The sequence below is a fragment of the Myodes glareolus genome, chromosome 19, assembly GCF_982192425.1.
Source record: "Myodes glareolus chromosome 19, mMyoGla1.1, whole genome shotgun sequence".
NCBI classification, from domain to species: Eukaryota; Metazoa; Chordata; class Mammalia; order Rodentia; family Cricetidae; genus Myodes; species Myodes glareolus.
Window position 1 is genome coordinate 51,038,979 of NC_142044.1, and position 126,125 is coordinate 51,165,103.

General features: G+C 44.3%; 2 protein-coding genes and 1 non-coding gene across 8 annotated transcripts; 2 read left to right on the top strand and 1 right to left on the bottom strand.

The window, feature by feature from the left end:
- Positions 1 to 6,444: 6,444 nt before the first annotated feature.
- On the bottom strand, positions 6,445 to 54,915 carry Brd1 (bromodomain containing 1). 5 transcript variants are annotated; one of them, XM_085678863.2, is made up of 13 exons: positions 54,781 to 54,915; positions 49,947 to 51,327; positions 37,477 to 37,633; positions 32,495 to 32,626; positions 31,949 to 32,077; positions 31,150 to 31,462; positions 28,000 to 28,260; positions 21,348 to 21,845; positions 11,615 to 11,750; positions 11,069 to 11,196; positions 9,229 to 9,338; positions 8,869 to 9,023; positions 6,445 to 7,889 (listed from the first exon to the last, which is right to left on the bottom strand). In XM_085678863.2, exons 2-13 carry the CDS (start codon positions 51,311 to 51,313, stop codon positions 7,706 to 7,708), a joined length of 3,570 nt encoding a protein of 1,189 aa, XP_085534989.2. In that variant the 5' UTR covers positions 51,314 to 51,327; positions 54,781 to 54,915; the 3' UTR covers positions 6,445 to 7,705. The 5 variants fall into 5 exon arrangements, 4 of the variants coding, with proteins under 4 accessions (XP_085534989.2, XP_085534990.2, XP_085534991.2 ...); XM_085678864.2 differs by having other exon boundaries at positions 21,348 to 21,452; positions 54,781 to 54,913; XM_085678865.2 differs by lacking the exon at positions 21,348 to 21,845.
- A 19,737-nt stretch (positions 54,916 to 74,652) lies between these two features.
- Positions 74,653 to 74,755, top strand: LOC146891044 (U6 spliceosomal RNA). Its single transcript, XR_014998203.2, has one exon. It is a non-coding gene; the product is annotated as a U6 spliceosomal RNA (small nuclear RNA).
- Positions 74,756 to 79,836: 5,081 nt separating this feature from the next.
- Zbed4 (zinc finger BED-type containing 4) lies at positions 79,837 to 111,578 on the top strand. Of its 2 annotated transcripts, XM_085678861.2 has the most exons (3): positions 79,887 to 79,943; positions 82,462 to 82,643; positions 106,424 to 111,578. In XM_085678861.2, exon 3 carries the CDS (start codon positions 106,765 to 106,767, stop codon positions 110,272 to 110,274), a length of 3,510 nt encoding a protein of 1,169 aa, XP_085534987.2. In that variant the 5' UTR covers positions 79,887 to 79,943; positions 82,462 to 82,643; positions 106,424 to 106,764; the 3' UTR covers positions 110,275 to 111,578. The 2 variants fall into 2 exon arrangements, with proteins under 2 accessions (XP_085534988.2, XP_085534987.2); XM_085678862.2 differs by lacking the exon at positions 82,462 to 82,643 and having other exon boundaries at positions 79,837 to 79,943.
- Positions 111,579 to 126,125: the final 14,547 nt, after the last annotated feature.

Consider the following 126,125-nt stretch of genomic DNA (forward strand, 5'->3'; position numbering starts at 1 on the left):
ACCTTTAATCCCAGCACACAGGAGGCACAGAGGCAGGCGGATCTCTGTGAGTTCGAGGGCAGGCTGGTCAACAGAGCCAGTTCCAGGCACACTGTTCTTTCAGGGGACCTGGTCACAGCTGTCCTGCTATCCTCACATCACCAGGTTTCCTGGGGAGCTATTTGGAGAGTCCCTGAATGCTCAGGCAAGGTCCATTCACCAAGGGCCTTCCACACTGACACAGGTAGATACTGTCATCCACCTGGGCTTGGGAGGGACTGTGTCTACCTAAGGACTCTCACCTATGGCCTCTGGGATGGCTCTCTAAGGGTTATGAAGCTAGCCCCCAACACAAAGGAAGATGGGCACACTGGCATTGAGAAGGGATATAAGATAACCACTAGCCAGGACTAGCAGAGCAGGTCAGACAGGACAAAATGAGGCCAGGAGCCAGGTCCAGCAAGCCTCCATAGAAGACCATAGTGGAGCCATAGAAGGCCTTGGAGAGCACAGCTAAGTGACCGGCACACCTAGGGTAGGGTAAGTGCTAGTCCCACACTGAGAGAAGCCCAACCCCATCTCCCGGCTGGCACAGGAACCAAAACAGTTGCACCCAGAAAGATTGAGAAGGCCCTGGCCAGGGGCAAAAGCAAGAGATGCATCAAGATGAGAGGCTCAGAAACAAGGGTTCCCTTAGAGAGGGGCCAAGTGTAGGAAGGGACCACATGGCCAACCCTGATTGCTGCACCCAAGCACAGAGAGGGAGCTGCAAGACTGAGTTCCCAAAATTTTCTGGCCTACGCATGCCCCTAGAGAACCTGAAGCTGTAGATACGGTAGGCCCTCCCAGGAGGATAACAAGAGGGTCCTAGCTCTTGCTGCCCAAGCCCCAGGTGTCGCCCAGGGCAGGACTTATCAGAAGGACGTTCATTAATCCTGTCCTCCCCCAGCATGATCAAGGGCTCTCCCTTCCTGGCCAGTTCCCAGATCCCTGTGGCCCCGGTTTTCTAACCTACCCACACTGCCATCTTCTTGAAGCTCGGGAGAACCCCAACACAGAGGAATGATCAGGCCGGCTACAGAGTCAGTCAGGGACAGGGACACCGGGGGTTTACATAAAGCACCCAGAGACCATGTGGCAAGGGAACAAGGATCCCTGGACCTCCCCTGGACCTCTACAGCAACATTCCAAGCGAAGGCCCTAGCATCGCCATCCAGCCGTGGCAGCAAGCCCAGCCACGAAGCGAGAGAGTTCAGAAATGGGAAGCGAGCCAGTCCCCCACTGTCTCACCTGAAACCGGGCAGGAAGCACTGATTTCTAGCCCTTTAAGAACGACTAAATAAAGAAATCCACTGCAGCTCCAAAGGCGGCTAGCTGGTGCCTCTGACGAGGGAGGGGTCTGGCAGGCTCAGCGCTCACCCGGGCACCTGCCTGCACCTGAGCCCTCTATCTCCAGACTTCACCCTGTTTTCTCATTAAGCTTTGACCTGGGGGATATCCCCACAGCAACACCAGAGCTTCACTTGGCACCACTGGGGAATCAGTATTTGAGTCTCCTGGGTACATGGGCAGAGTCGGAGATGAGGCTGTGGCACCCTGAGCCCAAGTTCTACTTAAATGACAAGTTTTTAACACAAGCCACTGGGCTACACCATAGCTCTCGTGCAGGTCAAGTTTGGGTGGTGCACAGGGCACAGCCAGTCAGCCACAAAGGGGGCTTGGCACTGCCTCAAGGCCTGGCTTCATCTCACTGCCAGTACTCTTGCTTCCCCACCAGCTCTGTTGGAGAGGCTTCAGCTGGGGCACTCAGCAGGGGACGTAGTCGGGCAAGCCTTCCCCAGGACTCAGCCACACTAGCACAGAACCCAGGTACCCCTGGAGCAAGGTCTATGGCATATGGCTGTTACAACGCTGCAGAGTGTTTTCCTGGTAGTCCCAACTGGCGAGAAGAGGCTCTGGGCCTAAGGGCTAGTGTAGTGATATTTTGTTTGTAATCTAACAAATGAAGGTTGCCTGAAGATCAGAGTGTAGAGCTAAGCCACCAGAGGCCAGGGAGTGGTGGCACACACCTTTAATGCCAGCACTCAGCAAACAGAGGCAGAGGGATCTCTGTGAGTTCAAGGCCACCCTGAGCTACACAAGAAACAGAGAAACAAAGCTCACACAAAGGTGATCCCATTGGGATCCCATGCCTTTAACTCCAGCATTGGGGAGGTAGAGACAGGAGTGATAAAGCTGGGCAGAGAAAAATACAAGGTGGGAGAAGATAGGAGCGAAAGGTAATCAGGAGTTGTAGAGACGAATGCAGTCTCAGGTTTCGTAGAGAAAGCATTCAGTCTGCGGATTCATGGAGTTAGGATCATCTCTGCAGTCTGAGCATTGGTAGAGGTAAGAACTCTCTAGTGGTTGGCTATTCTGCTTCTCTGATCTTCAGCATTAGCTCTTATATTTATTTGACTCTGGGTTTTTATTATTAAAACCAATTAAAACTTGTGCCACAGGCTGGCATTCCACTGTAATCATAGAGGTATATAAAATGACATGGCAGAAGGTGTCTGTCCTTTTGTTCCTGAGATACCACAGACCAAGAGTCCAGTTGCCAACACATTCCTGACTACCAGACATATCCGACCCGTGGTGATATGTGATCGCCTTAGGGTCAGCTCTCCGGACACCATGAGGCAATCTCACCTTTTCTGTGGTAGGACTCTTTGGATGCCTCTTAATCCGAACAAATTAAACGGCATCTTCTCCACAGGCTTCACTCCTCTCTATTGCGGTGGCTGAAGCAGAACATTTCCTGTTTGAAGTTATTAATGATCGCTTCTGCAATGATGATGCCGACATTCACAAGTGTAAGGTGGCGAAGCCCCAAGTTCAGGGCCCAGCTGGGCTTCATCTGTGGCAGCCTTCAGTTCTCTGTTCTGGGGTTCCTCACTCTTAGGCCCAGAACCCTAAACTGAGTGTCTACCACCTCATACTCCCAAATGTCCGCATGATCATTTAGGAACCCCTGGCCAGCAGTCTGCAGGGAGGAGAGTAGCTGGGGTGACCGAGTCATAAACTGTTAATCTAGAGTTTCAAAAAATGGCAGAATCTGAGAACTTCTAAGAAGCCTTGGTGGGTCCCTTGTCAGCTTTCTGGAAGCCCACTGACCAGCATGGAGGAAGGAAAGTTCCCAGAGCCACAATAAGAGCCAAGGCTCTGCTTCACCATGAACTTTATCTATGCTGCACCAACTAAGAACAAGTTAAATATACTGAACAGGGTCATAGGTGACTGGCCTCAAAGCATTTGACCCTGCCCTGGGTCCACTGTCAGTTGTCCTTCCTGCTGTAAGATAGCCACAAAGTCATTGGCTTTTTGTTCTCATTGTTTTTTTTTTTTTTTGGCTTATCAAGTGCTGGGGCTAAAGGCAGAGGGACCACCACTGCCCTGCTTTGTTTTCCTTGCTTTTGAACCATTTGAAATTTACCAGCTGTAAAGAAAAACGACTGTGGGTTTAAGGTGTACGTGTTTCTATCACAAACGTTCAGGCCCAAGGGAGGACAACTGCAGCCACAGGGCCTCACTGTCTTGTGGCTGTCATGCTCAGTGTGGTGGAAAATGGCTGCTCCAGCTCATTCATCACAGTGTCCCAGTCTCTATAAAGGAGGGGCAAGACCAACACAGCTCAACATTTCCTGAAGTCACACCTCCAAACCGTCCACTGGCTTCATCTTGACTTCCTGCCTATCAGGTGGGACTTTGCAACAAGGGTATGCTATTGAGGTGAGGCCACAACCGATTTTGTTTGTAGTCACTTTTGACAAAAAAAAAAAAAAGGCTGTTTTTCCACATTTTTACCACAATTTTTCAAAAGTTATTTTTACTACTTTATGAGTGTTTTGCCTTTATGGATGGATGAGTACCATATGGATGCCTGATACCTGTAGAGGTCAGAGGGTGGCATTGGATGCCAACTTTGAGTTGCCATGTGGTAGCTGGGAATCAAACCCAGGTCCTCTGCAAGCACAATTGCTCTTAACCACTGAGCCACCTCTCCAGACCCTTTTTAACTATAATTTTTAAAACTAAGTAGAAATCTAAGCTTTTTATTGTTGCTTTCCATGCATGTGGCCTGAGCTGTGTGGGCTTCATAGCTCAAGTACGGTCAGTTTTGCATCTCTCAAAGAAAACTTGTCTTTCAAGTTAGGACACATAATCTGAGTTTCACTCTGAAATTTTTATATAAACAGCATCTTAGTTTGATGTCTTGGGTCTGCAATTTTGCTAATTCAGGAGGCAGCTACGTGCTAAGTGTCATGATCCCATTTCCACAGAATCAAGTGCATAAAGGAGAAAGAGAAAGACGATGTGGCCCAAGCCAGCTCCTCTTCTCTACATGGCATAAGCTAAGAGAGGCTGTGGTAGTTTTGAAAGAAAATGCGGCCCCCACCCCTGCCGGCCGAGAGTGGCACTAATAGGAGCGGTGGCCTTGTTGGAGAAAGTGTCACTGTGGGGGCGGGTTTCAAAGTTTCCTATGCTCAAGATACTGTACAGTGTGTCAGTCAGCTTCCATTGCCTGAGTTAGGATGAAGGACTCTCAGATCCAGCTCATCTGGGTACTACACTCTGCCATGCTCCCCATCCTAATGATCATGGACTGAACCTCTGAAACTGGGGGAGCCACCTCAATTAAATGTTATTTATAATCTATAAGAGTTGCTGTGGCCAGCAGTGGTAGCACACACCTTTAATCCCAGCATTCGGGAGGCAAAAGCAAGCGGATCTCTGTGAGCTCGAGGACAGCCTGGTTTACAGAGTGAATTCTAGGACAGCCAAGGATACAGAGAAACCTTGTCTCAGAGAGAGACAGAGACAGAGACAGAGAGGCCATGGTCATGGTGTCTCTTCACAGCAATAAAAACCCCAAGACAGAAGCACAATGGATCTGACCCAGGACCTGGGCGGCTCCCAGTCTTAGGCAGAGCCACGTCTCTTTGCAGTGGGCAGTCGTCCATGGAGAAACACACTAACCAGCTGGTTACCTAGATGAGACTGAGTGCTCAGCCCAAAATAGGATCACACACTCTACACCACAAAGCTCAGGGAACATCCTGGAGGAGATAAGGAAAAGAACAGAAGGAACTGTAAGAGGTGCACAATGAAGCTGAGTGTTGCGAGATGGTGTCTTCTGGACATGCTGAATCACACTCATGGACCCACGGCTGCCAGCTGTAGCTGCCTGACAAAACCAGCACTGAGACTCAACCAGCAAAAGCCCGCAGAGGTGAGGTCAATGATCTACAGGCCCCACTCCTTACTGATGAGCTGCTGGCAGTTAATGGCTGTTGAAGGACGAAGACTTTTTGGTAAGGTTTCCAAGCTCCGCAGATGGCCCCAGACCCATGCACATATGGACAGCATTGATTGAAATTAGTGTGCTTACAATAACAATGATATGAAGTTGGGGAGAGGGCATGGGCCTGTCCGGGCCCATATGGTAATATGGTAAGAGTGACAGGAGGGGAATGCAGGTGGTATAACCACAGTTCACTGTACACACACATGGAATTCAAGATTTCTTTAAAAATCAGAATTCAAATCGGGCGGTGGTGATGCATGCCTTTTTAATCCTAGCACTAGGGAGGCAGAGGCAAGCGGATTTCTGATTTGAGGTCAGCCTGGTTGGTCTACAGAGCAAGTTCCAGGACAGGCTCCAAACCTACACAGCAAAACTCAAAAAACTAAAAGAAAAAAAAAAACTCAATTAAAAAACGTTTCTTAAAAAAGCAGTTTAAGCCCCAGTCCCACGACCGAGGCTGTGAGTGTGGCAGGACAGCGGGGCCTCCTAAGACACAAAACATACTTCCCAGCACTACACAGTCAGGGCCATGATGGCCAACTCAAAATACACCCAAGAGGGTGCTCCCAGTCCTGCCTCAAGGGCTAACGACACCTGGTGGGCTTCAGCGTGGCCAGTCAGCTAGTCTAGCGATACCTACTAAAGTATTGACACTGGGCAAGTTCTGAACAGACTGGAATCAGTGGTTAGACACCACAGTAAGTACAGGATGAGATCTGGAAAAGGGGGTTGGAGAGACAGGAAATAAGAGCTGGAAAATGCCAGGCTAGCTCTGGAAGATTTCAGACAATCACCCAGGTGGGGACATCTGGCCCTGGCTCCCCGGAACCAGGGATGATGAATGACATCAGGCTTCCAACCCAGGATAGCTACTGTACCCTTCTAGGTCTCAGGACACCCCAAGCCATACTCCTGCAGCAGCTCCACCCCACAGATTGTCCCAGAGCAAAGGTCAACCACAGCTCAAACCAGACTCAACAGCAAGAGGTCAGGTAGAGAACCAACAGTGTCTGCCCACCATGAACATGCCAGCCTCAAGGCCTTGGTCCACCCCAGTCTTCCTCAGAGGTAGAAAGGAATGCTGGGCATATGAGCATCTGCCAAACACGGGACAAAACTACCAAAGGAAGACTTTTTATTTTCAAGTTTCTATGGAGATATTACAAACATGTAGACTTAAAAGAACATTTGAAATTTTTAGTAACTATTTAGCTTTAAAATAAAAATATGATTAGGCAAAATAATAAATAATGCCATCCCAGGTGAACTGTTAAGTCAAGTGTGTCATCTACCTGGTCACACCACCCTCTCAAGGCCCCAGTGCCCTTATGTGCCTCGGGCTACAGCTCACCCAGCCTCCTAGTGATGCAGGAATGAGAGGGCCACACTGTCCAAATCTTCACTTTATTTTTAATATAAAAATGCAAATTTGGAAACCCACCCTGCCTTTCCCCCCCTAACATAATGCTTTACCTCTTAAAAATAAAAATAAAGTACTAATTCTATATACATCACATGTACCATACAAAAATGTATCCAAAGATCTATTGCTACCAAAGTGTTCTAAATTAAAACAAGTTACAGAAAGCCCCTCATTGTAAACAAAAGATTACAAGTTACAAAATCAAAGTACACACAGGCCAGTCATGTATATAACCACGCAACACATTCTGCTCCCACACCAAAGTTGAATTTTATGTGCCTGTATAAAAATGCATATCAATATACCTTTGCAAATTTATTTTTCATTATAAAGCAAATGAGTACACTTTCTACAATAAATAACCCGCTGGGAGGCACGCCTGCAGGAGTCAGGGCGGAGCAGGAGACTCACGGCAGACAGGACGATGAGAACAGGCCCTGCCCGGCAGCAGCTGGCGGGACATTTTTGGTGATTTGCAAGTGATGCACACAGCATAAATTTATTCCCTCTTTGCACAAAGTACCATTCAAAATAATGTCATTTTCTTTCTTAAAATACACATTTGTCATTGTAAATTTACATCCCGTCTTATTAAATAAGCGGTACTCTGTGTAAAGAGCATGATCTACAAAATTATTAAACATTCAAAAGTCTTTTAAAAAAAAAAAACTACAGATTAAAGTAAGTGAGGCCGCGGCACCACCAGTGGGAGACCCACACCGCACTGCTCGGAACACGCCTGCCCCACTTGCAAAGCGCCAAGACAAGATGGTTTCATAGAAAACTTGAAAGTGAAACCTCCCCCTCCCTGGGGAAAAAGAATTAAAGAACTACGCCTAGAAAATCAGAATAAGTTAAGTTCTGAACAATATACAAACATGTACAGCTTATCAACACTATAGACAAGGCTCCCGGCTGACTGTGGCTTTGGTCACTGCCTTTTGCTGGAAGCTACCTCAGTCAATGTCACTGAGGTCACTGGCTGGCTCTCCATGGACCCGGCTCAGATGATTCATGGCTCGATCAAATGCAATCCGCACGGCCTTCCGAATGCTAGAGTTCCTCCCTTCCATCATTTTCAGCTTGTCGATAGTCTCATCAACACCCAGAGGAACCATCTTGGACTTGGGAAGCCACTGCCTTTTAAAGAGAAGACAGAACATAAGAACCACCAACCCATTCTCACTAAGGGCGACCAACCACCAGGCCCTGTGTATAAAAAGGAACGTGGCAGTACACAACCCAATCTCCCTACATTCTGGGCCTCAGGCAGGATGGCTTGGGTGCAGTGTATCCACCAGTCCTGGACTCAGGACACCACCCTCTTTCCCAAACACATCCAAGTGGCTATGGAGAGAAGTCGGAAACATACAGCTGTGTACACAGGACAAGCCCAAGAATACATATATGTGATACACAAGGTGAGCCTAGGCACACACACATATGCACACAAGGGTTAAAGCAGAACAGATATGTGCACATAACATAGGTGAGCGAACCCTGGAACCAAGTAAGGAGGCATTCTAGGATGGAGGAACAGACTCCAGAAACAGGACCAGCAAGTATAAGCCTCACTGATGAACACTAGCTGCCAGTCAGGGCAGAGAGGAAAGGGGGAACTTGCTCAGTTTCCACAGGGAGCTATGAAGAACCTCCTAGTCCTAAGCACTCCCAGTCATTAAGGCCACATAAAAATCTGGACTCAACTAAATAAGGTCAAGATGTCAGCAGGTAACACCTGTCTTAGGATCTGAACCATAGCAAAACAGGGGTCCCTCAGTAGCTGAGTGAAGGCAGGATAGGGGAGATGGACAGGGAACTCCAGGAAGGGGGTGACCCTTGTGTCCCAGCAGAACAGTAGGGTCAGAAGTCCATGCAAGGGAACCTGGAGCAAGATATGAAGACATCCTGAGCCATTCTGGGATGTAGTGAGTGATAGGAGCTGTGAGGTAGAAAGTAAGCAGCACTCCTCAATCCCCATGGTGTCAATGAACAGTGCCCTTCTTAGACAAGGACCAGGACACAGACTACTTGGAGACAACCTGACTCAGCCTGGGTCAAGCCAAGCCCTGGGGCTAAAAGATCCCAGCTCTGCCTGAGCCACAGACACAACACTCACCAGCTTCTCTTATTGTCGAAAAATAAAACAAGGAACAGCTTCTCCTCAGACTTGGTCTGCATGTGCTCACCGATCTTCAGCACATCCAGGGGTGGGGCGGGGATGGTGACACCATTGTGGTGGCCAGGCACTCGTGGCATCTTGGGGTCAATGATCTGCCAAGGACAAGTTCCAATCACTCAGAGCATTCTCAAACTCAGGGCCACATGCCTTACAAGCTCACAGCCACTCCCACACCTGCCTCCAAAGCCACGACAACCACACATCCCTGGTAGCACAGGAACTGCAAGGTGCAGAGCATGCACTGGGGCCCCACCCCAGGGCCCAACAAAACGCCCTACTCACAGCCTCCAGACTCACCAGTGCTGGATAGGAGGGATAGCCGCTGCACTTGGCCCATACCACTTTCAGGGGCTCCAGGACAGAGGCAGCAGCATCAGTAGAAATCCACATGCTGTTCTGTCCCACCTCTAGAAAAAGGGGAACCCCAGAATCAGGACCAGCCGGAGAACCCCCAACACACCCAGCATAGCCACAAAGCCTGAGGGCTGACAAAAGTCCCACTCAGATCCCAGCTTCCCTAGCTGCTGGAGCAGGACAGTCCTATGGCACCACCTCGATCTAGGAGAAGCAAATTACCTCACTTCCTCCTGTGAAGAACAGGCCTAGAAGTCTATCAAAGGCCTCCCTGCCTCCCACCTTCCCCAGCTCTAAGACCTATGACTCTAGGTTCCCATTACCTCACCACACTTGAACTCTAGGGATGGGGTCCTTGGCATGTGCCAGATGCCTATTACACAACCAAACACCCAAATCCAAGTCCTGGCTTGCTCTACCACCACCCTGCTCTTCCAAGCCTCACTGAGTCCACCCGGCAGCCCCAGACACATCCCAGGAGTCCACCGTGTGCAACCCTCACTGAAAACTGCTGGTAACAGGTGTCCAGCCAGTCCCTGGTTCCGCTTCACAGCAGCAAAACAGCACATTAGCCTCTCCATGCTCAGAACCTCCAGCGCGTCCACCACACTCACTGCAGCCCGGATGGCCACACTAGCTTCCTTGTAATCTCTGACACACACAGAGCACAGCTGCCTTCACAGAGAGTTGGCCCCCACCCAAGCCCCATGCCTCAGGCAATACCAGGTGCTTTTATCCCTGGAGTTGGCTTGGCCCACTCTGACAGGAAAGGTATACACGGCATCAGCCCAGCAGGCTCCTCTCTACAGTGGTATTTTATTTATATTTTAATAAATAAAGCTTGCATGAAGACCAGAAGGTAAAACTAAGCCACTAGAAGCCAGGCAGTGGTGGCACACAACTTTAATCCCAGGATTGAGAGACAGAGGCAGATGGATCTCTCTGAGTTCAAGGCTACCCTGGGCCACTAAGATCAATGCAGAAACAGATCCAGGTGGTGATGGCTCACACCTTTAAGCCCAGCACTAGGGAGGAATACAGGCCGGGATGAGAGAGGAACTTGCTCTCTTTCAGTCTGAGGATTTCTTAGAGGTAAGAGCTCTCTAGTGGTTGGCTGCTTTTGCTTTTTTTTTTTTTTTTTTTTTTGGATCTTCTGGTTGAACCCACTATCTGTCTCTGGGTTTTTATTATTTGTGCTACACCCCTCCCTTACACTGTGGCCTGAAACTAGGAATCCTGCTGTGGCATTCAGTTGTCAAAGCAGATATATCCTGGACAGATCCTAACCTGGGCAAACCCCAAGATCAGGAATTACTCAGAACCAAGTATATCCTAGCATGACAAAGTCATTCCTCCCCACAGACTGTCTATACAATGTAGCCCACGGTATGCCTGAAGCCCTGTACAGCAAATCTCTGGTAAATAAGTTTAAGTTCACATTTAACCTTCTCAAATGTGGGGGCTTGACTCAGTTCCAAGCCACCAAGACCAGACTCTGGGAGACCTTGCCTCCCCAGCCATTGTATTCCAAAATGCCCACAAAAAAACTAGGGTACTGGGCTGGAGAGATGGCTCAGAGGTTAAGAGCAATGACTGCTCTTCCAGAGGTCCTGAGTTCAACTCCCAGCAACCACATGGTAGCTCACAATCATCTATAATGAGATCTGGTGCCCTCTTCTGGCATGCAAGCATACATGGAAGGAATGCTGTATACATAATAAATAAATAAATCTTTTAAAAAAATATATTTAAAACATAAAAAAACTAGGGTACCCCAACTTACCAGCTGCAATCCTGGCAGCCTTAGCATAGTTCCCGTTTTCAATACAAGATATCAGCTCACTGCGGTCTTCTAGTGTGTGCCTTCGCACAAGGGCAGGCTTCCCTCGCCCACACTTCGGTGTACTAAAACTTCGGGAGAAGAAGCAGAGATGAGTCAAACTGAGACTACAGTCAAGAGCCCCATGCCTGTGGCTTCATCCTACATCAGGTGCTGAGTTGTCAAGGGTATGGAGACCCAAGAAAAGTGAGCCTGTTCCAATGAGGGTGCTTGGACCACCTAACCTAGCTGACAGTTAAGGACACTTAATAGACAGGCAGGGCTATGCAGACCACAATCTCAGTAAGAGAAAGATTTGGGGAGTGGAAAATACAAACTGCAAGTTAATTATACACTAACTTAGATTAACCTTTTATATAGATTTACTTCTGACTCAGAAGGAACTTTCCCGGAATAGCGGGCACACACATCAACTAGATACTAGAACAGCCTTTCTTTCTCAAGGTTTTCAGATGGAAGCCACGCACCCTGCTTGAGGACAGGACCTACCTTGAGTCACAGAGCGGGCTGTTGCTGGAACAAATACTGGATTCAGATGCACAGCGCCGTCGGGGCGCAGCTTTTCTCCCCAAGACACTGCCCGGCTCCTGCTCGCATCTAGTACCCCCAAAGCCATTGGTGAGACCTGGAACACAAGAAGCAGACAGAGGCATGGTCACCTACCCCAAAGCAGTAGCTCTATCCCAATTTATTCCTGCACTTCCGCCTTCTTTAAAATTAGAACCTATTTTCCAAATAACTTTGCTTCTGTAAAACAGGGTTTCAAAGAGCTCAGGTTGCTCTGGCTTCCTGATCCTCCCGCCTCCGACCTCCTATCACACCTGGTTCATGTGGTGCTAGAGATCAAAACATGCCAGCTAAGCGCTCCACCACCTGAGTTACATCTCCAGCCCCACAAAGAACACTTTGTTCAGAAAAAACAGTATCTTTATTCTCATTCCGGTGACCTTAATGGACACAGACACACTGCTGAATGAAATAAGCACAACAAATCATAGTGAAAACAGTCAAGGACGTTCTACACACTCCACAAGTGATTCCAACAACTTCCATGAATGCAAAATAAAAAGAATTTGTTACCACTCCCCAAATTAACATATCACATGTACTTCTGTGAGCTTCCAACAAAGTCGGACTGTCCACTCTACAAGGAATGAGTGGTGTCTAGACAAGGACCCTCCAGTACCCTAGAGAGGTGGAACACTACAATACTCCACAAATACACATTGATACCTGTGGAACTTTAGGGAATAGTAAATAGAAAATTAAGTTTTAAAAGCAAAATAACAACAAAAACACCACCAAAAAAAAAAAAAAAAAAAAAAGCACTTGCCTTAGCATGCACGTTGGCCCTGCAACACCAGGAAGAACATTCCCACCTCCCCATAGGAAGCTGAACGTGTAGTGGCCAGATAAATGAATGTCTGGACAAACACAACCACATCATCTTGATATTTGAAAAGTACTTTAATACAGACAAATCTGAGTCAACGCAACTACCATATTCCTCCCACAGAAATCTAACTTCCATTTCAGTCAGTAGAAAAAGGCACAACCTTGGCCCCTGCACAGAGTTCCCTGAATCAGGAGGTTCATGCCCCCAGGCTATCTGCTTGTCTGGCTCTTTCTGGCTGCACCAGCTTGAAACAGGGAAGGGGACAGAAATGGGGGACTGGAAACACCTTTTCTTCATACATGCCCATCTTCCCACATCCTTAAAAGTGTAAAAAACTATTTCCAAAATAAAACATAAACTTACATTTTCTTAGAAATCTTTGAAGTGACTGTCTAGATTACAAGGTTTTCACTGCATTCTCCCACAAAACTCTGTGTAAAGGATCGGTTTATGCCGACAAGGCCTCTGAGAAGCTTCTTGTTTATTGGACAAGCAGGTCCCCATCACTGGCAAAGCAGAAGGCACATGACAGGGAAGAAGTCATACCCTACTCTTAAAGGGCCTTAAGGCCCTAGAGTTCTTATTCTTAGGAGACAGTGGAATATGCTGCTGCCTGGAGTGAGGGTGGGGGGACACCCAGACTTGGGTGAGCAGATTCAACACAGAGGCAGCCCTCCCAACCTGGATGGATTGACAGGGGGGCAGAGTCCTTGCTCCAGGACCTATAATTATAGAGAAGACTGCAAGGCCAGAATATTTGCCATTGCTAGGTTGAGCGGGTAGCAGCAGGCAAGTCGGAGGATCTGAAGGTCTTAGACAAGCAGATGCCCATCACTGTCATCTGTCCTAGGAAGAAGGCCCAGGATAGGCCCCAGAAGCAAAGCCCACGTACATTTGGTTTTGCCAGCAAGGATGGTCACAGCAAAGTACCTTGTCAGGGCCTAAACAGTCCTAGAAGAGGAAAAACTAAGGTTTATAATTCTAAGAAGGAAAAATATGATTGAATGTCTCTTTAGTTTTCCCAAGTGTTTAATTACCAAGGCATACTGCATCTGGGCCCCTAAGTTTACAGAAAGTTTTTCACACATTACATAAAAACATACAACACTTTGAAAAGAAGCTGGCACAACCACTGTGAAACTTGAGAAGCTTGCAAGAAAGACCCCTGAGGCCTACTGAGCAAAGCAGTTCTCCAGGCCTGTTTTCTAGAGGCTGCAGCCCAAACAAGGATGTTTTCATGGTCCACATTCTTGAGGGCTTCAAGGCCCTGGACATGTCCTGAGAGGCAATGTGAGTCAGAGACCAAAGCTTCAACAGCTCTTACAGTTACTGCCTAAAGAAGACATGGCTTTGACACAAAGTCAGGCATAATCCTCTCTGCCTCTCTCATCAGCTGTAGAATGGGGAACAAAGTGCCTGCCTAGCACTAAGGCTTACTGTCTAACATCACACACACCCGCCACCACCCTTGACAACCAAAACAAAAAAAATGAGATGGCTCCTGGACAGAGTCAATGACCCCCAAGCACATGTTGCAGAGGGTTCTGTTGTCTACAAACACCAAGGCTGTGCCCAAACACCTTGCTCAGGCCCAGGGGATACCACAAATGTGCTGCTGTAATTAAGTCCCAAGGTAGGTCCAGACCAAGACTTAACTACCACCATTTCTCTAAAACCTCCCCTTTGACAACTGGGGTACATAGAGTGGCGAGTAAAGGACCCCCACTCTGAAAAAAGTTCACACCCACAGCCCAGGGAAGAGTTCCAGGTGGTCTACTTGCAAAGCTGAGGCAGGCAGGTAGCAGAGTAAGGGCACGATCCTTTCTATCCTGGACTCCCAACCTGCATGATGCCAAGAACCCACAAGGCTGAAGCCAAGTGAGAATATCAGGTCTGGTAGGAAGGACTGACTAGCCTCTCCGCCCTCTACAGACCCCTCATGGCCTAGATGTGCCTCAGAGTGTGGCCACTGTGTGCATCCCTGCTTCTGCTCCCACCATTGACTCATCTGAAACATGACAGCACAGGACCGTGCTGCTCAAAGCTCCAACTTGTTCCCACCTATTGCACATCAACAAGCTTATGTCCCATCTGGTGGTAGCAGAAGTATCTATTATCCCTGATGACACTTTACTTTGTTGCCTCCCAAAGAATCACACAATAGGTGCATCTGTCAACCTTTCAATAAAAGCACAGCAAACACCCACCCACCACCTGCATTTCCTGAGTATGATCTATGAAGACACTGCTGCACATGGCCAAGACAGGCCAGAGACCAGGCCAAAACATCCAGCAGGACTTCTCAGTTGGCTCAGCAGGCATTTGCACAGCTACCAACAAGGCTAACAATGCTTAATAATCCAAGAGAAACTGAAAAAGAAAGAAGGGAAATCAGGTAGAGAACAAAGAAATAAAAGATGCTAACAACCAAGTAAGGAGCTCTATTTAGGCCCCATTTTAGCCACTGCTGCATATACAGTCCCTTCAGACACCTAGCCCAGGCTGCCCTAACCATAGCCCCCAGTCATCATAGGCCAGTTTTGGATGTGCTCAGGACGTGGCTCAACTGCTGGATTATGTTGTCCAAGCTACGGCAGGTTGTGCCAGATTAGGCATTCCTTGCTTCCTTCACATCTATCCACCAGGAAGAACTGAGGCGCCGAAATGTCTGCTCAGGCACCAGAGCTCCTCTCATTGCTGGGCTGACTTAGAGGGGTGGGCTGGCCAGGGATAGAGTTCCTCCAAGGGTAGGTGTCTGAGTGTCTGTTTAAAAGATGGCTCAACAGATGGTTCCAATGTGATCCTCAAAAACTAGGAGCAAGGCAGCGAAGGCTTTGTATTCCAAGAGGCCATTAGCAGAACTCCAGTCCAAGTCGAGGTTAAGAGAAAAGGATTAGGATCCAAAGAGTGAGCTACCCAAGCACATTAGTGTTTAACTGAGAACCTGGAAAACAGTGAGAACCATTTAGTCTGACTGTAAGGGCAGGAAACATCTCCTGCCTCAACAGTCTATGGCCATGGAAGACATTTAGCATGCTTACCACCACCACCCATTTCATTGAGAATTTTCACATCATGAGTATCAAAGTAAGATGTGACACAGGTCCTGGCCTGATGGTCCATTGATGGGAATAAACAAGCAGTCAGAGTAGAGAACATACGACACAGAGCCAGCTCCAAAAAATGTGATACCCATAAAATGAGTCACACCATGCTCTGCACTGCCCACATTCTGCCCGTCCCGCAGGCATAAGCAGTGAGCCCTTGAGTGGGCAGTTTTAAAATAAATGAGTCCATACTTAATCTAACTTGGAATCTTGCAGTGCACTGATGAGCACCAGAGAATTCCCTAAAAGTTCACAGTGCCAGATGAACCTGGAAAAGATCAGAAGGTTCTGAATACTCCAAGTCCTCAAACAGCGAAGAACTGCAACTTGGAACAAGAAATCCAGGTGCGCAGAAAGCACCAGAAGGTTCAGGAGGAGGCGCAGCCAGCACCGATGGTAGGATGGGCCCATTCAGCCCGTGCCTGGCCCACCATGGGCCAGGCAGATGTAGCAGTGGACGCCTCCTGCTCCTGAGGGTCAGATCTTAGTGCTAATAAGGCTCCCGGCTGCTCAGGAGTGCGCTTAGGAATTCACCATGCATCCACTGAAATCTACTGCCATTCTGGAATAAGAAAGCAGAAATCTCCATTTCAGTCAGGATCAAAGGCACTGGGGTCACATGTACTAAAGGTCTATAGTTAAGACTGTTTGGGACTCACCGTTATCACTGAGAACCCCAAAAGAACTTCACTCAGATGTGCAAATAAGTAACATCTCATGAACTCCATGGTTAACAGCCCACAGGTGACAAATGGTCTAGCAGAGCCCATATGGCCAACTGGGCAGCCTGGCAGAAGATGCCAAGTACACAGCAAGGGCTCTGTACAGCAGCTACGTGGCGAGAGCTAGTGTCCTGCAGGGTCAACAGACTCTGCTGCTGATAGATGTGAGCCTTGAGGAGGTAGAAAGCTATTTCCACTCCATCCTGTGCACACATGTCACCTGGTACTGAGACACTCACTGAGCAATCTCCTAGCACCAGAGGACACCATACCATGACTAGCAATACAGGACTTCCAGTGAGCTCAAACAGGCACCAGAGTCTTTCACTAAACATGGCTAGAAAAAACTAAATCTATAGTTATACAAACTCCCAAGAAGTGAAACAACTTTAGCATCAATCTTTACTTCCAGTGGCACATTAAAATGACTTCATAGAAACTGGGTTTTATCAGGAGCTCAAGCGATGGCTCTGCGATTAAGAGCACAGCACTGCCTACTCTTCCAGAGGACCCGGGTTCAATTCCTAGCACCCACATGGCAGCTCACAACTGTCTGTAACTCCAGTTCCAGGGCATCTGACAGCCTCACACTATCATACATGCAGGAAAACACCAATGCACATAAAATAAAAAGTAATAATAGTAATTATTATTACTTTTAAAAAGAAAGAAATTGGTCTTTATTAAATTTTAAAATGTTATCAACTCATCAAAATAAGAGAGCATTGAAAAAGAAGTTTCTATAAAATTACTGAGTACATGAGCTGGAGAGATGGCTCAGCAGTTAAAAGCTGCTCCTCCAGAGGTCCTGAGTTAAATTCCCAGCAACCAGATGATGGCTCACAACCATCTATAGTGGGATCTGAGGCCCTCTTCTGGCATAAAGGAGTACAAGCAGATAGAGGACTCATACATATTAAATAAATAAATAAGTGCTTAAAAAACTGCTGAGTACAAAGTAAAACTTAAATTAGCTGGGCCTATTAGTACAGGCCTGTAATCACAGCTGAGGTAGGATGCTAAAGAGTTTGGGCCTGGTTAAGTTCTGGAAAGGTTCAAGGCCAGTCTGCTCAAAATGTTTAAAAAAAGCATCAGCAGGGTGAGTCAGTGAAAAGATGCTTGCTACACACATCTGATGCTTCTTTGGGACTCACTTGGCTGAGAATTTTCTGACCTACACACACACACACTGGCATGTATGCAAACATAAATAAATGTAAAAAAAATAAAATAAAAAGGGCTCCATGCTAAACAACTTGCCACAAGGATTCTGGCAGTACCTGTGCCAGATCAATCTGCAGTACCTGTGCATGGAGGGAGGGGAGAATCCTCAGCCTCACACACACAAAAGAAATAAAATTTGTGGCTAGGTGGTGGTGGCGGCACACATCTTTAATGACAGCACTTGGGAGGCAGAGGTGGATCTCAGTGAGTTCAAGGGCAGCCTGGTCTACTAAGGAGTTCCAGGCCAGTCAGGCTAGGCCAGGTCAGCCAGAACTTACACAGACAAATCCTATACCCCAAAAAAAAAAAAAAAAAGGAAAGTAACAAAGAAAGAAAATTGTAAGAAGTTATTTTGCAACAAAAATCACCATTTGTTGCCTTTAGCAAGAAATTCTCTTCTGGGTGTGGTGCTTCAGGTCCTTCAGGGACCCAACATATAGACAGGAAGAATGAAGCGGTGTCAATAGCCCACTGACAATACCAGGCCAGCCTGTTCTACTAAACTCTCTGACCTGACCACCTGGCAAGGTTCCAGAAAACAGAATTCACTCATCAGCAAGACCGATGTGTTGTTCCCTGCTGACATGCAATTTCCTTAGTCGTGGTTTGAATGAGACTAGACCCCAAATAGAGCCTATATTTGAATACTTGGTCCCAAGTTGGTGGAACTGTTCAGGAAGAATTAGAGGTAGGAGGCCTTGTAGGAGATGTCACTGGGATAGGTTTTCAGGCTCAAAAGCCCAAGTCATCCCCAGTTAGCTCTCCCTTCCTCTATCTCATGCTTGCAGATCAGGTATTAGCTCTCAGCTAATTCTCCAGCACCGTGATGGTGATGGACTCTAACCCTCTGGAACCATGAACAGTAAATTAAAGTTATTCTTTATAGCAATAGGAAAGTAACTGAGAGAGCCGGGACCAGGACTGGAGTATTCCTGTGACAGGCCTGACCATGCTGCTTGGTGAAATAATTCAGAAAACTTCAGGACTTTGGACAAGAAAAGGGGTTGAACATTGTAAGTAGGGCTTAATGGGTACCCTAATTGAAGCTTGGAAGACAGTAGTACTGAGACCAATGTAGACTACGGAGGCCCAGTTCAAGATGTTTCAGAAGGAAATAACATTAGCAACTGGGTGAACGATCATTCTTAAGATATTTTGGCAAAGAACATAGCTGCTTTTGTCCTTGTACTAAGAATCAGCCTGAGACTAAATTAAAATGTGGAACTAAGTTTTGGGGCAGAAATTTCACCTAACCATGCCACTGTTAACTAGTTTTTAGTAATCACTCTTATGTATGTCTACAACAAAAAAGAACAAGTGGGATAAAAAGAAAATACAGTTTGAAGAGAACAAGGACACCACAAAAATCTAATGTTGGAGCCAAGGCTTATGTAGAAAGATAAGAAGAAATGGAATAAAGTGAGTGGTAGCCTTAGGATGAGATTCTACTCAGCTAATCTGCAACTTGTGGGGGTAAGGAGGGAAAAAGGCCTAAGGAATTATCTGTTCCTAAAGAGCAACAACAAAACAAAGCTTATGCCAATGTAATTCAAGCAGGGAGAGGTTTCATCCCAAGCTGGTGGCCTAATTTAGTTCTTCAGTTTGGTGGTTGACTTTAGTCTTGGAGGATACAAGAGTAAAGGAACCACTAAGGAAAGCCACTGAGTTCAGGAATGTGGTACAGAGGAATTCTTGCACGGGGAGGTCCAGAAAGGATATTGTGCAAAGCTCTGAAAGAGAAGCCCGGATTGTGCTGGAGCTCAAGATACTGAAGTTGCTCAAGTCATGGGATGTCCACCAAGGAGAGCTGCATACACAGAATGGAACCAGTCCATGAGAGAGATGCGTTTTGCAGTCAGTAAAGCTAGAAGGCAAGCTAGAACCCCTTTGACACAGCACATAGAACTATATGATTTGGTGTTTGCCCTGGTGGGTTTAAGGCTTGCTTTGGCCCAGTATTTCTTCACTATACTCCCTTTCCCCTCTTTTAGGAGGTAATGTTAATGTGTGTTCTGTACCATTATATGTTGAAAGCATGTGAAATGTTTATTTTGATTTTATAAGGGGTTAAAATTAAGAGATTGCCAAGAGTCTCAGAAGAAACTCTGGACTTCTAAACTGTTGAGACTGTGAGACTATGGGGATTTCTTCAGAAAGACTAAAGGCATTTTGCATTGTGCTATGGCCACAAGCCTACAGAGACCCAGGGAGTAGAATGTAGTAATTCCAATGAGAATGCCCCTCATAAGATCATATATTTGAATGTATAGTCCCCAGTTGGTGTAATTGTTTGGGAAGGATTAGGAGGTGTGACCTTGTTGGAGGTGTGTCTCTGGGAGTGGATTTTAAGATTTCAAAAGCCCAGGCCATTTCCCAGTTAGAGTTCGCTCTCCTGTTTCCTGGCTGTCTCTCCTCTCTCCACCACTCTCAAGCTTACAAATCAAATGTAGGCTCTCAGCTAATTCTCTAGCATCATGCCTGCCTGCTGTCATACTTCCTGGAATGATGGTGATGATGGTGATGGACCCTAACCCTCTAAAACCATGAGCCGCAATTCAATGCTTTCTTTTATAAATTGCCTTCACTATGGTGTCTCTTCACAGCAATAGAAAAGTAACTTAAACACTTATCTAGGTATGACAAGATGACAGAGAATAATAACCAAGCTTTAATTCAGGACCAAAACCAAAAGTTTCTAACAGAAAGGAAATGCTGAAAATCTGATGCTGGTACCAAAAGGTGTAATGACAGTCACTATTCAAGAACTGTAACACCGCCCTTTCACACTACTTTATCTGAGGGTCAGATAGAAGGCTGTGAGAAAACCAAGTCAGCATTATTCAGGCACAGCACAAGGAATTTTCATGGAGATGCTATTGGTATAGGCACACATGGCAACATCTTGGGAAGTGAAACACCTCAGTTTAGTAGTGGGGCCTAGGTGATGGCTTAGCAGGTGAATTCTCTTGTTAACCCTGATGACCTGAGTTGAATCCCACATAGTGAAAGGAGATAACAAACCCCCCTCCTCATTTTCTCTAGATTTATTCCACCACCACTCCCATGTGTGTGCACACTACAGCATGCCCCAACCCAACCAAATACAGAAATAAACTAATTCAGCATTTTTAAAGATCTGTCTCCATTAGAAGGAAATAATCTCAGCAGTAAATGAGATGTGTTTTTGAGTGTGATTACATCAGGCTTGAGTAGTACAATGCGTATGTACTAACAAGATTAAAAAAAAAACTGGAGAAACATTAAAATATTTCTTAAGCCAATGTTGCAAAGTAATGAAACGACAGATTATTTTCAGAGTACCCAGGGGACAAAGCAGTCTTCAGGAAAGAATGGTTCAGGTTCAAATCTAGGGTCCTGGGTTAGTGAGAACTGACCTCAGAAGACACACACACACACACACACACACACACACACACACTGGGGTTACTAAGTGTCAGGTGTGACCATTGGCAGGTTACAGTCTACACACATACATGTACACAATATTAAAGGTACTCAATCAAACCACATTCAAAGTTGCACTTGATGTGTGAAAAAATACAGGAAAGGAGAAAGGGGACAAAGGAGGGGCAGAGCTGCTGTGCTGCCAAGAGGCTGAATGGCCACTGCCTGAAAACAGCTCACAGCTTTTGAAAGAGAATCCATGTTGTCTATCTTCATCTCTAGAAATGAGAATGCTTCAAAACCAAAAGCTCAGTACCATGGCTACATATGCACAGATCCCTGGAGAGGCAGCAGCCCCTGACATTTACCTGTATCCAGGCGCTTTCCCGGGGACTCCTCCTCCACTTCGGAGTCTCCACATGTGCTCCTCGACCTTTTCCTTGGCTGCAGTAGAGTCTCCAACCTCGGAAGGACTACAGACAAAAAGGTTTTGGTCCCTAGCTGAGGAGAAGTTGGCTGGGTTTCAGTGTTCTTGGCAGACTTTGGGGGGCTTACACTTTTCGATTTGCAGAAGAGAACAGAAGTGCGTCTGTTTACATCGCTTGATGGCTCCGCCACTGCGGAGGCCGCCGCCGCCGGCACATCGCCACTACTGGCGAGGGTGGGCTCTGGAGGGTGTCCGCTTACCAGTGCGCTCTGAGTGCAAGTGCTATGTGATTCATTATCAAATGTGACTCTTTTGAATAGTTTACTCTGCTCGGGGTTGAGTTCTACTGGTTTGAGGGTTGGTGGTTCTGAATTAGTCTCCGAGTTTGAAGGAAGAGGTAATGCATCTGATGGTTCAAGTTTAGGGGGAGATTTATCTCCTGAAAAAATTATAAATAAAGTGATTTTGAAAACTGAAGATTATAAAATCTATTATAAAACTTATATAAATGTGAAGTCCACCAAAACACTAATTCAATTAAGGAAACAGCATCGCACACAATGGTCTGCTGAGCAGTGAGCAGCCTGGGGCCGTCAGGTAACACTGTGTGTGTTTCCCTAACCAAAGACTGTGGGCCTGTTGTTCTAAGCCCAGGTGCACAAGTTACTTTCTGAAAAAAACTGTGAGAGAGTATTTCTCACACAGCAATATTAAAACTCTCATCTGAGTTCAGGACAATTTCTGCATTAACATTCACTTACCTTGAGGAAAATTAAACAGTCACAGAACTAAGGGAGCCTTGAAAGCTTCCCATAGCACTATATTCTGTACCACAAGGTGGCAAAGACATAGAACCCAAATATTAAATTGTCTGACCAGGGCTAAGTCAAAGCCCAAAGCGGAGAGTGACTGGGGAGGACTCTTGTGGAGCCAGGAGCATCTCCCACTCCCTGAGAGTACACAGTCTACCAGTGAGTCCCATTCTCATAGCTTTAAAATTATTTCAACCTCTTTAGAAAGGAGTTCACAAATTATCAACATGGGAGTGAAGAGCTGGCTCAGTGGTTAAGAGCGCTTGTTGCTCCTACAAGAGACCCAAGTTCAGTTCCCAGCATCCACATGGCAGCCAACAGCTATCTGTAACTCCAAGTATAAGGAATCCAGCGCCCTCTTCTGGCCTCTGTAGCACCAGACATGAATTTGGTGCCCTTCCATGCAGGTAAAGCACTTATACAGATAAAATAAAACTTAAGAAAAATTTACCAGCATGAACCAATATGGACCTGACATCTTAATCTTAAATTCAAACTCCAGAGAGAAGTGTCTCCCTGTCTTCACACACACAAAAGCTCAAGGAACAGAATGGCAGTGAAGCCCATGGTATAAGGTTAGGCCCTGCTGGGCTAACTGATAAGGGTTCTTTCTGGACAGATTGATTCTGAGAGTCTCCCTACAAACAACCAAGAGCATCGATTTAAACAATCCAAAGTAGCATACATTAATTAGTAGGTGTGGTCTTTATCTTATTCAAACTACAAACTTCCCACAAAACATTTGCACTATGTCACAATACTTTAAATTAAAAAGTCCCTTTGAAAATGAAAAGCTACATAATTTACAAGTTCCACTTATGTCTCAGGGTCACTTGATGAACTCAGAACAAATGTTCTAAGCCAAAGAAGTTCTTCTAAGGACCTCCAATCAGGAGCACAAAGCTGAGAGTGACACCAGACAGAAAACAGCCACTCTTGCAAGTGAGGTGGCTTTGGGCTAAACGTGTGCACGTGGAGCCTGTTAAAGGCGACTGGTGGAAGCACAACCTCAACAAAACGCCTGCTATTTACGAGGTCTTTTGTTGAAAAGCTTTATCCAGGAGATAAGAGTGCATAAAACTCATGCCACAGGAGCCAAGAAATCTGTACTCGGAGATTAAAATTCCGATGAAATGGAAATGCTGAATCTTGAATCACTGGCATGTTGGATGATGACAAAATTCTTCCTGCCCACTTTGGTTAGGTTCATGAACCACTTTAAAAGCACAGAATTTGCACAGCACACAGGAACACTGAGAAGATGGGATCAGAAACAGTGCAGAGTCATGCATGGCACTCTTGGTACACATCAACGTGAAAACAGAAATCACTGACACTGGTGGTATACAGGCTGGCATAGGAGCATATGGCTAGGGCAGGTGACCACTTACTTTCAGTGCATAATTTGCCTCCTGCCTCCTCTTCCTCCTACCTGAGTCATCTTACACAGACTGAGATTTCCAATGTCCAATCCAGTCCTATGGCCTCTTCAGGGCCAAGACTAATGGGCAGCCTCAATAAGTACTAGAAAAGCAGAAATCGGCCCACACACCAGAGGGCCTCCTTGCCCAGGACTTCAGGCACTGAAGATCTGCCATCCATTTTCTCCACAGCTAAGAGGTAACAAAGACCCATTTTCTGCCCCCGGCTTAACTTTCAAAGTCACTACTGCCAAGACAACAGGTGAACATGCCGGCCCTTGAGCACAAGGCCTCCACCACATTCCATGATTCCCAACCAATGTCTAAATCAAAAGTTGCCTGCCTGCAAGAACTGCATGATTTGTGGTCCCCTCCACACTCAAGCTGTTCTCCCTGCTCTGTGGCAGGCAGGCCGTGAGTAGCTGTCCAGGTTCCCAACCACTGCTACATAGTTGACTGACACACACTAGATACAGGAGGCTACACAGAGACCTAAGTGAAACATGATTTCCAGTAGCCATGGGGTCACGTGGACCACTAAAACTCTGTGATCCTCAGTCCCCTCACCACGCTGAGAACTAACAACACCTGAGACTGATAGGTTCCTTGATAAGTGAACCTTCACAGCAGCACACCGGGCAGGGCCAGCACCACAGCCAGCACTGCCATCGGGTGCCTCAGGCAGAAATCTCAATGGCAGTCAATATACAAATGCAAAACATTTTCATTTTCAAAACCTCACCGTCTGCTAACAAATGGATGTTGCTTAACTACATGTTCCATTAACTTTCAGAATCAACACCTCACAACTCAAACATGAGTATGAATGTCAGTACTCAAAAAATCCCCAGCCAGAACTAACAGCAGACAGCAGCAAGGCAAAAGCTGCTCACCTTTCTCACATGCTGATCACAGATATCTACTCAGGACCAGCTAGCAAGTCCCTGTGGGACCATGATTCTCTACATACAAGGCCACCAAGCCCACTGACTGCTTCCACCAAAGACACAGACAACTCCGAATACCACAGCAGAGTATATGGAGACATTCCAACAAATGGCTGGAAACTGCACTATCCCCACCAGCAATCTACCTCCTGCTCCCTTCCTCTGCCAGCCCTGAAGGAGCAGAGTTTACACTGAGTTCAATGCTGAATGTACATGAGGTATACACAGCAGGAACAGCACATAACTAGCTGTAAGCAGTGATGCCCTATTTAGGGTACTGATCTGGACCAGAGTCTTCAACAAAAAACACACCCCACACCTTAGCCATAGGCAAGGTGTAAGCCCCATTCACCAGCACATAGACTTTGGTCTCCCCAACGCTCCTAGTGAGCCCACTAAATTCCAATAAATATAAAGGTCTATGAGCTCAAGCTTGTCCCACGGGCTTATCATGACCCCATGTGCCCCTCAGCATTCAACTGGCTGGAACTCTTCAACCTCAAGGTCAGGATGGAAGGTCTTCTAACAAACAGCCTGCCCCTTGTACTAGCAAGCAGAGCACATCAACTGCCCAAGCCAACCAGGACCTATTTCCTTCCTCAGATGTTGGCTTTTTGGGCTTGGCTCCCAACAGCTATACTGCTAATGTTTCCTTTAATGTAAACAACCTAAATGTCACAAAACACAAAAGTGTTGTTTAATTACAATTTAAGCGCGAGACTGTTTATTTTACATTAAGGAATGCCTTCCTAAGTGTGAAAAAATCTACGGTCATTCTCTAAAAATAACAGATTTTTCTCTTTCTAATTGGTCACAAGGTTTCAGGGCCCTATGTGGTCTGGAACATGTTATGTAGACCACGTTGACCTCTAAATTATTTATAGAGTTCTACCTGCCTCTGCCTCTTGAGGCCTGAAAATAAAGGCATTTATGACTGTGCCCAACCATAACACTCCCTTTGAGAAGAATGCGCTGAACTATATAGTATTTTGACTTTGGGGTTCTATCCCAAGGCACATGGGACAATTTCATATTTCTGCTTCTGTTGTCCACAGCAATATTTATTCTCCCTGTTGTCTATCTGAAACTCAGTCTCTTTCAGGGGACCACCTTCACAGCTCTGCCTCATAAAGGACTGTCAGGCTGCTTCCTTCTCCATTCATCTTTCCTCTCGGCTAAAAGAAAAATGCTCTTTCTTTGAGTTTTAAACACAGGCCAAAGCAATTCTAGGCATTTGCTTCAGCAATCACTAATATGCCTCCTCTAGAGGCCCCCAATAGTACAAAGCACCAGATCTGGTCTTCAATGGCACTGCTGGCTCTTCCTCTGAGTTGAGAAACTTGAAGTAAAAATAAGACCCTTAGTCCTGTAAAACCAGCACCAATGAGGGAACTTTTGAGGGAGAAAAATGAAATCCTGCACACAGCTGTAAGGAGAGGTCAGGTTTCTCTTTCAAAAGCAAGCCACTGTATTATCAGTGAGCTGTCTTGCCAACAATCTTTCTCCCTAGATGACTATTCAGAACAAATAATGTACAGATCACTGAATGGCTGGACCACTGGGTCTTCCTCAGCCAGTTCTAGCAGTGGGAAGTGGAGCCTGCAAAGGGCTACCAAGGGAACCAGGCAATGGCACTATCTGTGACTCGCCCAGAGTGCGAAGAACAGCGTTATCTCATACGCACCTGTCTGTCAAAGGTCCCATGAACAAATGGTACCTTTAAAAAAGCATAGATCCTCCAACAGAGGCAGAGGATTGGCATGTGCTGGTGATAAACCTTTCAGAAAATATGAGGAAAATGTGTCACACACTGAAGACTAAAACCTTTACTGTGTGGACCCAGCAAACCTGTTACCTAATGGTAAGGCAAAGGTTATATGTGAAATTTACAATTGGACACACTGAAAGTAAATTCTACGGCCAGGAAAACTCAGGGACATTAGCCAGCATTCGGTTGGCTGCCAAACACAACCATATAAAAGAAGCAACCAGAGAAAGGGTGAGTACACTACAAGATTGTCAAGACAAAATGAAACTTGGTACAAACATACTGAAACTATGTCATTACAAGGAGCAGGTCAGAGCCACATCTACTGATGCAGACAGTAATACAGATCAAAATGCAAACTACAATTGCATCTGTCTTGGTTTCTGTTGGGCTTTTTGTTAGTTTTGTTAAAGATATATTTATTTATTATTATGTATTCAGTGTTATGCCCACATGTACACCTGCAGGTCAGAAGAGGGCATCAGATCTCATCACAGATGGTTGTGAGCCATCATGTGGCTGCTGGGAAGTGAACTCAGGACCTCTGGAAGAGCAACCAAGTAAGGTGCTCTTAATAGCTGAGCCATCTCTCCATCTGTCTTGTTTAATGTTTTTCTATTCCTATTTAGATGAGGCAGGAAAAATACACAGGGAGATCAGAAGCCAAACTGCTAACAACAGAGGCACAGGGAAGGTCTTATTCTTCTTCCCATTTCATGGAACTAAGATGTGGTGGCTGTGAGGCAGGTGAATTAAAAGGGTGTTAGGATTCTCTAAACTCTCCCCAACTAGATGTGCACACACGTACACGCACACACATTCCCCCCCACACACACACACACACAAAGGCCCACACACAATGGCCTTCTTAGCAAGCAGGTACCCCATTGGGCAGATGAATCTCTCCTGTATCTCCTTCCACCTCATCCTAACATCCCACCTGCCTGGTTCTTTCCCCAGATGTCACTCAATGCTGCTGGGACAAGATGGTGTCCACTGAAGGTAACTTAAAGGAAGGTCTCAGGCTGCTGAGGATGAGTCTGGGAGTAGGCCTGTGCCAAGAAGTACCTCAGTCTCCTTCCCACCCCTAACAGCCCAAAGCCCAAGGATCAAATGTATTCTGGAAACACTATTTTCTAAACGACTTCAGCAAGACAGCTTAGGAGTATAGGTGTTCACAAGGCCTGATACCTGAGTTCTATCCCCTGATCCTGTTAGCTGCCAGGAGAGAACCTGCTCACACTAGTGTCCTCTGACCTACACACACAAAGTAAAAACAAAGTTAGGCTGTCTAATTATCCAATACTCTGCCTCCATTTACAAACCACAACAAAGACATTTCTTATTCCTACCATCTTCAACACAGTATCAGATCTAAACTATCCTTTTAAAAGTCTTTCAGGCTCAAGTTGAGGAAAATCTCATTCCATGCCTTAAGCTTTATAAACTAAGTGCTAAAATACAGCACAGACAGCACCTACCAGAACATCCTTTCAGAGAGCAACAAAAACCTGGAAGGAATAGCCAGTGATCAGAGTTCTGTGACCTTCAAAACTTACAAAGTCATGGTTACTACAGAGCATCCCTCAGCCTGACAAGAGGCACCTTGTCCACAGGTGTAGCCCTCCCACCCCATCATGCTTACCTTCCTCCCCTGTGTCTGGCCCCAGTGGAGCAGCATCATCTTCAAAGCCTCCTGTACCTGCCCCTATGGATGGGGACTGGCTGTGCTGCTGGCTCAGCTTGTTTCGGAGAAGAGCAATCTCTTTTTTGAGCAGCTTTGCCCGTTTACTCCGTGAGCCGCTGGACTTCATGGAGCAGGTGAGGTCCAACTTGTCCAGTAGCTCTCTCAGCTGCTCCTCCAAGCCCATGTGAGCCCTGTTGGCTGGGTCCAGCAACCTGTCCACTGAACCAAAGAACAGACATCATCAGTCACCTGATCCTTGGGTACCTCTAAGAATAACACATTGTTCTCAACTATCCTTAGTCTGCCCATAGCCAAAGCTCCAGCTTCACATTTGATGTCACACACAGACTCTGAACCCTCATTCTGAACCCGTAAGGAGGCTGTTGCCACAAGGAGAAAAAAAAAAAGACTCCTAAAAGAGAATTTCTCCTCCAGTCAGCTAGGACACAAAGAAATAGTGTAACCACAGCAGAGGATATACAGGTAACTTATGTGGCCTCTCCTGCAACAGGACTCAACTCAGTTCTGCTGTGTAGACAACCCATTCCAAGTAAGGAGTACAAAGACCACCAGAAATGCACGAGACCCCCCCCCCCAGCACAGAAAGATGGACTGCCAACAGAAGAGACAGTGTGCAAACATGCTGATGTAAACTGTTTCAATTATCACCAAGGTCATCCTAGCTGGAGTACTTGCATATGAGTTACTGTCCATGGACACTAGGCTGCAAAGTCCACAGGTCTTCCCAAATTCTACCAACACTGACTACAGAAGTCCTCAAAACTTAAACCAGTAAAATGGCCAAAGAAATTCTTTAAACTTTGTGAAGATAAAACCAAAAGCAGCACAGGAGATCTGCCCAGACCGGGTAGCTGGTCCAGGAACCAAGTCCAGCTCAAGTGCCCTGTCTACAAGAACACTAATTAGCATGGGAACATGAACAAATCCTCCAATGCACTGACTCAAGACTTATAGTTACACTATTTCTAGCAAAATCTCAAAGTTAATGCCTCAAATACATTCAAGTAAACAATTTTTTTTAATCTGAAACACCAAAAATAAATTTAAAAAAAAAATAACAAGGTAATGTCCTAGCTTTTCAAGGTTCATTTCTTTCTGTTCTTTGGTTGTTGAGACAAGGTCTCACTATGTAGCCCAGGCTGTTCAAACTTACAATCCTCCTTCCTCAACTTCCTGAGTACTACAATTTCGGTCATGAACTACCATAACCAGTTTGTCTACTTCTTTTTCAATAGGACCAGTATCTTCATTATAGTAGGGCTCAGGATAGTGGCAAAGGTACCCAGAGCTGGCCTTACCATGGATCACCCTTTCTTTCTACTCCAATCACTGAGGAAGAAAGAGATTTGTACTTTCCATTACTTTCCTCTTTGACAACAAGCCTGACATAGAAATTTATTAAGCAATGACAGAGTCAGTTTCCTGAAAGTGCCAACTTTGAGGTCTCCAAACACTGTCCATCTAGAGAACATGGAAATTAGAAGCTGTGGGGTCAAAGACTCCCACATGTCACAGGCTCCTCTGTTTCTAAGGACAGCCAACACCACCCAGAGCTCAATCACATTCCCAGAATCCACAAAAGACAGAAGAGGCTAGAGCACCAGCCTTGCCTCCCACACAGCCTGGAGAACAGAACACGGATGTATGTAAAGGAGTGAGGGTCACTCTATAATCCTGGGGGCTATCAGATCTAGCATACTGGACCTAGCTAGGCTGCAGAGATCTGTTACCTCTGTATGTGTGTGTGTATGTCTATTTTTCCAAGACAAAGCCTCATGTAACCCAGGCTAGCCTTAATTCACTACGTAGATAAGATGATCTTGAAATTCTAATCCTTGTACCACCATGCCCAGTTTTGTGCATGCTAGAAATGCAAAATCACAGATTCCAGTCTGCATGTAATCATTTTCTAATTATACTTTTTGGACCAGTTTTGTTTTTTAGACAGGGTTTTAGGAGGCAACTCATGCTAGCCTGGAAATCACCACAGTCCAGACTGGCCTTGAGCTTGTGGCAAACCTACTCTAGCTTCCTGAGTGCTGTGACTACAGATGTGTACCACTACATACTATCTGGAATTCTATCTATCCTGTATGTCCCATGGGGGCCTAAGTACTGCCAAACAGTCTCTCCAGGCCAGACACATAGGAGGCCAGAAGTCAGGGGACCTTTGAAGGCCCAGTGGAAAAGCAAAAGCAGAATCAGAATCAGGACACAGTAACCAGCTGGACATAAAGAAGGAAAAGTACAGGGAAAACAGTCAGTAAAATCCCATCATCTTCCTGGACAGGGAATAAAAGAAGAAAAAGGAGGTCAAAATAGGAACACAGGACTTCAGGCTTTGGTTAACAATTTTAAATACAGGAAAAATTCATGCTCCAGGGTGGACCACCAATCCATATGGACATTTACCTACTGAATAAACAATTAAAGGGCAAAAAGTTTACAAGAACTGATTGAAGGCCAGATGTGGTAGTATATATTTTTAACCCCAAAGTCAGTCTGATACACATATTGAGTTCCTAGCCAGCTAAAGCTACCCAGTAAGACCTTGTCTCAAAAACAAAAACGCCCACCCTGCTTGATGAGCAACACAACAGCATGTGCCTAGTGGAGCCCAAAGTACAAGCTGGAGTCCTGGAGGGTTAGGTCAAGCACTGAAGACAGGCCAAGGCTGGGCTCTCTATGAACACCAGCAAGCATCCAAGAAAAAGGGTCGGAGGCAAAGCCAATGTTAGCTCCTGCTTTTATTCCTCTCAGCTGAAACACAACTACCAATAGCGCCTTCTCACTGTGAGACCTCCTCAGAAGCAAGGTCAGGCCTTCGGGTATGAATCCTCAACTATCTTGTCTTCATAGATCGCATCATCTACATCTGGACTCAACTAGACATCTGTTTCTTTGCAGTGGGTATGTGAAATGTGGCAAGGCCCAAGAGAGATGTGCTGTGTATATAACACACATGGAGACAGGAAACAAAAGAGCACCCTCAGTAGCATTTATGCTGGCCGTATAGTGGAATCTTAACTCTATAGTCTGAGGGGAAATGCACCCGCCATCTTCCTGGATGCAGTGCTGGATTCTTACCTTCTTCCCAAGAGAAAGGCCGCCGAGGGGCTGCAACAGGTCGCTCAGGCAGATGCATTCCCGAGGCCTCTTCCAGGCCAATGCTGTCCACCTCACGCCGGGCCTGCCTCAAAACAACACCTCCCTGATCTCGCAGCCTCACTGCAGCTCTATAAAACACGGTGTCCTTGGCATTGTACTTCATGCAGTTATCTACAATGAGATTAAAATCCTCCTCAAACGCATGGAGGTTTTTATACCCTTGAGCTTCTAGCCTTTTCCTCATTGTGGCAAAGTCCATGGGGTGTTTAATGTGATCCAAATAATCTGGTACCTAATTTTAGAGAGAAAAATAAACACAAACCAAAGGAAAATCAAAACACAGTGCATGCCATCTATACCAATCATACCTTATACACACAGCCGCCCCCCACCCCAGACTAATTTCACATAGCAACACTATGCCAATCCAAACCTAGCCCAATTTTTGCAGGAACCTTCCCAATCCAGTTCTTTGAACTCCAAGTACATCAAGTGGAGTACCAGCAGAACTAACATCACCATAGCTAAGTTCTGAGTAAGTTTTCACCTAAGTTTTCACCTTAAGTTTTCACCTAAGCACTTTCAATGCTTTACAATGAAACATGATCTTTTACAATTAAAATATTATCCATTAAATATTAAACAATGCATTCATTAAATAATAATGCAAGTTAAGAATTCAAGCAACCTCTTTCCCAGTTACATGCTTACTAATTAAACAGCAGTATAGATCTTGAATCACACATGAGACAGAACAGTGAGCCACAGCAATACGTACCTCCTTTAGACTCACGGGCTGGGCAAAGATTTTTGCAGGATCCTTCTCCTGAAGCTGTTCCAGGACTGAACGTAGCAGCACAGTCAGTGGTGTCAATCGGAGCTCCATAGCCATCTGCTCCACCTTCACCTGGCAACAAGAGCACACACTGTCTCAAAATGATTGTGGATACACCTCTCTTGGAGACCATGGCACCTCACATATTGCACAGCCACAGAAGCAACACCCCAACCATCAGCACAGAGCAGCCTACATGCAGGCCACCACCCTACCCCAAAGCGACTGTCTCTGTGCAAGGACATGTGCTTCTTCCAAGGCAGAGGTTTCCTTTAAAGCCCTTGCAGATTTAGGGGTAGCCACCCAAAAATGGTACCACAAAGATACCATAGGACCATCTTAGGATAGGGATGTGCTGTGGGGCAGGGACAGCAGTACAGAGTTAGCAGGTACACAGGGTCACTCTAGAGCATCTCCAGGAACATTCCACGTCAGCAAGAGGTTCATCCAGAGCCAGCCCCGGAGGCTGGCAGAACCCAAAGGCCTTACCTGCTCACGTTTGAGTTTCTCCCGCTTGCGCAGCAGCTCAATTAGCAGGCGTGCACGTTCTAGATCATGTCGCAGCCGCTGCCAGTACTTTAGCTTCTCTTTGGCAGCTTTCATCTCTTCGTCATTTTCTCTCTAAGAAGATTAAATAAAACTTCCCATCAGTCAAACCTAGATATTCTTCCCACCAGGGGTCTAAAAAGTTCACACAGGTTAAGACTAAAATGGTTACTTGAGGCCTATTCTCTTTCAAGAGTCCCTGTGAATGTGCTGTAACTAAGGTACAAAAGGGTCCAATATGGTCCATGGCACCAGGGATTCTTGGCTTGATCTCCAGGGAAAGGGGGTGTTGGAGGGAGCACAAGAAAGGAGATATACAACACAAGGCTGAACTATCCTGACTAGCAATGGAATATTACACAGGCTCAGTTCTGGGCTCAGCAGGTAAGGTGTAGGGATCACTTCTAACCCCTTAGAGACAAGGATGGGCACTGCAGTCACCAATCACACCTGTCTTCTCAGGTGACAGAGCAGAATACCAGACAGAACATGTCCTGACCTTGTCCTAACTTAGTTAGCAACCAGCACAGCCCCTCTACCCAAGTCATCAAAACCCAAATGCAGCACTGAAAAGACAGGAGACACAGTAGTAGGAAAGCAGTCTGATACACAGAAGTCAATGCTGGAGCTGCTCAGACTTCTAAGTAGGGTAAGAAGCCAAAACAGCCCACAATAGTCCAGGGACCTAGTAGAGCCCTCAAGGCCAGAGTGTCCAAAAGGTACCCTTACAGAAACAAGAGCCACTGCCACAGAGAAAGCACACATCCCTTAATAGCAATCAAGGAACCCCAAGCAAGATCAGAGCCCTATTTATAAAGGTTTTCCAGCCACTTTCCAGGAAAGTCAACATGCCACATATTCTCAGTATCCCAAGCTTCTTGTTCAACCAAGATCCCCAGAGCTCTGCTCCCCAATCCAGATCTCATTTTCAGGCTACCCATACTCCCCTTTCTGCCACCCCAGAGTGAGCCTGTCCAAGACCCCTGATCCTCATGCACTAGGTCATTATCCAAAACTAATACTCTACTCTCTGCTCTATGAATATGAGACTACCTCCTGTCTGACCCCAGGATAAAAGGTGGAGAATGGCCTACTCCAGAAGTCTGTCCTTCTGCACTGCTGCTGGACAGCAACCCAGAAGTATTCACATCTGCCAGCCAGAAACAAAGTGATTCCACACAGCTGCAAGGTACAGGCCACAGACATGAGAGAGACCCTTCTCTCTCTAGATGGCTTTGCTTTTTATGGCCCATCCTCTGAGGGCACCACAGCAGACTCTGTAACCCAGGCTACCAGCACACTGGTCAAGGACGTAGGGTATCTGGACAGTGTTAACACCCAAACTGTATGGAGAGCCACCCGTCATGGTATGAAAGCAACGGCACAGGATGGTTGGAGTATGATCTGTCTCCACCCACATACTTAAGAGCCCACAGCAGTGAAGAACTGCAGGGTATACCTGGTATTACTGAAATTTTTTAAGCATTTAGCTGGGGTTGACGACAATATCATCCATGTATACACAAAGTCGGTAAATACATGGAAAGGTGAATCAAAAACCAAATGCCACCAGGTGTGACAGTGCATACCCTTAATTTCAACTCTCAGAAGACAGAAGCAGGCACAAGCAGAGTGCTGTGAGTTCAAGGCCAGCCTATTCGACACAACAAGTTCCTAGTCAACCCTGCCCCAAAACAAACAAAAAAAGAAAGCAAATAGCCTAACAACATCCACGCAACTTCTTGACTACTAGTTGGAAACAGACTTTAAGTAACCAAAAGGACATTTGGCCTGGCCACCCTGTGAAGCAAAGGAAATCTCCAGATTATGGATAGACCTATGCTTGTATATTTAAGGACAAGCAAAATGCAGTGGGTTTTTTTTTTCATGGATTGGTTTTAATCTTACAAGGTACCTGTACTCCAGCATACTACAGGGTCATGAAAAATTGATCCTGTATACATATCACTCATCTAAAAAAACCCAGCTTGCTTGACGCTGCTCTGCGGAAGTCTATTTTTCTATAGAGAAGTCAATGACAGGAGGTTAGAAGTAGAGTAGTTTCTGAAAAGGGGAAGTTCAGAAGTGGTCACCCATTGCCAAGAAGAAACATGTGCACTCCAGTGTGTCCATTCCCAACTCACACCAAGATCCAGGTACCAAGATGAGGGAAGATGACCAGTCCCAACCCTATAACAAGGACCAGTTCAGCAGTCAGGCCAACACCCACCATACTGGGGGGACAAGTCAGCTCATCTGTGAAGCACGGGGCAGCTAGGTTTAGCCAAGTCAGACTTGTCAGAGTCCCAGACCTACAGGATGTTATGAGCAGGATGGTGGAAGTAGAGGCCCCAAGGAGTTAATGGGGCAGGAAAAGAGGAAACAAAACATAACAAAACAAAAAACCCAGAAACTGTTTGAGCACCCTCAAGAGCCATCCTAAACTACCTCCTACCATAGCACCGCTTCAGCAGATGGCACAAGATCAGAGCTTGTCTTTTCTACCAGACCAGTGTGTCTTTTCTGCACACATCTAGGGAAGCCTCTCTAATAGCAACACTGGTAGTCTCAGGTAGAGCACCACGAACTCAGTGATATCGTCTCTCAGAGTGGCTCATCCTGTTCTACTGTCCCTCAATCCCATCGTCCAAAATGTCAGCCATGGTGGAGAAGAGGTCTGTCTAACAGTCTTCTCCCAAAGTCTGACTGAGCACAGACAACCAAAACCAAAAGGAAATCAAATTCCAACATCACATATTTCTAGTTAAAAATTTACCAAGGGCTAAGATGGAGCCTGTGCTTTGCTCCAATGGCAAGGTTCAGGCCATTTAAAAAAAAAAAAAGACACATCAAGCCTTCATCACTAGGACAATGTGGGTACAGTTTACAGCCTTCGGCATCATGTCCTACCTGATCCAACACTGCACAGCAGGCCCTTCTGCCATGGGTAATGCCTTCTACTTCCCTTTTTGGTGATTCTAGAATGCCCTAGCCCAGGAACACCACGTGACTTGTATTAACAAATTGTCTGCTTCCCGTCTCTGATGGCCTCAATCTCCTCTGCACAAAGGGAAAGCTGGCAGCAAATACTCTTCTTCACAGACCTGCCTCTAAAAAGAGGAGTCTAATGAGTCCAGCACTGGACAGCTTTTCTGGAGTACATGGTATGACCCTCTGGAGGGCTGTCTTTCTTATCACACTCCTTCTCTTTCTTCCTATAACCCTTTCTTCCTCCATCTCTCTATACAAGTCATCCACAGGCCTTCTGGCAACCCATGTTTTTTGTTATAAGCTCCCATGTATACAACAAAGAAGAACCCAACAGTTGTATGTCCCACTACTGTATTGATGGCATTTCATTCTTATTAACAATCTATCAAAAAAAAAAAACACTCCTCTTCTGTGGTTCATGGTTAGCTTATTTAGAGAGTATCCTCTAGCTCAAGACAAGACATGATGTCTGGATCTCCACGTCTCTCCACATCTTATTTCCAACACTGTTACCATCACATAAGCAAAGATCAAAAGCAGTGCCCAGTTTTGATAAACACTCCCCCACTTCATGACTAATATCCCTAAGACCTTTTTCCCCTCTGGTACCCAGGACAAGTAGACATGCTGGGAACCGCCAATGGAGCTGTGCTCTGAGAGAACAGCAGCATCTCAACAAGTGAGGTAAAGAACATGGTTGATTCACTCAACAACCAAAACAGTCTCAATGTGTTAGGCACTTCAAAACTTGGTGGTCCCATGATAGTCCTCAGATGGGGTGGCTTCAGAAAACCCAGTAGTCTCCAAGAAGGCAAGTGTCCCCAATGAATAGACACAGTTGGTCTACAGAATGTAACAGAGAAGACCTGACCCTTGGGAGGCCCTGGATTGCCCCTTCCACTCAGATCAGACCTACAGTTCGGCAAGTTCTTAGACCCCAGAAGAATGACACTTAGCCACTTGCAGAGACGGGTGTCTAATTCACACAGCAGGGCTCCGGTACCACAGTTCATCTGACAGCCAGGGTACAAAATGACAGCCCTAACCTCGTTCCACAGCTGTACCTGTGACAGCCTTGGGGACTCAACAGGATTCTACAAACTTAACTTCCATTAAAGCTGGCTGATATTTTACAGATATAAAGATTAGCCCCTCCCTGAGTAGCAGTAGAGGCCACCAGACATGTACATTTGGGCAATGTAGAGAGGAACCGTATGTGTGACATCCACAGAAGATAATTCTTTCCTCTTTAAGATAACCTCTAATATAACGGACAAGTTTGTTTAAATTTCTTCTTTTAAAGAGTCACTTCCTTGGGAGCTGAAGAGATGGCTCAGTAGTTAAAAGCACTGACTGCTCTTCCAGAGGACCCAGGTTCAATTCCCACCACCCACATGGCAGCTCACAACTGTCTAACTCCATGACCCACCACTCTCACACAGACATACACGTAAGCAAAATACCAATGCACATAAAAAGAAAACTAAAAGAAATTTAGTCACCTCCTCAACTCCTCTCCTCCTCCTTGTTATGGTCAAAGCTAAGCCAACCATTAGAGTATGGTCTTTAACTAAATTACTCCTTATGCAATATACTCAAGGCCCAGCACAAAGATACACCCATCAGGTCCAGGTTGTCATCAGGCCTCCCTCTCCAGCTTCTCTGGCAAGTCCCTTCTCTCCCTGGAACTGGCAGTCTTAGACATGGAGCAGACACCCATCAGCGTATGCAAGAGTAGGGAAGGAAGCACAACTCAACACTGAGCTCATGTCAAACCTTGCGTATACATGAGCTACCTGCATACTCTGCAGCTTAGCAGCTCAAATCCCAGGGGTCAGGGGTCAGCACCACATCCAACCTGAGGGGACAGTGTTTGATCAGTGTGTTAGGAGGCAAGTGACACTGAAAGGTGGATGAGGGCAATGTGCACGTACCTGCTGCGTGTTTCTCTGGGACTGCAGGCTGGACTGGAGCCGCCGCAGCAGGGGAGCACCATTCCTAGACAGCCTTTTGAGTAACCAGTAGCTGTGGGCTCGCTCCACAAACTGCTTCTTCCGCTGAATGGCCACCTGATTCGCAATCCTATTTAATCTAAAACATGGAAAAACTCAGAGTTTAGCTTTGAAAAAGCATATTTTAAGTGTGTTTGCATTTAGAAAACTAGACAGGACGTTACTTTAGTAACACTGCAGGTCTCTCCCTGAGCCTTGACACATAGTATCTATGGCCCTGTTCTATGAAAACAGTTCATAACCTTCAGCTATCTGGAGATTTCATCCACCAAAATAGTCATCAGGTCAAATGTCCAAAAAGAAACACATCTGACCAAACTTTCAACACTTTGGTCCTCTGTGTGGTGTCCTATCTACCCACAGACAGAGCAGTGTTGACCACTGTCAGCTGAGATGCTCATGGCTGGACTCTGAGGTCACAGTTTGCTCTCACAGGTGGCACTACCAGACCTGGTCCCACTCAGTCCTGAAGAGAGAACTACCTGAAGCAGAGCAGCCCACCAGCTCAGGCTGGGAACACAGTCTGTTCTTAGTAAACGACAACCATCTTCTGAGACACTTCATCCTTGGGGAACTAGAAATACAAAGCTGTATAAACCTCTGCAGCAGGGATGCTAAACCAACAAGGCTTTGAAGGCTGGCCAGAGAGCTTCTCTGTTCCTTTCCACCATTACTTTCGAAGAAGAGCTCAGTGAGCCTCACAAGAGCATTAGAAAACAAACTCCACCAAACTCACAATTTCAACAATACAAAACTACAAAAGGCCACAAGGTGTTCCTTCATTATGCATTACACAACAAAATTTTAGAACTGACATTAAAAGCTTCTAAGTTCACTTTAAAAATGAAAAATAAAGGGGGCTAGAAAGATGGGTCAGAGGTTAAGAGCACTGGCTACTCTTCCAGAGGACCTTCGTTCAATTCCCAGCAACCACATGGTGGCTCATAACTATCTATAATGAGATCTGGTACCCTCTTCTGACATGTAGGCACACATGCCTACAGCACGTTTTATGTATAATAAATAAATAAATCGTAAAAAAAAATAATAAAATAAATAAAAAATTAAAAAAATTTTAAAAAGAATCAAATTTAAGTTTTAAAGAACAATTAAGCACCCCCACTACCAGGTAGAAACCCAGCTCTGCAAAGCTGGCTTGCTCTTGAGAAAGCTGCAAATCCTGAGGCTGCAGTCTCCTGTCAGAGCTTTGCTAGCTCTACTACCCCCTGCAGCTCTGCATGTTCAGTAGGGGTGGATCCGGCACCAAGACCATGCATAAAGCATATCTCCAATGATAAATCCACCAAAAGACACTCTGATGAAGACAGAAAAGCAAACGCAACAGAAGGCAAATGACAGACACCTGAAGATGTACCAAAGTCCACAAGAAACTATGTCCATGGGTCAGGCAGGCCTGGTCACTTCGTAAGTTGCTTTTCTGGGTAGTTTTTGTTTTCACTACTTGGACCGAGGCATAACTTCTGTATAGTATACTATATAAATTCCAGCAACATGTAAAGGACAGAGGGCTTTAACATTACACTTAGGGTTATTTTAACATCATACGAGGCAGTACATATACAAGATTTTTTTTGGTGGGGAAAGGGCGGTTGTTTTTCAAGATGGTTTCTCTGTGTAGTCCTGGCTGTCCTGGAACGCACTCTGTAGACCAGGCTGGCTTTGAACTCTGCCTTCAAGTGCTGGGATTAAAGGTGTGTGCACCACCACCATCCGGCTCAGGGACAAGAATTTTTCTTTAACAATTAAAAACCCCAAAGAAATGCTGGTTAGCAATTTAATAAAGAAAGACAGACTCCAATCTCATTTTTAAAAAAAAATCCGGCCAGGCATTGGTGGTGCACACCTTTAATCCTAGCACTAGCACTTGGGTGATACAGGTGAGAGGATCTCTGTGAATTCGAGGCCAGCCTGGTCTACTGAGTGAGTGCCAGGACAGGCTCCAAAGCTACACAGAGAAACCCTGTCTCAAGAAAAAAAATAAAATTGGGCTTGAGAGACGGCTCAGTGGTTAAGAGCATTGCCTGCTCTTCCAAAGGTCCTGAGTTCAAATCCCGGCAACTACATGGTGGCTCACAACCATCTGTAAGGAGGTCTGGTGCCCTCTTCTGGCCTGCAGACATACACACAGACAGAATATTGTATACATAATAAATAAATAAAATTTTAAAAAAAAGAAAAAAGAAAATTTAAAAAATAAAAATCCACCCCAGTCAAAAGCATGTCTACTTCATCCCACACTCATTAAGCTCCGAGGCCAACTACTAATTCAGAGAAAGCACAAGGGAGAAGAACAGGCCAAGGCACACCACTAACAGGCCATCAAACAAGTCAGGCATGAGACCCACAGCACACAGGAATCTGGAAGGAGAAGTGACCAAATGGACCCCTAGAAGGAAAGAGATGCTACTCCACTCTGGATATAATTTGTCCCAGATCTCTGGTGTGATACTGGTACCCAAAAGGGAGACCTAAGGCTGGCCACTCCCTGTGCTTTGGCTTCCTATCTTACCATGTCATTTCTACTTCCCACACATGCTCCTGCCATGATGCCATTGCTCTGATGTGATTCAGCCAGAGAATAAATTGATGTGATGCCCAATCTTGCACTTTCAGCTCCCCAAACTGTGAGCTCAAAAACTTTTCTTAATAGAGTACCCAATCTTGTCTATTTAGTTTTTATAACTAAAACTGATACATGTACTCCATCAAAGGCACAAGTAAAGCAGGATTATCTAGTAGAAAGCTTCTGAAGCAAGCCCTACAAGTCAGAGAGCACTCAGTCCCTGCTGATGGAAAGGACTGTGCAGGGGCTGCAATAAGCAGTCTCATGTGACACGAAGTAGTTACTAGAGTGTTTACTTATTAATCACACATCTGTTCTGTGAACTTTTTGAAATTGTAGTCTATTTAAAAACTTTAGATGTTGGCAAGAATACACTCAAAGAGTTCCTCAAGCCTTCCTGAATATAGCTAATAAACAACAAAAAAAAAGATGCAAGAGAAAAACTCAGTAGACTCATTTTTGCTGAAAAGTTTGAAGAGAATGTTTGCAAAATGAAGATGGCAAGTGACTCACATACCTAACTTTTGGAGAAGCAGGTTTTGCCCACTAGCTAGAAAAATTCTAGGCCTAAAGTAGAAGTCAGCTGATGACAACGAGCTTGAGACTTCTAACGAGGCAGTTTTTATACAGTCTACTCATAGCTGTGACCAGAATTTCTAGCACCTTAGTCAATAAAAGCAAAAACCAGGAAGAAACCTGTCATCTAGCACTCAAGACTCTGAGGCAGAAGGATGGAGAGTTTGAGATCAGCCCAGGCTGCACACAGAGACTGTCTCAAAAAGTAAAAATGAAAACAGCAAGAGAATTAAACTAAATTAATCTCATTCTAACACTAATAGTCATCTATGGAAATTACTAGTCTTTTAAAGCTACATTGACACTAGGCATGGTGGCACACCCCTTTAGTCCCAGCACTCAGGAGGCAGAAGCAGGCAGATCTGAGTTCGAGGCCAGCATGGTCTACAGAATGAATTGTAGAACAGCTGGGATACACACTGAGATTGGTTTTTTAAAGTTCTAGGTAAACAGCAGAGCACGTTGTATGGCATCAGTCAGTCCCCTCTGGCCGGCTCAACAGCAAGGCTGCAACTGTGTCTGGATGAAGAGTACAAAGATCAGAAAGCCCAACCAAACAGTTATTTTCAGACATTGCTCACAAAGATACTATTAAGATTTACAGTGTATCAGGGGTTGGAGAGATGGCTTAAAGGTTAAGACTGCTGGCTACTCTTCCACAGTTCAATTCCCTGAGTTCAATTCCCAGCAACCACATGGGAGTTCACAACCATCCATAATGAGATCTGGTGCCTTCTCCTGGTCTGGCCTGCAGACATACATGCAGACAGAACTCTGTATTCACAACAAATAAATAAATCTTTTAAATTGTTAAAAAGAGAGAGAGAGAGAGAGAGAGAGAGATTTAAAATATATCAATATAAAACAAAAACTCCTGAATCTTCGCAAAGTCACAAAATACTTAAGCTATTTTTGCCTTTGTTTTTCAGGGTGGGGGTATTGTTGTTTTGAGACAGGGCCTCTCTGGCCCCTCTCACATTAGTCAAGTGTGGTATTACACACCTTTAATTACAGAACAGCCAGAGCTATGTAGAGACCTTGTCTCAAAAGAAACAAAAATCAGGCTAGAGATGGTTCAATGGTTTAGAGCACTGGCTGCTTTTCCAAAGGACCTGGGTTCAGTTCCCAGCACCTACAAGGCAGCTCAAAACTATAACTTCAGTTCTAGGAGTTCCCACCAATGCACATAAAATAAAATTTAAAACAAAAAACCCTATGTGAATAATGAGGTAGTCCCTACCAGTATTCATATAGAACACTGATATAATGGGGCCAGCCATGAAGTCATGGGGACAGTCAGCAGAAATCCCCAAATATTATATGAGTTACCACTCTACTGCACTCAGCAACGCTGTGGAGCCGGACCAAGAACACAAGTAAGTAACCGTGGGGCTGTGAGGCCACAGGAAGGCCAACAGCAGAACCACCAGCAGTATGGAGGGAGTGGGCACTTAGGCTCTCTCCTATCATCCTGGACAAACAATTTTAGAACCCCAAGGCTCCTGCAGGAAACATGGAAAAACTCTATAGGACCTATAGGATGAGATGATTTTAAGTCTGCCCCAAAAGGCACGGTCCACACAGAAAAGGACGACCCACAGGCCAAAACTCACTTCATCAAAAACTATAAATTTACAGTTATAAGATTTTTTTTTTTTTTTTTGGTTTTTCAAGACAGGGTTTCCTTGTAGTTTTAGAGCCTGTTCTCTTGTAGACCAGGCTAAAGACGCCTGCCTCTGCCTCCTGAGTGCTGGGATTAAAGGCATGCGCCACCACTGCCCAGCCAGTTATAAGAATCTTTATCCACTGCAGGGTCATGGACAGAGTCACATGGCTGAAACTTGTTTCTAACAAGGAAAAGGAAGACACAAGCAAGGGAGAACTGGCCAGTCGCAAGAACTTTTGAATTATGTTGCTGAACAAATGGGTTCTCTGGACTTTTTAAAGCTTTTTTTCTTTTGTAAATCATAGCCATCATTAAAAATGAGTGAGAGCTACAATGATTAGTACTCGCTGACTCAGTACAGGGAGGGGCAAGCAAGTTCAAGAGATAGCAGGACACATATGTAAACCACAAAGAAGGGTGTTAGATAGGATAACCCGCCTACACCCACCCACACTGTAACAACTGTGGCAACAAAATCCATATCCAGACCAAATCCATTCCAAAATCCATATCCAGACAGTTCCTTCGAAGGTTCAATACCGTACAGCCCCTTATCATCAAGGAATGGCTTCCTTCATGCTGCAGGGCCACTGGAGATGGCAGTACAAAGCATGCAGGTGGAAGGGAATAGCTGCATAAGTTTAAATAGTGCACTCCAGGAGTGTGTGTACATGCGTACATACGTGCATGCTTGAGTGCGTGACAGAAGCAACCATCTCAGATGACTGTGAACACTGTGAGAATAAGGACAGGGACTGCAGGGCTCCAAAGGTGACCCAGTCTCTGCTACATTTGATAATTCAAATTATGTTAGTCTCTGGGTTTTTTTCCTTATTTACAATTTTCTAGGCAAAAATCATAGAAGTGGGGAAACAACACTTCTACCTATGCACGTGCACAGATCCAGACTCTCTGCAGATGCTCCACACAACTCATTTCTGGAGAGTGAAACCTGTGAAACCAGCCCAACATTTCCCATACATCCTGATCTTTATAACTCCACCCATGTTTAGGACAGCTCCATGGTCAGACAAGCAAGAGTCTCACCTTATAGCATCAATAAATAGAATTAAAAAGTCATGAAAAAGGAAGCATTATTTTAAAGTCTTGGTTTTTGCCTCCAAGGATCTCTAGGCATAAAGCACATAACACCCTCTCGTCAACAGATGGCCATGTGAAGCCTGAACTGCCAAGACCACAACCGTTACAGTCATGGAGAGAGAGCTGGCAAGTTGGGCATCCTCATGGCTGCCTATAACAAAACACTCACCACAAAGAAATGACCAGCAGCCAAGATCTCAGAGGTGACAACTCAACTGTGGCCGAGGCCAATTTTATTATAAATGTTATCAAATGGTTGACCCCTCACCCCATGAGATGGTGAAAAGACAGAGGCTCCTCTCAGACCTTCCAGGACCCCTCACAATGCCCATGTAGGGAAACTTCCCAGACTACCCAGGTCACTGACAAACCAGTACAAAAGAAGGAGAACAGAAGCACACAAGGTGACCTGAGGATGAACACTTACTCTAACCATCAAAGGAAAGACTGGCCAAGCAGAGACAACCCTCAGTCTGGAATTGTTTTCAAGCCTCACCACAGATGTCAGACTAGACACCAGGAAACAATACTCTCCCAAATAGCATGATAAAAAAGACCAACAACTAAGCTGGAGAGATGACTCAGTGGTTAAGAGCACTGCCTGCTCTTCCAAAGGTCCTGAGTTCAATCCCCAGCAACTACATGGTGGCTTACAGTCACCTATAATGAGACCTGAAGCCCTCTTCTGGCCTGTAGATATACATGCCAGCAGAACACTGCTTTTAAAAAATAAAAAAAATAAAAAAATCACCCACAAAGAACAGGTAGGCACCATGTACCTGTGGGCAGCAACCCCTTTGGCAGACCCCTACTTCCAAAAATATTTAATTACAATTCGTAACAGTAGCAAAATTACAGTTATGAAGTAGCAAAAACGTTACGGCTGGGGGTCCCCACAACATGAGAAACTGTGTTAAAGCATAGCAGCACTAGGAAGGCTGAGAACCACTGCTCTATACAACCACAGGAGAAAGACTTATTCCACATTCAAGCACAACTTCAGTGAACCAGAAGGCAATACCAGACAAACTCAAAAAGAACATTTTTCCAGGTAGCACAGAAGACAAAGACTGAAAACATCCAAACCCAGGAAGACTGAAGAGACTCAACAGTCACAGCACAGCAGTTGAATGGGTTAAAACAGATACACACCCCAGCCCTGTGTCCACAGGACACTACCCAGTCTCACCTGTCTACCTTCAGACTCTCTGACTCCTTACCTTCCAGTTGGTCCAATGATCTGACACCTCAGAACAAAACAATTATCAGAATGGTCTTCCTATGACTTGCAGGGTTTGAACATTGTGTGAGGCAGACAAGGTTAGGTGCATGGAGCAACAGTCAAGCACTGAGATTACCTCTAGAAGTGGGTGTATACAGGACTTAAACATTGTGTCCTTCCCCACTGCAAAGACATAATTTAAAACCTATATCCAGAAGGGCATCTGACCATGCAAGGGGATGTGTGTAAGTCTCCACAATCCATGTATAAGGATGTATACAATTCACAGCAGAACACTATCAATAAGTAACTAGGTGAACTAACGGAGGTCTTTTTTGTTCCCTTTGTTTATTTGTTTGTTTTGAAAATTTGAAACAGTCAAACTTGGGTGTCCTACTGATCTCAGGGTCCCTTCCCTTGGGTAGCTCTGGTACCAAGTTCACCCCACTGTCAGCTTTGAGTGGATTCACACTAGACAGCAGCAGTAGTGAGACAGCAGGAAACAATCTGCCCCCAACAATAAACTTCTAAAATAAATATCTACCTCTATTTCTGCAAAGTAACTATGATGACAATTAAAAGAAGGAGAAAATCAGCCACACCGAAGATGCCCCCTCAGATGAGGGCCCAGGGACAAAACACCCAGACCCACTAGGGATAGTGTCCAGATGGTGGGAACAGAGTCAGTAAGATGGGTGGCCTGTATACACAGATTTCACATCAATAGTGGCACAGCTTTACAAGGGCAGGCTAATGTAACACATCAGAAGGCATGCTGCTACCGAGACCGTCTAATGAGTAGACAGACCCACTGTTCCCCTAGACTGATTTGGCTCTTTCCACTTGCCAGGTACCAGGGTGGGTGCCCTGCCCTCCACACCACGGTATGTCATTTTGTACTTTTCAGTTGGTTTCTTTCATGCTTCTTCCCCATTATCACTATTGTAGATGCATCTGCCTGCTTTCCAAGGCCCTCCCACAGCAGCAAACATTCCTATGTTGCTCTCAGTACATGCAGGGCAGGGCTTCCACCTGGGAGGGATGGGGCCTACCTGTGGCAGATAGAAATGTTTATCAAACACAGATGCTCTTTGACATAATAGGGCTACAACACCAACAAGTCAAGAGTTCATTTCTTGCATCTCTCCTACCAAACAGCCTGTATTAAGCAATACAGGCCCCCACCAAGAGTTCTCGCTCATTCTCTTTGTGCATTCACTGGAAGCTGTGGCTCGCATCAGTGTGTCGCCAGCATCTCCTGAGTCTATGACACATACTGCTAGCCCGAAAAGGACAAAACTCCAACTGTGTTTTGTACTGAATGCATAGAATGACATGGTAACTCAGTCAAGCATGCTGCTACACACCTTTAATTCCAGTTCTCAGGATGCAGAGGCTGGTGGACTGCAATGAGTTTGATGTTAGTCTAATCTACATAGTGAGTTCCAGGACAGCCAAAGCGACATAGTAAGACCATCTCAAAAATTTTAAAAAAAAGAAAAAGAAAAAGAAAAGAGAAAAGCCGGGTGTAGTGGTACATACACCTTTAATACCAGCACTCCATAAGCAGAGGCAGGAGGATCTTTGTGAGTTCAAAGCCAGCCTGATCTATTGAGCAAGTTCCAGGACAGCCAGGGCAACACAGAGAAACCCTGTCTCAGGAGAAGAAAAAAAAAGGTAAATCAAATCTTAAGTCAGGGACTAGCTATATAATTAACTGCCAGAAGCATGGAGGAAGAAAAAGGTACAAAACCTAAGTCAGAATTCAATACTATACTCAAAAGCAAGAACTACTCTATCCAATGAACTACCTAAGTGTTCATATTCCATTTTTGTCTTTTTCCCAAAGTCAGATCAAGAACTGCCAATATGAATACCACCAAAGAAAAGAAGACCCAGTCTCAACTCACTACTCAGGCATCTTCTGTACTGAATAAAATGCACAATTATCCAAGTGGCTAGAGGCTCTAATTCCCAAGCCAGATCTAGACAAACAACAGCCACACACTCACTAGCAGTCACTCTCCTGGAAATAAAAAGTATGGCCCTGTATATCCAAAGCAAGAAAGTTAGCAGGCTTAATACTTCAGGGAACTTGTAGCTCGGGACTCCAAGTGTCCATCTTGAACCTTCCGTCTTCAACCTTTCCCAAACTTAAACACTTATGTTCTTCATAACTTTTTCTCTTTTGGAGACAGGATCTCTTGATGCAATCCTGGCTGTCCTGGAGCTCACTATGTAGAGCAGGTGAGCCCTGAACTCAGAGATCCACCTGTCTCTGTTTCCCAAGGGTTGGGATTTAAGGCGTGCACCATCTCACCCAGCACTGCCCTCAGTCTATTGGTTACAGTTAGTGCCAAGGAGATGTCCAATCAAAGAGTCACAGAAAGTTTCTAAATAAGTGGGCAAAGTCAAGACTATCTGCATCTGATCTCTAAAATTTATGGCTTAAATCAAAAGCAATCTTTATGGTTTACAAATGCCAAATAATAAAAATATGAATAACTAGAAATACACTTTTTTAAAGTTCTCTTCAAACAACTGTCTCTCCCTCTTCAGGTGAGACCTGCCTGCTCCTGAATGAGCCTGGAATGTCACATGACAGACACTCTAGTGGACAGACTAAACTCTGAAAAGCTGCAGCCCTCTCCAGCTACATCCCACATTGTGCACATGCTCTGTCCTTTACGCCCTCCCTCTACCCTCAGAGGGAAGTCCATTCCCATGAAACCAGCAGAATGAGGGTAGTGGGAACTTGTCCAGGGACACGGTAGTCAAAGATATCAGAATCCCCTAGAGACTGGGGCAATACAAACTCTTTTTAAGTTCAACAGAACAAACAACTGGTTCAGGTACACTTTTATCTCTATTCAAAGCTTACTTAAGTTTGTTCCTAAATTAAGGGAAAAAAAGAGGGGGGAGTGGAGAAATGGTTCTGTAGTTAAAAGCACTTGTTTCTCGTGCAAAGGATGTGGGTTCAATTCCCAGCACCCCCACGTACCAACTCACAAAAAACACCCATAACTCCAGTTCCAGGGGATCTGAAGCCCTCTTCTGACTTTGGCAGGAACCAATCATATACATGGTGCACTTAAATACATGCAGTTTAAACATTAATACACACAGAAGAATAAATCTTAAAGCAGCAGCAGCAGCCAAGCAAGCATGCTGGCTTACACCTGTAATCCCAATATTCAAGAGGCTGAAGCTGTGAGTTTGAGACCTGCCTGGGCTACATAGTGAGTTTGAGGCAAGCCTGGTCTACATAGTGAGATCCATCTCAAAACAAAATAAGACAGGACAGAACAGGACAGGACAGGACAGGACAGGACATGGTCAGCACCTAACAAACTGAAAAAAGAGACTCACAAGTATGAGGCCGACCCAGCAAGCTTAGTAAGTCCCAGGTGATCCTGACACAGATAAGACCTTGTCTGGGAGAGAGCATGAGCTGGGCACACCTCTTACCTGCTGAACTCTATAATAGACCCTGAAGTATTTAAAGCTTCAAGTTCTTTCCTCAACGGTTCTGGCCACAGAAGGCTAAAGAGCCTTTGTTCTCACCTGCAGATCCTCCTTCCCACAGTCCCACCCATCTGGCAGCTCTCATGTTCCAAACCTGAACATCAGGAACCACAGGTACAAGGATTGCACCCATCACCTCAAACAGGTAATATCCAGTGCTGACCAGAGAAGTACTGATAAACTGTTGTTTCATTTACTTCAGTTTTGGTAAAACTCAACATTTTCATGGCTCTTGATATAACCCTATCCTTTCTGCCTCAGAAGCAGAAATCCCAGTTAAACTATCTTTGAAGTCAGGCTGAAAATTTTACCAATACAGGCATGCTGGTTTTCACAGGGTCTGATCTGAGCGATGGGTTATGCATTTTCTATCCATTCATGGGGTTTTCACAGGTCTTGCCTGAGCAATGGGTTATGCACTCTATTCATTTTTGATTCACTGACTGTAAAAAGGAGGTACAGCTCTACAATAACACAGCATTTACAAAAACTGTTTTAAACTCTGCTAATACAAAGACAGTGCTGGTTCCTTTTATGTTAAAACTGTGCTCCCAACTCAGCCAGTAAGCTCACGGTGGCACCATAGTGCCCAACTCCAATGTATAACACAAGCTATTAAGAATGAGCAACTTCTTCAAGTCAGACATTATGATCACTGTGTTAAAGACAGCCTCAGCCCTTTAACAATAAGAATATTCTGAAAGTCCACCGTCCACTCGTTTGCCAAGTAAGTGTTTTTACAAAGCAGTCCTGTCACCAATACCCATGTAAGCTGCTTCAGAGCAGCTGTCTGCTTCACCTGAACATCACCATCTCGGGGCTTTACATACCTGACCAGACTAAAAGTCCATACCCTTCACAGAAAATTACTTCCTCCAGGCTCAGGGGCAGGGTTCAAATGGGTGCTATGATGTGAAAAAGAACATTTTTCCTTTTACATAATGAAACAAAAAAGGCAAGCCAAGGAGTACAGAAGACACAGGGATTGAGGGCAGATCAGGGCAGATTGAGGGGGATTTGAAGCAGTCCCTAAGTAGCATAGAAGCGCACAGGACTCCTACCACCAGGAACACAGACTGTGGGCCATGACACAGTCGCCGTCTGTGAATCAGGCAACAGTTGCACTACTGAGGACACCATCAGGAAAAGAAGAAAGAAGTCAGGTGTGGTGGTGAGCACCTTTATCCCACACTTGGGAGCTGGAGACGGAAGATCCTTTTGAGTCCAAGACTAGCAGGAAGACCATCATCTCCCTGCCAGCAGCAGCTCCCATGCTAGGCTGAGCTCAGGCGGCACCTTACAGAGGATGGTGGTTCACTTTTCAGCCACATATTTTTCTTTTAACTTTTTTACAAGGTCCCAAAATCTGGCAGTAAGTGAGCTTAAACACATTACACAGATGGGAAGAAAATCTAGGATGCTATGAAATCCAGAAGCCAGGGCACAGTGAATACCAGTGTGGCTGTGGCTCCTATAACCATGCCTACCTTATACTCAAGGCCACTTAGTCACAAAGAATTGTAAATTATCCCAATCTATAACTTCTCTTACATTTTTGCCCCACTGGACAGTAGCAAACGAATGGAGACATGGCTTATGAAACAGACTATCAGAAGGCACAACAGACAAATGGCGGGACTTCCTGCAGGCCCTAATCTGTGTCCTCCATCAAGTCTTTCAATCCAGGCTCACCTGCACCAAAGTTCAGATGCACTTACCTCTGAGGGGGAATATACGGAGCACACACGGTCGGCAGAACCGCACAGGGCTCAGCCAGTGTTTTCTTAGCCTTTTTTGCTTTTTTCCTGACCTTGGACGTAGACCTGACCGTTTTGACTGAACTTTCTTTTCGACAGACACCATTTTTCATTTCAACATCTCCATAAATGTTCAGAGGCCTCCGGGTACAGCCTGGAGGTGTGTGGACATCACAATAAGCAGTCTTTCTGACAGAGAACGTGGTGCTGCCTCCAGTCAGCTCCTTCACAGGCTCCATCTTCATGTACAAGCCAGCCTTCTGGGCACATGTCACATGGAATGCTGTGTAGCAATTTGCTTTGTGGCACTGAATGCAGGCACCCACGCCTTTCTGCTTACAGAGGTAGCATGTCAGTTTCCACCGAGCAGGAGGTATGTTCCTCACACCATCGATGGGTTCAATGAATACCGTGTTGGCAAAGCCAACCTCTGGGATCCACAGGGCACATACCACATGGCCCCAGCGGTCATCGTCTGTCTTTTTGAAGGCACCACCCTTATTGGGGCACAGCACGCAATCTGCAGGGCGGGCCCGAGACTGCAGGCAGTGGCGGCAAAGCCACTGGCCCTCAGGGATGTAGGGCACCCCATAGCACTCCTGGTGCACAGCCAGGTTACACATGTCACAAAAGAGTATAACATTGCTGTTCTGACATTCCCCATCCATGCAGATACAGCAAACAGCATCCTCATCAATCAAGGACTGCTGCTCGCCCTGCTTCTGGTTCTCACAATATGACTCCTTCTCAAAGCGATCCATTAGGAACTCAAACATATTCTGTGACACAGCAGAGACACAGTCACCCTTCCGCTTCTCATTGATGATCTCTAACCAGGCATAATCTTCCTCATCCATGTCATATTCTACCTCATTGTCCAGCTCCTCAGCTGACTTCTCAATGAATTTGTAGTACACAGGGGGCCTTCTGGGTGCAGATGGAGGACTATACTCCACAATCCGCACCTTGGGTTCAGGAAGGGCACTGGCTGAAGCTGGTGTGCCATGGGTGCTAGGGAGGGCTTCATTTTTCTTTTTAACTCTGTTGTTTTTGTGACGCTTAGTTCTTAAGCAAACAGGCGGCCTCTCACTGTTTTCTTTATTACTGTTGCATTCAGTCATTTCTTGAGCAGTGAGGTCATCTTCTAGTATGATCTCCAAGGGATCAAAAATACTGATCCGATGCAAACGTCCTTCAATTTCTATCTCCACCATCCTTTGAGCTTGTGCGTATGTTAATGTTTCTCGAGTGGGGGAGTGTTTAATACTGCACGGGGAAGAAGGATGCCTCGCTGCAGAGCCTCGATGACATCGTCCTTTCCTCCTCATTTGGCAATGATTACCTGAAATAAAGTCAATGACAAAGTTAATTCCATGCAGGATGACAAGACCAGAAAACCACAAAATATGCTTGGGTAACACTAACAAATCAACTCAACACCCCACAAATGAAGCTCGGAACCTGAACACTTCTGAGACTTCCAAACAACTTCTCCTGGGACATTTCAATAATACTCATCACCACATCCAAGTAATGGCACAGAGGCAGAAAGAAGCAGCTCTCAGGGTTCTTGTTGAACAACTAGAGCACAGGTGCAGCATACTACACATAAGTCACCATTTTAGATGAAATCAAAAGTCACCTACAAGCCAGGCAGTGGTGGTGTACACCTTTAATCCTAGCACTTGGGAGACAGAGGTAGGAGGATCTCTGTGAGTTCTAGGCCAGCCTGATCTACAGCATTAATTCCAGGACAGCTAAGGTTGTTACACAGAGAAACCCTGTCACCCCCCGCCCCCCCAAAAAAAGCAAGAAAGCAAAAGTTGCCTACAAAACAGCAACATGCCCTCCAGAGTTGAGACCTTGGCCTCTTGCTCACAAGTATAGGATTGTTTTTCAGATAGACTTCACATCATATAGATACCTGTAGTCACAAAGCAACGCATGCTCAATGGCCACCTAGTCTTAACAAGCCTTTTAGATCTCCTTTCTCTTTTCCACTACTGCCCAGCTGAGGGATCCTGTGACCCCTGTGCTGGGGGCCAGAAGCTTCCATAACTCAGTAGCATAAAGTAGTCCACTCTTCCCAAACACATCCTACAAACACAAAGCCTTGTTAGGACTTAGAAAGGAACCCTGAACGGATCTGTAGAATATCTTTGCCCCAAGCGGTTCAATGTAGCTTCCACAGAGCCTAAGCAGTGACCACCCTGGAAACTCCCATGGGCAGCATCAGCCTTTCTCTTCACTCAGGCCAGGATCTGGCTATGTGCTGGGACACACTCTTCAAGTCAATCTAGCTGTGGGCAAGAAGACAAAAGGCATCTCTGCTGTCTTCCTGACACACTTGAAAATATTCATATATTGCTCCAAAGTAAGGATGGGTTCCCACAAACCTCAAATAGCCTGCAGAATTCTCCCCACCCCAACAAACCAGAGTCCTTGTCACTGACTCACATGCCTGAAAACTTCAATGCAGAGATTTGTTCATTTCCAGTGTGGACAAAATCAGGCTACTGCCAGCCTACACTCCCACCTCACTGTAGAGGATGCCTCGCCTTTCAGCGTTCCCCGAGGTGACTTGGGGACTGTGCACCTCATGAGCAACATGCTCGTTCTGAACCACTGGTCAAGCAGGACAAGCACATGGAGCAACAACAACAGAGACAACTCAAACTCTTCCCTCTAAACGAGCCCACTTCACTGACAAGAAGCAAAAGACTGACTCCCAAGCATTCTAAGATGAACCGTCAGAAGTCCAGATCAGAGCTCTTGAGGAAGCCTGGATTCATAACCTCATAATTATCTTATCAGTCTTCGAGGAAAACACTCAGAGAGCAGACTTCACACTTTAAGTCCCAGAAAGAAATCTCTACAAATCGTATATGCAGTTTTTAAGATAAATCTTACAGGATGCAGAAACCCACGTTTTGTGTGAAAATTAGATACTATCTCCCTATGAACAGGAACAAGAAGACACTGGTTGGCCAGACCCAATGCACCTGCATCTGTGGGGCCTCCAGGAACCTACTCAACCCTGGATTCTCAGGGAGCTGTCAGCAAACCCACCAGAGCCAGCCCTCGGCCTCTAGCAGCATCCCTTAGGTTAGACAGATGCACTTCCTAGTGTTAGCATCATATCCTGCACAGAGAGAACCATGGTGCACTCATGGACACTTCACAAATCACTACCAGGGCAGGGTAGAAGCAACAGCTCCCAGATTAAAGACAAACATGTAATTTTCTCCTCTACAGTAAAGTACTGTAACCAACCCTTCAAATCCCACATTCTTCTAGTGAGCACTGAAGGTCTTTAAACCACTTTTTCGACAAGAACTGAACCTAATACTTAACGGCTACAGCCGCTCTGTAATTTGAAAATGTAATCGTGACCCGGGGAAAGAGGGCATTTAGCAGTACTGCTCAGTCCGGGGGCCCAACAATCTCATCTGCTTCCTCGTTTTACCTACATCCGCCCAGCACTTTGACCCTCTGGCTCCGTGCAGAAACAAGCATTTCCATGGAGGCTCAGCAAAGGCAGTAAGCATGCTCTGTCCAGAAATAACTGTGTTACACACATCCTAAAAAAGCTTTGCTGGCAAAAAAGAGGGAAAGACTCCATGCTCAAAATCAGCTCAGCTCATTTCCTGCCCTGGCGTTTGTAGGCAAGCTTCTTCCAGCTTCTACCCCTCACTATAAAAGCACGCACAGGAAAGAGACACACCTCTAACGGTGGTGTGACCATTCCAGGAATGAACACAGACTCAGGACAGCGCCCGACCCAGCAGGTGTTAAGAAAGTAAATAAATACCCCAACTTTGTAACTATATGTTACCAGATGACAGAAACTCTTAAAACAGTCGCAGCTGGGTAAAGGGAATGGCCTCCATTAAGGGGGCGTTTTTCCTAGGTGTGTGTAAGTGTGCCACAACTGCAGTGCACGAAGAAGAGCTGTGTTTTCTGCAAATTATGCACAGCAAAGTTGCTTCTCTCCTAAAGGCCCAAGAAAAGTCGCGCACGCGCGTTCGTTTCTCAGCGTTTCCTGCACACATCCACGGAGTTTGGCGGAGCTGCGGGCTTGCTCCCGAGATAGCAGGACGCGCTCGACTTAGGAAATCTTCCGAGCCCATCCCTCTTCAAGGGAGTTTCCTGTCTTGGCAAAATAGATCGGACCTATCTGTTACATAATGCGACCCGCTCCGCACCGCCAAGGCTACGGGCGAGGACATGGGCAGACGCCGCGAGACCCCAGGCCTTCCGCCTCCTCCGCTGTCCGACGCCCGGCCTCGATGTTGCCCCGGCCGCTCAGACAGACAGCCGGGACGCCCAGAGCCCGCCCGGCCCGACTGCTTCCCCGCCTCCTGAGCCCCGCCGCCGGCTCCATTCTCTTGGCCGCGCCTCCCGCGCCGCGGAGGCCTCCTTCTACGCCTCTGTCTCCCCGACCCCGCCGTGGCCTCCGTGTCCCTCTCCACCCCCACCCGGCCGCGGCCTCCGCCTCCGCGATCTCGCCGCGGTCTCGCCTCCCCGACCCCGGCCTCTTCGGCAAGGCGCCGGCACCCATCTCTGCGTCCCCGGGCGCACCGACTCACGGCGGCCCACGCCGGCCCGGCCTTCTCAGTCCTCCCCGGCCTCCGCGCCCGCCAGGCCTCACGGCCTCCGGGCCTCGCCGTCCCGACTCTTCGGCCTCCCCGCCCGCGGACAATGCGGAGCCGCCGCCGCGGCCGCCAAACATGGCGCCGGCGCCTCCGCCCCGGCCGGCGAAGCGGGCGGCGAGCAGCGACCGTCAGACACTCACCTTCGGGGCGCCGCGGCCGCGGGAGCCCGGCGGGCGGGCAGGCGCGGGGGCCGGCGCGGCCGAGGCGGCGCTAATGGCGCCGCGGCTCCTCCGCCAACGGCCGCGCAGCCGAGCCCCGCCGGGCTCCGGGGCGCGCTCGACCGGCGGCTCCGGGCCCGCAGGGCGCCGCGGCTCGGGCGGGGTCGGCGGCGCCGGCACGGCCGGCTGAGGCCGGCTCGGGGCCCGGCCGGGCGGAGGACGCGGACGCGGAGCTGCTCGGTCGCCTGCCGAGGCGCTGCTCGCTCCCCAGCGAAGCAAACAATGCGGCGAGCGCTCCGCCCGGCGCGCTGCGTGCGAGACGCGCCCCGCCCGCCGCCGCCATGACGCGCGCCGCGCCAAGCCGGGATGAGGGGGCGGGGCAGGACGCGAAGGCATGAGTGGGGTGACCAGGAAGGGTGGCTCTCTCGGGGTGTTAGGGTGGGGATCCTGGGGAGTGAGGAGAGGAGTGCAGAGTGGGGTGACTGGGAAGGGTGGTTCTGAGAAGAAAGGGTGGGGCTCCCGAAGGGTGGAGAGTGAAGGGCAAGAGTGTTACAGGAGTGGGGTAACCAGGTGATGTTTACTAAGGGGTGCAGTGGCACTGAGTAGAGCGAGAATGCTGACCCTAAGGGGCAGGTAGGGTTTCCTGAGAGGGTGTGTTTTCCATGGGGGTGGTTCTTGAGGGAATCAAGAGTAGACATCCTAAGGGGGATAAGTGGGGTTCTGGTTGTGTCAAGTGACCAGGGTAGTTCATTAAGGCTGAGTTAGAAGGGGATGGAAATAAGGGTCCTGAGGGAGGGTCACCAGACACGGGTGGATCCCTCTGAGGAATAAATGACTAGGATTGGAGGACCTTGAGGTGGCGGTACAAGGAGGGGTCAGTGGTTGGGTAGGACTGGGTTTGGAAAGGAATTGAGGGTTACTTGTGACCTTGACAAGTATGGAGGTCTCAAAAAGAATGTAACAGCCAGGTCGTGGGGGCACGTCCCAACATACCCTTCCTCGTGTGTGTGTGTGTGTGTGTGTGTGTGTGTGTGTGTGTGTGTGTTGTTTTGAGACAAGGTCTCACTATGTAATTCTGGCTGTCCTGGAACTCACTGTGTAGACCAGGCTGGCCACAAATTCACAGAGATCTGCCTCCCAAGTGTTGAGATTAAAGGCATGGGCCCCACAACCGGCTCAGACCTTCCTCTTTTAAGCCTTAGAGTTCATTAAGCACTGCTCTCTTTTCCTAGGACCTGGTAAAACTCTAGAGCAGTGGTTCTCAACCTTCCTAATGCTAGTAACCCCCCCCCCAACCTTAAATTTATTTCGTTGCTACTTCATAACCGTAATTTTGTTACTTTGTAAATGTGCTATTTTGTTACAAATTGTAGTGTAAATATTCAATATACAGGTTATCTAATATGCAACCCTGTGAAAGGGTCCTTTGACCCCCCAGGTTGAGAAACCTGGGCTGTGGAGACTACTGAAGGTTTCAAGAGCAGGACCCTGTGGGTAGGAGCTCAGAGACACCAGCTGTACTTTTTAGTCGGTTGCTTCTACTTGAACCTTTGCTTTAAAACTCTAAAAGTTAGTGGTTTCCTGGAAATTTTCATTGTGAGATTAGTCTCTAAATGTTTTGAAATGAGAGTGAAGACTGGGTGGCTCTTTGGTTCCCTTTAGAAGCTTGTCATGGGGGTCATGGTAATAAAAGGAGTGATGTGTCTGTGACATTAGAGTGGACCCCTCAGGTACGCAGATAAGCTTTTTCATTCAAGGGCAGAGCCTCCATCTTCCTAAGCTGGTGAGTCTTCTTCCACACAGTAGGCTGGTCAAGATCGCTGCTCAGGATAAGGCGCCAGTGACTAGGACAGTACAGCCTTGCTCACTCAAGCCTCCCAGGTTGGAACTGGAGCCCCATGAGCTTTTTGCTGGCCAACACTCATGCCCTGCTGCAGCCACACTATAGGTTAGAAATAAAACCTGTTGTTGTTATTGTTTCTATTGATTTGTTTTTCAGTACAGGGTTTCTCAGTGTACCCCTAGCTGTCCTGGAACTTCCTCTGTAGACCAGGCTGGCCTTGAACTCAGAGATCTACCTGTCTCTGCCTCCTGAGTACTGGGATTAAAAGTGATTACCCTGCTAGAAAATAAAGTTTTTAAGGATGTGTTAATTCTGGAGCCAAGGTTGTCCTGTGGCCACTCAGAAGCAAGGTCCCATGATTATCTAGTACCCTTCTAGAACACCATTGAGTCATGGAAGGAGCAACCCTGAGAGGCCTAAACACATCTGCCACAAAGCCAGGAACAGCAAATGTTGCCTCCTCTATAGATGCCCACTTACCTGAATACAAACATGCCAGGCCAGCCAGCCATAAAGAACAAGCAAGCTAAGCCCTCAATCTTCTCTCTACCCTGGGAAAACTATATGCAAACCAGCAAGTGAAGGATCTCCCACAACACAGAGTAAAGCTAAGACACAATCTCATAAAACAAAAGATGAAAAGACAGGAAACCGTCACAGAGCAGGAAGGACTGAGGGAGAATATGAGTCCTCTGAGAATGAAAGCCCTGCTTAGTAGGCCGGGGGAGTCCCACGTGCGCACATGAAACCAAGCCAGCCTGCAATTTCAAGAATGAAGAAAGCGACTGAAAAGCTATCAGAGGAAGGACCTTTATGGTGACTCAAATATGTATGTAGGAGGAATTATCAAAATTCTAAAAGAATTGAATCCGGGATTCATATACAGTAGAAACTAGTATTCAAATGAGACAGTAAAATAAAGGGGGATTCATAGCCCATATACAGTTACGTTTACTGAAACAAATCTCTAAAAATTACTAAAACTATGTTAGCAAAATTAAAAATGAAATCAGTAGCAAGTCATGAATTTCAGCCATGAAACCAGTTTGCACTAATAATGTGAGATAGTATCCAGAAATCACAGACAAACTCTGCTACATACGTGAAGAGAAGCAGCAACGAGAAACAAAAGTGGGAGTGGGCATGATGACACATGTCCTGAATCCCAGCACTGGGGAGGCAGAGGCAGGAGGATCTCTGAGTTCGAGGCCAACCTGGTCTACAACATGAATTCCAGAGCAGTCAGGGCTGTTACACCAAGAAACCCTGGGGGCGGGGGCTGGGAGAGAGAGAGAGAGAGAGAGAGAGAGAGAGAGAGATGCAAGTGCAAAGACATTCTTACATTATATGGTTAAAGGATGTTAGAATCCAAAGAATATGGACTATAATGTTAAAATATCAAAATATCCACCTGAAAAATGGAAATGTAACTTATGCCTTTCAAATATAAGGAAAAGATAAAAATCAACACTAACAAACAGAAGGACAAAGATAGAAAATTAAATTGCCAGGCAGTGGTGACTCACACCTTTGCTCCCAGCACTGAGTTTGAGGACAACCTGATCTATAGAGTGAGTTCCAGGACAGTCAGGGCTACCTACACAAACAAATCCTGCTTCAAAATACAAAACAGGCCAGATGGTGGTTCTGCTCAAGGCCAGTATGGTCTACAGAGTGAGTTTTCAGGAGAGCCCGAACTGTTACACAGAGAAACCATGTCTCAAAACAAACAAACAAACAAACAAACAAAACCAACAACAAAAAAAGCAGCAGTAATTAAAAAAAACTAAAGCATGGCGAGGAACATGACATGAGCTGGCCATTGTCTTATATACACATAATCCTAGCACTTTGGTTGGTGGCTAAAGCAAAAAATGCTGTGAGTTTGAGACCAGACTGGGCTACAAAGTGAATTCCAGTCCAGCCTAAGCTACAAAGAGAGGCCCTGTCTCACGAAGAAAAAAATGAAAAATAACAATAGACGGCATGAATAGTTACAGCTATTTAGAAAATTATGATTGAGTTAGATTCATCTATCAAAAAAAACTTTATAATTTGGTTAGTTGGTTTTGTTGTTGCTGTCTACTTTTTGTTTTTGAGATAGGATCTCAATATCTAGTTCAGGCTAGACTGGAACTCACTGTATATATCACAGGCTGACCTTGAATTATGATCATGCTCAAGGCTTGTGCTATCTTCTTTTTAAATTATTTTGTTGTTGCTTTATTTTGTTTTGTTTTTCTTTTCTCTGTAGCTTTGGCTGTCCTGGAACATGCTTTGTAGAGCAGGCTGGCCTCGAACTCACTGAGATCTGCCTGCCTCTGCCTCCCAAATTTTGGGGTTAAAGGCATGCACCACTACCATATAGCTAAGCTTATTCTTTCTTATGTGTTTTGTAGTAGACTCTAGTTGCCCAGGTTGTTCTAGAACTCACTATTCTGTAGCCCAGACAGGCCTTTAACTCAATCTTCCTGCCTCAGCCTCCAAAGTGCTGAGAACACAGGTATTTGCTCCCTTGTCTGGCTTATAACCTTTCCTATTAATGAAAATTGAATGCTTTACATATTTATGATAGAAATTGGTTGTCCTTTTTTTTCACCGGGAAATCAAATCATTTGTGTAACCAAGACCTTATATTAAGACCTCATAAGGTCTTAAATTTCTCATGAGCCACATGGCATGCCCACCATAAAAAGGAACAAAGTTTGGAGTACTTGAGCTACTCCACACTACCCTCAGACCCACGCTGGCCAGGCACCTGTACTCTGACATACAAAGGCCCACCCTTACACAAAGAAACAGTCTGGAAACCCAGGAACCATAATAGCCCCTGAGGCTGGTGAGAAAATGGAAACTCACCTACACACACAAGGACGGTAAGCAAACTTGAAGATTAGTTTGGCTCAGTTTCCTAACCAAGGTCTAGAAAGGCAAATCAGACTCTACCTTCGGCATAATTGAGGCTCAGTCCCACATTCCTCACGATGACATCTTCAGACAGAGCTGATTTTCCGGCCTTGTTCTTGTGTAATGCGTGGCTTAGCTGTATCACCTAACAAGGAGGTTCGTCTGTGCTAATTACCACTTCTCACAGTACCTGTGTGCATGAATCAGGTCAGCACACAAGGCAACTGACTTTCCTGGGACAACAATAACCCTGGAAGATTACCATCCCAAGTGGGAACTAATAAAGCACTTCCAAAATGTAGGCTTAAGCAAAAGAGTGGCATGTGCCTTTTCGACATCAGCTTGAATGTTGCCCAGCAGAGGGAATTGCCGAGGGAATTTTCAGATTCCTAGGGTAGGCATCTTGCTAGACAAGTCGGGAAAGGTAGATTTCTTTTTTTAACTTGTAGGAAACAGACGGCTAAGATAAATGATTCTTGTTTGATGACGGCGCAAATAAATTCAATAGTGAATAGTAGAAAGTGATCTCTGCCTGGGGGACGAGATGATCGGGAGAGGGGCAGCTTGATTGCCCTGAGGAGCATCAACAGTTTGCTTGTGGAATCTGGGTTACCAATCCTCCTCAAGCAAGCTCTGCGTCAGTCACTGCAAATGCCTCTCTTCGGTGCCATGAATGGTCTCACCACCGTGCTGGCTTGCTCAGCGATGATCAAAGAAATCTTTGACACATCTTCGCTTTAGAGTTGCATGAGTCATGTTTGTAAGTTTTTTTTTAACCCATCCTTCAGCCGCTTCCTTGGCATCTCCTCTAATAGGCCTCTCAGACACAACCCCTCGGAGGCTCGGCTTCAGCCTTCATCACCAAGTGGCTCTGTTGTCTCTCTCACTGAAAGAAGAGGCATGTCGCTGTTTGGAAGTCTTCGGTCACAGTATTGAACCGTGGCCTAGTTTGGAAACAGTCCTCATATGTGTAATCAAGGTCATGTCTTTGAGCCAGGCCCCACTCCTGTGACTGATATCCTTGTGGGAAAGTGGAAGTTTAGAAGCAGACACATTGGAGCGAAGACTACTGCAACATTACCACAAAGTCAAAGATGATGAAGGACTGACTGACAGCCTCATAACCAGGAGCTAGGAGGCAGGAAGGGTCTTCCACCGCAGGTTTGAGAGGGAGGTGGCCCTGCAGACGCTCATTTCAGACTTTTGGACTCCAGACCATGGCACAACAAATTTCGTTTGATGGAGATGTTCACTCTGTGTTCCTGAAGCTGTACGAAGTGAAGGCAGTCTCAAATACTGGCCCCTTCATGCTTCTCAATGATAAGCAGCCTCAACTGCTCACATAAGATCCATCAGCAGCCAGACTTGTGGTTTATACCTTAAATCCCAATGCTCAGGAGGCAGAGACAGGCAGATCTCTCTGAGTTTATCAAGGACAGCCAGAGCTACATAGTGAGAGTGAGACACTGTCAAAAAGAAAAAAAAAAGAAATCCATCAGAAATTCTGTGAGTTCCTCTTCACAACACACCCAGGACCAAACCCACAACACCAACTCCTCTGTCCCCCCAAGGCCAGTCAATATCTTCACTCACCTGAGTGACCCCTGTGACTCATCCCCCGGATCTACTTTGTACCTCCCTAATCCTCTGTGTAGCACCTCAAGTGATTCCATCATTCCCAAACCGAGAACATCATGGGTACTATCTCCCTCGGAATGAAAGCCAAGGTCCTCAATTCAAAACACTCAAGCAAAAGCATTAACAAAGGAGCCAAGGACTGGGACAAACTCTTCTGTAAAGAAGATGTACCAGGGAGACCAGGGAGACGCACCACGTCATCAGTCCTCATGGACCTGTAAATGCAATCCAGAGAGAGATGCTACTGTCCAACTGCTGGGATAACTAGAACCCAAAAAGTCTAGGATTCATGCTGGCAGGGACACAGAAACACTGAGACTCTTATGCTGGTCCTCAAAATGCTGAATATAGAGCTAACCTGTCACTATAAATCTACTCTAAATTCATGCCCAAAAGAAATGAAAATATGCCAGCTGGTGGTGGTGGTGCCACCAGATGATTAAAATAGATCAGCATAAGATGGTAAGGACTCTGAAAACCGCACGGCCATAAGAACCACAACCCAGAGGAGCAGTCCAGGAAGCCCTCGCCTGCACTAAAAAAAAAACAAAAAACAAAAAAAAAATGCCTGGCTTAACCAGGGAAGGTTTAAGTAGGATTCAGTCTCATAACCCTAACTCAAACTGTCCAATCATGGCTGGGGAGGCAGAGGCAGGAGGATCTCTATGAGTTCAAGACCAGCCTAATCTACAGAGCGAGTTCCAGGATAGCCAAGACTACACTTAGAAACCCTGTCTTGAAAAAAACAAAAATAAAAACAAAGCAGTATTATTCACAATAGGGGGAAGGGGGGGAATGACTGATGAAAAGGTAAATAAAGGTTTAAAGAAAGATGAAAAACTGACATGCTATAACACAGATGAACCTGGAAAACGCGTTCAGCAAAAGCAGCCAGGCACAAAAGGACACACGCTGGATGTCTTCACTTAGAGAAAATGTCCAGACTAGGCAAATCTACAAAGATCGATTTAGTTGCCAAGGACTCTGGGAGCAAGAAATTGAGAGTGACTGCTGATGGATGTGGCACTGCTCTAAAAGTGACCATGAAACCTGGGGTACCCACCTGCAACAGTAGCACCCAAGAGACTGAAGTGGGAGACGACAGGACGAGAGTCCGTCCCAAACCAACAGGTAACCAGCGGCTTCTTGACAACCCTGATGGCATCGACTAATCTCTTCCTGCTCCTTCCAACCAAACACAGATCTTAAGTGACACAGCAGATAACTAGACAGGAGGAGCAAAGCAGGCTGGCCAGGGACCTAGGAAACACACAACTTGCAGTCTCCCACACTGGAGTCTAGACCATACATCTTCTGCACCTCCAGTCAGTGGCAGAGGTGCCTGGGTACATCTGTGTCTTCCCAGACCCCTGCCCAGCAGTGAGAGAAGCTTCAGTACCTTCCACGAATTCACCAGAGACAAGGCAAGGAGCCTGTGACTAGCAAGTTCACCTTACTTGGCCTCCTCCCCTTACTGGGCAGCATGAGAAGCACCTCTATTCCCACAGGAACCCCAAAGAAGTAAGTAGATACCTCTGTGTCACCAGATGAATAAAATAGATCAGCATAAGGTGGTAAGGGGCTCTGAAAACCACAGGGCCATGAGAACCACATCCCGGAGGAGCAATCCAGGAAGCCCTCACCTGCATATATATATATATATAAACTGCCTGGCTTAACCAGGGAAGGTTTAAGTAGGATTCAGTCTCATAACCCTAACCCAAACTGTCCAATCATGGCTCGGGGAATGACTTAAATAAAAACTCACAGCTTGCCTGGAAAAAGATCATCAACCAGGGGCAGCACAAGGGAGACAGATGTGGGATTGTCTGACAGGGACTGTCAAGCAGCAATCACAAAAATGCTTCAATAGTCATTACAAATTATCTTGAAATAAAGGAGCACATAGAAAAACTTAGGAAAAATTCCATATCAAAAAAACCAAAGGGAAATTACAGAATGAAAAAAAAAAGTACAAACAATGAACCAAAAATTTGAAAAACTTACTGGATGGATTCAATAGCAAATTAGATGTGGCATAGGAATGAATCTGGACTCTGAACTGGAAGATAAGGTCATAAAAATTGCCCAACTGCAGTATAGAGAGAAAACAGATGGAGAGAAATTGAATATAGCCTTGGGGATCTATAGGACTATTGAAAATAAATCTAGTTTTTGCTAGGCTTTGTGTCAGTGAAGTCCAAGAAGAAGCATGGGACTAAGAAAATATTTGAAGATTCAATAGCAGAAACTTCTCAAATATGACAAACACTGTAACATGAAGGGGCCTACTTGTTGGGGTTTATGTTCTGCCCAGATCCCCACAGCCGGCAAGCCCCAAAGAAAATCACACAGAGATCTACATTAGGTTATAAAACTAATTGGCCCATTAGCTCAGACTTCTTGCTAACTCTTATCACTTATATTAACCCATTATCCTTATCTATGTTAGCCATATGGTACCTTTCTCAGCAGGGCAGGGCAGTCACATCCTGCTTCTTCAGTGATCTGGGGAGGACTGTGGAGGGAGCTTCCCAGAATACTCCTGTTCTCATCGCCCCACCTCTACTTCCTGTCTGGTTGACCTACCTATACTTCCTGCCTGGCCAATCAGCGTTTATTTCAGACAATTCTCCCGCAACAAAACACTATAAACCTCATTGAAGGTTAGTGAGGTCCAAATAAGACAAACCCCAAAAAACCTGCTATATGCATCACAGTTAAACTTCTGAACTGGGGACCAAACCTCTGCCAAGTGGACTCAGAAAAATGACCCACTGCCTGCAGTGGAGAGAAATTTCAGTAACTGTGCTTCTCAGCAGAAGTCACTGAGGCCAGGAAGATGTGGACACTGCTTTTCAAGAAAAGAGTTGTCCACCAGGAGCTCTCTTTTTACTGAAACTCCTTCAGATTGAATGAGAACAAATAAAAAGAATCTCTAATGTAGGAAGATTAGAACGATGGGCCATGAACAGAGCTACACAAGAGACACAAGCAGGAGCAATGTCTCAGCAGTTAGGGTGCTTGCTGCACAGTCAGGAGGACTCGAGTTCAGATCTCAGCACATATAATGAGCTACCTTCCTATGAATACTTGTAAAAACACAGCTCCGAGGGGCAGACAGAAAGATTGCAGAGGCTTTCTGGCTTCTGGCCTAGCCAAGAAAATAGATCTCAAAAAAACAAAGCAAAGCAAAGCAAAACAAAACAAACAAAAAAAACTGCCTCAAAGAAATAGACAGAGATAAGTAGAGGAAACTGACACTTTCTCATCTGGTCTCTGTGCAGATGCACAAGTATGCATGTGTGTGCATGTGCAAGTCTGCAGGAGTGTGTGTATGTTTGTGTATGTGTGTGTATGCAGGCCCATGTATATGCACGTGTGTGCACACAAGGAAGATTAGCTGAAGGAAGCTCTCAAGGAGAAAAGTCATGATAACAGAAGTCAACTTCAGCAAAGGAAAAAGTAATGTGATGAATACAAGACAGGCAAGTGAAACAGGACACCATCAATGTGTTATAGGACACCATCAGTGTGTTGCAGGACAGGACACCATCAGTGTGTTACAGGACATCACCAGTGTGTTACAGGACACCATCAGTGTGTTACAGGACATCACCAGTGTGTTACAGGACATCACCAGTGTGTTACAGGACACCATCAGTGTGTTACAGGACATCACCAGTGTGCTACAGGACATCATCAGTGTGTTACAGGACACCATCAGTGTGTTATAGAACATCATCAATGTGTTACAGAACATCAACAATGGGTTTCTTCTTTATTTTTTATTTTATCTACTTTGATGTTTTGCTATGTCTGTTGGGTCCCCTAGAACTAGAGTTACAGATAGAGAGATGGCAGTGGCTAAGAGAAATTACTGCTCATCCAGAGGTCCCAGGTTCAATTCCCTGCACTCACCTGGCCATTCACAACTGTCTGAACTAGATCTAACACCTTCATACAGACATACATGCAGGCAAAACACCAATGTACATAAAATGAATAAGAAAATTAGACCATTCTGTTTTTTGTATGTTTGTTTGTTATTTTGTTGAAGCAAAAATAACAGTCTAACGTTGTAAAATAATATTTTAACTAGGCAAATATGTGTTACATTTGTTTATGTTGCAGAATATTACTTTAACTGTATAAATGGGTGTTACATTTGTTTGTGTTACATTTGTTTCTGCTGCCTTTGTTAACAATGTAAAGATGTGTTACATTTGTTTTGCTGCATTTGTTTAATTTTATAAAGATGTATTGCATTTGTTTCACTTTGTCTGCCTAAGGCACCTGATTGGTCTAGTAAAAAGCTGAACGGCCAATATCTAGGCAGGAGAGGGATAGGTGGGACTGTAAGGCAGACAGAATAAATAGGAGAAATCTAGACTTGAAAAAGGAGGAGAGAACAAAGGGAAAACAGAGTTATACACCCAGGGCCAGAGGTCAGGCAGCTGGCAGACAAACCAACATGAGAAGCAGTGAAAGTAGAACAGGCAAGGGAGGAAGGGAGGAAAAAGTCCTCAAGGCAAAACATAGATAAACAGATTAAAATAATAGCTAAACTAAGGCTGAGCGTTTAAAACTAACAATAAGTCTCCATGTCATGATTTGGGAGTTGGTTGGTAGCCTTAAAAAAAAAAAAGCCTTCTACAGTCTAAAGTTATATATGCATATATAGGATAAGTTATATAAATGTACATATAAGAAAAAATTTTTAAATTATATGTTTTGCTGGGTGATAACGGTGTACATTTTTAATCCCAGCACTCAGGAGGCAGAGGCAGATTGAACTCCAATTTGAGGTCAGCCTGGTTTACAGAGCCAGTTCCAAGATAACCAGAAATACACAGAGAAACCCTGTCTCAAAAAGAAAAAAAAAGAAAAAGAAAACCACCAAACAAAACAAAAATATTTATAGGTTTTAGTGGATAAGGTAAAGAGACAAATGGAGTGAAGTTTTGTACTTCACTCATAATACTAAATGTCAATATGAATAGATTATGACAATATATTCATGATTATTGTAATGGCCAGAAAACCACTGAGAAAATTACACAAATATTGTGCTAATAATACTATAAATAAATCAAAATGGAATTCTAAACAATGTTCACTTATCCCATAGGAAGGCAAAAAAAGAGAAGTGAAATGAGGAAGAAAGTGAATAAGCAAAAAGTAAAATGGTAAAACTTACTGTGATTTCTTTTTACATTCTATTAAAAAATGTAACTTGGGAATAAGTATTAGAGAATAAGGCTGAGAGATTCATGGATCTACAGAGACTCAAACATCTGCTTCTCCTCACTTCCCAGACTGAAAAAAACGCACAACCTTTCAACTCTTCGTTTTTTTCCTCCATATGTCCTACCTCCCTCTGAGTCTGCCTGGAAACTTTATGGTCCCTATCAGCCAACTAAATGTGAACTCTGCCCTCCGAACCAAGTTTGGACTCTATGGGTGGTCTTGGAGCAATCAACACAAACAAATCTCCCCCAACAAAAACAAAAATCTAATGTACCAATAATTACTTTAGCCGGACGGTGGTGGTGGCATACATCTTTAATCCCAGCACTTAGGAGGCAGTGGCAGGTGTGTCTCTGAGTTTGAGGCCAGCTTGGTCTACAGAGGGAATTCCAGGACAATCAGGGCAACATGGAGAAACCCTGTCTCAAGAAAACAAAGGTGGAAAAATAAACCCTGGGTATGGGTGGGTGATATATACCTCTAAATAATAATAAACATAAGACACAGAAACAGGACAAAAGTCTGGTGTTGTAGTACATGCCTGTAATCCTAGAATTTAGGAGCAAGAAATCAGACTTGAGAGTTCAAGGCTAGCCTGGTTTATTAGTGAGGTCTTGTTTCACAGTAAGGGCTGAAGCGATGGTTCAGTGGTCAAGAGTATGTACTGCTCTTGCAGAGGACCAGAGTTTGATTTCCATCTTTTATGTCAGATGGTTCACAACTGCCTGTGTGACTCCAGTCCCACGAAATTCTCTTTTGGTCTTCTTGGACAGCTGAACTCACACACACTCACCCACACATATACACATTAATATTAAAACTAAAAATTTTAAATATCAGATTTATTTCATTTATATTTTATGTGTATGAGTGCCCTGTCTGAATGTATGTATGTGTACCATGTGTGGTACCTGTGGTGGTCAAAAGGAGAGGATCATGTAACTGGAGTTATAATGTTCATGAGCCAATTTGTGGGTGCTGAGAACTGTACCCAAGTAAGAGCAACAAGTGTTTTTAAGCACTGAGCCATCTTTTTATCACCTAAAATGAAAAATCAAAATAAAACAAAAATGAGGCATTGGGAAATTGAAGTATATTGAATACAGTGAAAAAGACACAACATATCAAAGACTGTGGACACAGGGAAATCTAAATGCTAAACATATATCTTAGAAAAAAAGAAACATGGCTGATGTGGGATTCCCTTCTGTATTCTGTGAATACCATTGATTAATAAAGAAACTGTCTTGGCCTGCGATAAGGCAAAAGAGTAGAGGTAGGCAGGGGAAAACTAGACTGAATGCTGGGAGAAAGAAGGCAGAGATGCCATGTAGCTGCCAGAGGGGAAAGATACAAGCAGCCAGGTGGAACCTTACTGGTAGGCCATGAGCCTCACAAATAAAATATAAAATAATAGAAATGGGTTAATTTAATATGTAAGAGATTGCTAGGAATATGCTATAGTGATTGGCCAAGCAGTGATTTAATTAATACAGTTTCTGTGTGGTTATTTCAGGAGTCTGGATGATCAGGAAATGAACAAGTAGCCTCATACAACAAATTGGTGCTCTAACATGAGCTAATTAAATACACATAGAACCTGAGAAATCTTGGAAAGTAATCCTAGACACTAAAAAACAAAGTTTGGCTGCATATTTTTTTTCCAGCTGGCAGCATGCTGCAGCTCCCTTAAGAGACGTCTTCTTGATTCAGCAGTAGCAGAAAAAAAGCAGTGTGGTTTTGAAATGGTGGCTTCTTGGGCCATGCTGGCAGCACAAACTCTGACTCTTTCATGAGGCCGAGCACGTGAATGAAGTTTGTGGGCAGCATGCTGCAAGTTACTTGGTGGCAGCATGGGCCAACTGATTACCAGAGTTGAGGTTGTGAGGACGACTCCCACCCGGCAGTCTCAGAGGCAATAAATGGACCGCCACCATGCTGGACTAGGTGGAGTCAAAAGGCAAAGCAGCCTTAGTACTAGTCAAGCCATTGACATTTTAAGAAGTGGTCCTGATCAAAAAAGGATTACAGATACACAATAAAGATAGATTCAGATGAAAAAGACCTCTAAATGGGTCACAGTGTGTTTAAAAAATGTATGTAGACTTAGAAGAGAGAAAAAAAAGTTTAAAGAGACAGTAAATGTAATATAAAAGAGAACAGACAGTTATAGATTACAAGATTAAAGATAATAAAATAAATATTAAACTTGTAGAAAAAGAAATAGAGTAAGAAGAGCTGTGTCAAGATGGAAATCCAGAGTCTGGATTATGTATATTATTGTGCTTTCTTTAAATTTTTTGACTGTGAAGAAGGTAAGTAGAGAGGGACATTTCATTGTATGGGCTACTAAGATAAATCAACATAAAGGAATCTTGACTTCCAAATTTGGGTCTAAGGATTTGTTGCTTTGGAAAAGAGGTTCTGCTTTGTTTTCACAGAAGCTGAGAACCTGTGAATTTCTTTCAGACTAATGTGGTTTGATGTACCAAGACCCTCCCCAAAAGGTTGCTGTGAACACTCCCCAAAAATTACTTCACCCAACAAGAAAGCAGGAAGCAGTTTGGAGAGAACTATATCCAAATTCTCAAATATTGTTTATAAATGTTTGTTGACATTTAAAGGGGGATATGCTATAGAGATTTGCATTGGCATGGATCTTGGTTTATTGATACTTTGTATATGTGTTTCTGATATTGATTAAGGTATTGTGTTTATCCAACTCATTTAAAAATGCAATGTATAATTAAGAAATATAGGTTAATAAATAATCATCTAGTTATGTTAGTTAAGTTTTCTAGATATATAGAGACATATTTCAGTTAGTTAGGTATTCTTCAAATCTTTCAGAGACCTTCAGAAAATGACATTTAAAGTGTTTTAAGGATTTAGGACTTTTTATGACATGAGACACATCTGTTCCTGGCAGCACCAATAGCTTCAAGAGGAAGATGGGCACTGAAGAGGCTTTGTATGGAGTTTGCTAGCTATTTGGGCAAGAAACTGCTCTTTTCTGGACTATTTAATGTTGTGCTGCATGAACTGGACATGCAGGACCCACAGAGAAATGACTGCTGAAGCTGCCTAAAGAAGGTGAGACAATCCTTCAGGGTTCCTGCTTCATGAAAGAGACTGCCAGACATTCTGCAGGACACAGAAGAAAGTGACTGATAAACAGCCAATATAGGTGGAACTGTCTTTGAAATTTCCTGCTTTGTAGAAAAGTTTTCTGGATACTATGAATCAGTAGGCTGAAGATGGATGCTACAATGTTACCGAAGAACTTTGAGCAACTGTCTAGGCAGCGAGATGTCTCTGTCAATTTTAGAGTTTTGGAAGTTGCTTACAATGCACTTTCTGTTTACTTAGGTAATATTATATAATTCTGGGGTCTCTGATGGAGTTGAAGAATATATAGTTATAGTTTTCCTTAGTTATGATAAAAAATAAAGTAGATATCAATGTTGTAAGTATAATTTTTGCTTGATACCTGTTTTGTTATATGTAATTTTTCTGTGTTAAAACCTTCCCTTTTGGGGGGCTAGAGAGATGGCTCAGAGGTTAAGAGCATTGCCTGTTCTTCCAAAGGTCCTGACTTTGATTCCCAGCAACCACATGATGGCTCACAAACATCTGTAATGAAGTCTGGAGCCCTCTTCTGGCCTGTAGGAATACATGTAGACAGAATGTTGTATACATAATAAATAAATAAATATTAAAAAAAACAAAAAACCTTCCTTTTTATTTAAGCAGAAAAGGGGAGGGGATGTGGGATTCCCCTCTGTATGCTGTGAATATCATTGGTTAATAAAGAAACTGTCTTGGCCTGTGATAGGGAAAAAGAGTAGAGCTAGGTGGGAAAAACTAGACTGAATACTGGGAGAAAGAAGGCAGAGTGAAGGAGAAGCCAGGGAGCTGCTGCCAGAGACAGATATGCTGAAACTTTACCGGCAAAGTTTCTGTGTGATTATTCTGGGAGACTGGGCAGCCAGGAACACACAAGTGGACTCCTACAACACATGGACAGACTTCATTGATTATGCCTGTAATCCCAGAACTCAGGAGACAGAGGTAAGAGGATTGCTCCAAGGTCAATACCAGCCTGATCTACATAGTGAGTTCCAAGTTAGCTAGGCTTACGTAGTAAAAACTTATCTCAAAAAGAAAGGAAACCATATCTCAGAGCAATCCTGTCTCTGTCTCTCTCACCTCTCTCTCTCTCTCTCTCTCACTTTCTCTCTCTCTGTCTCACCTAGACAAAGATGAGCAAAATTAACCCAAAATGAATGGAATGAAATAAGATAGAAGTCAGTGAAACTGAAAATAAGAAAATCAATGAAATAAAAAGTTGATTCTTCAAAGTGACCAGTAAAATTGATGAAATTCAGTCATGGAAAGAAGACCAAGTATAGTACTGATATTGGGGAGACATAGGAGGTCAAATTCTGAAGCACCCACATCTTGTGAATCAAAAGGAAAGTATGATGGCTAACCAGTGTCCCTTGACGTGGTGCTTTGAATAAGAATGTTCATATATCTGCATGCTTCGTTGCCAGGAGTTGAAATGTTTGGAAAGGATTAGGAGGCCTAGCCTTTTTGGAGGAGACATGTCGCCAGGAATGGGGTTTGAGACTTCAAAAGCCCAGCCCAGGACCAGTCCGTCTGTCAGTCAGTCATTCAGTCTGTCTGTCTCTCTGTCTCTTTCTGCTGCCTACGGACCAGGATTTAAAGCTCTCAGCTATTTTTCTAGCACCGTGCCTGCCTGCCTGCCTTCCTGCTACCATGCTCCTCACTATGGTGATAATGGACTAACCCTCTGAAACTGTAAGCAAGCCCCCAATTAAATGCTTTCTTTTGGAAGAGTTGCCTTGGTCATTGTGTCTCTTCACAGCAACAGAACAGCAACTAAGACACTGGGTCACCCTACCCAGATATTTAGTCAAACATCATTTTTTGTTTTTTGAGACAGGGTTTCTTTGTGTAAAATCCTTGGCTGCTCTGGAACTCACTCTGTAGACCAGACTGGGCTCAAAATCACAGATATCAACATGCCTCTGCCTCCCAAGTGCTGGGACAAACATCATTCTGTATGTTTCTGCATGAGATTTACACTGAAATCAGTGAGCTCTGAGTGAAACAGATTGATCTCCATAACGTGGGAAGGCCTCTGCCAATTCACTGCAGGCCTGAATATAAGTAAAGATAGTATCTCCAGAGCAAGAGGCTCCTTTTGAATGTATTCTGCAACACCAGCTCCTTCTGGTCATATAGCAGATGGCCACTGGGCTCCAACTTCAGCTCTTTCCTTAGTCTCCAGCCTCCTGGCCTCCCTCACTGGATTTTGGGCTCATTAGGTCTCTACACTATCACAGGTCAAGTCCTTAAAATATCTCTGGCTGGCAGTATAACTCAATGGTGTAGTGTATGTTTGTTTAATGTGCAAGACCCTAACTCAGTTCCCAGCATTAGAACAAACATTCTCTTTATATAGGGATCTGAAATAAGAGACACATGAGTGGATGTGGTGGCACACACCTTTAATTTCAGCACTTAGGAGGCTGAAGCAGGTAGATCTCTGAGCTCAAGGTCAGTCTACAAAGAGTTCCAGGACAATCAGGGCTACACAGAGCAAACCTGTGTTGGAAACAAGTTTAGGAAACCATCACCAACACAAAAATCTTCCTAGAACTAGAGTTTGGAGAGAGGGCTCAGTGTTAGGTCTCAAGAAATTCCTTTTCCCCCCAAGTCTGACTTTTAGACAAAAGTCAGCATTTCCTGAGGGACTTGAGAGAGTTCCTACTTGCTAAAAGGAGTCTTTCTCCTGTCTCTGACAAAAAGGAAATGTCTCTTCCATTAGCCTAGCCTGTGGTGCCTATTAACATACCAAGGTCTATGTTAGCCTCTAGGCTCCCTCAGTCCTTGCTCACAAATCCTCCTGGGGCTGATCCACCCACTACCCTAAACCTCTCCAGCCCCCAAGTTTCCCTTCCCATCCCCCAGCTTCTCTTTTTCTCCTGTATAACCCAGTCATTTCGGCTACTTGTTCTCTTGGTCCTCTCTTCGTTCTCAGGAACACTCTTGGTTCCTCTCTCTTCCTTCTCATCTCCCTCTCTTTCCTCTCATAGCCTAGTTCAGCCTGGAACCTTCCGGATGCCTCTGGTTCTATTCTCCCTCATATCTACAATAAAATCTTCTCCTCAACCATAACTAGGAGCAGCCATGTCTTCATTTTCATTCACTCAGCAGTTAAGAGCACTTGCTTTTCTTCCAGAGGAATGGGGTTTGATTCCGAGCACCCATGTCAGGCAGCCTACAATACTTATAACCAGCTGTAAGGTTTACAATTAGCTGATGCTGTGGTGCCTATTAGCATATCAAGGTACAATACTTGTAAACAGTAGTAACCAGCTGTAACCTGACACCCTTTTCTTTCTTCCAAGAAAATCACACACTTGTGCAAACACATATGCACATAGTTTTTTTCAGAAACCTCCTAGAACTAATAAGTGAGTTCAGCAAGTTCTCAAGACACAAATGACTTTTAAATTTTTTATTTATTTTGTGTACATGCACGTGCTGGTGCTAGAATGTGTGTGAAGTCAAAGGTCAATTTCTACAGTGGCTTCTTGATTTACAACTTGTTGAGGCAAGGTCTCTTCCCGTTTCTACTGCTCCACTGCAGGCTCCAGGTTAGCTGGCCCAGGAGTTTCTGGGTAATCCTCTTCTCTCCACCTCCCACCTTGCTGTGGCAATGCAAACAGTCACATGCAGCATTTACCAAGGTCTGGGAATGGAACCTGGGTCAGGAGACCAACACAACTGGTACCTTCACATGAAGTACCATATTCCTGTCCTGCAAATAATATTTTAAAAAAGCAAATTTTATCTTCCTATTAGCAATAAACATAGGGACACTGATATTTAAAAATATAACACATTTATAATGGTTTAAAATAAAATATTAAATATAAGTTTAATAAAATTCATATAATTTGTATATTGAAAACTATAAAACACTGATTAAGAAAACATTTTGTGGGTACAGCAATGGTGGTGTATATCTTTAATCTCAGCACTCAGGAGGCAGAGGCAGGTGGATCTCTGTGAGTTTGAGGCCAGCTGGTCTACAAAGTGAGTTTCAGGACAGGCAGAGTTGTTACACAGAGAAACCCTGTCTTAAAAAATCAACATCCTTACACACACACACACACACCCTCCACCTACACCTACTCCCATTCCCCACCCAAAAACAAAAAACAAAAAAAAAAAAACAACAAAGTTTGCTGTCCCTATGAGCTGCCACAAAGTTGCAATGAGGCTCACTAGGTCTGCCCACTTTCTGTCTCCCAACTGAGAAACTGTTCATTTTTCTTTCTTCTCTTTCTTGCAAATGCTGGCCAGAACCATGCTTTTCTTTACTCTTTCTCAGAAGCTTCTCTCTCCCTCCATGTGGCTGCCCACAACCAAGCCGCTGACCTCCATGCCTGCTTAACTCAATCAGTATGGCCTTTTCCTTCTCTCTTCTATTTCCCTCCTTTGGGCAGTTACAGAAATTTCAGCTTGCCTGCCCTGGGGTGTTTTTCTTTTAAATACTAATAAAATTATCCCTTGATGTTAGATAAAAAGAAAGAAAAAAAAGTTCTAAATAAATCAATAAGACATAATATGTTCATGGATTAGAATACTCAAAATAATAAAAAATCAATTTCCTCCAAATTTACCTTTAAGTTTAATCTAATTACTACCAAAAATCTGGGCAATATTTTTGGATAGATACAACATTATTATAAAAATGGCAGCTATAACAATTTTAGGAAAGGTGGATAAAGCAGGAAAAAGTTAGTCCACCTAACTTCTTAAGGGAAGTTGAGGGAGGAGAAGGGAGGGAGGAGGAGAGCAGCCTGAGTATATCATACTTTATGTGAAGATTTAGTTAAACTGAACAAAGGATTTAAATATAAATCTATTATCCTTTCCAAAAAGCACTAGCTGTAAAGTCTCTGGCATCTAGAATTAGACAATAATTTCTTAAACAGAATATCAAAAGCATGATCTTAAAAGGAAATATTGATAAATGGCATCTTAACCAAAGCTGAAGCTTTTGTTCTACACAAGACTCTACAAGAGACTAAAAAGGTAAACTGAAGATAGGAGAAAATATTTGCACTCCGCCCATCTTCACAAAAAGATTGGCATACAGAACTTCGCCTTTCGAGGACCCAACCCAGCAGCTCATAAACTGAACGTAAAAGGATACGGACATAAGCATGGCCCCTGTGCAATGATGTCATGCAAATCCATGAAATATTTCATGATTTAAAAAATAAGAATTTCCTTAAAACTCAGCAGATGCCGGGCATGGTGGCACACGCCTTTAATCCCAGCACTTGGGAGGCAGAGGCAGGCTGATCTCTGAGTTCGAAGCCAGCCAGGTCTACAAAGTGAGTTCCAGGACAGCCAGGGTTACAAAACATAAAAACCAAAAACCAACCAACCAACCAACCAACCAAACAAACCGAAACCACTCAAAAGGGTATGGTGGCTCACACCTTAACAATGAGGTGAAAATAGGTGAATCTCTGTGAACTCAAAGTTACATGGTAAAATCCTATCTCAAAAAACAAAAGTTTTAAATGAAACTTAACAGTAATTTCTGCGATACCATATATCTATAATCTCAGTACTCAGAAGGCTGAAGTAGAAGGATCACTGCAAGCTTAAGGAATACTTAGTAAGACTCATTCTCAAAACCAAAATCAAAAGCAAGGCATGGTTAGTACAGCAATCAGGAGAGTTGGCTTGATCTACAGTGAGTTCTAGACCAGTTGAGACTATATAGAGAAATCCTGTCTCAAAATGAACAAACAACAAAATGTCAACAATATTTTTTGAAAATTTTATTTTCATCTTGGAAAACAAGTCAGAACCAAGGCCCTAGAAGCTGTTATCCTTCATGGGCCTATCTGAATCTTCAGTTTCCACACCCAGTCCAGCTTTCCCACGGAGCCCGTTATCCTCCCCACCAGGACCCTGTGGTAAACCCTCAAACCCCTCCTTCCTTTGCCTCTTCCAACTGTCCTCACCACGATCTACCCTTCTGCCCGTCCCTGCATAGGACCCTTGTACCTGAATACTTCCTAAGAGTTCCCTCCAGAGTGCACAAAACCCCATCCCGGTTACACAACCTTTCTTCCTTGGCTGCTTTTCTTGGTGCTACTCACTGCTACTAAAAACTTTTGCCTGTCCCCCAATACACATTTCTCTCTCACCTGAGCTTATCAGCATCTCTAGGTACTTATCTCCAACTCCCCCCCCCCCCAAGGTCGTTCTTCTCCAAACAGTGGCAATTTTATCACCTAGGGTATCTCAGTGATCTCACTGTCTCTATATTACCCCAGTGGTTATCTAAACATTTCCCATCACCTGCATGCATACCTTGACACCTGCCTCCAGAAAGGGGCTCCAAACCCAGCCAGCACTCCAGTGAGGCAGGCAACCATAAGGAATAATTTGGTAACCTGGGACTCTACTTGGTTTAGACTATGCACACAAACCTTTTATAATGCATTTAACAGCTTAGGACTCTCACCTGCACGTACTATGCACACACGCACACACACACACACACACACACACACACACACCTCTGAGCACTGTACCTAGCAACTGCGCAACCTAGGCTTCTCTTGTATTTAGCTATAAACACACTCCACTCTGAATAATAGAATGTTTCTCTTCCCCTTTAGGACCATCAAACTTGACAAACATTCTCAACACACGGGTACAGAGGTAATGGAGTGATCAAACCTTGACTGGTTTGGGCATGCATACAATAAAGCAAACTGTCTCCTCTAAGTGAACTTTTTTTTTTTTTTACCATCTAATGTCTATGAATAATTGGGTGTGGACATGATTAAAATCAGATGCACTATGAGAAAGAATATGCACAGCATTAAAGTTTATGATTCACTCTATCAAGATAAAGAACCATGTCATAGATCTCTCTAGTAACCAAACTCTCTTGAACTCCATAAAAGGAAGCCCTATGGCTTACAGGTTAAGAGCACTTGCTGATTTTGCCAAGGATTTCATTTTGGTTCCTAGTATCCACATGGTGCCTCACGACCATCTGTACTTCCGGTTAGAATGGATCTGAGTTCTTCTGGTCTCTACAAGCACTGCATGCATGTGGTACACAGACAGACATGCAAGCAAAACACTTATATAAAGGAAACTGTGTCCTTAAGTATGTTCACTCATGGGGTCCACTATTCTTTTGCAATGTGTTCTGAATTGTTCTATTATTTGAATGAAATTTTCTTGCTACTTTACCATCTGTGTGGGCTTTTATTTCACTCTTAAGAGATTGTATGTATTTTATGTATATGAGTGCTCTATCCGCCTATATACCTGCATGAAAGAAGAGGGCTTCAGATCCCATTATAGATAGTTTTGAGTCACCATGTGATTGCTGGGAATTGAACTCCTTTTTATTTTACTCTTGAACTAGGGACCAAGAGCTTAAGAACACTTAGCCCAGTATTCTCTCCAGTGCGAATATCTGTACTCCTTCCTGTTGTCTGGACTTCTCACTCCTTCATTTAGAAAAACTGACCATTTAGGTGGTTTGGCCATCAGGGTGGCTCATCCCTGGCTGCCCATCTGGACAGGGTTGGTGTACAATCAGAGCAGGGAGCTGTGGTGGATACAGCTCTTCCCAACCTGCTCCATTTCTCAGATGGGAAACAGGGGCCTCACCTAATGTAAGCAGCAGGGCAGGGATGGGGAGTGAGAGAACTAGAACCCCAAGTCCAGCACAGGTCAGTATCCTGGTCAGAGTTCAACGCACGCCGTTGATTGCTGCCTGCACTTTCCTGTTAAAACCTGTGACATGGTTCATGCTGTCAGGCTCTAGAACTGCCTAGGACACAAGCCTCAAGAAAGACCAAGGGATAATTTAGACTAGTCTCTGGGCATGCCTGTGAGGGATTATCTGATTAGGCTAAATTGAGTAGAAGACCCACCCTAAAGGAGGGTGGCAGCATTCCCAGGGTTTGGGTCTCAGCCCCTACACTCATTGGTCTCTTCTTCCTGACTGCAGATGCAAAGTGACCAGTTGCTTCATGATCCTACCACGCCTTTCCTGCCAGGATAGGCTGTACCCTGGTACTGTAAACCAGAATTAATTCTTCTTGCCTTGTTTTTGTCAGAACAGTTGATCACAGCAAGAGAAGAGCAACTAATCCAGCATCTGTGTAACTCCCATAAGTAATCAGTGTCCTCGGACTATTTAGTGACCACTGGTGTAGCTCCAAGACTCCAGGGATCAGGACAGCCATTCTGGAGCAGACTGTGAAGGCCCTTGGGGGCTCCTTCATACATGGAAACAGGGGTCTGGACTTCTACCCTTGAGCAAGAAGGAGGCAAACATCTCCTCATATAGGAAGTCTGACAGGCACTCCTTTCTGGGCGGTTCCGTGGGAGCTGAGATGCAAGAAGTCATGACTAGATCGTTTCTCCAGGACCCAAGGGACTCCTGTGCTAAGGTTTCAATCTTCTTGGAAATCAGGTTTGAATACAGCCACACATTTTTGACAAGCCAGTTTCTGGCCAGCCAGAACTCTGCCTGCTCTTGCCCTTCCCAGGGACAGTTACTCTCAAAGGGCTCATGCCTTGCTTGCCTGTAGCATCCACTTCCTCTTTGCCAGGCTCACTGCCTCATTCTGACATAGGAAATAAGAACCAAATAGGATTTCAAATGTTGTCATCGTCTTTTGCCATTCTTTCTTTGCCTTTTACACGGTCCTTAGAGACATGCGAACGTGCCCTGGCCCTTCAAGACCCTGGACATCTTGACACTATGCAAGTCATGGAAGGGGAAGCCTGCTCTTCCCACACCAGGCAAGCAGCCTTGTTGCCCTTCCACTTCCCTTTTCCATCCTCCCCTGCAGAGTTTGGGCAGGGCTAGGAGCCCTGAGAGCACCCAGCCTTCAGGGCCATCTCTAGGTGAACAGTTTGGGCAGTTGTTTCATTATGAAGGGGGACAAACAAGTCTCGTGCTGGACTGAGACACATAGGACAAATGCTCACACGCTCTCCTACCTATTGTATTTGCTTTAGGCCCTACTTTTAACTGTACAGCTCAAGAATTCATGTCTAGAACAGTTCTAGGGCTTCTGAAATCCTTCGTAAAGCTATGAGGTGTGGGGCGGTGTTCACTGGGGACAACATAAAGAGGGAGATTACTGAAAATTTCTGTACCCTATAGAAACCTGCAATCTGAGGACCTTCACCCAGGCCTGTCTGGGGTGTTCCCTATCTAGCCTGATATGGACCCACCACCTCCAAGCACACACATCAGCTGCCTTATGGAAGGCAGAGAAGATAGACTCGGGGTTCTAAGCACTTGATTGACGGCCATAGATTCCATCCGCAGTGCATGGCCTGCCCAAACCACCTTTCCTTCAGGCTTCATCCTTTAGCCTCGACACGGAATTCCAAAGCATCTCCATTGACTTGTGACTGTGAATCAGGGCAAGCAAGCTGCTTCAACCTGTGACATCTGCCACCAACCCCGAGCTGGGCTCATAATCCTAAATCACAGAAGAAACTAGCCCCAAATCGTAAGACGAGCGGAGGACAGGACTTCCGCAAAAAATAACAAGCTGTGGTCTCAAGCGTCATCAGAGAAGAATTTCTGAGCCAAATTCCCCCTGTAGAAATTACTTGGTCCGCACGGGAATTTGAACTGGGGCTTTCAACCACAAACTCCATATTCCTTTTACCCAAACAGGGCCCCAGGCCCTGTGCAGTGAGCACCTGCTGCGTCTAGCCTCCACCCATGGGCTACCGGCAGAAGCCGCGCGCACGCCCTGGTGCGGGCGCCCATCTCGACCACAGGCCCGGAAGCGCCACGGTCAACCGTTGGGAGGGCGCTGGACCACCACTAACGGCCCAGCCCGGAGAAGAAACCGCGGTGGCCGAACGTTCGCAAATGTGTAGCAAATCTAACCAACCGCCGCGTCGACTGCGCCTGCGTAGTCTGTGGACGAACCCCAGACGGGGGCAGGTGCGCCGGACCGCGCCTGCGTGGTTGGACGGAGGAGGTCGGCACCAAAGCCCAGTGCGGGAGACTGCGCCGGCGTAACCTGACCTCCGGGAAGGAGGACGGGACAACGGGGGGGACTGCGCCTGCGTTGTCTTTGCGACTCCGCCCCACGTGCTTTGCCCAATGGGCTCAAGCCCACCCCGCGGTCCTCTGGGCCCAGCCCAAGGCGGGGCAGGTGCGCAGGGATTGCGCTTGCGCGCGCCAGCCCCGCCCAGGGCCCCGCCCCCGACCCGCGCGGGGCCCTGGGAGGGGCGCAGCGTCCGGCGTCGTCGCGGGCGGCGGGGCTGGGGCGGCGGGAGGGGCGGCGGGGGCAGACAAAGCGGCTAATGAATGGGCGCGCCCGTCGCGCTGTCCGCAGCCCGCGGGCCCGCGCTGCGTCGCGCGGAGCCGGCGCCTCAGGTGAGTGCGCGCGGGACGCTTCAGCGGCGTCTTCGACGGTCGGCGCCGCGCCGGGGTCGGGGACCGCGCCATTGTCCGTGCGCGGCGGGCCGGGCGGGGGCTGCGTCCCGTGGGTGCACCCGGCCGGGCCTCTGACAGCTGCGCCTCGCGCCCCCGGCGGGCCCAGGCCCGCGGAGAGGAGAGGCAGCGGGACGCCCCGAGTGATCTTTCATCAGGTGCCCGGCTCCCGCCACGTCGTGGCACCCCCAAGCCGGTGCCGATCGGCGTGCGTGTCCAGGAAGGGGCGCCGGCAGCCTGCGCGGCGGTGACACGAGTCGGTGTCACGCTTCTTGGTGCCTGGCTGTAGCGTGTGCTTCTGGGTCTGACTACCGAGGCTTTCCGAACACAAACTTCAACTCACGCCTTGGCTCCGCAGCGTCCTCCCACTCGCAGTACCTGCCGTCATTTTTTGTTCCTTTTGTCCTTTTTGGGCGACCCACTCGTCTCTGCCGGGATGGCTGCGGGTCCTCGCTCTGTGTGAAGGTTCTCACGAGGCTCGTGCGCTAGTCCGTGCAGCGAGGAGCCTCAGGAGGAGCTGCTGTCGCTGTTCTGGTGTTTGTAAAAGGGGAAGTCATTTGTTTTGAAGTTAATTAGGATAAGATTAAGTGCCGTTTTTAAAAAAGACACTTCTGGCTTCGTAAAACCAGTCAGCTATGGCAAGTGCGTTCTTGTGACTTTGTAGAAAGAAAGGATTCCCCCCCACACCCTTTTACAGCGTGGTGATAAAATTAAGACGAAGGAAATCTTAGTTTGAGTTTTTGAGAAAGTGCTATAGATAATTCAAGTTTTGGCTTGAGTTAATTCCACGCTAAACCAAAGTTGAGAGGAAGCTACAAGTTTGACTGTACACCAAAGGATCTCAACCTGTTTGTCGCGACCCTCAGGGGTCAAACGACCCTTTGACCGGGATCGTTTAAAGACAGTTGGAAACCACAGATATTTACATGACGATTTATAATAGTAGCAAGATTACAGTTATGAAGTAGCAACGAAAATAATTTTATGGTTGCGGTCCCCATAACATGAGGAACAGTATTAAAGGGTCACAGCATTAGGAAGGTTGAGAACCTCTGCTCTGCACCCTGAGGATTACAGTGGCCTGTCCATGGGCATTGATGCTCGCTTCCTCTCTTTGTGATTTTTATTTTCAGGAAAAGACATGAGTTACAATATTTTGTGACCCTTTAGAAAGTTTCAAAGTTTCAGAGTCTCAGTGTGCTGGGGTTTTTTTGTTTGTTTGTTTTTGTTTTTGTTTTTTTGTCAGCTTGACAGAAACATCGGGAGGGAGGGAGGGAAATAAACAAAAATGTTTTGTTTATTTATTTATTTGTTATATGTATTGGTGTTTTGCCTAAATGTATGTCTCTATGGGAGTGTTGCAGAACTGAAGTTAGAGACAGTTGTGAGCTGCTTTATGGGTGCTGGGAATTGAACCCAGGTCCTCTGGAAGAGTAGGCAGTACTCTTAATCACTGAGTGAGGACTGGAGAGATGGCTCAGCGGTTAAGAACACTGATTGCTCTTCCAGAGGACCCGGGTTCAATTCCTAGCACCCATATGCCTGCTCACAACTGTCTGAAGATTCAGTTCCAGGGGATCTGACACCTTCATACCAATGCACATAAAATATAGTTAAATAAACCATAAGAAATATTTTTAAAAAAATGAGCAAACCATCTCTCTAGCCACCAGAAGTGGGAGTCTTAATTGGGAAAATGCCTCCTTAAAACATGTACATGTAGTGAAGTCTGTTTGGCGTTTCTTGATTAATGATGAATGTAGGCAAGTCATGCCCAAGGGCCTGGGGAATGGTATAGTATGCCACCCTTAGGCAGGTGGTATAAGAAAGGAAGCCTAGCAAACTCTGAGAAGCAAGCCAGTCAGAAGTGCTCCTCCGTGGCTTCTACCTCCAGGTGCCTGCCCTGACTTCCCTCAGTGTAGACTGTTAACACTGGAAGTGTAAGATGAAATAAACCATTTCCTCCCCAAGTTGCTTTTGGTTATGATGTTCATCGTGGCAGTAGAAAGTCTAAGGCACTCAGTCTCTTAGTCAGGTTTGCAGTCTCTTAGCTGAAAGAAAGCAAGAGACTGGAGAGATTGCTCAGCACTGACTGCTCTTCCAGAGGACTCAGGTTCAATTCCAAGCACCCACATGTCAGTTCACACCTGTCTGTAACTTCAGTTCCAGGGAATCTGACACTTTCACACAGACATACATGTAGGCAAAATACCAAGAACATAAAGAAAAAAGAAAAAAAAGAAAGAAATCTCTTAATTCATTTGACAGGGATTACAGAAGTGTGTCCCTGACCTAGTAATTCTGACTGTGCCTGGATGTTTTGGTGATCAAAACTCTCTGATGTTGGTACATGCACAATCCCTAACACCTTTGAAAAGGTGTTTAGGAAATTATGAGGGGAGTATATATGAACTGATGTGTAGCATTTGTTCAGTCAAAGAAATGTGTGTGTGTGTTTCAGGTCTCTTGTGGACCTAGAGTCTGGAGAGAGAGAACTGGGAAGTGGCGCCCTAGAAATGTGGGGACAGTAAGTGGCCATGGTCACTGCCTCTACCTCTTCACTTCAAATCTGCATTTTCTGTGTGCCTGGCTTCAAATCCTTTAATTTTGACTTCTGGCTGACCTAATGAGAGGAGGGAGTAGGTAAGTGACTCTTCCTTGGTCACTGACCAGAGGCTCTTCCAGACAGCATTGTTTCCTTCTGAACATCTGCACAGACTGTTCACAGTCAGCTCTGCCGTTCTTCTCATTACTCTTTGAGGATACTGTTGTAAGGGTTGTAGTTCCTGCAGATGTTTTGTATGTCACTGAATCTAGCTGCAAGAGTCTCAGACTGCGCCCACCCTTCCTGGCCTTCAGTTATATCTGGGAAGTGTTGCATCTTGCCAGGCTCTCATCTTCCTCTACCTCAGTCTTTTAGATACTTTTTGCCCCACTTTTTATTTCATGTGTGTTCGTGTTTTGCCTGTATATGTCTATGTGAAGGTGTCAGACTACCTGAAACTGGAGTTACAGGTGGTTATGAGCTGCCATGTGGGTGCTGGGAATTGAACCCTGATCCTCTGGAAAAGCGGCCAGTGCTTTTAACCACTGAGCCCTCTTGTCCCACTTTTTAGTGTCTAGGCCTTTCTTTATCCTGGACTATGCCTATAACTGGCCAGAGTCCCAACTCCAGGTTTCAGCATACCAGGTACAGCCACTTGACCCTGAAGAAAGCAAACAAGTCAGGCATGATGGTATACGCCTTTGATCCTTTAATCCCAGCACTCAGGAGGCAGAGGCAAGCAGGTGTCTGAGTTTGAGGCCAGCCTGATCTACAGAACCAGTTTCAGGACAGCAGGGCTACACAGAGAAACCCTGTTGCAAATGGGAGTGCAAACAGAAGTATGAGAGGGCACAAAAGGAGTATAATCAAAACAACCAATAGGGAAGAAGAAAAGTAAGTATTTAAGCCCATCCTCGGGGCATGACACAAGCTTTCAGTAAACAGAATTAGGTAGGGGCAAGAGGTACGCATAATTAAGAAGTCTTGGTCACAGTGTGGTCTGGTTGATGATTATCTCAGTTCTGGTTCTACAAGGAGGTGAGAAGACAGTCCAGTTACCCTAAGATGACCATTTCTACTGGGGATGATCTCATCATGAGATAATCTGTCTGTGGGGTTTAGGACAACTGGAGACTTAAGGTGCCTTCTGTGGATTTGGAGCAGGCCATTGTCAAAGTGGACAGTAAGATGCCTCAGTTACTCTGTGCCTTCAACCTTGAAGGAACATGAAATGGGTTCACTGTCGTCAGCTTATAGACAAGACTCCTTGATATGTGACATATCTAGACTCAGAACTAAACCAGTGAGGGACCCAGAGTCTCAAGACAGAAGACATGCAGAAAGAACCTGGGAATGCCAGGCAAATTTGTCTGCTTTAATTACCATGTGATCCCAGGTGAGGAATTGGTGCTTTTTAGCATAAGTGATTTCAAAGTACCTGTTATTAGCAGGTTATTTTCTCGATAATCATACTTAAAATTTTATTTATTGTTGTATTCATGATGGGATGCTGCATGTGTCACAGTACAGGGCACATGTCTCCACAGAGTGGACTCCAGCAGAGTCCGTTTTCTCCTCCCATCATTATGTGTATTCCCAGGATCAAACTTTGGCTGTCTGGTTTGTGTCCAGGCACCTTTACCCACTGGGCCATCTCATCAGTCCATCTTGCTAATTATAATTTTTTCCGATTTATTTATTTATTTATTTATTTTTGTAGTGTTGGGAATTGCTAGGCAAATGTTCTACCACTGATGTACTCTCAACCAATAGTCATCTTGCTAATTATTTGATATGTGCTTTTAGTAGTTCAAATTTTGGAAGGTATTGTTAGTAATAGTAAAACTGTTCTGTTTCTGAGGAAAAGGACACCTGGAGAGACAAGAACTCCCCTGCCTTTTGGGCCATTCTTGCCTCTAGCCTGCACCTGGCACTGCACTACCCGCTGTAATAGTGGGGTCTTCATAAATTCCTGTTCTCCGGGAATTTGTAATAGTGGTAGGAACCTGTATAACCTAGAGAAAAGGACCCTCCCTGTATCTGGGTGCATCTTTTGTTCCCAGCTATTGAGGGAAGAGGCTGAGACGAGAGGTTTGTTTGAATACAGAAGTTCAAAGCCAGACTGTACAAAATGTTGAGATGCTGTCTCTAAAATAAGAAAATAAAGAGATCCAATTCCCAAGAGGTTTTCTAAGGAAAATCGCAGGCACTTAAGGGCAGACTTGTTGCTGTGTGTTCTGAGAGTGTGCTCTGAAATGCTTCTGGTACATTTGAGGGTATCTCTGAGGGACCTGGTCCTAGAGAGTATGTGTCACACCTTCAGGGTCTGCTATAGCTTCCTCCCCACTATTGCAGGGATATGTTTTGGGAAGTCAGTGGCTACACAGTTTAAATGACTTGGTGTGAAAATGCTGGGACAAAAGTCCAACAAGGCATGAGTTCTGCTTATAGCCTTCTCTATGTGAGGACCTCTTAGCAGCTGTGGCCCAGGTTCTTCCGTTTTGTACAAAGTCTACACTACCAGCAACAGTGAGGCTGTGAGTCCACTGTCCTGCTCTGCCACCCTACAAAGGTGCTGTTGTGACCTGATCTGGGGTCCCTTGGCTTGGTGAACCAGCAACCCCAGTTTTCATTGTTCATCTGTATTACCTCTACAGACAGATACTGTGCACAGATGAATTTCATCCAAAGTAGCTGTCGTGGCTGCTTACTAAGCCTCACCTTGTGGTCTCTGCACCATCTGCCAGCCACAGGCATGTGGCTCTGTTTGGCCACTGTATCATGAAAGCCACATTCACATCCTGTGAAGGACATTTAAAGATTTCCAGTGACTTTTAGTCGAAACTGTGGCTTAGGCCTTTCACTGGTACCTGCTTAGGTCATAGAGAAAGGGTAGTTGGAGAAGAAGCTCCTGTTAAGTTCAGAGGAAATAAAAAAAGAGCAACCAGAAAAATCCAGGCTTGTGGTATGTGACCCAGAATGTTTCAGGGACTGAACAGGGACCAAGTGACCTTAATGTGGGTTGTTTGCTTACTGTGGAATGTGCTTTGTTTCCAAGGTAGCCTTATCAGAGTTTCTGACTATGTCTTGTGGAAATAACTCTGGTTCTAGATGTCTGAAGTTTAGCTCTTTGTACCTGTCTTTGGTATTTAGCTTTGGACTTTCCATCTTGGGGTAGTCTTAGTGGTTATAGTTGTCATTTGTATAGGCTCAGTGACTCTGTGGCATTTCTGGCGTTAAGGCTTTTGATAGTGTTGCTTCCCGTGAAATATGTTGGTTATGCAGAACACCTAATATGGTTATGTTGCCCTCAAGTGTGGGCCAGGTCTTAGTTAAGGTCTTTGGAAACAAAGACCTCCCTTAGTGTCCTTGACAGCTCTGTGAGGGCTTGCACAGTCCCGTTGAAGACACAGAAGATTTTTTTTGGTTGTTGTTGTTTTGTTTTATGTTGTGAAGTTTCTGAACTGTAGAGTTGATGCTCCTTGATGCCCCATCCCTAGATGAAACCCTCAGGATGCCAGCTGTCTCCCTTGTGGGCTTACAAGCTTTTTGGAGGAAATTGCATATGTTAGGACTCTTCACTTATAAGTATTCTTTTCTCTCCACTCCATTTCCATCACCAGTAGTCTAAGAGTGAAACAAAAGTTCCAGGTATCATTCAGCGGCCAGTCTGCAGTTACATTTTGCAATTGTCTTGAACTGTTCCTGCCAAACCAGAATCCTGTATCTTGGTTAGTATTGTATGTCCTGCCTCTGTGTTGACCTGCATTTGGAGACTTGAGTGTCTATAGGTGGCATGTTTGGGACACAGTTCCATGGGTAATGGAATATACTTTGGTAGCCTGTAACTGGAGACTGCTTGTTTGTAACATGAGGGCCGGCTTGTTGGGGTATCTGTTCCCACCCGGTACCCCACAGCCGGCAAGTCCCAGAGAAAATCAATCACACAGAGATCTCTATAAGTTATAAAGCTGATTGGCCCATTAGGTCAGGCTACTTATTAGTTCTTATGACTTATGCTACCCCATTATCCTTATCTATGTTAGCCACATGGCTCAGTACCTTTTCCAGCGGGGCAGCTTACATCTTTCCTCTCCGATGGTCTGGGCAGAACTGGAGAGGGAGCTTCCTGCTTGCTAGAATACTCCCAGTCTCTTTGCTCCACCCCTACTTCCTGTCTGGCTTTCCCGCCTATACTGCCTGCCTGACCAATCAGTGTTTTATTAAAATATGATTGACAGAATACAGACAATTCTCCCACACCACTTGTTCGTTTCCTTGCCACCCAGACCTGAATAATCACACAGAAACTATATTAATTACAACACTGTTTGGCCTATTAGCTCAGGTTTTGTATTAACTAACTCTTACATCTTAACCCATTTCTATTAATCTGTGTATCACCACAAGGCTGTGGTTTACCTGGTAAGGTTCTGTCCCAGTGTCTTTCTCCTTTGGCAGCTACATGGTGTTTCCTTGACTCCACCTACTCTCTCTATATATCTCTGTTTGGGTTTCTTGCCTGGCTTTACTCTGCTAAGCCATTGGCCAAAACAGCTTTAGCCTTCAACCAATAAAGTGGTGTGGGAGAATTGTCTGTATTCTGTCAATCATATTTTAATAAAACGTGGATTGGCCAGGCAGGCAGTATAGACGGGAAAGCCAGACAGGAAGTAGGGGTGGAGCAAAGAGACTGGGAGTATTCTAGCAAGCAGGAAGCTTCCTCTGCAGTTCTGCCCAGACCACCGGAGAGGAAAGATGTAAGCTGCCACAGTGAGAAAGGTACCAAGCCGCCATATGGCTAACATAGATAAGAATAATGGGTTAATATAAGCTATAAGTGTTAACAAGAAGCCTGAGCTAAGGGCCAATCAGTTTATAACCTTATGGAGTCCTGTGTGTAATTTTCCTTTGGAGTTGCCGGCTGTGGGGTACTGGGTGGGACAGAAACCCCAACAAGCCAGCCCTCATGTTACAATAAAGCAATACATATACAAAAGGACATCCCACATTATCTTCCCCTTTCTGTCTAATTAAAAAGGAAGGTTTTTAACTTTAACATAGTAAAATTACATATGCAAAACAGTTGTCAAGCAAGAATTATAGTAACATTATTTAGTCCATTTACTATTGGGCAAATTAAGGAAAATAATCATCTATCCTAACTTTGTGAGTCTAAAGTTTTATATCTAATTTATCTTTTATCATAACTAAGGAAAACTATATCTGTCTTCAACTCTTTAAAGACCCCAGAAGGATATAATATTACCTAAGTAAACAGAAAGTGCATTGTAAGCAACTTCCAAAGTTCTAGAATTGACAGAGACATCTTGTTGTCTGGATAGTCAGGTAGAGTTCTTTTGTAATGTTGGGGCATCCATCTTTAGCCTAAAGGCCCATAGTACCCAGCAGACTTTTCCATGAATCAGAAAATTTGAAGATCTGTTCTGTCTTGTAATGGCAAAGTTCATCAGTTGCTTTCTTCTGTGTCCTGCAAAATGTCTGACAGACTCTTTCTTGAAGCAGGAACCCTGAAGGACTGTCTCACCTTCTTTAGGCAAGTTCAGTAGTCATTTTTCTGTGGGTCCTGCATGTCCAGTTTATACAGCATATCATAAAGCAGTTCAGGCAAGAGCAGTTTCTTGCCCAAATGGCTAGCCTTGTCATTGAAGGCAAATTCCATAACAAGTTTCTTCAATGCCCGTCAACCTCTCTGAAGTAATTAGTGCTACATTTTCTTGACATGTCTCACTGTCAAGAAAAGTCTAAGTTCTTAAAACATTTTAAATGCCGTGTTTGTTCTGTAGGTTTTTGAAATATTTGAAGAATACCTTTCCATCTGAAGTATGACTAGCATGACTAGTTTATTATAGTTTGACTATAATAAACAACCATTAATGTGTGATTCTTAATTATACATTACTTTTTTTTTTTTGAGACAGAGTTTCTCTGTAATTTTGGAGCCTGTCCTGGAACTAGCTCTTGTAGACCAGGCTGACCTAGAACTCACAGAGATCCTCCTGTCTCTGCCTCCCAAGTGCTGAGATTAAAAGCATGTGCCACCACTGCCCGGCTACATTACATTTTTAAGTGAGCTGCACAAACATGATACCTTAAAAGCAGAATGGGAAGTAGAACAAGACAAGATCTCCTGATAAAGATCTGGTAAATTGGGAGCATAGTGACCATGGGAGAGGATTGATGAGGAAGGGAGAGGAAAGGAGGGAAGCAGAGAAAAATGTATAGCTCAATAAAATAAATAAAAAAGAGAAAAAAGTAAAAAAAAGAAAAACAAACAAAAACCAGGAATACTTATACACAGTACAACAAAATCAACATTAAATCTTTATCAATACCCAAAATCCATACCAATATAAAGTATTCATAGCTATATCATATTCCCCTTTAAATAAAAACAAACATTTGTGAACAATCATTTTGGAAATTTGGGTGTTGTTTTCTCCAAACTGCTTCCAACTGTTTGTTGAGTGAAGTATTTTTATGGTTCACAGAGACCTTTCTGGGGGTCTTGTTCTGTCAAACCACATTAGTCTGAAAGGAATCCATAGGTACTCCTCTTCTGTGAAAACAAAAGCAGAACCTCTTTTCTAAGGCAACTTATCCTTAGACCCAAATTTTGAAGTCCAGATACCTTTATGTACCAAATGTCTCTTTGTAGTCAAAAAATTCAAAGAAAGCACAAAAGTATAATACAAACTTTCTGTGTATATTCCATCTTTATGTGACTTATTTTTCTTTACTCCTTTAATCTATGACTATATTCTTTTTGTATTACTTTTATTGTTTCTTTAAAGACTTTATTTTTATAAATCATTTGCTCTCTTTATAACACTCTGATTCTTTCTTCTCACTCCAAAGCCTACTTACATTCATCCAACACTGTGACCCATTCTGAGGTCCTTTTCATCTGAATCTGTCTTTATTGTATATCTGTAATCATTTTCTGACCAGAAGTGCTTTTTTTTTAAATGCTAACCAGGCATGGCTAGGACCAACTCTGCAGCCCTGTCTGTTTGCTCCACCCAGTCCAACATGATGGAGGCATGTTCACCACCTCTGTGAGCCATGCTCACTGCCCCAGCTCCAGGTATGCAGCTGGTCTATGTTGCCATTAAGCAATTCGTAGCAAACTGCTCACAAACTCCATTTATATGCAGGACCTCCTGAAAGAGCCAGAGTTTTGTGCTACCAGCACGAACCAGGAAGCCAGCTCTTAATGAAGCTGCTCAATTTTTGCTGCTAAAGCTGAGTCAGGAAGACATCTCTTAAAGGAGTCACACCTCCGCTTGCCTCTGGCAAATGGAGCCCACCCAAGAAAATGCTGCTACCAAGAAGCCATGCTTAACTCTGTTCTTTTGTATCTAGAAGTCCTTCCCAAGCTCTCTTAGGTTTTATGTGGTCGTAGCCCAAGTTGGCATGCTGTTTTGTAAGTGGAGACTGCTCTTTTGTTTTCCTGCTACCCAGACCCAAATAATCACACAAAACTATATTAATTGCAACACTGTTTGGCCTATTAGCTCAGGCTTCTTATTAACTCTTACATCTTAAATTAACCCATTTTTATTAATCTGTCTATTGCCACAAGGCTGTGGCTTACCGGGTAAATTTCTGTGCTGGCATGGCATCTTTCTCCTTCAACAGCTACATGACATCTCCTTGACTCTGCCTACTGTTTGGGTTTCCTGCCTGGCTTTACTCTGCTAAGCCATTGTCCAAAACAGCTTTAGCCTTCAACCAATAAAGCAACACATATACAGAAGGACATCCCACGTCAGTAGTCAACCCACAGGAAGGAGTCCAACTTTGATCACAGTCTGCCCACTTCATCACTTCTAATCAGTGCAGCATATTTGTGTAGTTGTCAACACAGCCTTGAGTGTAGCAAGCCTTCCTTGTGGGTTCTAGTCATGCTCTGAAAAGTTCTTGTGGCTGAAGATATTTCGTGTGCTTTTTATTTGGGGAGCATGGTCTTTAAGTCTAATTAATCCTAGTATGGGGTGCTAGATGGAAGGATGTCGTTCTGATAAGAACTTCTACATTCCCTTTTGTAGGTTTGTTTGACCTATATGAGAGCCTTAACCATAAAGGGCACTTTTCTGTATTTGGAGTTTTGCCAGAATGCTACTGTTGAGACGTGGTATTTTAAAATGGTTTTGTTTAATATGTTACAATTGGAATGTGAAAAGGGAAAGTTAGTTCTTGCCCATATTGGGTATATCATCAGGTAGTCAAAGCATTTGAGTTGACTGAATGGATGTGGGTGGTTGTGCTGGGAAATCAGAGTGATCCCCACTGCAAGGAAGAGTGTCATCCTCATTGGGCACGTGTGTATAGCAAAGCTTTAAATGGAAAGGAACGTTTTCTCCCGAATCAGAGCATGTGTCTTAAATTGAGACAGTTACACTATGCTGTCTCAACTATGGAAAGGATCCTTTAAAATTTAGGAGGATTTTTTTTTTCTTTTTGCTTTGTTTTGTTTTTTCCAAGACAGGGTTTCTCTGTGTAGCTCTGTAGACCAGGCTAGCCTCGAACTCAGTCCCTCCCACTCCTCACCCCCCATTAAAGGTGGGCACCTCCACACCTGGCTAAATAAAGAAATTTTTGTATTTGAAACTGACAATACAAAATACCAGAAAATTGATATGAGTGCATTCTTTCTACTTCTTCCTTCTATCTATACAAGTACCCTGTTCAAGTGCAGCAATATTTGCCTTTTTTTTTTTTTTTCAAGACAGGGTTTCTCTGTGTAGCTTTGGAGCTTGTCCTGGAACTCGCACTGTAGACCAGGCTGGTCTAGAACTCGCTGAGATCCTTCTGTCTCTCCCTCCCAAGTGCTGGGATTAAAGGCGTGTGCCACCATCGCCCAGTTATTTTCCTCGTCACATGACTGGTCCTGGGTCAGAGGGTGACTCTTGAGCTAAAAAGGGCTAAATAAAGGACTAGATCTATTCTTGAAGGACTCTTTGTCATTGATGATCTAACTTTATATGTATGCCTTACTGGGGGAAGGGTAAGACAGAGACAGAGAGAAAATGAGAATACTTGTACGTTTTGGTGCTTGCATTTGTGCATAGAGGCCAGAGGAGGATGTCAGATGTTCCGCTGTAACTCTACAGTATTACTTTAAGATAGGGTCTCTTATGCAACCTGATGGGCAGCAAGGCTCAGCCATTCTCTTGTTTCTACCCTTTGTAGTTCTGAGGTTACAGGGATGTGTATAGCCATATTTGGCTTTTTACATAGGTTCTGAGGATTCAAACTCAGCCCTTCCCCCATACTTTGGTGGCAAGTGCTCTTATTCACTGAGTCATTTTCCCAGCCCTGAGTTTCATTTTAAACTGGTTTTTATTTACTGGAGAATAAAATGAGTACTATGAAATAGATGCTAGCTCTGAATGCCATCCTCATGGGAACTTTCAAAGCCAAAGTGTCACCTCCACAGTCTTGGGATGGTGACAAAGCCAAGATTCTTCTTCACATATGTGTGACATGTTAGAGAGCCACAGGAGTCTGGTGCAGCAAAAACCAAAGTAATATGCTCTTTCCCCCTTAAGAGTAAAGCAGCATGAAAAACAAAAAAGATGATTTTTTTCTTAAGACGATGACAAAAACTAAAACTCTGCTCTTCCAGAGGACTTGGGTTCAGTCCCCAGCCAGCCACACATGAGCTTACAAGCATCTGCAACTCCAGTCCTGGAGACCTGATGCCATCTTCTGACTTTCAGGACACTGACTGCACATGATGCATCATGAGCCTATGGGAACCATTCTTTTTCAAACTCCACACATGCCGGACATTTATTTATTTTTATTTATTTTTTGTTTTGTTCGAGATGGGGTTTCTCTGTGTAACAGCCTAGGCTTTATAGACTAGCCTGGACTCAAACTCACAGAGATCTGCCTGCTTCTGTCTCACCAGATCCAATGAGGATGTCAGTGAAATGTGAGGCAAAGCATGTCTGAGAACACAGGTGGTGAACAGGTGACTGAGGACAGCTGCTAGCGTGTAACCATGAGCTGTGAGCTGAGAGCAGCAGCCCAAGGAGAGGGGGAAGAGGGAGCCAGCTTTCTGGAAAAACACACACTCTTGCAGAAGAAGCCATGTGTCAGGAGCTGCCTGAAGGCAGAACCAACCAATCTAGGGCAAGTGAGTCCTGTGGCATTTGGAGTCCAGGTGCTTCTGGAGTTTGGGTGGCAGCTAGAGACTGTCGTAAGGAAGCTACAACAGTAAAATCCAAACTCATTCAGAGGCTGGGGTTGGGGGGAGGAGAGAAAACAGCCGATGGTTGAGCTCCAGTGTGTGCCAGTGGCTGTAAAGCCACAGACAAGTGGTTTTGTAGTGAATTCATGCCGTAAAGTTGGATGCCAGTTGTCGCACGAGTTCTAATTGGTCTTAATAATAAAAACCCAGAGCCAGATATTGGGGTAAATGCTGAAAGACCAGAGAGAACAAGGAACAAGCCACAGCCAACTCTTAACCTTGCTAACTCCTCAGCCATAAAAGGCTGAGCTCTTGCCTCCTCTCACCTATATTCTCTTCATTCAGCCATATCAGTCACTTTCTGTCTGTCTGTACAGACCTTTTCCAGACCTCTGTGGTTAACTATTGGCCAGCCCTGTTCTCTGATCTTCAGGCAAACTTTCTTTGTTAGAGCACAAACAAAATATCACCATATTTAGTGATCCTCCTGCTTCAGTTTCCTAGTAACTGGGATATAAGTATATTTCACCATGCTAGCAAGGGGTTTGTTTTGGTTCCAAGCTCTGCTTCAAGTCTGGTGATGACTTTCTGCTGGCAGAGTCACATAGAGCCTGACACCATAGAGGGGTAGCCAAACTTGTCTCTTATAGCATACAGCAACTTGAGTTCAGTTCCTGGATCCCACATGTTAGGTGGAGAGAACTACCTCCTCTAACTTCCATACATAGTCAGGTATACATACACACATAATACATGCAATATTTTTTTTTCTGTTTTTGCTTTCAATTTTGAGATAGGATTTCTCTGTGTAGCCCTGGTGTCCTGAAACTCACTCTATAGACCAGGCTGGCCTCAATCTCAGATCTGCCTGCCTCTGCCTCTCAAGTGCTAGGATTAAAGGTGTGCACCACCCCTACCCAGCAATAAAAAAAAAAATTCTTAAGGGGCCAGTGAAATGGCTTATAAGGTAAGGGTGCTTGCCATCAAGCCTAAGAGCTGAAGTTCATTTCTAGAAACCATTTGGTGGGAGAGGACAAATTCCTGCAAGTTGTCTTCTGACCTGGCTTTGTGAACGTATGAGTACACATGCAAATAAATGTATATTTAAAATTAAAGAAAAGCATTGCTCAGGGTTTTTTTGTTAGAAGTTAAATCTTTGTAGAATGTTAACATTACATAACAGCATTTATAAAGATTTACAAAAACAATCAACAAGAGCAAACATTTAAAGAAAACTTTCAAAAATTAAGTATTGCTTTACTGATGTGCTCATTAGGTGGCAAATGCCTTATGTCTTTAAAGTTACTAGGTAGTGTTTGGAGTGCATGGTGTTGGAACATGTCTAGTTATCTTTGCTTAGAGAATAGTCTTAATACAATTAGGAACACATTAACAGATCTGGGGAAGGTGAGCATCACCGAGTTTGGTACTAACTTTCTAGTTTGAAAGACACCAGCTTGGTAAGATGTTCTGCTAAGCTTTGCATTTTAGGAGACTTGTACAATACACAAACACAAGCCGGGCAGTGGTTGCGCATGCTTTAATCCCAGCACTCGGAGGCAGAGGGAGGTGGATCTCTGTGAGTTCAAGTCCAGCCTGGTCTACAAGAGCTAGTTCTAGGACAGGCTCCAAAGCTCCAGAGAAACCCTGTCTCGAAAAATAAACAAACAAACAAAAAACCAAAACCAAAACAAAAAAAGCCACAAACACAATAGCTAGCAGCACTGTTTAGAAGTGCTTTTTACAGCTGCTGGTGGTGGCAAACACCTTTAATCCCAGCACCTGGGAGGTCGGGATAGATGAATTTCTGGCCTGGTCTACAGAGCAAGTTCCAGGACAGCTAGGGCAACACAGAGAAACTCCATCTCAAAAAACAAAAATAAAAAACCTAAATAAGCCCATAAAGTATTTTAACATAATGCTGGAGATGTAGTTCTGCTGTTAGGAGAATGTACTGCTTTTGTAGATCTAGTGTTCAGCTCCCAGCACCAAGGCAGGCTTCTCACAGTCCAACTTCAGGGGATCTGATGCCATCTTCTGGCTTCCATGGGCTAGTGCAGTCATATGCACATACCCCAATGTGATCCAGTTAAACCAAAAAAAAATCTTGCCAGACTTGGAGGGAGGCACTGCTTGTAAGATACTTAGGGTGTAAAGGCAAATGTTTAAAGACAGCCCAACCTACATAGGGAATTCCAGACCTATCAGGGCTACATACTAAGACCTTGTCTAAAAATAAATAAATAAAATGTTTAATACAAATAGATATTTAGCTGAACCTTGACCTTGTAGATGTCTCTAAGTAGTCAGTTCTGTAAGAATCAGCCAAAATGAAGTCTGTTTTCCTGGAGGACTTCCATTTGATCCCCAGCACCCACATAGCAGCTCACAACTGTCTAACTGTCCTAGGGTATTCAACACTTTTCTGGCCTCCAGAGCCACTGCACACACCACACATGGTACACAGACACACATTCAGACAAAACACCCATGCACACAAAATAATAATTTAAAAAATCTGCAGGAAAAAAAGCAATTATGTTAAAAAGTCTTGATGATTTTTCAACATATATACGCAATAAGTTATTAAAATATTCGGTCATTACATATAACAATATGTATTATCTGTTAGCAGTTGTCCCCAAATTTTTCTATCTCTATATTGACATGTACACACATACATATATTTCATATGAACCACAGTATTTGCCTATAGACTAATCTGAAAATTAACTTAAAAATGTACATTTTAAATATGCCTAGGAAAAATATATTTTTGTGCTTTTAGGAACAGTATTAAAATTTTTATTACTGCACTTATTTGTTGGCTATAATTGTTTTAGGAGAGCATTTATATCTCTTGAATCCTGGGACAATTATTATTATTTTTTTTTGTCAGCCTCAGTTTCCAGAATTAGCATTTGAGTGCACCATACCCAAACCATTCTACCTGGAAGAAAGCTGAAAATGAGCATTTTTGTTAACATCTTACGTAGGCCGACTTCTGGTAAAGTCCTCCACAGCCAACTTTTTTTCGGTCCGCAAAGATATAGTTAACCGTTAATTATTTTCAAAGGAAGAGGAAAACAAATAGAAGTAAAGCTTTTATATATTAACAGTCCAGAAATCATTCTCAAATGCCCTCATGTACTCACGACTACACTTAAATCAGGCATGCCAAGAATAGTTATTTCAGTATGTGAGAAGTTCAAAAACCGGAAAAAGAAATGGGCAGGGGTTTGCTGCTCAGTTATTTTCAGGAATTTTCCACGACAGATAAGTTTTTTCCATGATAAGTTGTTAACCCCACCGATTGGGAATTAAGACCACTACCACAATTTAAAGCCAAATTTGAAGCAAACTTTAATTAAATAGTGGCCAGGTGGTCATGTCCATACCCAGGTTCCTGGGAAATGGCCCCAAATCAAGTCTTACAAGAACTTACTTATTTCCCATCAGGTCCAGTCAGGGGCAAGCATACATCCTGATGTATCTCCAACCTACATCCGATCAGGGGCAAGAGTACATCCTAACATATTTCCTGCCTGTTCCTCCTGCCCACTGTGATCAAGCATGTCTGGTGCAGATGGGTCAAACTTGTTTAGGGGAGTGAAAACATGTGACTTGTTATCTCCCATAAACAATAGTCTCCAGCATTTTAGGGACTTGTCCTTGGGCAAGGGGCTTGCAGATCAAAGGCATTTTTGTTTCATGGATCTCTGAGACATAGTAATTTAAAACTTAAAATGTAACTGTAGCTCTCACAAAGTTACAGGAGACTAGTTAACCAGATTTCTCCTTCAGAGCATCAAGACAGTACAGACAGTATTTTCCATGGTTATATAAATGACAATAGAGACTTCTTCAGCACCCCTTTTCTCTATCCCAAATGGTTCAGCAGATCCCCAAGGATTCAACAGAGCTCCAAAAGACTAAGGTATTTCAACCTTCACTTTCATGTAATAGATACCCAAGTCATTCAGCAGAACTTCAAATTTCCTTAGCTTCCAAATTGACGAGGCCTGCCATAGAAATGGCACAATAACCAAAGTAATTCAACAGAAGCTCAGTGGCTCCAAGGAACTCCAAGAGATAAAACCAGTCACCAAGCCACAGTTGCTCAGGTGGTTCAGTAAGGGTCCAGACAGCTCGAGGGAGCCTAAGCTAACAGGGAGGCAAATCTGAGGTGCATTGATCTGGGAGGACTCATCTATTTTCAGCTTCACACAATGAAAGTAGTACTCATTGTTGACTGACAGACTTCTGGAATAAAGTATCCCCACAACTGTGTGGTGCTGCTAGTCTCTCTTGGGGTCCACATGATGTTAGTGACCGACTGGCAAAATGTGTGTTTTCTCCTGCCCTTGCTTACATTGTTCCCAGAGTTGTTGGGGTTAGAACCTGGCCCCTGTCAGCCCTAACAACCTAAGCTTAGCCCCCTGCCTACAATAGGCCAACTAAACAGAGTAGTGAAAAGCACAGAAAGATTTATTTAGTGTGGACACACTGGGGAAAGAGTGTTCAGTGGCCCTATCCCCAAAATCCTTGGACATGAAGCTAAAGTTTAAGTAGCAAACGAGAGGTTTACATAACTAAGCAGTCCTGGTCAAAATATGAAGCTGCCCATCATTGACCCATCTTTATCTAGACTCCAGTCTCCTTCAAAGTGGTTCAGCAAGTCAGAACCTTGTTTTATCTTCTTGGAGACAGATTGCTCTTCTTTGTTGGCACCAGGCTTCAACTTTTTGCTTCTCCCAGCATGAGATTCCTGGAGGAATTATTTCAATAATCTGAAAGCAAAGGGAATCAGATTTCTTTGGAATAACTTTATTCCTAGCAAGACAGTTATAGCATTACATTTATAGAAATGAAGGGCACATGGATCCTGTCTATTCCTCTATCTTACCCTTGAGAACATCAGTCTATCAGTCTATTAGCTAAAGTGCCACAGGTTCCTGTTGCTTTGTGTGTGTGTGTGTGTGTGTGTGTATGTGTGCGCGCGCGCACACCTGTACTATTCTATGTGTATAGTTTTATGTATTCATTTAAAATATTTGCTTGTGTGGCTATGGATTGTCTCAGTGCACATGTGGAGGTCAGAGAATAGTTTTCTTGAGTTGGTTCTCTATTTCCATCATGTGGATTTCAGGACTCAAACTCAGGTCATGAGACTTAGTGGAAAATACCTTTACTTGATGAGATAATTTGCAGGTCTATGTATTTTTTTTTTTTTGAGATTATTAAGTTTTAACTCTGTAGCCCAGGTTGATCCCATGACAATCCTGCCTCAGTTTTCTAAGTACTGGGATAATGGATAGAGGCCACTATACTCTATATGTATGTTCCTAAGCATAGTGCAAATGCTGAAACTAAATGAAATAGGAGTGTCACAGTGGGTTGCTGTGTGATGAGCACATTTATACCTGGCATTTAGTCTGGAAGTAACATCCTGTCATTTTCTGCTTGGTCTAGACTCATAGCTTGCCCTTGATGTTAAGGTACCTCCTGGCCTGAGTTCTATGGCTGTGGCAGTAACTTCCAGATAGATACGTAGACAGACAGACAGATAATTTTGTTGCTGATTGAGTGCCTCGGCTGATTTGTCAAGTTTGGACTGTCTTTTTAAATAACTCATTCTCATGTGGGTTATAACCCTAGCCTGCCTCCTGTGGTGGCTGGCCTTGTATTTCTTCAGGCTGGATTTTTCTGGAGGCATCTTTCTGAGCTTTATTCTTCCTTTGTCTTCTGGCTTTCTATAAACTGGTAGGTGGATCTAGGGGCCTGATCAAATTCAAATTTGACTTCACGCAGATTTCTTTTTCAGAGATGTTAACGTTGGTTTGTAAAACACCTCATAGTGCTGGAGAGGTGTAAGAACATTCTGTTCCCAGCATCTACATTAGGCAGCTCACAGCCAGCCAGCTACCTAATAACTCCAGCCACAGGTATTTGATATCTGTGTGTGTGCATACGTGCTAACACACACACACACACACACACACACACACACATACACTTACACTTGGAAAAAATCTTAAGCAACTCAGAACTATATGTAGTAGCACATAGCTGTATTCTGAGCATTCAGGAGGCTGAGGCAGGAGGATCAAAAATTTGAGGCTATTCTATGCTACCTAGTATGGCAAAATAAAACGAAAAAAGACATAGCCCCGTATCTGGATATCTCATTTTGTTTTTTTTTTTTTTCAAGACAGGGTTTCTCTGTGTAGTCCTGTCTGTCCTAGAACTCACTCTGTAGATCAGGTTGGCCTTGAACTCAGAGATCCGTCTGCTTCTGCTGGGATTAAAGGCATGCACCATATACCATCCAACTTTGGGTATCTTATTTTGATTGGCAGCTACTGGTGTACTGTAGATACCTACAGTCAGACTTCTTTCCAGAAGCCACAGTTGTATTATGGTTCTGACTCAGTTTGCTCATGTGTCAGCTGTAGTTTTACAAAGAAAGAACCTCTCCTTGTACCAAAGGTAGGAAACAAACAATAGTGATTCTTTCTTTGTATTTGCCAGTTTACAAAATAATAATTTTTTAGTCCTCTTTGGGTAGCTGTGTTTGTCAGCTTTGTGTTAATACAATGAGAGATACCTGAGGTTCTGGAAGTTTTCATCCAAGAGCAGCAGGTACCACTGTTAATCCCACCGACTCAAGGAGAAGACCACCAACTACAGATTATGACCAAATCAAAGCAGACTTTGTTCTGTGCACAGCAAGACTGCTACGTCTGTCTTCCCCTAAAACAACATTCAAGAAATCATCAGCCCGGAGCCAGTATCTCAGGCCTCTTATGGGACAACACTACAGGGTGGGGGGGGGGGGGGTTTGCAAGCAAGCATGGTTACAGAAGCTAGACCAGCTATTAAGGAAGCTCTCCTTTACAGAGCAATGTGTGGCTATGGGAGTGGGGTACAGCCCAAGAGACAGAAGCTGAAGTTCTACAGTAAGCAGAAACTTAACTGAAAAATAATTCCTGGTTACAAAATGGAGTTGGGCTGGTTTCTCATCCCCCACCTCAGTTGTGTTATGTGTTCCTCCCAAATCCTTGACAGGTAACTTCCACTTCTAGCTGTTGTGGAGACTGATGATGCTTACAGAGGGCAAATATTTGAGCATTTTCTATCTGGTTGAAAACAGACTTGTGAGGCATTGGAAGATGCACGGACTGATTGTGAGGAACATTATCAGGAGGACGAGGGGATCTGCAGCAGCTGCAATAAAAGTTGTTAACCAGGGGAAAACAGCAGGTTTTCCCTAAGGCTACACGTAGTCCTCCCTGTTTCATAAAGAACAGGTCAAGGCCTCTCCTATTTTATAAACTGCCTCTGCTAGCAAGTCAACCTGATACTCCAGTTTGGACACTGAGCTTTTCCAAATACACTAAGTCTTGCTCCACTTGTTTGCTCAAGGTTCTGAACCCCTGGTCTTGCAGAACTAGGACTAATGTTATTTGTGCTGCACATCCTGTGACCCCTGCACCCAATAAGAGTGGAACCAATATGGGGTCTGCTCATTTCAGTTGAGGGTGGTCAGGTTCCATGATTAAATGCAAGTGGTCTGTGTCCCCATCATAAATATGAATTTGTGAGAAGATGTGGTAAGGTTTCAAAAAAGTGGATGTGTCCCCTGATCAATGTGGGAGATCTAGAGACATTGGGTATAGGCCCACCAAATATCCGAGGGTGTAGGGAGGAACAGCTGCTGGCTTTCAGTACCTAAGGCAGTCAGGTTCCGAAGATAGTTGTACAATTGTCCAAATAAGGAAAAGCCAAGTTTTAGTAGCTTTAACATGATGTATGCAGTCCTTACCTTTTGTATCATCAAGTGTTGATTTGGGTTGAGATCAGCAGCAAGCATCAGCAGTGACTTGTTGCAGTGCTGAGAGTTGTGGATTGTAAGGCATTCCTACATAGTAAGTTAAGACAGATCCAGCAAGTTTGTTTTAGATTAGGTGAAGCATGATTGAGAAAAGAAAAGGTTGCCAGTAGCATAGTCAGGAGAGGCACCTCCCTTGACTGGGTGGGCAAGGGTAGCTTAGGAGAGGTTAGAATAGACAAGGGGCACAGGGTTTGGGCATGCTGGGGGAACCTGAGGCACTGGGAAAGGGTGCATACTGGGACCTGTAGGTTTAAGTATCTCAGGTAAAATGTGTTGTAATCAAAGTATCTGGGTCTTTCATGGTAAGATATAATCTAATTATCCAGGTTCTTCCTTTATTCCAGAATAATTCAGCTAGGAAAATATAGAGGTTCCTGTGTATAGAGTTTAAGCATGAAAATTATGGGGTTGTAAGATCCTTGTTAACAATTGAGATTAATCTAAAATGAGAAAAGATTATATTAAAATTTTTAAAATAAAAATTGTGTACAAAAAGCCAATAATCTTTGTGGGGTTGGGGAAGTGGTAAGAACATCTTTGCTGGACTCTTCCCAGGGGGCAATAGTTACACAGCTCCAAGAGGCACAGTGATAGGCGCCATTTCCCTGACAGGATTCCGGGTTAAGTCCAGGTGCTGAACCTGCATAAATTTTGGTACCTTGCAAATTTTTCTCCAGTTTTAAAGTGCCACAACCTTCCCTTAAGGTGCCCAAATGAAGTTTCCATCCTTGTTCAGGTCCTTCTCCCCAAAGGGAAAAGAGTTTGGAGAGGGTAGACGGCAGGAGATCAGCCCAGTTACCACTGGTCTCGAGTGCATTTGGATTAAGACTTCCTTTAAAGTCTTACTCATCCTTTCTATCATTGCTGAACTCTGGGGGTGATACATACAATGTAGTTTCCAATTTATATTGAAAGATTTTGAGATCAGTTGAGATAGCTTGTCTGTGAAGGCCAGACCATTGTCAGACCCCAGGGGAGGTCAAATCTTGGGATAATTTCCATTATTAATTTTTTTGGTGATATCTGGGTCATTTCTGTTCAAGTTGGAAAGGTCTTGACTCAGCCTGAGACAGTGTCAGCAAAGACCAGCAAGTATTTATATCCATAAAGTTTTTAACTTCAGTAATGTCCAATTCCCAGAATTCACCAGGTGCTATACCTTGACTCCATATCCTTGGGAGAGCATGTTCTTTTTGGTATTTACCCGAGCATAGGTTAAGCAATGATCTGAGGTGTTTTGAAGTATCTCCCAATGTCCAGGCAACCAAACATGAGGTCAGATGAATTCTGAGGGTTTTTGTTGTTGTTGTTTGTTTTTGTATGTGTGTGACAAATGCATTGATTTGTGGAGAGCAATCAGCATGCAAATTTTTCTGTTTGGTCAGATTCACAATCCATGGCAATTTTAATGGTCTCTCATGCTGGATGATAATTTAGTCTCCTCTAGAGAGTACATGGGGGATTTTTATTGAGGTGAAGTTGGGGCACAGTGATGACTGATACCTCCAAGACTGTTTGAAGGCAAAGGTCCCCAAGAGCTGCCTCCCCCCCGCCCAGGCTACTTGATTTACAAAATTGCCCTGGGTGCCATTTGTCCTTTTGATGTCCTGGCCAGTGTATAATAACTAGTTCAGCTGGCCTCCAACAGTTGGATGATTTCCTGTTTGTTTTTAATCTCTTTTCCTTCTGAAGTTAGTAGGCCTCTTTGTAGCCAAATTTACTTTCCTTGTCAACAACTCTTTGCTATCTTTATTGTCAGATATTTTGGGGGGCTCTTTCTAATAACTCTGACTGTTCTTCCCTACAAACCCATCCATTTCTGGATTTTCTTACATATGCCTGGGGCAGACAAGGCTACAAAGGCTAGGTTAATTGCCTTGAGATTTGCTGAGTCTTCCAGATCTATGGGAGTATATACACAGTAAGTTTCCAGGGGACATTTGAAAAATGCCAAAGACTATTCGTTTGTACCTTTTCTTACACCTGTCACCTTAGATAAGTTAGTGAGTTTTCAGGCCACCCCACTTCAGTCCTTCCAATAAAGCCTGGTGGTACTCAGTGACCACCTACCTCCCTCTATTCTATAGTTCCAATAAGGTCTTCATTGGGGCAGGATGGGGTCATCTGCATCTGCCCTCTGTTTACTGTCAGCACATCCATTCCCAGGAGTACCTTAACTACCTCAGTCGTAGTAAAGAGGGTGCATAGAATCTGTTAGCAGTCATCCAAGGTAGGAAGGTGCTTAAAGAAGAGAGAGTCAGTTATAGAGATTAAAGAGCCTGACTCTGTGCTGAAAGGGGAATTCTGGTTCTTCTAGTTATAAAGATCAGTTGTCGAAAAAGGAACATAGACATATCAGTTATAGGGTAATGTGGTACAGGGGATAGTTTTTGCTCCTGAGGATGTCTCAGGGAGACCATAAGGGAGTCCTTGGCAGGTGTGGGAGGGGAGAGGACAGAGGGTCGGGTGGGCTGGTGGAATAGGGACAGGGATAGTAGAATGAGTAGCTGTGGTAAAGGGTTGGGCTTGATGTAGAGGCTGAAGAATAGGAGATAATGGAGCATAAAGATGGTTATGTGGGGGAAGGAGTGGGTCCTCATGAGGGTCTTGTAAAATGGGAGGTTTCTGAGCCTTCATTGAAGGTCCCTTTAGGGTCCTTCTTGTAATGACCAAGGCCTGACCACCTTGTCCATTGTGGACCATAAAGACCTTCACTTATGGAGGTAAATTTGATGTTACTTCTGCCATGGCAAGATGTATATGATGTGATCAGAGTTACCAAGGACAGTATTTGCTATTGCCCATGCCACTTGAGGGTCAAACATACACTCTGGGGATCATTTGACACACAGAATAGGACACTTCAGTTTACAGAGAGTGCAGAAACAGTCTTTGGTGACGGGATAGTCATAATCCTATGACTTTAAGATGATAAAGTTAAAAAAAAAAAGGATAAAGTTTTTTCAGAATTTAAGACACAGCTTAATGGAGTATCAGGCTTACTAGACTTATTGCCATTCTGTCCGTCCTTCCAGATGCCTCAGGTTCAGACCATGGAAGACACACAACAAAGAGAAGAGACAAAACAGAACAAGACATAGGGACCACGAACCAGGCAGACAGTATGATATCTTGGTAGTACACCTTAACTGTCCTCAGATGGGATCCCAACAGAACCAGAACCAGATATCAGAAAGAGAACTATGACTTACCGAGCTGCGGCTTATAGATGGAGACCTCTGCAAACATTTACTGTTTTCTTTTTCTGTTTTCTTTTTCGTTGTGACCGTTCACTCCAACAGTCCTCCGATCTGAAACCATGCCTCGGGGGCCTTGGAATGTCTCAAGGTGTGCACCCGCTGGGAAGCTGTACTCCAATTCCAGAGACCCGGAGGAAGGGTCTGGCTTCCGAATTTGGGTTGGGGTCTTAATATCATTGGGGCCTCTACATATTAATCCTCCAGCTGCCAGAAAAAAGACCACCAGCCACAAATTATGACCAAATCAAAGCAAGCTTTACTCTATGCACAGCAAAACAGACCCTTTACTTGTTGGACTTTTGTACTTTTGAACACTTATTAATTTGTGGGAAGAGGCACATAAATGCCCGCATGTGCCACAGCATGTGTAGTGTATGTGTGGAGGTCTAAGTACAGATTGAAGGAATAAGTGCTCTCCATCATACAGGTTCTGAAAACTAAACATGGTTTCTCAGACTTGGCAGCAAGTGCTTTTACTTGCTGAGGTATGTCTTTTTTTTATTATTATTTTCATTTATTTTTATTTTATGTGCATTGATGTTTTGCCTGAATGTATATTGGTGTGAAGGTGTCAGCTCTTGGAGTCACAGATAGTGACTGCCTATCTATTATGATCTGCCTGTGGGTACTAGGAATTGTACCTGGGTCCTCTGGAAGAACAGTCAGTAGTCTTAAACATGGAGCCCTCTCTCTAGCCCCCTGCTGAGCTATCTCATTGAGCCTCTAACACTTTTAAAAATAAATTTTTATTTACATGTTTATGGGTATGTATGCACATGTGTGTATGGTTGCCACATAAACCAGAAGGTGTCAGATTGTCTGGAACTGGACTTATAGGCAGTTATGAGCCACCAAATAAGAGTACTAGGAACTGCACTCCAGTTGTCTGCAAGAGCAGCAAGTTCTCTTAACTAGTGAGCTTGCCCTCCACTTACATATTTTTAAAATATCCATAGCTATCAGAGCTGTCATGTTGTATACTATAGGTTCTAGGGTGTGTTTTCATTTTCTTTTCTCTTTTGTTCCCTTGATCTTACTTCTTTCCCTTACTCTTTCCCTTCTTCCTTCTTTTATGTATTTATATATTTGTAAATGAGTGTGATAAAGAGTGTGTGCACAGTTTACATGCATGTAGAGATCAGAGGACAACCTTGAGTATTGGTCATTACTTTCTACCTTGTTAGAGACAAGGTGTCTCTTGTTTTGTTTTTGTTTGTTTTTTCTTGTGTATGCTAAGCTAGCTGGCCTACGAGTTTCTGGGGAGTCTATGTCTCCACCTCGCATTTCCTTACAAAGGCACTGAGATTGCATATGCTTACAGTATACATCCATCTCTTTCATTGGCTCTGGTTATTTTAACTCAGGCCCTCAGGTTTGTATGGCAAGCACTTACTCGCTGAACCATCTCCCTTGCCCTTCTTTTTAATTGATTTAGCAATGTTTAAATTTCTTCTCTGATTTTTCTCAGTCACTCATTGATTATTCAAAAATTTACTCAGTCTTCATGTATTCATATAATTTCTCTATTTCTGTTTTTTCCATTATGATTTGGTAAAATACAAGAAATGGTTTTATATTTCTGTATTTGTTAAGACTTGTATTGCCTAAAATGTGGTCTGTTTGGAAGAAAATTTTATGAGCTGCTGAGAAGAAAGTATTCTGAGTATTCTGCAGTTGTGGATGGGATATTTTGTTGAGGTCATTAGATATATGGCACAACTCTTTGATTCTTTTAGTTGATTTTTTGGGGAGAGTCTGACTAATCTATTGATTAGAGTGGAACATTGAGTTACCACTATATTGTACTTGTACCTGTGTGTCTCTTATGTCCAGTAATGTTTTCTTAAACTTGGTGCCTGATAATCAGTGTGTGTGTATGTGTGTGTGCGCATGGGTGTATTTTTTTAAAATTCTTAACACATCTCTTGTTTGAGACACTGTCCATGCAACTCATACTGACCTCCACATGTTCACAGTCTGAAACAATTACATACAACTGTCCATAGAACAATATGTAGCTGCCAGGTGGTAGTGCATGCCTTTAATCCCAGCACTCAGGAAGCAGAGGTAGGCAGATCTCTGTGAGTTTGAGACCAGCCTGGTCTACAGAGCAAGTTCTTGGAGTTCAAGACCAGCCTAGTGTGTGTATATTGAGTTTCAGACCAGCCAGGTCTACATGATACCTCTAAATAAATAAATAAGGCTGTTATTTCTTGTGAAATTCCTTTTAGTGTCATTATTGGTTTCTTCACTCATACCCTACTCCTTTACTGGTAGGACATTTGGATTTGAATTTGTGTATTTTTGTTAATTTTGCACTGTTGGGGATTTCTATGTATGAATGGATTGAAAAATGTCACTAGCAAGGTTTTTGACTCTAGCTTTCAATCATGGAAATTTTCTCCATCAGTTAGTCTGATTCCTGTGACAATATAGATTTTTTTTTTAAAAAAAAAAATATACAGTTCAATTCTGTGCTTAATTTGATGTCATCTGTTACAGGATATGCAAAAGGACTGTGTGTGTGCCCTCAAGATGGTGGGGCTCCTGTCTTGGAGAAGAGAAACAAGCCTGTGCTGCATGTATTGGTGTACTCACCAAGAAGTACTTGTTTGCAGCGCTCCTGGAGAACTGCACTCCACGCCCTGTGACAGTGTGCTTGTGGGAGCCACATGCTCTGCTTTCCGGTGACATGCATGGTCAGCCATAGCAACATCCTAGAAGATGGGATTATGAAAAAGTGAATAAAATCTACTTTGGGAGTCACAAGTGGGTATTATAACCAGTTTTTATTCACCTAAGATGTCAGAATGATGAAGCAGCCAGGATAATTATGGTTGGTCATGGAGGATAAGCAGGAAACTTGTCCCAAGGGGGACAGTGATTTTGTTTCTGACAAAGTAAATTTCAAAATAGAAGAAGATGATAATCAAACTCCTTGTCACAGTTTGGAAAGAGTGGACTTTAAAAGTGAGCCAGAGGATATGAGACAGACAGACAGTGGCGACGAGCAGGCAGAAATCAGGGCAACAAGCTGTGCCTGTCAGCCTCCTGGGAAATACTTACCTGCTGGGAGTGAGGATGACTATGGCTCCCTCTTCTCCCAGTATAGTAGCACACTGTACAATGTTGCCATGGAAGCCGTGACTCAGAGCCTTCTTTCTAGCCGACACATAAGCTCCAGGAAGAAGTCTCCAGCTTGGAAGCATTTCTTTATCTCTCCTCGAGATAGTACTAAAGCAATATGCACATACTGTATGAAAGAGTTCAGTAGGGGCAAAAATGAAAAAGACTTGAGTACAAGTTGCCTCATGAGACATGTGAGGCGGGCACATCCCACCAAGCTCATTCAAGAAAACGGAAGTCTAACAGCAGGGTCCTCCTTTCCCTCTCCCTCTCTTCTGCTTCCACCACAGCCTACAGATGTGGGAGATCTCAGCACTGTGCTCTCACCTGTCAAACTTGTCCAGAAAATGGCTCCCAAAATTCCATCCCCTGACCAAATAGTGGAAGAGTCAGTGACTGTGGTCCCTTCTGAAGAGGTGTCCTCTGATGTGTCTATCAGTGAAAAGTATAGCAGAGAAGAGACCTTAGTGGGCTCATCCCCCAGCCTCTCCATGCTCCATTACGATGACACTTCAGAAAGCATGGCAGAGAGAAACCTTCCCCTTCCCAAAAGCACATCTGGGTCCAGGAGGAGGTCAGCCGTCTGGAAGCACTTCTACCTGTCACCCCTTGATAGCTCCAAGGCCGTCTGTGTCCACTGTATGAATGAGTTCAGCAGGGGGAAGAACGGGAAGGACCTGGGCACAAGCTGCCTCATCAGGCACATGTGGCGAGCACATCGATCCATTGTACTCCAGGAGAATGGGGGCAGCACAGGCATCCCACCATTGTACCCTATGCCTCCTACCCTGCTGCCTGCCCTGCTGCCCCCAGAGGGGGATCTAAACTCTGCATCATTGTCTCCAGGAAAACAAGTTAAAGAGTGCCCTTCTGCCTCCTCGTCCCCAGACAGGCTTACTGAAGACCTGTCATCACACACCAATCCTGGGGATGTGTCCCGGGAAGATGTGTCCATGCTGTCATCCTCTGATGACTTGGGGGAGGCCTCTGTAGTATCTTCTCCAGAGAAGCAGCCAACAGATGCAGTAAGTCCAAGGTTTGAATCAGGTACTGTCTTCCAGCAAAATAAGAAGGTCATGAGAAGACTGAAGTCAGAAGTCTGGCATCACTTTTCCCTGGCCCCCATGGACAGTCTCAAAGCAGTGTGCCGGTACTGTAGCTGTGTTATTAGTCGGGGGAAGAAGGGGGACGTGGGCACCAGTTGTTTGATGCGACATCTGTACAGACGCCACCCTGAGGTTGTCGGGACCCAGAAGGAGTTTCTGGGTGCAAGTTTGGCAAACTCTCCATATGCCACTTTGGCTTCTGCAGAAAGCTCCTCCAAATTAACCGACTTGCCAGCAGTGGTCAGAAAAAACCATCAAGGTGTGTTTCCTACTAATAGCAAGAAGACCTCAAAGCTTTGGAACCACTTTTCTATTTGCTCTGCAGATTCAACAAAGGTGGTGTGCCTGCACTGTGGCCGGACCATCAGCAGGGGCAAGAAGCCCACCAACCTGGGCACCAGCTGTCTCTTGAGACATCTGCAGCGATTCCATGGCCATGTACTCAAGAATGATGTCTCAGAGGCCACCCTGCCCCGTTCTTCAGGCATCCGGAGGCCTCTGGGCTTGGAGCTTTCAGGGACTTCCTCTTTCCGTGACTCAACTGAGAAGCTCTATGATTCTCACCCAGTTGCCAAAAAAATCACAAGTCTCATAGCTGAAATGATTGCACTTGACCTTCAGCCATATTCCCTTGTAGACAACATTGGCTTTAACAGGCTGCTTGAATACTTGAAACCTCAATACTCCTTACCTTCCCCTTCCTACTTCTCTAGAACAGCTATCCCAGGTATGTATGACAATGTGAAGCAGATAATTATGTCACATCTGAAGGAAGCTGAGAGTGGTGTGATCCACTTCACCTCCGGAATATGGATGAGTAGCCAGACTCGTGAGTACCTGACCCTTACAGCTCACTGGGTCACCTTCGCATCTGCTGTCCGACCACATTGTGAGGACCACCATTGCTCAGCACTTTTAGATGTGTCACAGATTGACTGTGACTATAGTGGAAATAGCATTCAGAAGCAGCTGGAGTGTTGGTGGGAAGCCTGGGTGACCTCCATCGGCCTTCAGATTGGCATCACTGTCACTGACAATCCTAGCATAGGGAAGATGCTGAATGAGGGTGAACACTCAAGCGTGCAGTGCTTTAGCCACACAGTGAATCTGATTGTGAGTGAAGCTATCAAGAGCCAGAGGATGGTGCAGAACTTACTGAGCATTGCCCGAAAGCTGTGTGAGCGGGTCCATCGGTCACCCAGGGCAAGAGAGAAGCTAGCAGAGCTACAGAAGGAGTATGAGCTACCACAGCACCAGCTGATCCAGGATGTTCCATCCAAGTGGAGCACGTCATTCCACATGCTTGAACGGCTAATTGAGCAGAAGAGGGCAGTTAATGAGGTGTCCATTGAGTGTAACTTCAGAGAATTGATCAGCTGTGACCAGTGGGAGGTTATGCAGTCTGTGTGTCATGTGCTGAGACCGTTTGATGCTGCAAGCCGAGAGATGAGCGCCCACATGTCTACTCTGAGCCAGGTCATCCCCATGATCCACATCCTCAGCAGGAAAGTCGAGATGCTCTTTGGGGAGACAATGGGCATTGACACCATGCTCAAGTCCCTGAAGGAAGCCATGGCAAGCCGCCTGTCTGCCACCCTCCATGACCCCAGGTACATCTTTGCTACACTGCTGGACCCTCGCTACAAAGCTTCCCTGTTCACAGAGGAAGAGGCGGAACAGTACAGGCAAGACTTAATCAGGGAGCTAGAAATATTGAATTCTACCTCAGAGGACACGGCCACCTCCAGTGGCTGTGACTCAGGGTCCCCACTTAAAGACACTGGCACAGGGGAGAGCCTGTGGTCACTTGTTGCACCAATAAAGAGAGATAAGAGAGAGAAGCTACCCGAAGACATGGTGCTTGCGTATTTGGAGGAAGAGGTGCTGGAACACAGCTGTGACCCACTTACCTACTGGAACCTGAAGCGGTCATCCTGGCCTGGGCTGTCTACCTTAGCAGTCCGATTTCTGGGTTGCCCCCCAAGTACAGTCCCCTCAGAAAAGCTCTTTAGCACACCTATGGAGGCTGGCAGCTTTGGACAGCCCAGGCTCACGATGGAGCATTTTGAAAAGCTCATCTTTTTAAAAGTGAATCTCCCCTTGATATGCTTTCAGTATTGAACTCATGATGGAGCCACCAGGCTGGAAATGCGCTTCAGAGTGCTAGCTAGTCATGGTGCCAGGGCTGACTCGCCTGGCAGGGCCATGTAGGACACCAGACCAGGTATCTGGGGCCACCTGCCAGTTCTCACCATAATATCCACATGTGCCTTACTCCTCCTTCAGGCCAGGTGTCGAGGTGCGTTTTCAGAAGCCCACTAGAAACAGTCTTGGCAATTATGAAATAGGATGATCAGGTTTAATTCATAACTATAAAGGTGGGTTTTTTTGGCTTTTTTTTTTAGGGGATAGTAATTTGTTTTTCAAGAATGGAGGGAAGATATAAACAATTTTACTGTGTAGGGTTTTTATTCAGTTGTATAAAAACCACAAATCAGGTGCTGTATTTTAATTAAATATTATTTTAACTGCAACAAAACAGCTTTTGTGGCTGTCAGATGAAACCTGTAAATAGGAGGTGGAGGTTAAGCCATCCTGACTGAGTAGTTCTTAACCACCAGCTCCAAAGTATGTCGAGGAGAGAATATTCTGGAAGCTGTTTACTGTAACAGAAACGAGGCATTTGAAAAGAAAACTGAACTTAGGCGTATCATGGAGTATCAGTTACGTGGTTGTTTGGTCATGAGAACTTTCCCATGTCAGGCGTTTGCATTCAGGTTTTACATGATCAGTTAACTCAGAGATACCCCACTTATCATGAACTCCTTGAAATTGGATCCACGTTTTAAAGTCATGCTTAGGGTCTCACCAGTGCATGATAGGACACGTTTACAGCAGAAGGCCTGTTGATCAAATCTCCATGCCTCTGATTTATTTTGCGTCTCTACACAATAAAGCTATCTCATAAGAAGTGTGCACTGACAACCCCACCCCCTCCGTTTGCTCAGATTCTACTATGAGGAGATAGCTTGTTAACAGGGAAAGCGCTTGTTTATTGCAGTCATCAGAAAAGCCTTAGGCATTTAGATTTTTTTTCCTATGATAGGGAAGATTCAACTATTACTAGGGTATTATTATAGAATCCCAAGGATATCAAAATGAAGTATCAACTGTCATATCTTTTACCAGACTCCAAAGGTTTTGCTTTAATGTCTAAAGAAAAGAATTCATTTTCTCATTTCAAATCAATTAAATATTATGGGTGAAACAAATCACTCATTTGCCTCTGACCTTTTAGAAAAAGCTGTTCTTTTGTTGAAATACTGTATGTAGGCTCAGTCTAAATTTGTGTGGACTATGATTTAGTGTATTTATAAATGATGAAGTTGGATTCTGAAATTAAACTTTTTATTTGCGATTTTCTACTGCTGATTGACGCTGGCTTTTTATTTTTAGGATAATAGAACAGGCGTGCTTTTATGGGTTGATAGATATAAAGTGCATTTGAACAGTGTTTGAAATGTCATCGTAGTCACAAATAGGACACTGGGGAGTAGGGCAGTATTCCCATTTTTGATGAAGGTAACGATGGTTAGAACTCAGCTACCACCTCTCCATATCCCCTCTTACCTGATGTCTATGCATTTATCTTCTGTTCACCAACCTGTTTCCAGAGGCTCATGGAACTCTTGATCTGGAATATGAGTCCACCCACTGCACTGTGGCCAGTACTCCTGGCATAGGAAGTCTAGTTGGAGGTAGGAGCAAGGAAATAATAGCTCAGCAGATGTTGCAGAACTTGGGAGATGGAGGAAGGGTTATCTCCAGCTTGAGGCCTGTCTGGGCTGCAGAGTTAGACCCCATTCAAATCAAAACAAAAATAGACTAAGTCAGTCCAAGTAACTTGTAGGATTATATTTAGTTTCCTCAATCAACAGTGACTAAGAGCCCTTCTTCCCCCAGGAGCTGAGCTAATTCTGTCATAGCACTGACTCACCTGGATGTATCCAGATCTGGCAAAGCCTATAAGCTTGAGCAAGGATGCCAGACTACAGCCATCTCTAGTGGTCTTAAGCTTTTGTACATGAAACTTTTTTAGATCACAGGCACATTTTATTGTTTACATATTGTGTAAGAGCTTCTGTCATACTTCAGTGACAGGATGGGATACTTGTGATGTCAACCAGAGGCACATACGTTGGAGATACTCACAAAGGTTCCTTTAGAGCTGTATTGGTCCCTAACCTCACCTGCTATTTTATTCGTGTTTTTAAATTTTCAGCATCACACTCCATAATTCCTACATCACAGGATATAAAGATTGCAGAAAAACATGCATGTCTCAGCATAAGTATGACTTCCTAACTGACACTGAAAGCACCTTTCTCTGAATATACACTGACAGGTGATGGATACATTTTGATACCTGGCACCCCTAGTACTAAGGACACAGCTGAGCTATCCCTATCCTCAGTTGCTGATATCCCTGCAAGAGAACAAGTAAGAGCCCTAGTGCTGGTTACCAGTATAGTTTGGCACTTATAGACAGGTATTCAGGTGGTAGATGGTAGGTATCACTAGAATGTGTGTGTGTTCTCAACCATCCTACCTCGATTTACCTTCTGAGTTTATTTTCCTGTTCCCAGATGACATTTGGGGCAGGTTGTTCCTGGATTCTTCCTGTCTAGCTGGAGTAAGTGTCCTAGTTAAGGTTACTGTTGCTGTGATACAACATCATGACCAAAGCAAACTGGGGAGGAAAGGGTTTGTTTGATTTACACTTGCACACTGAAGGAAGCCAGGACAGAAACCCAAAGAGGATAGGAACCTGGAAGCAGGAGCTGATGCAGAGACTGTGTGTATGCACACACACTGCTTACTGGCTTGCTCTCTAATGCTTGCTTAGCATGTTTTCTTACAGAACCCAGGATCACCAGCTCAGGGATGGCACCACCTACAATTGATTTGGCCCTCCCCCATCAATCATTAATTAGAAAATACCTTACAACCTGATTTTTGTTTTTGTTTTATTTTGTTATTTTTGATACAGGGTCTCTTTGTAGCCCTGGATGTCCTGGAACTTGGCCTATAGACCAGGCTGGCTTTGCACTCACAGAGATCCACCTGTTTCTGTCTCCTAAGTGCTGGAATTAAAGGCATGTGCCACCCTGCTTTTACAGCCTGGTTTTTATAGAGGCATTTTCTTAATTGGGTTTCCTTCTTTCCAGATAACTCTACCTTTTGTCAAGTTAACATAAAACTAGCTAGCACAGTAAGTAATAAGCCTTTTATAAAAGCCTCAACAAAACTCTCACTTTGGTCAACATGTCTACCAGTTCTCTAACAACACTGGACTTCATTTGAAGTTGAAATTCTTTTCCCTTTCACTTCTGATCACAACATAGCAGCTGGTGACCAGCTCTTACCACAAAACTTACATATTATTAAAATGATCTTTCAGGGCTGGTGATATGGTTTAATGGGTAAAGAAAGACACCTGTCACTAAACCAGACAACCTGAGTTTGTTCAAGAACTCCCAACGTTGTCCTCAGATCTTCGATGTCCACACAGATGATGCCATGGTGCACACCAAGCTGGGCATGTTCTGTACACCTGTAATAAGAGTGAAACTTTCTGATAACAGCCAAGGGCAGCTGAGGTTTCTGGATGTGAAGAAACTAGGAAAGGAAGCAAATCCTATAATTTCTAACTTTTCTTCCTGTTGGAACATTTACTGGTGCCCTGTATATGAGACCAAACAGAAGATGCTGCCAGAGTTGGCAGCAGGGCCCTGAGAGAGCTGTGGAATAACCTAAAACTCCAGAGACAAAGGTCTTAGAGAAGAGAGAATCTTAGTGTGGGCCACATCGTCTGTGTGTACCTTCCCCTAAGGAGACAGGTGCTGCTGCTTATGTCAGAGCCTGCTCCAACAAAGTCAGCTATGGTACTGGAAGAGGGCGCAAGGATTGAGGAAATGGCAGATTGAAAAAATTGAGACAGAAAACAGGATGGATTCAGGAGGTCTGTTGGTAATACCAACCAGCCCCATGTTTATTTCTCGGCAAGCATATATACTAATTATAGGCAAAAAGCAAATCAAAGAACAGCATAATCAGTTAATCACCTTCCTGCACTGTCCTCGAGAGAAAGAAACAAGTAGCTTCATCTATCCCTTGAGTCCTGCTAGCAGCAGACAGTTTGATTTTGGCTGGCATTCAACAGCCTGTGTCTTAATAGATAATGTGTTCTCTCTCATGGGCAAAATACTCTTTTCCATGGGCTTAATCAGAACTTTCTCACAGCCCTCAAGTATACTAGAGGAAGCAGGGCAGACAAGCTTGAACTCATGACTGTTATGTTAAAATGGACTCCAGATGGAAACTGGAGATATGGGCTACCACACATTCTTCCATTCACTCATTCATTCATTCATTCATTCATTTAAGGTCCCACAGAATCCCTCAGATGTCTGTGCCTGGCTTAGGGGTTCCTTACCACATTCCAATCTTACCCGTTGTGGGAGCATGAATCTCATCATTCATGTTCTGTCTTTGGTTGAAAGGAGGCAAAGAAAACTTACACGTCATTGACTGCTAGTCTCTGGTATCAAGTTTAAGGAAGTGTGCAGAGTTACTTTGAGTTCATAATCAGCTTGAAAACTACAGGTAAACAATTTATGCCCAACAGAATGCAGGCTCCAATAACTGCAATACTACTAAGAAGTGAAGTAAATGCTGACCATAATGGAACAGTCTTTAAATTGTTCCAGAATGTCTTCAGCTGCTTCTGCTGCATTAAAATATAATTTAGCCTTTTTTATTTCCATAATCTCTTAATGTAATTTAGCTAACTCTAAGGATTCATTAGAATCATGCCAGATTCTCGTAAGATGTGCTTTAACTCTTTCCCATTCCTCCAAAGCAATATTTTTTTCAAAACATACAGGAATTCATTTGCCATACCCAACATAAGAAAAATTTTGAGCAATTGGGAACCATGAGTGGTAGATCAATCTAAAAGTCGTGTATTGTTGATTGTCACCACAATTCCTTTTCCTTCTCAAACTCAAGTATGGAAAATAGGTGGATCAGGAACATAGGCTCAATAAGTCTCACTTCGGCTTTTCTGGATGTCAGCAACATCAGGATCAGTGTATCCCTGCTCCATACACCACACCAATTGAGCTTTATTTTCATTCTGTGAAAAAACACAAACATGCCCCACCCTATATCAAAACAGTATCAGTACCTGTCCATAAACCATTAGATGATCTTCCCATTAGACCGGAGTAAATTCTGTAGTGGTGTTTTCATGCCAAACCAATCAGCTGCAGATTTTCCAGCAGCATCCACATTTTAAAAAAAAAAAAGTAAGTAAAATGCATATATGGTGACTGAAGGTGTAACTCTTCCCCCATTTTTATTTTTTAAATTGAGTCCTAAAACTCCTATGTGCCCTTTTAACAGTTTTCTGCCCCTGAGATGAGTTTGTTTCAGAGACTGATATTAGGATTTTAGCATCATTAGCTTAATGGTACCTAGACAAGAATCGTTATTTATTAACATTATTAACGTTATTTATTTATTAAAGGCATCAACTTGGAAATGAGAATGGGGACCAATTAGTATTTTGCCTTATTTTTATTTATTTATTTATTTATTTATTTATTTATTTATTTATTTATTTATTATGTGTATATGTTCTGGGCACCAGATCTCATTGTAGATGGCTGTGAGTCATCATGTGGTTGCTGGGAATTGAACTCAGGACCTCCGGAACAGCAGTCAGTTCTCTTACCCTCTGAGCCACCTCTCCAGCCCTGTCTTATGTTTTTTTATGACAAGAAATTTCCTTTTGGTCTAACATGGGACAGGGATGAGGTGTTTATTTTTGTAATTACTTCCTGCTGACCTTAGGATGTTGTTCTTAGGGCCCTGGAAGGTTAGAAGTTAGTCAAAGACAGTGAGGGTCATTGGAAGCATCTAGTTTATTGACCAGCTGAAAAGACAGCATTTACATTGACTGGATTGGTCCATGTCAACTTTTATGAAGTTTAGGGCTCAAAGTTATTTGGAGCGAGTTGTCAACAACTGATGCTTGGATGAATGTGTCAGCCAAGTGGAAACCTGTCAAGATTGTTACAAACTAGGAACAAAAGTTAAATTTTATGAACTCATTTGAAACTTTTAGATTTATAGTCTCAGTAATTGAGGAAGGTGAGGAGTTCTAAGACCAGGAGAGAGAAAAAAATACCATAATCCTTTTGACTTGTGAGAAGTAGATCCAAGTTTTATGGGTACCTCAATTATTTGAAGTATATATGACTCTCCATTTTATAAGACACAAGTTTTAGCTATATTATATTAGCATTATTAAATAGTACTAATAGTATTGTAGAAAAAGCAGGTAATAGAAATTTGTGAAACAGCAGGTGTAGACTCACATCCTTGAGACCTAGCAAAGCTATAGATTTGGGTTAAACAGCATGTAAGCCTATATTCAGAAGACTACCAAGAAAAATTTTAAATCTTAAGCTTCTGACCCAAACAGCAAGCAGTCATTGCTCTGTTAGCTTGTCAGAACTCTATTAATGCTAAACTTTGAGCTTTTGAAGTCCTAGTATAATAATATTATGAAACGGGAAAGAAATCTCATTTTTTTTTTTGGAATATTCTCTTGGACCCATATAATTTAAGATTTACGCCTTCAGATCCTTATACCCTGTATTTTTGCTTTTGGGTTTCTATATTTTTTAACCCTCAGAATTTATATAGACTCAGAATTTATATGGACTCATACATATATTTTTATAATATTTTTCCTTTTAAACATTAAGCAGTTAGAGTGCAGTTTCATTTAACTAATCATATAGAACCCTGTAGCCTAGAGGATTACAATATGTCGACTAATTGTTAACTTGTATTTTGAACCTCAGTCTTTCTTTTACCTTTAATAAACACGATCCCATTTTTAACATAAATATTTTGCAGTGAATAATCACCAGCTATTTAATGAAGAAAACCAACCAGAATTAACATGGTTAATTCTCTTAGATATTGTATAATTTCCCTTGAAACTCAATATTGTTTATAGATGAGTTTTTTATATTAGTCTCTTGTTTGATTTTTTTTGTCCTTTAGACATGCAAATTTTTATCAGTGTCTCCTCTCGTGATTTTTTTCAGCAGTCCAGAACATTGTATAGATACATTTCAAACGAACAGAAATATATGTGTGTGTATCATAATAGAAATAACTTCAATTTGCATTAACATATAAAACCCTGTAACAACGTGAAACATTTGAGATTAGCAGCAGCCTCTTTTTTATATTAACAATAATTTGTACTCAATTTCCTAAAATGATGACAAGTATTTGTAACCCATTGGATCTAAATGGCTAAAACCCATGTATTTTTTTTCCTGTGAGAACAAAATCATAATTTTCCCAAACATGTATCTATGATTCTTATTTTAAAGTCAAAGCTTTTCAAAGTATACAGGTTGGTATAATTTAACATTTTTTTTTAAAGCAGTATCAGGACAGGACAGAGAAGGGTTAAGGTGGGAAGCTGTTGGCCAGCAGAAGAGACTGCTGAGTCTTGAGTGTTGTCACAGTGAAGAAGAATTTGGCTTAGGAAGGAAAGGATGGGAAGCAGCCCTGGTGGGCACAGAGTGCGTCCTTGGCTGCCAGTGTTCCTGAAAAAAATTTTGTTCACTTCTCCAGCCACAGTCCCAGATTTTCAATTCCTCGTTCATGCAGTTTTTAATTACAGGTAGTCAATTCTCTGCCACCCTGTTCACACAAGCATGTCTATCCCTGTACTTTCCTCTCTGCCCAACTTAGTATACACACCCCCACCCTCTGCAGGAGCTGCTGACTGACTATGGGTCAGAGAACAACCGAGGGAGGTCGGCCCTTGCCATGCCTCTCTTTTTGAGAAGTTTTTGTTTTAGGACCCAAAGTCCTAGAATTGCTCTAATAAAAATCTTCAGAGGAATAGAGGCAGAGGCTGCTTGCCTCCTCCCCTCTAGGACAACAAAATAGGCTAATAGACAACAATAAACAATGGCAACATAGACAACTAGGTGCCTGTACTACTTAAGCTTTTCAGAGACATGAATACAAGCAGAACAACAACACAGAAACAGTCAAGACACAGACCAGGACAAAGAGCACTCATTCACTTAAATCTTTCTAAATCTCTAGACTCGTACTCCCTTCTGCAGGGAACCAGGGACACACATCCTTTACACATTTCAACAACTGAGGCATTGCTGTTTCCCTTCCTTAGTACCCCTAACCTTTGAAATATCTATAAGTAAATGTACAAATTCTAAAAATTTTGCAGTTCCTGATGTCCTACTTTGGCACCTCTGGCTTTTTTATTATCTTTAAGTAAATGTACAAACAGATGTTTACTATTTCCTTGGCCCATAATTATATTAACACTTGAGTTACTTCTTTCTTATTCTTCATGCTGTGCAGGCAGTCTTTTCTGTATTCACTGCGTGTTTACTTTCATATTTACAGCTGTGTGGCTTCTGACACTTTGCTGAGTGCACTTTTTAACCCACAGTGTCCGTCACAAAAAAATCACCCATGTCCAGCCCCACGTTGGGTGCCACTTGTCAGGCCTGCGTCAACAAAGTCAGCTATGGTACCCGGAGGGGGGCACAGGGACTGAGGAAATGGCAGATTGAAAGAAACTGAGACAGAAAACACAGGATAAATTCGAGAAGCCTGTTGGTGAATACTAACCAGCCCCAAGTTAATTTCTCAGCCAACATATATACTAATTACAGTCAAAAAGCAGATCAAAAAAACAGCATAATCAGTTAATCACTTCCCTGCACTGTCCTTGAGAGAAAGAAGCAAGTAGCCCCATTATCTATCCTGTGAGGAGTCCTGCTAACGGCAATCAGGTTTTTTTTTTGTTTTTTTTTTTTAAACTGGCTATGCCTTTAGCTGACATTCATCAACCTGTGTCTTAATAGATAATGTGTTCCCTCTCATGGGCAAAATGCTCTTTTCCATGGGTTTAATCAGAACTTTCTCATAGTTCTCAAGAATACTGGAACAAGCAGAGCAGACAAGCTTGAACTCAAATGACTGTTAAGTCAAAATGGACTCCAGATGGAAACTGAGTCACATGTGGGCTACCATAGTCTTAGACCACTCCGAAGCAGAGGTCCATAAAAGCTGAAGAGGCAGCCTGATACAGGGTGTCACACCTGTTCCTAAGTGCCTGCCGCAGAGAAGCCCCAGAGACTCTAGGTGAGACCCTCAGGGCGGTGAAGGTGAGCAGACTATATAAACCTGTGGTGCTTTAAGTTACCCCAGCCATAGCTGCACAAGGATGACTTGCCTGCCCTTTCAATGGAAAGACAGCTGCTATAGCTTTGCATCTGTATAGTTTGACTCAATAAAAAAATACCACTGAAATAAAAACCAAATGCTAAAAGGTAGTAATAACAGATAATAGAAACAGACACGTCTCAATCAGTTTAGTAATGCAGATACAGCTTGACCTAAGATGAATCACACCTAAGTTGGGCAGTGGTAGGCAGAGGCAGGTGGCTATAGAGAATGAGTTCTAGGATGGCCAGGGCCACACAGAGAAACCCTTTCCTAAAAAACAAAAAAGACGGGTTATGCCCTGACCTGTCAGAAGTGGGAAGTGGGATGTGAGTTGGAGGTGTGTTTAATATTAAGTTGCTAAGCGTAAGAGCAGCCGAGCCTCTAGAACTTTCTTTCCCATGTCACATTTCTCCTTTAATTTATTATTATTTTGCTCTCTAACTTTACGTTATTTTTGACATTTTCATCTCTTTGGTTAGTAGTGTATTTGTCTTTGGTTGAGTTTGGCTGTATTCCTCTAACTGTTTGGTTTGGTAGTGTTGCTCTCACAGTGATTAGTTTTCTCTCAGTGCTACTGACAGCCGAGCCTCAAGAGAAAGCTGCTAATGAGGAAGACTCCCAAGTGAAACTGGAATGAGAGCTGTCTACCCACTGTAGCTTAGAAACATGAGAAACATGACAAACCAAGGCAACATGACTCCTCCAAATGATGAGAACTCTTCAACAACTAAGACCAAAGATACAGAGATTTTAAATTGCTAGACAAATGATTCAAGAACAGTATTTAAAGTGATATTTACCTTAAGGAGGATAAATGAAGTCAATTCAGAACTAGGCAAAAAAGTTTGTAACATAAATGAGAAATTCAACAATGAAATTGAGAGTTTGAAGAAGTAAGCAGTATAGTGGTATATTATTTGTGTTTTAATAAATAAAGCTTGCCTGAAGGTCAGAGGGCAAAGCAGCCCTACAAGTCAGCCATAGAGGTCAGGGAGTGGTGGCACACACCTTTAATCCCAGGACTCAGGAGAGAGAGGTAGAGGGATCTCTGTGAATTCAAGGCCATCCTGGGTTACAAAAGATTTTTCTTTCCTCTTTATATTTATTGAGCTCTACATTTTTCTCTCCTCCCCTCCCTCCTTCAACTCTCCCCCAAGGTCCCCATGCTCCCAATTTACTCAGGAGATCTTGTCTTTTTATACTTTCTACTTCCCATGTAGGAGGCAGAGGCAGAGGCAGGAGACTCAAGGCCAGTCAGGGCCACATGGTGAGACTCTGTCTCAAAGAATTTAAAATAAAAAACAAAACAGGCCTAATGAGGGTCCTCAAAGTCTTTTGCTTTGTTTTGTTTTTCAAGACAGAGTTTCTCTGTGTAGCTTTAGCTGTCCTGCAACTCACTTTGTAGATCAGGCTGGCCTCAAACTCATAGAGATCCACCTGCCTTTTCCTCCTGAGCGCTGGGATTAAACGTGTGCATCTGCCTGGCTCTCAAAGTCTTAGTAAGAACAAGGGAAACCCCAAATCAGTAGATGCAAAGAAATAGCAGATTTCAAGGTAGAACAAAGAACTTTGTGAAGGATCCACAAAATGGACCAGGAACAATGCTCAATGAAACAGACAAAGAACAATGCAGACAAGCAACAATGCAAAGGATCATTGAAACAGACAGGAACAATGCCAAGAAGCAATGAAACAAAGCACTGGGGTTTTGAAGACAAAGTTGCTGATTCCTTAGCTAAATAATCAGAAGTAACAATAATAAGCCCCAAATTAATATTTATGAGAAAAGGGTACATTATGACATATGCTGCTTAATTCCAGATGATCATTAAGAAATAATTTCTAGGCACATACCTACCCAAATTGGACCAAAAGGGTATGAACAGCTTAAAGACATCTATAACGAGAAATGCAATCAAACAGTTTAAGGATGTCCCCATTGGCCTGGAAAGGTGAAATATCTCGGTGGGTAAAGAAATTGCTATGGGAGCGTAAGGACCTAAGTTTGAATTTCTAGAACATAGGTAAAAGATGGGTTCAGAAGTTTGCATATAATCCCAGCATTCCTACAGAGAAATGGTAGGCACAGGCACTCGGAAAGTTCTTGGAAGCTTGTGAGCCATCTAGCCTAGTGTACACACAGCAAACCATAAAGAGATGCTGCTTCAGACAAGGTAGAAGCAAGGTTGTCTTCTGACCTCTACATGTAAGTGTCCTCAGTGTAGATAAACATAGCTGCATTTGGAGTATACAGGAAACATGGCTCACTCTGCATACGGGAGAAGGCTAATGGTGTTACACACAGACACTGGTGAATAGAAACACTCAGGAAAGAGACAGCCCCTTCACACCTCCTTAGACTAACAAGGTGAGGGAGTCATTAAACTTGCAAAATAAAAGACAAGTACCCCTAATCATTATATCATTTTATAAAATAGAAGAAAACAACCTAAACACCATTAGGGAAATGGACGATCGATACAAACTATTCACAGAATCTTCCTGAAAACTCACACTTACATTAACCTTGTGGAACAGAGACATTCTATCTCGAATTTTCCTGAAAACTCGCAGGCTTTCTGCTTTGCAGGTGGAAGCACACCAAAATGACAGCCACATGAAAGAGCTGGTGACTGGTAGTAGCTTGCGAGACAGGCAGAACACATGCTCTCGCTCTGCCCAGCATTGTCAGGTCTACCTCTACCTGAAGATACACCTCAAACAATGTGTCCCGCAAGGGTAATATAAATGCTACAGTTCTGAGGGCAAAAGTTTCCCCACTGTAAAAGGGCCAGGGAAAGAACACCCTGACCCTGACTTGACCCCAAGACTAGGGCCAAGGACTTGGAATCCCACCAATCCCAGACCACCCTGGAGAGAGCTCCACCTCCCCCCCAACTCTATATAAACTCTGCCTTCCGTTCATTTCCCTGCTGCTTCTCACCTGAACAGTGGCCACCCCTCTGGGGTTTTCCCTTCCAATAAATCTCTTGTGTGAGGTTTGTTGTGCTGTGTAACACTTTCACCGGAGTCCAGCTGTAACACTTTTGCCCGAGCAGAGCAGAACTGTAACACTTGTGCTGGGGAAACTTTTCCTTAGTGGATCAGAGCTGTAACACCTTGCCTGACCTGAGCAGAGCTGTAACGCTTCTGCTGGGGAAACAGGTGATGATATTTTGTTCATGCCATAACAAATCAAGCTTGCCTGATGATTAGGGGGTGGAGCTAGCCACAAGTCAATCATAGAGGTCGGGAGGTCTGTACAGACAGACAGGAAGTGATATAATTGGGCAGAGAGAGGAATATAAGGCAGGGGAAGAAAAGAGCTCGCTCTGTTTTGGAGCTGAGAGTTGTAGAGGTAAGTTTTCTAGTGGCTGGATGTTCTGTTTCTCTGATCTTTCAGCTTTCACCCCCTAATATCTGATTCCAGGTTTTGTATTATTAATATCAATTAGAATTCATGCAATAGAATCACTCCCCAGGGAGCAGAGTTGCTGCACTTGCACTGGGAAACCTTTCCTGGGAGCAGAGCTGTGATATTTCTGTTGGGGGAAACCTTTCCCTTCAGGGCTGCAACACCTACACCTGCTGCAAGGGTTACAGCTCTGAAGTGAAAGGTATCCTGGCCCTCTCCCCCTCCATCGACCCTCCCACCCCCCCATGCACCCGAGGTTACCTGGGACTCTTGTCTATTTCCTACCTCCTGGTGGATAGCTAAATAATCTTCATCAGGTTCATCTTCTTATTTAGCTTCTCTAGGATCACGAATAATAGGCTCAAAGACCTTTAATTATGGTTAGAATCCACTTATGAGTGAATACATACCGTGTTCCTCTTTTTGGGTCTGGCTTACCTCTGATACAAGGGAACGGATCTGATGAGAGTTTACCAGGGCCAGTCGGACTGGGACTGAACGAGGACGAGATCTAGCCAGATTCTCGGAATTTGGCCGGATTCTCTGACTGTGGCTGGCCCGGGGTCTTTCTGAAAAGCCATTGACTATGACACTGGGACCTGTTTCCTCTGCATATGCTGGATTTTGGGGATCCAGTCTGTTTGGACGCTCGCCTTCCTGGACCTGGAGGGAGGGGGAGGGAGCTGGAGCTTCCCACAGGGCAGGAAACCCTGACTGCCCTGGGGGACGGAGGGGAAGGAGGGGGGAGTGGGAGGGTGTTGGGAGGGGGGGCGGAAATGGAAACTTTTATAATTTAATAAAATTTACAAAAAAAAAAAAAGAAAGGTATCCTGGCAATCAGGACCCAAGGAATACCACAAAGCCATACCACGCAACAAGCTCAATGCAAGAGAATTATTGGGAGGGAAAAACCCAGGATGGTGGCTGCCTCTGCTCAGGCAAGAAGCATCTGAGAAGTGAGCAGAAGATGGGGTTTATATAGTGTTTTGTTGTGAGGGGGAGCACTTTTCAGGGTAGGGATTGGTGGGATTTCAATTCCTGGCCTTGCACTTTTTAATATGGGGGGTAGGAGCGGGGTCCCACTATGGCAGTTAGTGTGTTCTACAGGTGGAATCTGGGAGGTGGAGATTCTCAGGGGACGGTCCTGGCCACTCACATGCCTCGAGGGGCTGACATTTATCCTTTGAGGCACTGAAATACAAAAGACCCAGAAGACAAGCTACATAACCATAGCAAGCCTACCAGGTGGAACACCATGCATGGATGCACGATTTCCAGGTACTGGTACATGACAACAGCCATCTACAGAAAGAAAATAAAATGTCTATCTTTGTGTAGCATGAATAACAAAAACCCAGAGACAGATATTGGGGTTCAACCTGATGATCAGAGAAACAAAACAGCCAAGTGGCTAGAAAGCTCTTACCTCTATGAAATCTTCAGATTGAATGAAACCAAGTTCTTATCTCATCCCTCCTTATATTCCTCTCTAGTGCTGGGATTAAAGGTGTGTACCACCACTGCCTGGCCTGTATGGCTGACTAGTGTGGCTATTTTGCATTCTGATCTTCAGGCAAACTTTATTTATTAAAATACAAATGAAGTAACACTACATTTCCCTCTTTTTTGTCTAAAATAAAACAGAAGGCTGTAACTAATATAAGAAAAACTATACAAAATAAGTACAATAACTATATACAGTCTATACAGGCAATGCATACATCAACAATTTCTAGTCCATTTGCATTTGACAATTTCAGAGAAAATACTTTATATGTATCCTCTCTTGGTGAGTCCAAAGTCTTGTACCTAATTTACCTTCTATCATAATTTGCTTTTTACATCTGGTAAACAAGGAAAATGATAACCATATCTAGTCTTCAACTCCCTCAGAGACCCTTAAATTTTAGTCTTTGTTCATTTATAGAAGTTTGCCAAAATACTCACTTTAGGGGGCTGGAGAGATGGCTCAGTGGTTAAGAGCATTGCCTGCTCTTCCAAAGATCTTGAGTTCAATTCCCAGCAACCATATGGTGGCTCACAACCATCTGTAATGATATCTGGTGCCCTCTCTGGCCTTCAGGCACACATGTAGGCAGATATTGAATGCATAATAAATGAATAAATATTTAAAAAAATACTCACTTTATGGTTTGGGGAAAGAGAAAGCCTAACCAGGTGGCGCTGGAGCCCCATGTGCAGCTACAGCCTGTGCCAGTGGTTAAAAAGCCACAAGTAAATGGCTTTTTCATGAATTTGTACCCCAATCCTTGGGCACCAATTGTAGCATGAATAATAAAAACCAAGAGATAGATATTGGGATTCAACCTGAAGACTAGAGAAGCAAAGCATCCAAGCCACTAGAGAGCTCTTACTCCTACGTAATCTCCAGACTGAGAGAGTGAGCTCCTGTCTTGTCCCACCTTATATTTCTCTTTAGTGCTAGGATTAAATCTGTGTACCACTCACTAGTGTGACTGCTGGGATTAAAGATGTATACCACCACTGCCTGGCTTGTATGGCTGACTAGTGTGGCTGTTTTGTGTTCTGGTCTTCAGGGAAGCTTTATTTATTAAAATACAAATGAAACATCACTACATCTCTGCCTGTCTTTACAAAGGTAAACAGAAACAATGACACTAATGACCAAAAAGAGGCAAGGTGTGCTGGAACACAGTCTCAGAATGAAGTCATATAAGGGGAATTCTGAGTGTTTGTGAGAAAACTCCAAGAAAACAAGAATTTGTGACCTCCATTTCTTCAAAATCACAGAATTGTTCTTGGAATGTGCTTTTGCGCACCTCCCAAGTGTAGTAGATAGGAATGACTTTAGATAATTCATTAAACCTGGCTATTGTAATTTGTATACATGCCTCTATGAAAAAGCATGTGTTTTCATGTGTGCTTATTCTTATGATTGTAGACTTAACACGTGACTCTTCTTAACCCTTCAAACCACCTGCCCTCAGACTTAGAAATGGCCAGGGGATAGCTCAATTGGTAAACTGCTTGCCTTGCAAGCATGGTGACCTGAGTTCAACCCAAAGAATTGGGGTGGGGGAAACCCAGGCATGCATGTGGTATACATTTTTAATTCCAGTACTTAGGAAGCAAGAGATGTGGGTCCCCGGGGCTCACTTGCCAGAAAACAGAAAAATGGTAGATAGTGCTTGAGGAACAAAACCCAAGATTGTTC

Coding starts and splice junctions, on each gene's coding strand:
- Zbed4 (XM_085678862.2), top strand. CDS start 106,765: ATGGAGGATAAGCAGGAAACTTGTCCCAAGGGGGACAGTGATTTTGTT.
- Brd1 (XM_085678863.2), bottom strand. CDS start 51,313: ATGAGGAGGAAAGGACGATGTCATCGAGGCTCTGCAGCGAGGCATCCT. Junction 11,751..21,347: donor GGGAAAGCGCCTGGATACAG/GTAAATGTCAGG, acceptor CTTGTGTTCCAG/GTCTCACCAATGGCTTTGGG. Junction 7,890..8,868: donor TTCGACAATAAGAGAAGCTG/GTGAGTGTTGTG, acceptor TCTCTTTAAAAG/GCAGTGGCTTCCCAAGTCCA.